Source organism: Mytilus galloprovincialis, chromosome 10 (genome assembly GCF_965363235.1).
Source record: "Mytilus galloprovincialis chromosome 10, xbMytGall1.hap1.1, whole genome shotgun sequence".
NCBI classification, from domain to species: Eukaryota; Metazoa; Mollusca; class Bivalvia; order Mytilida; family Mytilidae; genus Mytilus; species Mytilus galloprovincialis.
In genome coordinates, this window is record NC_134847.1 from 54,896,262 (window position 1) to 55,020,584 (window position 124,323).

A 124,323-nucleotide genomic window follows, 5' to 3' on the forward strand; every position below is an offset into this window, starting at 1 on the left:
ATCGGACATTTGTGCTTCAAATACTATGGACATTTGCGCTTTAAACAAAATATCATAATGACATTGCACCTAAATATCACAAGTAGTTCCTGTCAAACTGACTTGGGCAAAAAACTTAGCAATTGCCATCGTAAAAGCAATAATTATGGCTCGCTTTCGTTGCAGGCAATACAAAAACCATAACGACTACAACACATACCTAGAGTAAAAAAAAAACCAAAAAAACTTGAAGTTTTGTATGTAAAAAGTAAAATCACAAAAAATACATAACTCCGACGAAAATTCAAAACGAAAAGTCCCTAATCAAATGGAAAAATCAAAAGCTCATACATCAAACGAATGATAAACAACTATCATATTACTGCCTTGGCACATCAATTTTGTTTTGTAGAAAATGGGGTAATCAACCTGGGTTTATAGCTAGCTAAACCTCTCACTTGTAGGACAGTTACAGTTTAAAAAGACTAAGTAAAGGAATAACGAAATCTTAACAGTGACCAAGGAATCATGAAAATGTGTTCAAGGTCAAGTGAATCCTGTAATAGGAATTCGCACACAATACACACAATAATCATATACACCACATATAGTCAATTTTCCAAGTCCGTATTTGTGCTCAAAATGCAATTTATAACTTTTAAAATAAGACTTCTAAAAGTATGGAACGCCATTGGAGCCAAATAACGGTGGTCTGGGTACGCCCGTCATATGACAGTCACCGCATGGTAAGGGGTAACAAACAAAATAAAATAGAATAATTATGCCCTACCTACGATAGAAGAGGGGCATTATGTGTTCTGGTCTGTGCCTCCGTTCGTCCGTCCGTGCGTCCGTTCGCTTCAGGTTAAAGTTTTTGGTCAAGGTAGTTTTTGATGAAGTTGAAGTCCAATCAACTTGAAACTTTGTACACATGTTCCCCATGATATGATTTTTCTAATTTTAATTCCAAATTATAGTTTTGACCCCCAGTTTCATGGTCCACTGAACATAGAAAATGATAGTGCGAAGTTCAGGTTAAAGTTTTTGGTCAAGGTAGTTTTTGATGAAGTTAAAGTTACATCAACTTGAAACTTAGTACACATGTTCCCTATGATATGATTTTTCTCATTTTAATTCCAAATTAAAGTTTTGACCCCAATTTCACGGTCCACTGAATATAGAAAATGATAGTGCGAGTGGGGCATCCGTGTACTATGGACACATTCTTGTTTTTAAGTGTTTTTGGGCTAATCCGTGTATCTGGAGGCCTTACTTACCCGTTGTGACCCAAAATAAGATGAAGAAAACATCCAAATTTTAGCTAAAACTAGAAAAAAGTTGGTGTCAACTTCCAAGGGCCTTAACTCTTACCATACTGAATTGTTTTCAGACGAAATGTCTAATTTTCGTTTATTTGCAAAAATATGCAAATTATATGCAAATGAGCTTAGTCCTGTTGCTGTAGCACATTGATTCCTTTAAATCTAAAGTAAGTGATAACGTGGTGGGGTGAGTGGGCGATAATTTGGCCAAAAGTTGGTCATCAGGTGCAAAAAGCGTCATTTTTGACGATTTTTAGACCTTTTTCTTGACCCAGAAGACCCAGGGATACTGGTCGAGGTATCCAACTGTAGCTTGCATGTTGAGTGGACCCTATTTAACAAATTGACCCCAATAGTTATTAGGTGGGAGTGATTCTGATCTTGGTTCAGCAGTTTACAGAAGGTCATTTGCACCAAAAAAACGGAATTTTACGATTTTTTTTTCGATTTTTGACTTCAAATGGACCCGAAACCGGAAGTTGTCGTTTCCTATGCGTATTTCAATAATAATAACGATCAGTAGTTATATGGCCTTGGGTTTGCACTATTTTGCAAGTTTTATGCCTCTGAACTTTCCGTGTAAGAAACAGATGTGAATCCCACCCCTCCAGAAAACCGATTTCAGCCGATTTCAATTTTCCAAGTCCGTATTTGTGCTCAAAATGCAACTTATACATGAGAAACATGAATATGGATAGCCTCAGGTTGACGGAACATGCATAACTTTTAAAATAAGTATCATAAAGTGGACTTCTAAAAGTATGGAACGCCATTGGAGCCAAATAACGGTGGTCTGGGTACGACCGTCATATGACTACAACGCATGGTAAGGGTTAAATTAAACTGATTTAATCACAAACTAATCTAATACATGGAAACTAAGCAAAAGTTTCAAAGTTGATAGACCATGACTGAGTGGGCAGGGCCAAATATTCTCCATGGAAATGAGATGTGCTTATGCTTATATACAACTTAATACGATTAACATTGGCCTACCGCTAATGGTTGCCCTTGAACTGACATAATCACAAACTAATACATGTTAACTTAGCAAAATTTTCGATGTCAATAGACCAGGACTAAGGGGACGCAGCCAGATAATCACCATGGAAATGAGATATGCCAATGCTTATACAACTGCTTACCAAATATGATTGACCTAACACTTGTTGTTCACCATAAACTAGACCAAATCACAAACTAATACATTGTTGATGCTGCTGCCACTGCTGCCGCCTACAACCCAGGAAACAGCATAAATATGTCTCTCTTTTTTTAATCTGTGACAGTCAGTCAAAGCGAGACAAAAATTGACTATAAAAGGCAATAACTCCTTAAGGGGTCAATTGACCATTTTGGTATTATATTCATTCATCAACATTCTCAGGCAGTGTTCTATTATAATTTGTTTAGGTGAATTTCTAATTCTCAACTGTCATCTTTTTATTAGTATAATATTATATCTAAGTAACTTAATTTAACAGAGTTCTTAACTAGAGGCTCTCAAGAGCCTGTATCGCTCACCTGATTCTACTTGGGTTTTTGAAATCATATAAAAAGATAAAAGTAACAACACTTGGCCAGCACCTCATTGAGAAAGGAACATTTATGCTATGTTTGACTTCATTCCATTCAGTGGTTCTCCAAAAGAAGTCATTTGTATGTATTTCCCATAGGGTCCTATGTTAAACTAAGTCCCCAGCTTGTGGCCATCTTGGATGATGGATCGGCTACAAAGTAACAACACTTGGTCAGCACCTCACAAGGAACATTCATGCCATTTTTGGTTTAATTCCATTCAGTGGTTCTCTAAAAGAAGTCATTTGTATGCATTTCCCATAGGGTCCTATGTTAAATAAAGTCCCCTGCTGGCGGCCAACTTGGATGATGGATCGGCTACAAAGTAACAACACATGGTCAACACCTCATAAAGAACTTTCATGCCATTTTTTGTTTTATTCCATTCAGTGGTTCTCTAGAAGAAGTTCAAAATGTAAAAAGTTAACGACGACGGACGCCAAGGGATGAGAAATGCTCACTTGGCCCTTCGAGCAAGGTGAGCTAAAAAGTGGTGGTCTGAATGGTTTGACTTCAAAATTTTGTGAAGGACAGACACATTTTTGCAACAAGAATAACATTGAAGACCAGCAGATTATTCTTCAAGGACCGCCATGGGAAAAAAGATTTTGTGAACTGAACTTTTTTTAAATTGTTTAAATTTTGAATATAGTTCCTGCATTCAGCAACCATTTAAATCAATTATTTAAATGCAGCACAGATGCTTCTGTTACACTGTAATCTTGAAATTCATGTCTATGTGGATAGGTTATATTTTCAGAAATTCATGCAGGCATTCTCCTTCGCAGCACCTGAATTGATTAAGACAGGAGCCATTCAATTTTTCATTTGTTGTATCTAGTGTAGATGTTTAAAATGCTTGGTGGGATGTTAGCATCTAGCTGTAAAAGTGTCAAAAGAAAAGTTGGAACATCAAAGTAATGCTTTATTTTTTATTGACACATAAAATAACTAACACATTTGCATTTCATTTACACAATACCAAAAACAGTAAAAGGAATTTCAGACATAAACAATTTATATATACACATACAAAAATATATACACAATACACAAACAATTAACTACTGCATCTTTTTTTAAGCACTTTTGACAAATTATATTGCATTTTCCTCCTTTTCTGTAAGCTGCGTCTTATTTTATATGAAATTGATATGTTTCATGTAACTCAATGAATAACAAATGTGTCAAATACACATGCAGAAATGTTATGATGTAAACACATAATACAATGTATAAACAAGTTAAGAGGGATAAATGCGAGGTGTGTGAAAAAGATAATATGTATGAAAATTTTTACAATGAATATCCCTATCTACAAGTCAGGAGATTTATTTTGCCCCACAGGTCTGTACATTTCATTAAGGTAACAGAACAATTGAACTTACAGGATAAAAAAAAATACTGACCAGCATCATAAAATCTGAAACCCAAGAAGGGGATGTTGTACCAACATTTTGTCGATATTCTGGGATACAGAAATGAACATGAGTAAGATCTAATGCTGCTTTGAGTATTTGCACCATTTAGGTCAACATATTTCTTATTTACAACTAAAAGACTATGGTTGAAAGGCAAGTATGATTAATGCATCAAGAACACAACTGTCAAATACAGTCATTGATAAATTAAAGCTCAAGTTCAAACTTGCCATCTACATAATTCAAATTTAAAAACACTGAAAAATTATACTTCTCAAATTGTCAAAGCTGTCCAAGAGAACATTTTCAACTAAAACTCCCAATCAGGCATGGGGTAATCGTAATCAGTAATCGTAATCAGCTGTAATCGATTACATTTTGCAGTGTAATACTATGTAATCAGTAATCATGCCATTTCTGATTACAAGTAATCATAATGTAATCGGTTACATTGCAAAAAACAGGTGTAATCATGATTACTTTTAGATTACTTTAAGATTACATTCATATGATTATTTGCTGATTACAAATCTTGTATATATATATGAAAATAGTTTTTGATAGACAATATGAAAATAAGACAATGTAAAGCTTGAATGAAAAATCATGAAACTGGTATTCACAATGATGGGACCTTGTTTAATGTGATAAATTGTATCATCTATATAACAATTTTGTATAACCAAGTGTTTTATTTTGTTAACAGTTTACTAAAGGAAATTGCCTCTCCAATATTTTGTTTTGAGATTGAGCTCTTATAATACAAGAATATGCCTTGAAAGCATTTTTTTTCCTTGATTGAAAACTTCTGATATTAACTCCAATTTCATATAAGTTTAACCAATATTTTTACATAACTACATTAAATTCAAATGCAGAAAACATTTAGTTCCAATTTTACTTTGATGGTCGACATAAATATATGAGCTCACTTAATTCAAAATGGAAGTTAAAACCAGATTTCATTTATTGACAAATTGAATAAATTTTGTTTTCCATAACTTCGTGTATAATATGTGCTTTCTAATTTTTATTCTTTATTAACTTTGAGCCTTATGGCTCATTAGTACAAACAAGTACATGTACAGTGTATACATATGGCATAATATTACAAACAATATGCATAGTAAACAACAGGTGACGTCAAAGTTTCATTAGTACAAAATATATTTTATTAAAATAGACTGTTTCTTAATTTAAAGAGAAATGTATATACTTTCCTAAGTTACAAAGCTGTTTTGTGTTTTCACCTGACAATAATTATTAATTAGATCAAGTATTAAAAAATTTCAAACAAAATAATGACAATCAACCACTTTTAACTTTATTGATATTGTTATTAAGACAATAAAATTTTAATACCCAAGCTCACCTATTGTTTGTTAAAAAAAATGGAAGTGGTGATTAACACCTGTAAAAACATTAATGAATATGTCAATTACGTCCCAACAGACAATAAAACTATACTTAATTAATTTTTCCTTATTTGTTCAGTTTTTTTGTTAATTAGGCAGTTGGTTAAAATTTGTAGAAAAAAAATAAAGTTATATCTTTTACATAGAGAAAGGACATGCACTTGTTTGTAAAAGCTATTTTATCAAATTACACATGTTACACTGTACTATTCTATAAATTCTTTTAATTAAGATGAATAATTTAAGGCTTTTAAAAAAATCACCAAAATTAGCTTTTTTGTGAGGATAAAAAATTATCAAAAAAACTTTGATATTGCAATATACAATGTAATCATAAGTAATCATGATTACTTTAAAGAAAAGTAATCTAATGTAATCGATTACATATGAAAAAGGGTGTAATTGTAATGTAATCGATTACATTTTATTAGCAAAGTAATTGTAATTCAATCGATTACATTTTAAAGTAATCGACCCCATCCCTGCTCCCAATTGCAGGCTTTTTGCAGCATAACATTTCCATTCTTATTTATGTAGACTTCAAACAAAATTAAAGCTTTATAACATTAATTTTTTGACACTCTTTATCTTGAAAATTGATCCTTTTGATATTCTTTATTTAGTATTAAAGTTATTAAAACAAGATAGAAATTTAACAAAATGTATTTCAAATGTGTTAAAACAGTGGTAACAAAAAACAAACATGATTGCTTCCCTTTTAGCTGTATTGTATGTATTGTTACCACAAAGCAACTAATAAACATGACAAGTACTAAACAAATATCATAAAGCACTTCATTCAAACGAACTAGGTATGAAAAATGCATTTTACATGATTTGTTTCAAGAATGTACCATTTTGATTGGTAAAAACTCATTTATGAGTGTCTTAAGATCAATAACATATATCTCTGTTTTGAACAGAAATGTTTCATATATTCAAATGCGAGAACACATATTTTCATCCGTCCACGCCTTTATCTTTGTCCGAGTCGTCCTCCACCATTTCACCATTAATCATTTCCACATGAATTTGATTTTGATCGTTTTGTTGTTGTGCCCAGTTATCATTATATGTAACTTTATCTACAGCGACTACAGTCACAGAATCTATTTTATCCTGAAGGTCTGCCCTAGATGATGCCAGGGCATGCTGCACAGCCATTTCTTTCTGTGCCCTCTCTTCCATCAGTGCTCTTGACATCTGTATTTGGAATTCTAATCTTGTTTGTTGTAAAGCCTACAAAAATATAATCACGTTACTATTGTAATCAGTTACTCAAATATTCAATACATGGAACCCAGTGTCTCACCTACTTTTTCTGTTAGTCCCAGGCTCAACTAAAATGGGGAAAAATATGTTAAAACATTTTCTCCTAGAAACTATCTGTTGATTGTAAAAGGCTTCTGTCCAAGTTTGGTAAAAATCCAGGATAGTTTATGAATGTAATAAATATTTTAAAAACTTTAACTGCAGATCTAGACTGAATGTAATAATTGGAAGAAAAAATAAGTTCATTTTAAAGTAATATATATGGAAAAACAGGAAATAATTTTTTACAAAATATCTTTCTAGATAATAGCTTTTGATCATAAACAAGCTTTTGTCCAAGTTTGGTATAATTCAATGATATTTTATAAACTTTTACCACAGAGGGAATATAATGTGAACTCACAGAAAAACTAAGCCAAGTTATAAGTAAAGTACAGGATTTTTTTTAAAACATCTGTTATATTTGCTCATAAACAAGCTACTGTCTATTTTTGTACAAATCCAGGATATTTTTCAGAAAGTAATTAAGATTTTAAAATCTTTAACCATGTAGAGTGAATATAATGTTAACTGGCAGAAGAAGTAAGTCCATTTATATGTAAGGTTTACAAATACTCTGATTGAATTAACAAATGCATTTTTATATTTTAAAAAAAACAAGCAAAAGAACACCTATTAATTCTTATATAACAGCATCATTTTTAAAAATAGTAAACTAGAGGCTCTAAAGAGCCTGTGTCGCTCACCTTGGTCTTTGTGAATATTAAACAAAGGAAGCTTATGGATTCATGACAAAATTGTGTTTTGGTGATGGTGATGTGTTTGTACATCTTACTTTACTAAACAGTCTTGCTGCTTACAATTATCCCTATCTATAATGAACTTGACCCAGTAGTTTCAGTAGAAAATGTTAATAAAAATTTACAAATTTTATGAAAATTGTTAAAAATTGACTATAAAGGACAATAACTCCTTAGGGGGTCAATTGACCATTTCGGTCATGTTGACTTATTTGTAAATCTTACTTTGCTGAACATTATTGCTGTTTACAGTTTATCTTTATCTATGATAGTATTCAAGATAATAACCAAGAACAGCAAAATTTCCTTAAAATTACCGATTCAGGGGCAGCAACCCAACAATGAGTTGTCTGATTCATCTGAAAAATTTAGGGCAGATAGATGTTGACCTGATAAACAATTTTACCAATTGTCAGATTTGCTCTAAATGCTTTGGTTTTTGAGTTATAAGCCAAACTGCATTTTACCCCTATGTTCTATTTTTAGCCGTGGTGGCCATCTTGATTTGATGGCCAGGTCACAGGACACATTTTTTAAACTAGATACCCCAAAGATGATTGGGGCCAAGTTTGGATTAATTTGGCCTAGTAGTTTCAGAGGACAAGATTTTTATAAAAGATAACTAAGACTTACAAAAAATGGTTAAAAATTAACTATAAAGGGCAATAACTCCTAAAGAGGTCAACTGACCATTTCGGTCACGTTGACTTATTTGTAAATCTTACTTTCATAATTGCTGGTTACAGTTTATCTCTATCTATGATAATATTCAAGATAATAACAAACTAGAGGCTCTAAAGAGCCTGTGTCGCTCACCTTGGTATATGTGAATATTAAACAAAGGAAGCAGATGGATTCATGACAAAATTGTGTTGAGGTGATGGTGATGTGTTTGTACATCTTACTTTACTGAACATTCTTGCTCCTTACAATTATCTCTATCTATAATGATCTTGGCCCAGGAGTTTCAGTGGAAAATGTTAGTAAAAATTTACAAATTTTATGAAAATTGTTAAATATTGACTATAAAGGACAATAACTCCTTAGGGGGTCAACTGACCATTTTTGTCATGTTAGACTTATCTTTAGGTCTTACTTTGCTGTACATTATTGCTGTTTACAGTTTATCTCTATCTATAATAATATTCAAGATAATAACAAAAAACGTCAAAATTTTCTTAAAATTACCAATTATGGGGCAGCAACCCAACAACCGGTTGTCGGATCCATCTGAAAATTTCAGGGCAGATAGATCTTGACATGATAAACAATTTCACTCCGTCAGATTTGCTCTAAATGCTTTGATTTTTGAGTTATAAGCCAAAAACTGCATTTTACCCCTATGTCCTATATTTAGCCGTGGCAGCCATCTTGGTTGGATGGCCGGGTCACCGGACACATTTTTTAAACGACATACCCCAAATATGATTGTGGCCAAGTTTGGATTAATTTAGCCCAGTAGTTTCAGAGGAGAAGATTTTTGTAAAAGATTACTAAGATTTACGAAAAATGGTTAAAAATTGACTATAAAGGGCAATAACTCCTTAAGGGGTCAACTGACCATTTCGGTCATGTTGACTTATTTGTAAATCTTACTTTGCTGAACATTATTGCTGTTTACAGTTTATCTCTATCTATAATAATATTCAAGATAATAACCAAAAACAGAAAATTTCCATAAAATTACCAATTCAGGGGCAGCAACCCATCAACGGGTTGTCCGATTCATCTGAAAATTTCTGGGCAGATAGATCTTGACCTGATAAACAATTTTACCAATTGTCAGATTTGCTCTAAATGCTTTGGTTTTTGAGTTATAAGCCAAAAACTGCATGTTACCCCTATGTTCTATTTGTAGCCATGGTGGCCATCTTGGTTGGTTGGCGGGGTCACTGGACACATTTTTTAAACTAGATACCCCAATGATGATTGTGGCCAAGTTTGATTAAATTTGGCTTAGTAGTTTCAGATGAGAAGATTTTTGTAAAAGTTAACGACGAGGGACGCCGGACGCAAAGTGATGGGAAAAGCTCACTTGGCCCTTCGGGCCAGGTGAGCTAAAAACAGCAAAATTTCCAATTCAGGGGCAGCAACCCAACAACGGGTTGCCCAATTCATCTGAAAATTTCAGGACAGATAGATCTTAACCTGATAAACAATTTGACCTATGTTAGATTTGCTCTAAATGCTTTGGTTTTTGAGTTATAAGCCAAAAACTGCATTTTACCCCTATGTTTTATTTTTAGCCATGGCGGCCATCTTGGTTGGTTGGCCGGGTCACCGGACACATTTTTTACACTAGATACCCTAATGATGATTTGGCCCTGTAGTTTCAGAGGAGAAGATTTTTGTAAAAGTTAACGACGCCGGACGACGCCGGACGCAAAGTGATGGGAAAAGCTCACTCGGCCCTTCGGGCCAGGTGAGCTAAAAATATTAACCATCTTGTTCAATGGTAAATGTTACACCGGTAATAAGATGGATCAAGATTAGCAGCGAGAGGGTGGTAAACGTTACACTGGTAATAAGACGGATCAAGAATATCAGCCAGAGGGTGGTAAATTTCTTGTATCACTGTTTGGATCAAAATTTCTGTGCAAAAGGGTTAACAATAAAACATCAAATTAAAGGGTTAACAATAAAACATCAAATTAAAGGGTTAACAATTAAACATTAAATTAAAAATTGCATTTAACATGTTAAAGGAATGATCAATTTGGCTTCATTTTCAAAAAAGCAACTCAAGCGAGAAACTCAATCTCTTTGAGAAGACCAAGGATAGTCTATAATGCAATTGTTCTAAGATCTATAAATTTTCTATATGCACACAATAACATCACTTCTTCCTTGTTTCAATTTTCAATACTTTTATTTAAAAAAAAAATGTAGTTTTACCTATATAGGTAAACCATGAATTTAAATATTTAATGTAGATATGTATGCAGAATATGTAAAAATCAATATGCAAGATTTTTTCCCACAAAAATTGGTCCTCATGTCAGAATATAAATTAAACACAAAATCCCTTGAATATAATTTTTGCAAGAATTTGTATTTAGTTTATATGTCATCAGACAAAACCTACTTCTTGTTTTTCTTTTTCACACTGCATTTTAACTTGTTGTATGGCAGCGTCCCTGCTTAACTGACTCTGCTGCTTGGCTTGTTCTACCATGGACTTAAATTGGTGAGCTTGAGTAAGCAGATTATTAGCCATCTGAAAGAGGATATAAACATTTCCAATAAGTGTGTAAAAAGGTATGTGTCACTTTAAAATCGGTCATTTTAATTCATCAAATTAGGCCAATTAAAATTAATCAATAGATTTTCATCCCCGCCTGCCAATCTAAAATCGTCCTGCCTTGATTTTTTTTATTAAAAAATTTTTTACGATTTCTGGAATCTGTTCATTTCAGTAACACATAACTGTCGATAATTTCTTCTCATTTAAAACTTCCTGATTCAAATTTTGGTTTTTCATTTTTCTTTGGAGTAATCAACCAAACATGCAAAATTTAGTCTTCATATTCTGCTGCTCTATGATGACATCATCTACCAAGATTGATTATGAGAAGGACATGAAATATTAGTGTTAAGAGTTGTACACTGTCTCCAAGAATGCAAATCACTGTATGTCTCAAATTTCTATGATTAGAAAATTAAACTGTGGATTTTTTTAATTTATACAATGACTTTGTATCAGGAAATTCAGACTTGTGAATGATATCTAAAGCGCAAGAATCATGGAACACATTGGTGCAAAAAAAGCAACAACTAGAGACTCTTAAGAGCCTGTGTCTCACTTGGTCTATGTGCATATTCAACAAAATACACAGATGGATTAATGACAAAATTGTGTTTTGGTGATGGTGATGTGTTTGTAGATCTTACTTTACTGAACATTCTTGCTACTTACAATTATCTTCATCTTTAATGAACTTAGCTCATTAGTTACAGAGGAAAATATTTTGTTAAAAATTTACAAAACTTATTTAAAGTGTTAAAAATTGACTGTAGAGGGCTGTAACTCCTTAAGGGGTCAACTGACCATTTTTGTCTGACAATTTTAGGGCAGCTAGATCTTGACTTGATAAACAAATTAACCCATGTCAGATTTGCTCTAAATGCTTCGGTTTCAGAGTTATAAGCCAAAATCTACATTTTACCCCTATGTTCTATTATTAGCCATGGTGGCCATCTTGGTTGGTTGGCCAGGTCACGCCACACATTTTTCAAATTAAATACCCTAATGATGATTGTGGCTAAGTTTGATTAAATTTGGCCCAGTAGTTTCAGAGAAGAAGATTTTTGTAAAGGTTAACGACGACGGACGCCAAGTGATGAGAAAAGCTCACTTGGCCTTTTAGGCCAGGTGAGCTAAAAAACATGATTGGATTTAAAAAATTGACACAAGCACAACTTATTATGTCCGTTGATATAGACATATATAGATATATATTGAGTTCAAAAAGTCGACAGCAACAACTTTGATTTAGTCATAGCTGCAGTTTTTTATTCTTCACAAACAGCAAACACCCTCTGTCCCAATACCCTCAATAGAGTCATCAAACAACTTCTTTTTGTTAATTTCATATTTTACATTGAAATATTATATCTTGCATAATCACCAACCCATATTTTTTCAACACGGTTTGAGTTTTCATTTTATTCTCATTTCTGTACTCATAATACAATGTAATACTTGTGTTGCATACCAATATTTTTGCTTCATTTTATGATGACTACAAACCGTGGCTTGGAAAAGCAAAATAAATTTGGTTTATGCAGTCCAACTGAAGAGAGCATGATTTATCCACTGTTGCAGCAATGCTGTTTACTATAAATAGGTTTCTAAAGCAGCAATTGCATGTAGAACAGTGGTTGCTAATCAGAGATATTTATTTAAGAATTTAAAAAATTATGTACAATTCCTTATACATGTATATACATGAAATTAGCTTGTTATTACACTTGCATGTATGAAAAACACGTCAAAAGAGGGTTTCATATGAAAAAGAGGAAGAATTTTATGAAAGTTTTTCATTAATTTCTATTGGTTTGCAGATATGATTTTTACAGTACTGATAGCATTTTCAAGCATGGGCTGTTGGGTCTGTTGTTAAGCTTAAAGACTGCACTCCTTGGGTTAAATTTAAGCGAAGCAAATGGACAGAATAATTTAGCTCTTATTACATTTGTATGTGGCATGATATAATAATTTACCTCTTCTAACTGCCACCACTGCCTCTGTTCATTAACATCAGGTAATGATATTGCAGATCCATGAGGTGTCTTAGGTGTCATTGGTATGGAGGTCATCATAACAGCATCTGAAACTCAATGTTGTCAGTAATACATCAGTCATTTAAGTAGAAAAGAAAACTAATACCAAGTATATATCTTACAATAGAACCTTCCTGGCATATTAAAGCATTGCCTTTTAAAGCTCAAAAACAGACTTCCACAAAATCCCTAGGGTTTTCTGTATACAAACCAAAGCTATATTGGTCCACAACTTTACAGTGTTTTAGGCTAACAGCTCTTATGTTTTTTTTAATGATCAGTATCAATAACCTGTAAAAGTCCAATACCAGTTTTTAAATGGTTTATTTCAATGGTACATGTAAATAAAATTTTGAAATTGATGATCTAGATAGTTTGATGTGTTCTACTCTCCTGTTCATCATATTGATCTATATTTCTTATTTGAAAGATTGTAGACAAAGAAATGAAGAAATTTATCAATCACATTTTTATCAACCAATAAAGACTGTGAAGAGCTTATTGCTATATTGTTGTTTTTATAAAAGACATCTATCATGTCTATCTTGCCAATTCAAAAGCATTGGTAATAGAGACAAATTGAGCTGCAGATCTCGTCTTGATCATGCATATGTACACTTGCAAACATCCATGAGCTGTTTTGTTACTTTTTATATTTCAATTTTCATTGCAAGAAATCTGCCATCAATTATCATGATTATCATTCCTTTTTATGTTTGTAATATCAAAATAAGACAAATCAGCAGAAATATTACGCAAATCGTCAAAAATGCCAACATAAATTACATTATCATGCCTTGATTTACATTACTTCAATAATACTGAGTTTTTTTGTCAGTTGCTATTTTTGTTAACCTGTGCCCCTTGTAAATAAAAGGTTGTCTACATACATGTATACCTATTTTGTTGGCGATCTGACTTTGGTATGAAGTCCGTCAGAATGGTCCAATCTTAGTAAATAATTACCTCCTGAAATAAGATTTCCGTGTCCATCAGTGGTCAATATCTGGACAGTTTCTCCCTCAGTATTGGTCACTTTTATTGGATGGGCATGTTGCTGTGGTTGTGATGTGGCAATAGATAGCATCATTCCTATGTACAAATAATTACAATTAGTTCATTCATGAAATTTTGATATTATCAAACAGAAATTATAATGTAAAGAAAACTTTTTTTTTTGAAAATTACATTTTTAGAAATCTTCAATTTCAAATGTTATATAAATAAAACTGAGATTAAGTCCACAAGATTCAGTTATGTTACTTTGAGCTAAAGATAAAAATATTTTATTAAAGTCAACAAGATTGATGATTGAACCATAATGAAATCTCCCCATGCTGTATAAATGAGACATCAAATTATGTGTCAATATAAAGTACAATAACTGTATATATATAATTACACAAGAGTACACACGCTGAAATGTCTCGCCTTCTTTACTAATCATTGATATTTTGTTGATAGTCCTAAATATAAAGCTGTATTAATACAACTGTCACATAAACTTAACATTAACCAAGGAAATTAAACATTCACCAATGAACCATGAAAATAAGGTCAAGGTAAGATGAACCATGCCAGACAGGCATGTACAACAAACCATTCTTCCATACAACAAATATAGTTGACCATTGCTAATAGTTTAAGAAAAACAGACCAAAACACAAAAACTTAACTATAACCACTGAACCATGAAAATGAGGTCAAGGTCAGAGGACACCTGCCAGTTGGACATGCACACCTTACAATCCTTCCATACACCGAATAAACTAGACATGCTAGACCTATTGCTTAAAGTATCTGAGATATGGACTTGACCACCAAAACTTAACCTTGTTTATTGTGAAATGAGGTCGAGGTCAAGTTAAAATTGTCTGGCGGGCATGAGGACTTTGCAAGGTACGCACATACCAAATATAGTTATCTTTTACTTATAATAAGATAGAATTTAACATTACAAAAAATCTAAACTTTTTTTTCAAGTAGTCACTGAACCATTAAAATGAAGTCAAGGACATTGGACATGTGACTGATGGAAACTTTATAACATGAAGCATCCATATACAAAGTATGAAGCATCCAAGTCTTCTACAATCTAAAATATAAAGCTTTTAAGAAGTTAGCTAACACCGCCGCCGCTGGATCACTATCCCTATGTTGAGCTGTCGCAGACTCGACAATAAAAAAATAGTCAAATCTAAATGAAAGTATAAAATGGCAACAGAAAAATTGCTTTTACATGGTGACACTATTACAGTGCTCCAAATATGGTTTAAGTCCCACAAATCCATTAAAAATGATTTATTCAATTATGATGAAAAATAATTGTACTATGAAAGCTTTCTGGCAAAAGATTTCTGAGTATTGTTGTGTTTCAGACGGAGACCATAACCATGTTCCCCTTTTCTGTGATGTGCAGGATACAAATAAAGGACACCAATAAAATTGTTCTTGTTTTCTCTTTCAATGAAATCTAAAGCAATTGCATTATGAATAATTGCATAATGTTAGCTGATCCTATATGTACATGTATATAAATTGTAGTACTTGGGTTTCAAAATTTCAACTAGCTACATAGAATCATTTATATAATCTAAAGACATAAAATATCTTCATGTCCTTAATAACAGACAAATTGATTTTAAATGAATATTTTCAATTCTGAATTGCAACTTAAACCTTATATTTACGATTGTTTATTTTGTGCTCTTTAAGACTTTAAAGTGCTATGATTTACCATGGTCTTTCCCAATGGAGACCGGCGTAAGTGTTGCTGGAATCATTGATGATGATGTTGGTGTCTTTGTAGAATTTAGACGTTGTTTCTTTGCTACAAATTGTGGGGAAGTTGTTGGGGCTGGTGACAATGGTCCACCTGGTCCACTTTCGCTGTCTTTCTTTCGTCGTTTATAAGGCACAAATAATCGAACCGGTCCTGTCTGAAATGCAAAATTATATATAGACATGCTAGTTTGATGGTATAATCTCTTACTTTATTACACAAGATAAGCATGATAAGCCAAATTTTAAAATTGGACAGCTCAACATGGTGAAATTAAAATACTTTGTTTGAAATAATTCTTTACCTTTAAATTTCCATCAATAATAATTACTAAATTTAAAAAAAATAATGAAATCTTATTAGCCATAACAGCCCATATTTTTTGGGTATAAATATATATTATTTGTTTCATTGTCAACATGGTCAATCATACCATAGCCACATCTGCTAAATTAATATTCTTTGTTTAATCATTATTTCATAAGCTGATATTACTACATGTATCATGATTACCACAAACCCACAACCAGTATTTTTATCAATTCTCCATAACACAAAATGGTCTAGGTGATTTTTTTAAATACTCAAACATGTATTATTCATGATTGGATTTAATTCAAATATTTTCCATCTTGCATTGGAACCTGCTATGAATACATGGAATACCTGCAGGGATTTTCTTATAAGCTAACATGTTTGACCCCGCCACATTCTGTATACATGTGTGTCTGTCCCAAGTAAGGAGCCTGTAATTCAGTGGTTGTCGTTTATTGATGAGCTACATATTTTTTTTTTCATTTTTTGTACATAAATAAGAAGGTTAATTTTTTTGTTTGAATTGTTTTACATTTGTCATTTCAGGGCCTTTCATAGCTGACTATGCTGTGTGGGCTTTGCTCATTGTTGAAGGCCGTACTGTGACCTATGGATGTTCATTTCTGTGTCATTTAGTCTCTTGTGAAGAGTTATCTCATTGGCAATCATACCACCTTATTTTGGTATATGAATATGTATTTATAAAGTACTTACTACAGCATCGTCATCACAGCATGCTGCACATGTACAGGAAGTGGCATGTGGCTGTAAAATATTATCATCTATCAGACACTGCAATGTACGACCACCATATCTTATACTTCTCTTCCAATCTTTACTACTGGCTCTTCCACTATGTGCCTCAAACTCGTTCGGGGTAAACCAATCGTCTAAACCTTTTATACACCTACCCCTACCACCTAAAAAAAACATGTATTATTAACCATTTCATGATATACACAGAGACTATAAAACCATATAAAAGGAACCCTGCAAAAAACTTTAATCTACATGTCCCAGGAAGAATTTATATTCATGCTACCTACTTGATGATGTTAGTGATCCTTTAATTTTTTGGCTTATCATTAGCAACATTGCAAAGAGAAAATGCATTGAATATGGAAAGAAGCTGATTATCTGTCCTTTCTACTGTATCTGTTAATTATATGCTTTTAAAATTTAATGGAGTTGTCACTCAGTTGCCAAAATTTAAGTCTCAGATTTCAAAAACCATGCACACCGTCACCCTGGAATAATAAAGACAGAATGTATGGAAAAGGAAATTGCAAGCACAAACTTTTAACATGTTTAATATAGTTGTCAATTTCATATATCATGTATATAATTTCTAAATGAGGGGGGTTAAGGGTTCTTTTCAGGCAATGCTATTTGACTTTTTTGATGTTTTTGTGTTTTAGCATTTTATTTCTTATTTTCTCGTGTTTGGTTCAATGTACATGCTTCGTGTACATGTTAACCAACCATGCTTTTATATTCGTGAAAAACTTATTTGTTATTATACTCATTCATAGATGATACTACTACGAGCTCATATTATAATTGGTTTAATACCTGAACCAAATTTTGCTTTGTGCAGTTCTCCGTTTGTATTTTTGCAGCGAACTGGTAAAACGTGTTCATGAACTGATTCATCCCATTGGTACCTTAAACCCTTTTCTCTACTTAGGGGTGTTGCAGGCGTTGGAGGGGGGAGTGGAGTTGAAGGTGTTTTTAGTCCTCCAGAATCAACTGTTAGTGTTTGATCATGAATCACAATGTGTGTTGTTTTAAACTGATTTTGTGCATTCACATTTTCTGCAAATTGTTCAGCTGACAGAATGCCTTGAGATGTGGCTACATATACATGTTCTGCTGAGATTGAGTTGTCATCCGCGTGGTCTCGGGTCCCGTCTTCGTCGTGTTGTTGTTCTTCCGTGAATGCGGAATCGTCACCGTTCGGCAGTTCCTCGGTGATGTCGACCTCAGACATATCGGAAAGCCATGGGCGCCTTATTTGGCAATCATACCATTTAAACGTGAATTTACATCATCGAGGATGTTCATTAAACAATATTCATTAAAATGTATACATTGCACATCAAAATTAACGTCACATTCCCTTGTTTATCAACAAAGTCGGAATTTTCCGTTGATTAACGAGTCATGGCGGAAATGGTCTGAGGGGATAGTAGCCTCTAAATTCTGCGCAATATATTACAATGGTATAAATTGAATATATTTTAATATAGTACGCATAAAAAATGTTATGACATTTAATTAATGAAACATTTAATCGATCAATTAGTGGTTGTAATAAAAATACAATTCGAGTATTAGAGATTATTTGGAAATGATGCAAAAATGGCTTGAGAAATGGAAGACACGTTTTCTAAGTTAAAATCTGGTGTTTCTGTATGTGTTCTATGTTCTTTAGATACTTCCCTTCATTTAAAAACAATACATTACTTTATCATTATACGTTTCTACTTCCTGTGAAATTACCTATCAAATTAGTTTAGGTTTTCATGCTTGTTTTTTTTTTTGGTCAAAGCAATATTTATTTGCCCATTTTATATAATTTCATTACAACAGACTAAATCAACTACAAATTCATTACTTATATGCTTAAGACTAAGTTGAGATAATATTAAATATGGTGATCCCTAATTGCATGCAAAACAGCTTGTTGACAATTTTCTCTTGTCCATCCATAGGCATAGATATAGGTGATAGTGCTACAATCCTACATTGTTCATGCATTTTGTAGACAACTTTCACTTTTAATTTTGCAGCTTACTTTCAATTTTAGTGCAGTCCGGTGTATCTGTGCACCACAGACTTATGAGTCCACTTTATTAAACTGATAAAACCAATAATCATAATATATTGTGTGAACAAATTCATAACACACTTTTATTTCATAAACTTTTCTGTTAGTATGGTTTCCAGGTTTCCAACTTAAGGCCAAAAAAAAATATATGTCTGTTTATGGTTACCAGAGCGCCGACCCTAAGCCATTTTATTTCCGTCATAATGTGAAAAATATACTGAACTCGTGTTAAAAGTGAAGATAGTGATACATGTACCTGATACATTCCAATGTTCATAATCATGAATATGATAGCTGTTTTAAGGAAATTCACAACTTTTAATGTGTGATTAATAAACATTTTGCCGCCATTTTTTTCCAATCAATAAAAAATGGAAATAATCCAATCATTAAAAATACGGGTAATTTCAGCCCATGGACAAATCGGACACGGCAAGACGGACCGCAGAAAAAAATAATGGAAAAAAAATAATGAAAGCGAAATACCCACCTACCTACCCTATTTATTTTGATGATGTAGCCTTACACAGACATATATTTTTTTTTGGCCTAAAATTTTGTATAGTGTATGTTCAAAATTAGGGAAACCCCTGTTATTAGAGTTCTTTAAATGTCTGATTATTTCTTGCATGCCTTCATAAAATGGCTTATTTTAAAGACAGTTGCATGCATTTTAGTGATAAATATATGAAATTAAGAAAAATAGAATAGTGCCATTAGCATGATTAGTGGTACATATATTATACATGTAATATAGTTTTTAAAATTTAAGCAACAGGGTTTGAACAAATGAAAGAATTTTATACTACAAAACATAGTTAAATATCTTTTTTCTTTTAGGCCGTTGGGGCAAATCCACCAGAGTATGATGATTGTGAAGAAAATGATGACGATATTGATTTCCTGAATGATGAAACATTTGGTGGGGAAATAGAAGGTACAAAGCTAATAAACATCAGTGTATGGACATGTATTTTTGGACAGTTTAAAGATTTAAGGCACCACAAATCATTCAGCCTAAAATGTATCATTAAACAGTTGTAAATGGTTTTGCATGGGCAGGGGTACACTGGCTCAAAATCTCACTTGTTTTTATTAACCAAGGAGCAGTAATCATCATATACAGTGTAACCTGCCTAATCTGACACCCAAGTCTTCCAACATCCTGCTTTAACCGACACATTTTCATGGTCTCAAAATATGCCTACATGTATCCTTGCAGAAAACACCCGAGTATTCCAACATCCTGCTTAACCCTTTCAACGCTATACACGGCATATGCCGCGATGACATACGCCGTCCACCACTGCTATTCGCGGCATATGCCGCGATGACAACGGATTTTTCATAAGGACTCTTAAACCATTCGGTTTTCTTTCGGGTCCTCTCTAATTTTTCCTTGTATGAATCGAGGATATGCAAGGTCTCATTTGCGCTTGAAATTCCGGCAATTCTTATTGTAAAATCATGCAGTAGAAGGAAAATTGAAGGAAAATAAAAACAAATATTTTGACAAATGCAAATGGCGGAAATCGGAAACGAAGCTGTAAATATGGAAATATTTCAGCATTTCTATGGCGAAACTGATGACGAGGATTAGTTAAAAGGTTTCTTGTTATCTCAAAGTGTTTATTACATTCAATTCGTGTGGGAAATATGATTTGATCGATCATTACGAGACGTAGAAAAAGGGGGGAAAACGGAGGTTGACTGAAAATTTTTGAGGACGGAGCCACTGATTTGTGCCATGATTACATAATACGTTGTGTATGGTGCAATACGCTCAAAATCGAGCAATTGGTGTCTTCTTTATTATATGGCAGATAAAAAAACAAAATAGATGAAGACGAAAAGTAGTTTTTATTCAAAATTCAACACAAATGTAACAAATCACACCTTTTACCTGTTAATTACCTGAAAATGCAGGTAACCTGATAAAAATTTTACTGAAATAACTGCCTAACATTACAGTTCATACTCTCCTGAGCATTTTTCATGCAATAACTTTTTCTGTATCTCTTATAATAAAAAAGATACAGCAGTCTGAAAAGGAATATACTGTTCTAATGAATGAACTCAAAAAAAATGCAGCAGCTGCAGCCATTTTTCTATTTTTTTGTGTAGCGTTGAAAGGGTTAATCCTACATTTTTTTCTGGTCCCCCAGTGTGTTGGATTACACAGTTTACACTGTATATAGTTAAATAAGAAAAAGGGAAGGTGAATTTTGTGTATAAATTAAAGTTTAAAGCACTATTAAAAGTATTTTATTGTAATGAGCATTTGGTGCAGTGTAATAAAAAGTGAATGATGTTACAGTAAGAAACACAAAAGATTTAAAAATTTTGATTTAGTCTGAAATATGCTTAAAAATTCAGGACATTATAAGTCTTTAAAAGAAAGGTATTTGACTTGCCTGTGTTGAAAGTTGCAGAAAAGAAACACCATTTTTCAATCATTCAAGAACCATAACTCCTGAGTGGTGAAAGTGGAAAAAAAGTAAATATTGAACTTGACCTCCATTTAGATATGCATGGACACTGTTTGGCTGCTGCCCCCTCTACACTCCCCCTTCCATCATTCAATATTCAAAACCGATACTTACTTTGGAAAACTTGTAAAAAATTGCTGAATTTTTCATTTCCTTCTTTAACTGTTTGCTTGAATCTAATCCATCATAAAATTTTATCAAAGGTGGTCCCTGAACTGTCACCATGCTGACTATTTGTTGTCATGGAATTATAGTCAGGTGTAAATGTCTGTCTGGCATGGTTTATCTGATAGTGACTTCATTTTCAAGTGAAGGATCCTAGAAAAGGTTAAGTTTAAGTGAGACTTGAAGTAAAATCTTCATATTACAGACTTTAATCAGTATCCAATCAAAAGTAAAACAGAGGAGACATTTCAGTGTGTGAACTCTTTTTCAACCCAAACAAAAGATTACTAAATTTATTTCCAAAATATTACATGTAACTTAAAATGTTGATTATTGTAGCGGGTTTTGATTGGGAGGAAGAACATGAGAAATTTGCTGAAGTGTTGGAACACGACCATCCCAAACATGGGCAAGGGATGCGAGATTCTGGATATGGTACAACCGACAAAAGCTATAGATCTCAGGAGGTAAATATTAGTATTGCCTTAAGTTACAGATCATTCTTACCAAGCCATTTCTTTCCTTCAATTTATTTCAAATGAAGATGATGATATTTATTAAGCCTCAGCAATGGATAATGTCAACAAGCCTTTATAGCCAACAAATTTGGTCTATTTTCTCTTTCACCATGTTCACCAATAGTAGACTATGTTAAAACACCAGAGCATGTTTTGCTCTTCTGGCTTTCTGTTTGTCTTAAATTTTTTACATTTTCATCTTTTTTTCAGAATCTACTTTGCTTATAATATTTTGAACAAATTATAGAGTACTACCCTTTGGTAGTTGATGATGATAATCATTTATTGTTGCATTGTAGGAGTACATGGAACAGAGTATCAGTCAGCTGGTTGTAGACGATGAAGAGGATATAGAAGATCCAGCAATACTCAATGTCAGCAAAAGCTACAGGATTCCTAAGGTAAACTGAAATGAATATAATGTAGTATATTTATATTTTGAAGCTTATATTAAATGTTTTTTCCTTAAGAGTGATGTTATAATTATAAGCTAATTTAAGATCAAAGTGTCCTTACAAATTTTATATAGCATATAATTTTGAAAAACCATCTTGTTTCTAGAAATTTCAGCATCACATCCATTACACTATCTATAAAGAAGTCATTTCAGATAGCATCACCGTCTAGCAATATAACAACAAATTACCATGATGGTAAAAGGTTGCTGGGGAAAACACTGATCATGTTGATAATTATTTAATTTGCACTTTATTTTGGACAAATTGTGAGCCTTATTGCCCCTGTTGTCTCTCCTAATATTCTTCTATGTTTTGTGTTTCTAAAAAAACATTGACACCACTTAATATTTTAAGAACGAAGATGAATAGTTTTGCTTATATTTACAAGATACAAGATTATTGAAACATTTTTATTTTCAGAGAGAGACTAATATTGAGGATTTATTTGGACCAGAATCTCCTCCAGCTTTTCTAGATGCTGAACATCTTGTAAGATTTACTAAACCAATGTCAGAAACCATTTTACGTGTATTATGTTTGTCTTCATTTAAGGGGGCTTGCTGGTCTAAATCAATTTTTTTATTTAATATAGGATTTCACTATATTTTTCTATAAATGAACTTTGTCTTATATCTAATAGAAAAATGAAATAAAAAAATGGGGTCACCATTCGTTTACGCTCACAATCTGCCTTCGAAAAAAAGCATACATTTTTGATTTATAATGTTGTTTTTTTCTGTTGAACTAATAGGCATGATAGGAGAAATAGCGGTAATATCGAAATTAAAAAAGATCTAAATTATAGAAATCGCTTAAATTTTACAATTATTTAGTTCATGCACAGCTTATTTGAAAACAACAATAAAAAATATAAGTCACTGGTGAGTTAAAAAAGATATTTCAATTTTAATGCCAAAAAATGGCATTTTTGCACCAAAGAGAGATAATTTGGAGCTTTTTCAATGATATCTACATTTTAGAAGTCACCTGGGGCCAACACAAATTGATTTTTTGGAATGATTTTTGTGCTACATGATAAAGTAACAAACTACTAAAGGTAATTAATAAAATTTGTAATGAAAAATAAATGTTCATTTTTTTTCTGAAAATCTTATACCCTCTATCTAGCCTCCTTAATTTAAACATCTTAAATTAGAAAAAATAAATAAAATTTTGATATTCTTTTTATTGTGAACTTTTACTTAATTTATACACTCATGACATGTACACCTATGTACAAAAATGATAATAATACTACATGTATTTAGACAGTTGCTATTTGTCTGTCTACCCGGCATAGAGTACCAGGACTATTTGTCCAGCCAATACAATGTGCATGTCACTATTTGTGTGTGCGTGTACTATTATTTTCAGCACTATTGCACAAGGGGGTAGCAAATGTTTGTACTCTTTATTGTGAGGGCCTTATCTTGATACTAAAATTGAAAAACAATCATATATATTCCATATTTGAATTTATTACTTCATCTATGGCTTTACATTGTATGAAAAGAGATGAAACTACTTGTAAAACAACTTGGGTCGTGTTTGACTCGTGCATTTTAAGTTAACGTAAAGGATCCAATTTGGTCTAGCTGAATAAGGTACAACATTATTTGTCTGTAGCTGTCAAAGAGAATTATAGACCCCTTGACATAAAGTTATCCATATTTTTAGTGAGAGGTGGGAGATTTTTCTATAATGTCTCCCCTCCAAAATAAAGTAAACAACACTGTTAGAATCTTATTCTGAATTTCTAGGTGTGATTTTATTTTATTAACATGGTTTGGTGGGGGGGGGGGGCTGACACTGTGTGCTCCTTTTCCCAAGTTCCCCTTCTCTTTTTTTCTCCAGATCCCACCTTTGTTAACAGTCCCCTGTATTTCATTACCCCACTTTTTATAATCTTATATCCAACATCCTCAACCCCCCTCAGTCACCCCTTTTGACAGCTACTTGCAAGATTCATTTACGAAATATAATTACATTCTATTAAGTTAGACATGCCATTGTTTTAGGCCTTTCTCAACTCCTCTTGCTTTATATAAAAAAAAAAAAAGAAGATGTGGTATGATTGCCAATCATCCAATGAGACAACTGTCCACAAGAGACCAAAATGACACAGACATTTACAACTATAGGTCACCGTACGGCCTTCAACAATGAGCAAAGCGCATACTGCATAGTCAGCTATAAAAGGCCCTGATAAGACAATGTAAAACAATTCAAACGAGAAAACTAATGGCCTTATTTATATATATATAAAAATGAAATCTTTTCCACCATTTATACAGCTCTAACAGTAGAGAGTCACTGTCAAGTAATTTTGTAAAACTATAGTTCTCATATAGATCAATTATCTTTTATTTCTCATTTCCTGTTAATTTCCCCTAATTTTGAATCTCTTTTATAAGATAACATCATTCTTTTAAGTTTAAACTATCGTATTCCATTGTCAAATTCTGAAGAAAAAAAACTGCAAAATTTATCACAAATATTGATATCGCCATTAGCCATGATCTTAAAATTGAAAATCGGTGCGGATTACACACGCCCACCTGTGCTACTGAAGACAATATTACACGCACTTCCAAAGGCACATAATATGACATGTACATTGCAATGGCTGTACAAATACCTTGACACTATTCCTCCGGCTCGCCGGACCAATAGCCACTCAGTACTATTTATACAGTTCTATATATAATTTTAGGTTTCCCCTTCAAGTAGGAACATCTGGGGATCACCAACAAAAGAATCACACATGCAGAAACCAGTCAACAACCTCCAAAGTCTCTTTGATTTTGCTAAAGCATCATCAACAACTGTTCACAGACAGGTAAAATGGATATCTGTCAGTTATGTAGAATAACCATATTCATCATGTTGTTAAAAAAACAATAGGAAATTCTTATCAAGGATTTGTCAGTAATTGTAATTTCATCTTGTATTCTGTCCCTGTCCTGTACTGTCTTAAAATTTTTTTTTAAACGAAAAGACTTGCAGGGTTTGTTACTTGTGCTGTGTGGATGCAGTAGAAGTTAAGTACATGTAGAAAGTGTCACCATGCCTGAAGTAAATACAATATTCAAAATATGGAATTAAGCTTTTATAATAAATATAGTAATAAAATAGATGATTTTTACAATATATAAAATTATTATAAAAATCACACTGTTACATACTATATGCAGTAAAATGGGTCCCCCATGTCTGGAGTGAATGCCTTTATATTTTATAGTTTAGGTTTATGCCTGTAATAGAGCTGTCTACATATTCTGTTATATTAATGGTCTTTCGTTTACTGTAATTTATCCCTGTTCCTTTTAAGGTTAAAACCTTGTAGATATGATAAGATGTGGTATCCTAAGAATCATACCACATCTTATTATATTTATAAAATGTATAATCATTGTTTTTTTAAGACATAAAATCTTGTATTCAACCATATTTTCATCAATTTGAAGACCTTTTGTTTTAGAATTAAACATTTTTCTTATAGTTCTTAGCTTTGTAGCAATTTCCAAATCACAGTCTCTTATTCTATTATTTGGTCAAGATTTGATAACCTGCAGAAGTGTGACTATAATAATTTACCTACAGCATCCATCAATGTCAACACCAGACCAACAGAGGAGATCTCCACAGATGATTCAGAAAGGACATACCCTGGAGGAACTAGAAAACCAGATGTTACAGCGACCTCCCCCGACGATAACTCGTCCTGTGACAGCAGAGGAATTGGAGAGGGCCATGAGGGGTGAGGTACCACCTCCCCAAATGCATCAACCTCCAAGACCTAATGTACCTCCTCAGTATAGAGGTGTACCACAAATGCCTATGCAGGTAAGCTCATTTGATACATACACTTGCATAGTTAAAAGACACAATAATTTGAAACTTACATTTTATCTTTTCTTTGTAATTTTTTCTACAGGATGCCACTGAACATTAACCAAGCAACAACTACTCAATCAATCAATTGTAATGTTAATAATGGCATTTAAAATCAATTAATTGTGATGTAAATAATGGCATTTAAAATCAAATAATTGTGATGTTATTAAGGTGTAATACCACCATTGATTTTTCCCTATTAGTCTTTGTTAAATTGGCACTTTTAAAAAAATCGTACAGTATTTACCTTTATTTCAACCAAAGAAATACTTTGCATGTGTAAAGTTCAATCCTTTCCAGTGATACAGTGAAAATTTCACACTACATTTCATTGCATATAAGAAAGTAACCACCGCCGAGGGTAGACAACCCAATTTTTACACTGTTATTTACTGGTTACTTGCTTTGGTAACTATGTAACCTTAACGTTCCAAAATATTTTATAAGACCATCAAATAAAAAAAGAATGATGCTTTCAGACACCCAACATACATATTTACGACTCAGAAAAATTTAAGTGCATTGAAATGCAGGGTTAATTTTCTACAACTGTCAAATTCAAGGGAATATTTTTTTAGGCCTACTTTCGTATGCAACCGGATGTGACGTACCATGATTTGGTGGTATTACACCTTAATTGCTTTAAAAAATCAAAGTTATTGGGATGTAATTAATTACTTTGGCATGACCTTAAGTCTGTAAATGAGAAGGTATGATAAGATCCATTATTTGACACCTAGAATTACTAGAATAGTCAAATTGTTCAAGCCTTTCAAAATTATATTTATTTTAATAGATAAATGGAATGTTTGATATAATCTGGACATTTTATTGCAGAAGGGTCTCTTGTTATGTCACTAAAACAGTCATGGGTACTACTTGTACAAGTTATTTTTAATTACTTGAAGAAGTAATATTAATATACTTATATAAGTAAATTTGTAGGATATTTATGTAATTATACAAGTGAATTTTATTTATTTGTATAGGTAAAGAAAATATTGCCAGAGTTGTGTCCCTTAGACATTCAGATTTTTTTTTACTTGTAGAAGTAGAAAAGTCATCCTTTCTTTTTTTAATGAATTCTTATGATTTCTTTGCTCTAATAGAATTAAAATTATCTGCCCTTTGCAGACGGCTTAACTAATCATTTAAGTGTAATTTCATGGACAATGAAAATCCCATTTGCCTGTTATCTTCAGAACACTGCTCATTTACAATCCCTACAGGAGCAATTTTTGAAGGCCTTGCGAAAAGATCTTGCAAATATCTTTGCGCAATCAGTTTCTTTGTTGAATTAATGAGATGAAACATTGAACTCTGATAAAAAAAAATAGAGCAAACCCGGAAAAAATCATTAAAGGCATGAATTTACATCTCAAAACTTGAGGACTTTTGTGGAATTGTAAGAAAATTACAAGTAAATTTTTGAGAATTACGATACGATATTTTCTTACAGGAAATATTTAAGTTTTTACTTTTTAACTTTTAAAGTAATTCTATATTACGGTTACAGCAGTACTCGAGTTATTTGCGATGAAATAATAATTACTGTTTTACGTCTTATTGTGTACTACTTATAAAAGGGGAATGCTGATTGTGTAAGTCAAAATAAAAGCACATGTTCGACTTGTTAAACTGTTTTGCGGAAACTCAGTTAATTAATTCGACAAATTAATCGTCTATCTTCAGATAGTTTTCTCCTGTCTGGTTTGTTGATCTACCTGTACAAGCTCAGGTACAAGTGATTAGCGATTTTAATCCAGATATCCCTCAGGTGTTATAACCTTAATGGATTATAATATAAAAAAAAGCCTAAGGGTTATGCAATTACATGCATTTGATTATAATTGCTAAAAAATATGGCGTCAGACTATAAACGTTAACAGTTTTGAACTATGGTGGAAGACATTATAAAGATGGTGCGTGTTATGAGACGATGGCGCAAGACATTTGAACAATGGTGGGGCGCCATCGTTAAACAGGCCATGGAGATCCCTGTTCAAGTAAATAAAAATAACTTGTACAAGTAGTACCCCTGACTGTAAGATATGGTAAACATGTGGAAAAAGTTACATTAATTTTAAGATCTGTATACTTTTTGGTGATGAAATGGATCTTATCATACCTTTGTAAAAAAAAAGTGGGGGTGGGGGGGGGTTCACATGTCTTGCTGTATCTTAGAAACTATTTATAATTACTGCATAAAACTTCACACACAATACAACGGGCGTATGATGCGCTCCTGGCACAGATGTTTATTTTATATTTGAATACAAACATAACAAAGGTAATGTACAAACTTCCACAGTTTGATCTTATAAACCTTTGAAATTCTTATTTATGTATATCTATATTTTCCTGCAGTTCAAAGAAAAGCAGGAAAATATTTTATTGACATGATGGGTAATATGCTTATGAAATACAGCGGTGGGCTTTACAACCGCTCATCACATTCATTGGAGATGGTATGAAATATGGCGTTGGGCTGTGGGAAAATTGATATTTATTTTGAGTTGTTTCTTTATAGGCATATTGATAATGCCAAAGGATTTGTGTAAAGATCAAAGTTATATAGACTCAAGGAAGTTTTGACAAAAATGTAAAAATTTCACACCTTGAACCACACATTTTCTCGGAAATTTCATAGGATATATATATATATAGCAGTTCGACAAACGCTAATTTTGATCAATGAGAAGCTTAATATTTTCTTTACAATACATCATGATTTAAACGTTTAGCTGATTTTTACAGAGTTATCTCCCTATAGTGTAATTGATACATGTATTTGTTATATCAATCATGTTGACCTTACCTGTTATTCCTGTCTTGACCTTACATTTTATTTTCTGAAGCTATGAAATAAAATACTTAAAGCTGTTTCCTAAACATAGAAATGTTTATGTTTTAAATTTATGAGTATCAATCTTTCTTTAAATGGCCAAGAAAACCAAAGGTTATGTCCCCTTGAAAATGGATGTGTGAGTTTTTGTTTCATCGGAAAAGTGTTATAAATTTCTTATATCTAAACTTTCTGGTGCCAATTTTCAAGATATTCTTATGGTATATACCAAATGATGGATATGTGAGTAAATTTCGCAAACTTAATTTCAAAACAATCTAGTATTTGTGATATTTGTGATATATATACATGTCCATTTGTTGACATCTTGAACGGAACTCACAAAAATGTCGAAGATAAACAGACAGTTATCTATACATTTTTTCACCAAGGGACTCAAAGGGATATCCCATGATGATGTATTGTCAGAAATTGCTATGGTAATTGATATTGAGGATGTATTATCAATTCAAATCACTGAAAAAGACTGCATAGTAACCCTAAAAAACCCTGAAAGTAAAGACAGGCTAGCGGCTCAAGGCATCGCACTAAGAGACAGATCGGTTAAATTTTACGAAGTAGAGAGTTTAATTACTCATGTAACGATAAAAGACGCACCTTATGAACTAGACAACTTATATATTGTTGCTCAGATGCTTAGATTTGGTAAGGTGGTTCCAGGCTCTTTAAAACGAGGCGTTATCAAAGGCACAAACATCGAAAATGGGTCTCGGTATATTGATATTTTGGAATGTGATACAGTGCTTCCGAATAGAACATCTTTTGGTCGTTTTGAAGTAAGACTTTTTGCTGATAACAATCGCACTCCATGTATTTATTGTCATATCACAGGTCATCCTTCATACAGATGTAAGGACAAACCAAGTCTCATGAATCAAAAGAGATGTTACAATTGTTGTGGTATAGGTCACGTAGCTAGCGCCTGTACAAGTGAAGCCTACTGCTCTTACTGTAACGCCAATGGTCACGCCAGACGAGACTGTGAACAGTACAAACAGGAAACAGAAAAAAAGGAATTGGGCAGTTATGGTCCTGAAATATTAGAGGGTAGACAAGACAATACAAAAAACATTCACACTGACGAAGACGACAAGGAATCCATCGCATCAGACAACACAAATTGTGAACGAGAGACGGTGTCTGTTCTCCTTGGAGCATCTAATTGCATTAGGCTGGGTCATATCGACGATTCGGTAGTGAACGCTTCAATATCTGGAGGATCCTTTGACAAAATTGAACAAAACATTGATCTAGCTTTTCAAAAAACTGAAAACAAAGATATTGAAAAGGTTGTTATCTGTCTAGGCACAAACGACATAAGTAGAAATAAAAGTGACTCTGATCAAATAAACCTTCTTGTAACAAGCGCTGTCAATCGTGTAAAGTCTAGCTTTCCAGAGGCACAGATAGGCCTTTGCAATATCATACCGCGAAAAGGCAACGGCGCTCAGTTTCAGAAAATAAATGAAACAACCAAAAACGTAAATAGTTTCATGAAAAAACTTTGTGTTCGAGAACAATTTGTAGCATTTGTTGATATAAATGATCAATTTTATAAACACGGAGCTGTAATCAGAACGTTGTTTGATAAAAATGACAGTAGTGGGGTACACGTCAGCACAGAGGGCGCACAAAGAATTAACAGTAAACTGTGTGAGTTTCTAAATAGCCCAAACACAAACGTCGTCGTATCAAACACTCCGATTGATCGAAAACGCAACAGAAGTGACAAAACTACTCCAACATCTGCAGACCGGACATCCAAAGTATCAAGAAAAGAGACAGGAATAGATCATGATTAAACCCATGTGAATAAACACTCAGACTACTTAATCTGATTTTAATGTTAAAAAACAAATATTTAAAAAAAACAAAACAAACAAAAACAAACAAACAAAAAACAAAAATGTATCACTGTAAATATTATGTCCACTTTTTTAAACATATTTTTCGTATGTATATGTTATTTAAAAATAATTCGTTTATATGCCTATATGTATATATTGCAAAAAGTGCAAACATTGCTAAGCTATACCAAACTGTATTGTTAAATATTGAGAAGATGAATAAGTATCTGTTTATTATACCTTTTACGGTTTTTAAACGACGCTTAGTATTGTTATATGATGAGAACATGAATGAGTATCTGTTTATTACACCTTATACGGTTTTTAAACGACGCTTTATGATTAAAGTTTTACCTGATTTGTTTACACAAAGGTATACACATAAACGATCCGTTAAGTTTATTGTTCCAAATAGATATAATCAGGTTCAAAGCATTCAAGTGAAACATTTAAATGACGAAAGAAAGAAACAAAAAACTATTCGATCTTAATATGTCTTTGTCAATTGCTTCTATAAACGTAAATGGTTTACGAAACAATAAAAAACGAGATATGATTTTTAATTGGTTAGTTTTAAAAAAGTTCGATATTATTTGTCTTCAAGAAACACATTGTTCAAAATCTGATATTGATAACTGGGGTAATGACTGGAAAAAATTTGGGGGAGGGGAATCAGTTTGGAATTGCGGAACTTCTGATTCAAGGGGAGTGGGATTCCTATTGCAAAAGAATTTTTCCGAAAATGTAACTTTTATAAATCACGATGAAAACGGAAGATGTCAAATGTGTGACATAAAAAAAGATAATGCTGTATATCATATTATTAATGTATATACACCGAACAACGGTTCCGATAGAAAGACTTTTTACGAAAATTTGCGCAACTTAAATAAAGTGTATGACGATGATAGCGTTGAACACTACACCGTATTATTGGGAGACTTTAATTGTACTTTAGACAAAAAAATAGACAGAATGCCATCACATCAAAATAATGACGTCGGTACAATTGAATTAAAAAATCTTTTATTGAGATATGAATTAGATGATATATGGAGATCTCGATTTCCAGATACAAAACGTTATACGTTTCAGAGAGGAAACTCTAAGTCTCGTATAGATTTTATTTTCTGCAGCAAATCGTTGAATAGTAAAATATTTAACACTCGTATATCTCATTTCCCATTTAGTGATCACGAAATAGTTACATCAAAAATTAAGTTAGATGATATAGAAAGAGGGCCGGGTATGTGGATTATGAACTTAAATACAATTAAATCTGAGCAGTTTTCAAATGCTTTTAAAATCTTTTGGGAAGGATGGAAAAATAGTAAAGACAAATATAATGATATACAAGAATGGTGGGATATTACCAAAAGTAAAATAAAATTTCTAACAATTGATGTAAGTAAAACACTAAATCGAGTATATAATAACAATCACATTAAAAAACTTGAAAAACAACTCGAAGCATTAAAATTAGTAGAGGAAAAAACAAGTATCACCAATTCTAGAATAACCGAAATTGAAAGCGAAATTAAGGATATTTATACAAATTTGACAGAATCTGCGAAAATTAGGGCAAAAATTAAATGGTCAGAAGAAGGTGAAAAATCAACGAAATATTTTTTTAGTTTAGAAAAGAAAAATGGCCAAAACAAGTTATGGAATCGTATAAAAACAAAAACGGGTGAATATAAATATGATATTGATTCGATATTAAAAGAACAAGTAAATTTCTATTCCACACTTTTTACGGCTGAAGGGTGGGACAAAAATAGCGGTGAAAAGCTTTGCCAATTTATTGAAAATAAGGTAAGTTCGGACGATAAGGAGATGCTTGATAGTAATATAAATATGGAAGAATTAGAAAAAGTGCTCAAAGATCTCAAGACTAACAAATCACCAGGTGAGGATGGCATTATATCTGAATTTTACATACTGTATTGGGATATATTAAAAAATGATTTTTTCACACTCCTTCAAGAAATATTTGATAAAAATGTCTTAAGTAAATCACAACATAAAGGGGTTCTTACGTTATTACATAAGGGTGGTGAAAGGGAAAATATTAAAAATTGGAGACCTCTTACATTACTTAACACCGATTATAAAATCATAGCAAAACTTCTTGCAATGAGACTGAAAAAAGTCTTACCGAAAATAATACATTCAGATCAAAAAGGGTTTGTAAAAGGAAGAAACATTAGTGATGCTAACAGATTAATTCAAGATATAATAGACTATATTGACAACGAAGATGAAGATGGAATAATAATATTTCTTGATCAACAAAAAGCTTTTGATAGGGTTGAATGGGAATGGGTGGATTTTGTATTAGAAAAGTTTAATTTTGGGGGGAAATTTAGACAATGGATTAAAATGTTACTCTATGATGCTATTACTTGTATAAAAACAAATGGACATGTTTCAAAATATTTTTCGATAACACGTTCGGCCAGACAGGGCTGTCCAATAGCACCCCTTATATATATTTTGCAAGCAGAACCAATGGCATGTGCAATACGAGGTAACAAGGAAATTGAAGGAATTCAAATACCTGGTGAGGGGGGAAAAAGTATAGAAACTAAATTATGCATGTTTGCTGATGACACTCAGCTTTTTAACAAAAATGAGAAATCAGTAGAAAAATCTTTTGATGTCCTAACGCTATACGAAAAAGCTTCGGGATCTAAAATTAATTTTGATAAAACCAAAGGTTTACTTATAGGATCTCTTAAAAGGAAAAAACTAAAATTTAATAAAATTAAATGGATTACAGGTAGTGTAAAAACCCTCGGAGTAAATCACGGATATGAAATTGATAATGATGCTATATGGCAAAGTATAATAGAAAAGATTAAAAACTGTGTCCACGTTTGGAAAAGCAGGAAACTTTCATTTAGTGGTAAAACCTTAATTGTAAAAAATTTCATATTGCCCATGTGTAGTTATGAAATTGAAATGCGGGGAATTCTTGAAAAATATTCAAAAGAAATAAACAATAATATTTGGAATTTTATATGGGATGGGAAAGTTAACCAAATAGAAAGACAGGTTTGTTGTCTTGATATAACAAAGGGCGGAATGGGCATGATTAGTATAGACTTATTCATTAGAAGTAAACAAATAAAGTCTCTTTATCGCATTCTCCATGAACCATTAGAAAGCTGGAATGCGATTGGCAAGTATTGGCTTCGACACTTTGACAACAAGTATAATGATCAGTATTTTTTATGTAAATGTTCAAATATTAAAGGACTAAATATTAAAAATATTCCTTTATTTTATCAGAAAATGATTTTTACATGGTCTAATTTTCTAAAAATTGGAGATAATCCCAAAACTAAGAACGAGGTACTTAATATGAGACTATTTGGTAATTCAAAAATTTCATTTCAAAATAAGCCATTGTTTTTTTCTTCCTTTCTAAATAGTAACATGAAATATATCAAAGACATATGGAATGTAGAAACCAACAAATTTAACAGTTGTTGTTCTATATTTGAAAAACTTGTAGATAAAAGAAACTGCATATCGGAATTTTCAAGAATTAAAAGTGCAATACCAATTGACTTCTTACAAATGTTAGAAATTGATAATGAAATTAATAAGAAACCAAACATAGAATTGAAACTTTCTAATGAAATGGTTATATTAGACAGATTTGGGAAAACAATCAAACCAAAAGAATTAAAACTAAAATATATTCGAGACATGATTAATAAGAATATATATCCAAAATGTCAACTTAAATGGCAAGAATTTTATGGCCACGAAATTAATTGGAAAATAGTATGGGGCAATTTGAAAAAAGTTAAAATCACCAATAAAATGAAAGAATTTCAATGGAAATGCATTCACAATATCATATATACGGAAAGTAGACTTAAAAAAATGCAATTGTCAAACGGAAAATGTCATATTTGCCAAACTGTAAATAATACTGAAAGTCTGCAACATTTATTTTTCGATTGTAATACAACAAAATTAATCATTAGTAAAATCAAAGATATTTTTACATTATGGAATATTCAATTAGATGATGATAATTTAAAACAGTTTATGCTTTTGGGAGATAGCAGTGGTCACTCGAACCAAAATTTACTTGTAAATCTATTTTTTATTTTGACAAAATGGTCCTTGTGGAAAATAAGAAACAAAATTAAATATGATGGGATAAAAATGTCCTCTACATATATTTTAAATCTTTGGAAATCATACATGGTAACACATCTGAAATCTGTACCCTGTTACTTATCAATTAATACATTAGACAAAGAGAAAATAAACACATTAATTAATTTCATACTATAAGTACATACCTTGCAGGAGATAGCAGTCATGTTGTCTGTTTTTTTTTTATATCTCTTTAATTTATATTGATTACGGTAATCCATGGTTTAAAGATGCACTCGATTATGTTAAAATGTTATGTGAATCTGGTTTATAGGTGCACTCGTTTATGTTTATATAATGTTATATTATTTACCACTAGTAGTACATTCTATAAAGATATTCCTTTTTCACTCATTGTCATATAAAAGAATATAAGTATTATTACATGTATACTATTTTTTTTCGGATAATATAGTGCACATTTTTCAACCTCCTGCTTCCCGGACAGTTTGCTTAAATGTAAACGGGAATCCACAGTTTGCATCCTGGGCAACTGAGGAAATTGTAAACAGGAAATATTTGGAATAAACAAGTATCAATTTAAAAAAAAAAAAAAAAAAAAAAAAGAAAACCAAAGGTTATTTCAGTACTTACAAACTTAATCCCTTGATATAAGATTAATATATATTTATTTAATTTTTAATTCAACATGTTTCTAAACCTGTCTGCATATATACAACTTTTTTCCATTGATTGTGTCTGTCTATAAAACTTTATTAACACTGGTTCATATTTGGAAGAAACTTATACCTGAAAGAAAGTTAAAATGTTCTCTTTTTATTGCATGTGTTGATAACCAATCATACAAATGTAGAATTGTGCTAATATATGTAATATAGGTTTGGTAATACATGTAATACTTGTGAATATGAGATGTTTATCTTCAGAGACCACCACAAGTATCTGAATATTCAAATTTTTTTCAGTAATTTGATTGTGTCTTTTAATTTAAATAGTTCATGAGACTGGTTCAAGTTTGGAAGAAAGTCATACCTTAAGGATTCTTGACTAAGTTCTTTTTTTTGTTAACATAGTAATAGTGTAACTTTTGAATATAATATTTTTATCTTCAGCATGTTCAGAGACCACCACAAGTATACAACCAGTATCCACAATCTCCATTGAACGTGATGAACGGTCGTAAATCTCCGTTATCTGGTATGCCGATGTCAACTCCTCCTACAATGGTTCCTCAGAGAATGACAGAAGGACATTATTCACCGATAACAGATATGATGGGGATGACACCCCCTGGAAGGGGTGCAATGATAACTAGAGTAATGGAGGGACGTAGCTCGCCCCTGGCCGATGTGATGGGTATAACTCCACCTCGTCAGAATAACATGTCACCTGTGATGATGGGAAACAGCAGACAGTCTCCACTAGGTTTTTATCATTGCACTAGCATCTTGGTTTCAATTGGGTTTAATACTGTGGAATAATTTATTTCTTTGGATACATTATATGAATTTTTTAGGATATATGAAATTGAAGCATGTCTAAAGAACACAACATAAAAAAATGTATTCCTAGAAAATATTTCTTCCACATGATGCATGCATATAAAATATATATATACTATACATATCCCATATATACTCACCTACTACATGTACATGTATATTCAGTTTATAAGTAGTGCCTGATAATTTAATGATTTACAAAATGTATATATATCCCTATTTTCTTAAATTTTTCCATCGGAAGTTCTGTATTATAATTTCCATTTTACACTGTTAGAGGTTTATGTCTTTTCCAGGTCAAATTGATATAGAAATACATAGTGAACCTACGACATTGACTAGAGAATATCGTTAATCAAATTACCAATAGCTATAATAGTCTTTCAGACTTTAAGATGTTCCTCTGTTAAATCTCTTGAGATTGAATCCTGAAAAAAAATAAATTTGAAGATCCATGATTAATCTATAAATATCAGTGTTACTTTACTGTCTCTCAGGATGATGACCAAACTGAAAATTGAACATAGTTGCAATATACATTTTAAGCAATATCTTCAATCCTGCATATAAATCTTGAAATGATTTGTGGAAAATCTGAAGAATATTTCTATATAAATTTACAAAGAATTAATCCAACACATAACAATAAGTTCTGAATTTACAGTAATCTATCCTTTTGAATGCAAAAGTATAAAATTTACCTAGGCACCAAGCTGACGGTTTATACTTTATTTTGTAACTTTTTGTTTGTTATTAAACCTTTTTTCTTCAAAAAAAATGGAGCAATTAATTATACATGTTATACATATGACACTTTTGCCATGTTATATTATAGCACTAGAAATATTTTTTTAAATCTTGATATTTTTTACTTGTTTGCCAAGCACTGTAATGATTTATTCACCATCCTATTCAACACCATGAGGTTGTTATGACATTTAAGCAGAATTTGTTACTTATTTGTGCTAATTATTAGGGCCCCGCCTTTAGGCGGGTCGCCCTATAGTGATCAGTCCGTCTGTACGAATCTAGAGAACCATTATGATTTCATACTTAATACTTTACATGTTTATTAACCACCACCAGAGGGCGTGTCATGATGTATGTACAACTTCCTAGGTCAACGGTCAAGGTCAAAAAACTTTGGTTTCAGTTGACAACCCTGTGTCCTGTGGTGAGGATCGTGTCCGCTCTATATCTTGAGAACGGTTATGATTTCAAAGTTTATACTTGACATGTATATGAACCAACACCAGAGGGTGTGTCATAATTTATGAACGACTGCCTAGGGCAAAGTTAAAGGTCAAAAACTTTGGTTTCAGTTGACAACCCCATGTCCTATGGTAAAGATCGTGTCCGCTCTATATCTTGAGAACCGTTATCATTTCAAAGTTTATACTTGACATGTATATAAACCAACACCAAAGGGTGTGTCATAATTTATTTACAACTTCCTAGGTCAAAGGTCAAGGTCAAAAACTTTGATTTCAGTTGACAAACCCATGTCCTATGATAAAGATACAATTTTTTAATGCACATTATTCACAGCGGGGCCCACAGAGATGGCTCCCATCTCAATGATATCTAGTTCTTTATTCTTAATACATGTTATATTTAAGAATTCCCAATTTTCCTTTTTTTTTTTCTATTTTTGTAAACACTATCCAAATCCTATAAGTCTACGTTTAAGTCATTTAAAACATTTTGTTTCACATGGAAAAAAATGATTTGAATAATTAATTTAAAATCAAATTGATCTGGCAAGTTGATTGAAAAAAAGAGATTTTAAAATATTTGTTTCTATGTTGGATTATTAAGAGGATACAGAGCATGTAAATTACAACTAAATAAAAGGACTATTTAGGTGTTTTCCTTGAAATAAGTTCAAATTGAAGCACAGAAGAATTAAGAGATAAAGCCAAAGATTATATGGTAATGGAATGCTTCTACACTACCATTTACTTGTATATCTTTATCACAGTAACATACTGAAATATTTCATATTTACAGTGTAATTTATGCTCTTAATAAATCTAAAAAGATCCAAATATTTCACACGGAAAATAACATGACGATAACTGAATACATGTACATATGAATAGCTAGACAAATGGTTTTGTTTGTATTTTCTTTATGTTAGCTAGAATATTAATATTCAGAACTCTTGTATATGTGTACTAGATCTTGCCTTCAGATTTAAACTGCTTTAAACAAATCAGCTATTTTATAACTGTTTACATTTTGTTGTGAAAAATTTGAATACAAATGATACTAAGAATTAATTATTAAGAAAAAGAAAGGTCCTTAAGTTTCTTACTAGACACAACACTTGAAAAATCAGCATTGTGATATGCTATGTTGCTTGTTCATCTATTCAATTGTAAATGTAACTTATTTAAGTCATGGACCACTGTTCAGTGTCCCAGAAGTCTTGAAATAAGAATAGTCGTAAATAAAAAACTCTACAAAGAGTTACAACTTTTCAAGTAATGAAACTTTGGTTGTTTCATTGTGTTTAGTCAAGAAAGTTGAAGGATCTTTGTGAAAATTTTCCTAACCATGTTAACGGTGATCTATTTTTTTGCACAATAATTTCAAAAAAAATGCAGTAAATCGATGTGAATGTAAGATCCAGAATTCCACCACTGTCATAACTTATGTAATCTGTCAATGTGTGTATTCTACTTTCTAACAGGAATGATGGGTTTAACACCAGGGCGTAGAACCACGCCTTCACCTCCCACTTATTCAGTGTCCCCTCTCATCATGCAATCACCTTTGTCTCAGGCACGATTGATCTCACCCTATGCCAGGGGTCAGTTGTTGGAAATGTTGGGTAGGTCAATATCACAATAAAGAGATGTGGTATGGTTGCCGATGAGTCAACTAAGTAAATCAGAAAAAAGCACCAATATGAAGGATCTAGTAGTACAATATAAAAATAACTTTGGAACATTTCTTATTTTTTTAAGGTCCCTTAAAATCTAGTTTTTATATGCCCGTTTAAGGGACATATTATGGTATACTGTGTCTGTCTGTCCGTCTGTTGTCAATATGTCAGACATTACCTCAAAAACACTTTTATTAATTTGCATAAAACTTAGGTAAATTGTTAAAATCTATTGACATAAGTTCCCTTTTGTTTTTTATAAATTTTAAATTTTACATTTCTGAGTTATGGAGTTTTATTCATTAAAAAAAAGGGGGATTTTCCAGTTTTTGGACAATTACTCAAGAATGCTTTTACCAACGTGCTAGAAATTTTGGTGAATTGTTAATATCTATTGACATGAGCTCCCTTTCTACTTTTATAAAATTTAGCTTGTACATTTCTAAGTTGTCGAGTTTTATTCTTAAAAAGGGGGATTTTCCAGTTTTCTGATAATAACTCAAAAATGCTTTCAGCAGTTCTCATGAAACATTGGTGAATTGTTGATAACTATTGATGTCAGCTCTCTTTTGATTTTCATAAATTTCTTATATATGACATTGAGAAGTCATTGTACTTTATTTTCATGCCCCATTTATGGGCATTATCATGATTATGTTTTCTGGTCTGCGCGTCCATTCCTCAGTCTGTCCCGCTTCAGGTTAAAGTTTTTGGTCAAGGTAGTTTTTGATGAAGTTGAAGTCCAATCAACTTGAAACTTAGTAAACATGTTCCCTATGACATTGTATGATATGATCTTTCTATTTTTATGCCAAATTGGAGATTTTATCCCATTTTCACGGTCCACTGAACATAGAAAATGATTGTTCCCTATGATATAATCTTTCTAATTTTTATGCCAAATTAGAGGTTTTATCCCATTTTCACGGTCCACTGAACATAGTAAATGATAGTGCGAATGGATCATCCCTGTACTTGGGACACATTCTTGTTTGAAAATGCAACAGGTGTATCATGCGCTCATTGAGCAGATGTTTATTAATGGTGCAGCTTTACTGGTATACAAAAATAAAAATTGTGATTATGTACTTTGAATTATTTTCAGAATTAAGAATTAAATTTGCTATTCTCAAGGAAAGTATTGAATATGTATCCCAAACCATCATAGATAAAAGATAATTAATCATGAAAGGGTAATTAAAGTACATTTGTCTGATTGATAAATGACTAGGAAAAATAGGTATATCATTATAATTGTCACCCAATAAGGTTTTCTAAGCATAAGTTGAAGATCACTGTGTGTGTCTGTTAACAGTGCACAGAAAACATCTATTCAGACACTAATTTCTTATTACAAGTTTTAAATGATATTAATTAAATCCACTATATAGGATTTATTAGCTTGTGCATGAGTTACACATATATTCATGTGATTGTATTAACATATATTTCATAAGTTAAATGTTGAAATAATAAAATGCTGTGTAAACTTTTTTATAGATTAAAAATTGAACTATCTTAAGTAGATATCATAATCAATAGGGAGATGTTGTAGAATCTTCATGCTGTACAGACTTATTTAGTTATACATGTTATATATCCATTGATAGTCCTAAAACACATTCGCTCTTATAGATCTCTTTAAGATCAGTCAGTTAGATATACAATCACATATATTTTCCATAATATTTTTACTACATTGAAGACTGCATATCTTTAATTTTCAGGGAGTAAACAAAAATAAGAATTTTATTTAGTAGTTTTTGTGTAGTGCACATTTATTTATTTATGTTCATCTTAATTGAATACTTCTTTATAGTGCAAAAAAGATCAGAAAGAACATATGCATTGCATTTTTCTGTTAGAATTATATTTAAGTTATTTGTTTAAACAGCTAACAGAGGAGCACCAACTGCACCCATTGGAATTCCGAGGCAGATGGGAAGAGGATCAGTACCACCAAATCATAGTCCTTATAATAGTCCAGCCCCACACCAACAGAGCCCATACACCAACAGAAATAATTCATATCATAGTCCTGCTAATCACCACCCTAGTCCAACAGCTAGATTTCCTATTCACCCTGGTCTAGGACACAGTCCTGCAGGCTTTAGTACTCCACAGCCAAACAGGTAATTTTTTTTAAAAGAAGGAAAAAGGTGAAAAGGTTTCTTCACAACAATAATAGGTGGAAGGCTATTTTTTCAATGAAATGATAAATGAATATGGATATATTAGATAGACTTTTTTTTGCACTATGGTGATGGTTGGGGGTGGGAGGGGCACATGAAGGTGGGAGATATATATATACCCTTCACAGCTTTATTAATAATTAACAGCAATCTCTCATTTAAAGAAGTTTACATTTTTCAAATAATGCTGAGGTGTTCTAAGCTGTCTTGTTAAATGTATATTCACTTTTTATTGCCCTTGAATTGTTTAAGGACATCAATCATCTAGTTTTCTGTAAAATTCTTTGAAGTTGTTAAATTTCTTGCACTAACTGTAAACATAATATAATTACATAAGAACATGCATATTCATCATATGTATTATGATTGTTGTGTATTCAGGTGTAATAAGCCTAAGGCACAACATGTTATGTTCCCAAACAAGGTCTTCATTACGTTATAAGGAAAATTCATTCTTTATAAAAAATATTTTGGAACACAAAGTTGTCTTATTTGACAGTAATAGGTTGTAATAGGGTTTTTGAGCTTCAAAAAAGATTGTTAATTCTCATAATATGAAGATTGAAGGGAAAAAAGTGCAAAGAATCTAACACAAGTATGGATATAGACATGTAATCAGCAGAACAACATTTAGGCTGCTTGCATGTTTTGGCTGATGGTTCAAAGGTGAAGGTGTTGAAAACATTTGACTAAAATTATTCAACTTTCGATTTTGCTTTCAATTTTGCCAATTTAGTTCAATGGTGAAACCTGTGACATTGTTTGACTTTATTGCACCTAGGATACCGCATCAGCATCATCATAATGGAAACACAGACCCCCGACATACTCGAGGGAGAGGAAGAGGGACATATCAAAACTGGGGAGACAAGCAAAATCATCCGTAAGTTTATCAATATATCTATAGATTTTAGATTTTATTTTATTTAAAGTGCAACCTGATATATATCTATTGGTAAAATTTTACTTTTGACATGTTTTCTAGTATTCAGTTCTACGCCATAATTGTGTATTTACAACTTGTGTATCACTAACATAACTAAAAAGAAATGAGAAAAACTTACATGCAACCGTTATGAAAGGAAGTTAACTGAATTAAATTGATATGTTTTAATCAATTTAAATATCTTGGTTTTTTTAAGATCACATCCTTTAATCCATATTATTGCTTTTTATCAAACTTTTGAACAAAACTTGCATATAATCATTACAGGATTTGAAACTGTTTAATTTTTTGAGAGGTTTGAAGAATCTATGGTTTTTAATATTCAAAAATGGACTCATTGAGTATGTGCTAAGTTTCATTTATTAGAGATTTTTTTCATTTTCTTACTATATTGAAGAAGCATAAATAAATAAGAAAAAAAATAATTCTCAAGAAACACGATTTTTGTCATTCAAATAGAATCAATGGTTGTCCACCGTTGTTACATGCTCCAAATTTATCACTGTAAATTTAGGTTTTTATTAATGCGAATAAGGCGTCTGAATAATATCCCAATAAAAACTCGCATTCCTATAACTGGAAAATAGACCTGTTTGCAGATTTTTTTTTAAATTGCAATAATAAAACTTACATTTTTGTGCATTCTTGAAAAATCCCAATAATAAATGCATGCAATAATTTCTGAATTAACAGTATAGTAACAGAAATCATACTGAAAATATTAAAGTTCAGCCGTGAAAAAATTAAAAACTAATTTTGTAACTTTTTTTTGACTTTTGTATCCAGAAATTATAGAGAACAAGAACATAGAGAGAATTACAGAGATAGAGAGAATTATAGAGATAGAGACTATAGACAGAACAGACCATATAACAACAGACGATACTACGAGTACAATGCTGATATTGAACATCGTAGATTGGACGATTATGCAGGCCTGATGACGCAGAAAGAAAAAGACTGGATTATTAAGATACAGCTGTTACAGTTACAGACAGATAATCCTTATATAGATGATTATTATTACACAGTTAGTAACTTATTAAGAATGAAGGTGTTTTGCATTTAGCATCAATATATGTATTTAGGTCAAGTCTATTCCCAGTTCCATGCTCAATTTTATTATTCATGCAGGAAGTTTAAATGTCAATTTTTAATCAATTTGAGATTAATTAATTTAGGGCTACCGTAATATCAACCAAAAGTCATCTTTAGACTTTACAACTTACATATGGCATGCAATATTTGTTTTGGAATGAAAAATTATAAATTGTTTTTGATAATATATATTAGGCAGAATACAGTATTCAGTAAATTTGACAAATTGAAGGTAATTTGTAAGGTTCAATCTCTCAAGCTGAAAAAGAAAGTTCAAATATTTTATGTCTCAGTGTAAGATAATGTGATTTAATAAGCAAGATTGTAATGGCAAACTGTTTTGATTATAGACATTTGCTATAAAGAAGAAGGCACTGGAAAGACAGAAACAGATAGAGAATGGGGAAATAGATGGTAAAAATCTAGCAGAACTAGTAATACCTGCCATGGCTAAGCTAGAGACGAGGGCCTATAAACCTGGTAAATACATGTACAGATGATTAGAAAGTTCTTATCAGTCAATCATTTATTTACTCTTAGACATACTGCTGTGTATAATGTGCCCATATGCTATCAGCTTATAATTTAATTGAGAATTTTCCATGAAAAATGTCTGATTCCATATATTTTTTTTTTTAAATTTAAGATTGTATATATATGTACATGATGTATTTAATAGGGTTACATTATTATGACAACAGCCCAATGACACAAATAACTGAAACCTATGCGGATCCCGTCTTTTGACGGGTTTGAAGTCGTCCTTCTCAGTGCGGAACCCGTCTTTTGACGGGTTACACTGGCTATTTTCTGACCTTTCAAAAAACCTTCAAATCCTCGCATAATCACAAAACTCCGAGTTTAAATTTGAATGGGCCATCAGATCTATATCCATTATTACGCTGTGTTGAAGATTAATTAATCTTGCATGCGGAGGTTTTATATACTCAAATTGTTACTCAAATGATCATTTTTTTAAAGAACATAACTTACTTTGTGTATTCTGAGTAATTCAAGTGTTTCATTTCTTGATTTAGGGTTTGCAATATAAAATCTTTTAAATTCAAAGAAAATGGGGGGGTGACTAGAAGAATTAAAAAAAAAAACAATTTTGCATTAGAATATTAATTCTGTATTAAAGAAGTGTTTAATTGAAGTTATACATACCTTATTTTATTTGTTGTATTTCACATTTTCAAGTAACTTATTGTTGTTCAATTACTGATGATCAAGATATTTATATAATAATATTCTATTTTCTAGCTCAGTTTGAAGGGTCTCTAGGTAGGTTGACCACATCCAGTGTGCACAATCCTCGACAAATTATTGATTTGCATGCACATGATATTCATGATGAGGGTCAAGGTCAGAGTGCAAATAAAGATTTAAGAAAGGCTAGACAGTTACTGATGGAAATTGAGAAGGTAAAGTTTTATATGCCTTTGTTATCAATCCAAAAAATATGAATACTGTTGATTCGTTTATTTTCGTAGGCACAAATTTTTGTGGATTAAGGATGTTCTTAGGTGAGGTTTTGGAATTCATGTAAAATTTTCGGACTCCCTGATGTTTTTCCATACAAAACAAGATAAAATATTTTGCCCCATAACACCTATTTATTTTTTCATATAAGACTAAATAGCTCATGAAAGGCCATTTACCAAAATTTAAGAAGATTCTTATTTTTCTTTCTTTTGTTTTGGGACCCAAATAATACCAATGCAAACATAAGGTAAAAGTCTGATTCAACCTTTTCCCACCATATTTTTAATCTCAAATATTTCGAAAAGGAGGTCCATGACCTATCAATATTTTTAGCTTATTTTTATTCTTAAAAAATGCTCTACCAGCTTAAAGTATCAATTTTAAATTCTTGATTTATTAATTTTCACCTAACCTCACCTAAGTACATCCTTAAGGAAAACTGTCATGTTTGTTGATGTCTAATATCATGGTTTTTACGAAGTCTGCATAAAAGCCTACAGGATACTTGTCATTCGTTGCTCATTTAATTTGGTGTTTCTCCTATTCCCACGAAATTCATGGAAATTGTTATCCAACAAATAATAATGAATTCACAGTATTAGTAAATGAGAGTGCTGTAAACGTAATATTAAGTTTCTTTATGTATTGACCTGTAACATTGTCTTGTTTCTAGGAAAATAATTAATACAATTTTAGTCTGTTTCTAAGGATATAAACTATTTCTAGAGAAAAGCATTTTTGGTTTTTTAGGGACATTTTTTTAACCAGTTAATATTTTATTTTCTAGATGTATATATAACCTGTATTCATATAACCATATAATTGTCACATAATATGTTTTTATATCCCCGCTTTGAAAAAAAGGGGGGTATACTGTTTTACCTCTGTCTGTCCTTCCGTCAGTCCATCAGTCCCTCAGTCTGTCAGTCAGTCCGTCCTTCCCATGAATATTTTCATCACATTTTTCTCAGGAACTACACTACCAGGATTTCTGAAATTTGGTTTCAGGCTTGATATAAGTAAGCTATACCATGTGATGCGTTTTCAGATTCATCACTCAACAACTTCCTGTTTACCGAACACTTGTTTGATTTTACACATGATAGCCAAGTTGAAAATTTTTCGTCACATTTTTCTCAGGAACTACAATACAAGGATTTCTGAAATTTGGTTTAACGGTTAATATAAGTCAGCTATACCGTGTGATGCTTTTTCAGATTCATCACTCGACAACTTCCTGTTTACCGAACACTTGCATATTTTTACACAATTAATATTATCCACTTGCGGCGGGGTTATCATCAACAGTTTCACTTGTTAGAATTTTTTTTATTCCAGTCATCTTTTTCCTGGAATATAATCTCTAACCTGGTCTTTATACTACAATATAATCTCTAACTGTTTGTTTTAGGGGTATAACTTATTGCTGGAGGTTGATGATATCGAGAAGAAAATATTAGCTCTACCAGATGAAGCTAGGTAACATATCATATGCATACATATCCGAGAAATATAGAGCTTTCATTATTATGAAACAAAACTTAAAAAAATTTCATTATTGCGATTCAATTAGTGAGTTTCTACATAAATTACTACAAGGTTTGGACTAGTTGTTTATTGGACATTTGGTCTAGGAATACAGTTATCGTCCTTTGATTTTCATTGTCTACAAATAGAGTCCTTAGTGTGGACTGTGTTTAACTGTTTTTCATACACCTTCCAAATTTATTTCTATATATTTCATGCATAGAATAATAAGTAGGGGGATGAAATTACATTGAAAAAAATTTAAGGCATGGATATGAGTTCTATATAATTTCAAGGGTCAATCAAGGTCAAATGAAAGAATTGTTGGAAACAACCTTTTCTGTACTATTATTTAATTGCAAAAAAGATTCTGTTATATTGAAATTGTGATTAAATGACAGATTAGAGTTGTTTCCCTTGGGGGAAAAATGAATATTCTCAAATATGTCTTATTATTAGATAAATATATAATAATATTTTGAAGCAAGTTTTCATGATAACTTAAACCAGTTACTGATATTTATAGTATAATTTTCTCTCTTCATCAGATATCTACTGCTATTAATCTGGATGTGTCCGCTATTTTATGTTTATTCATCATATTAAATACACATTTTACACTTGTATTCAAAGGAGTATGTTCGGTAAGGTCCTAAAATGGCCCCCTTTTTTAGCGTAAATTTCAAATTCAGATTTATTGACCAATATCATAATAAATTATAGCTAATACAGTGACTAGATAGGAAATAAGCCATTTTGTTGAAAGTTTTACGTTTCTGCGTTTCATTATGACGTCACAAGTTGTACTCATATCGATTTTTCTCGAAAAATCAATGAAAATAGGTAAATTTCCATAGATTACTGGACAGGAAACATAGAGCGCATACGTCGACAACAAAGATCTTTTAAAATAATGTGTGTGAAGACATTTCACATGTCTTTTTGAATATTAAGCTTGTCGACGCCTGCGCTCTATGTTTCCTGGACCTTAATTTGGTTGAAATCCAGCTGATTTTGTCAAATTTCACCAAATTCCTTATCTTGACCTTTTAAGAATGTAAAAATCAACGTGTTAGAATTAAACTTTGACAAAACTAGTTCAGTTAAACCTTCTCACATGTCTTTAAGACTTAAAACATTTATTGTCTTGTAACTATGAACTTTATAATTGGGGCCAAATATGGCCCTTACCGAACTTACTCCTTTGTCTGCCATTACGTTAAATCACACAGGTTCCCGTAAACTTTGACATAACAATTCAAAAAAATTGACGTCATAATTAAATAGAGATTGTTGTTTGACGTCAAAAGGTTATTCGGAGGTGATCTAAGGTCATTCGGAGGCGCAATTCAGCTAAATACTAAAAGTGTAAATATGTTTATTGTTTCCAGTACAGTCATTTCAACGAGCAGAATCACACAGATAAAGGATACTGGAATAAGATAGACATGATAGATGTAGCAAAATCATATCTTGTTCATACATTCAGTTGTTTTAAACATTTATTAGTGATTCTTAATGATACCACATTTAAGTATCCAAAGTTTGGATCAGTCTGTTCATGCCTAAATAATAAATAGATGTAAGAAGATGTAGTATGAGTACCAATGATACAACTCTCCATCAAAGTCACAATTTGTAAAAGTAAACCATTATAGATCAAAGTAGGTTCTTCAACACTGAGTCTTTACTCACACCAAACAGCAATGACTAGTGTAAAACCTTTCAATAAGTTCTTAAATATATGCTCAGGGTTGGCAAAGTATTACCCGCCCGGGTTTTACTGGGCGGGAAAACCCGGGTTTTCCCGGGCTGGGCAATACTACCTGAAACGGGGAATACTGGGTAATACTGGGCAATATGATTTTTTAAGCTTATTTCAACACAAAATAGTAAAGACTTGTTGTAGTTTCATAGTATTGTAGCTAAATATATACATTTTATACAGATAACCATTGAGAGTCATCAAAAATTCAATTTCATTCTCTTCTCCACATAAATTTTATGTAGGCAAAATACAATATTTGCACAATTTAGGATTCCTCACTAATTTCCTAGCATTGTTTCAATAATCTTAACACTTTATTGCAGTGTTTAAGTGAATTGTAAAGTAAATTGCTATACATGTATACACAACCATGATTGCTAAATAAACACCCTACAGGGTCTTGTCATTAACTCTTATAAGAATGAAAAGACTGATTATTGTTATATAATCATATCTGTGTTCTAATCTGAATAATTACTTATTAATTAGTTTTGTACATTTGTACATATATAAATTATTTCAAAGTAATTTTTCTTAAATTCTTTATACTAGTTTAATATATATTTGAAAACATATTTTTTTATCAGAGTTGTTAGAATAATTCTTTCTCAGATGTATACTCTTGTACTTTTGTACATGTATGTATCATAAGACTCTCAAAAAAGTAAACTTATTTATAAATAAAAATAGGTTTACATATATCTTAAATGTATTGCATTTGTGTTTGATTACTGAATCCTCTTTGAAATTCAGGCCAGAAACGTATATTACCCAGTATTGCCCAGTATTACCCAGTAAAACCCAGTAAAACCCGGGTTTTCCCAGTATTTCCCACTGGGCTGGGCAATACTCATAAAACCCGGGTTTTTGCCAACCCTGTATATGCTAGAACCAATAATCATTTGAAATTAAGTAACTATGTAAAATGATTAGAATTTGCATATCTTAGTACATCTAGATGAAAGTTTATTGTAATCTTCTTTTTCTTTTTTTTAAAGAACTCCCTTATTTGAACAAAGACATGATATGCTTTACTCACTGTATAAATATGTGATAAGTGATGACTTCCTACATCTTGTGATGGTCAGAAAAGGCAGGAAACTGGTAGCTAGATGTATACCTAACCTGGAAAAGGTAAGTCTAATAGATAACATCAGTTAGAGCTCTGATCAGAAAGGGCAGGAAACTGGTAGCTAGATGTATACCTAACCTGGAAAGGTAAGTCTAATAGATAACATCAGTTAGAGCTTTTATAGAAATCCATGGTGAATAAAACTTTAATGGGTAGATAAAATTATGTCTTTACAATATGTAACAATTTTATCTTGTTTCAAGTATTGGCTGGACACAATTTTTTTTTATTATTCATTGTCATATCAAATTGATGACATTTTTACTTGGTTTTAAACGATATAAATGAGAAAATAGAAATGGGCTAAACAATTTTAAAAGATATAAATGAGAATATAGAAACGGGCCAAAGATTTTTAAAAGATATAGATGAGAATATAAAAACGGCCAAAGAAATTTAAAAGATATAAATGAGACTATAGAAACAGGCCAAAGAAACAATAACCAATGAAATTATATTTCAGAAAAATGCAGAAGATGTGGTTATGTTAGTATTAAAGAGATTACAAGTGCTGCTGAAGAAAGACCCTCAGGATGAGGTAAACACTACCCATAATTCATTGTGTTCAAAGTCATTATCCATTGAATGTATATTTGGTTCCTATGGCAGTTGTTTTAATGCATTTGAAAGATAAACACGAAAAGATAATTTCATATTAGAATATCAGAGGGAGACAACTGCACAGTGATTTTTGTATCACAGATTTTTCTTCATTTAAGGAATGACTGTAATATTTTTTCTGTCTGTGAAGAAATAACATCAAAATGTAGTGCACACTGAATAACGCGCATAGCGTGTTATTTGTAAAATGTTGGACAAAAATAATGTCTATAAGCTGATAAACATAACAATGTCAACCAATCAGAAGAAGCTTTACATTCAAAATTAAATTATATAGATTTAACTGTAAAAAAAACTTACGGTAAATTAGAAAAACAACTGCAACAGTGATAAAATTGAGAATGGAAATGGGGAATCTGTCAAAGAGACAACAACTCAACCAAAGAGCAGATAACACTTTCATAGAACTTCTGATGTTAACAATTGCTAGTCTATAAATTAATCGAAACAAATTCATATGTTCAAAGACTTAAGGGCATACGATACAGTTTTGAACCTGTATTTACAAGTTGATGAAAATTTGCATATAGGCTATTTTTTACCTGATTAAATCAAATATGTAATAAAAAATATACCTTCATGTGCTACTTTTGGAGTAAAATGAGGTCGAAATTTGGTATATTTGCTCAAAATTCAGATTTGTGTCCGTATTTTCTTTTTCGAAAGAAAGACATAACTTTTTTGTTGTAAAAGATAAACACAAATGGTTTTTTGTTAAATAATCTGTAATTTCTGTATTTTATAAGTACCATTTAAAATTATGCAATTTTTATTCAGAAATAACTCAAATTTATCAAATGTTCATGAATAGAGGAACAAACGTCATTTTTTGCTGCATGTTTATCAAAATTAAAAAAATTCCTCTATTTACAGTTTTATAAAATTTGGGTCACATAATCTCCTTGCAAAATGAAACAAATTGCCGTTTTAAAAAATAGGGGTCCATGCACTCGTTTTCAAATTAAATCAGTTTGAATGATAAAAATCAGTCTAAAAATGCATCTTTTCCCGATATGTCATAGTTTGACGTCGCGAAAATAACATTTTACGTTAGCAACGTCATTACCTCCCCTGTAACTGTATCGTATGCCCTTAACATATTTCTGTTGTGAAAGGACATTTTGTAAAACCTATAAATTATATTCTAAAATGCTTTTTTGTTTGAATGAAAACTAAAATTATTAGATTATTTTTTTGCTTTCTGAAATTCAGTTTACCGTAGTAATCTGTATGTTTGGCAACTCCAGGAACTGTGTATATATCTGTTGTCTTATGTTTTGCTGATAATTGTAAATTCAAAAATTTTATGTCTTTATTTTACCAAAATAGCTAAGGGATAGGTTTAGCAAAAATAAAAAAGGTTATTTTAAATGTTGATAGCATTGTTTTAGGCAGCATTTCTAAAAGTTGCAATAATTTATATTATGCTTTTGTCAATTGTTCAACTATTACAATAAGTGCATGCAATAATTTCTCAATATTCATTATTTTAAAATCTTGACATTCAGATTTAAAAGACATACACACATTACATTTCGTTATTTATATATTTTCAGGGATTAATGGTTTTACATGATCCTGTTGTCAGAACGATACAAAGCTGTGATTTAAAAAGTTTAGTCCAGTTCATATCAACTGTACTGTCAGAAACTGATACAGCTTCCCAAGCTTTGCAAAATAAGGTTTGTTTTAATTGCTGTCGTTTATATGAACATGAATAAAAGATTACTATGGATTCTATATTATTTGTGGGATATCAATTTCATGAACTTTGGGTACTGGTTAACCACAAATTTTTATGATCCACAATTTTTTTCACCTGAGACTAAGGACAGCACACACGTAATGTGACGGAGTCGAACAACATTTCCTTAGCATGCTGGTACAGTTATGTAACAGCACAAAATAAGCATAATTTGTAAAAATCAGTTGTAAAATGGTTGACTCATCAGTTGAGCACAAAAAAGAAATAATATTAACACTCTTACACAAAGCACCAATTTGAGATTACTCACAGTAACTAAGTACTCAGAGAAGACGTAACAAAGTTGAAAAACTTGTCTAAGCCATTTGTCATTTTTTGAACAATAAAAAGTGTTTAAACTAAAACTAATTAGTAACTGTAAGTTAGTTTAAAGCCAGTAAACTAATGAAAATCATGTATCCAAGTGTGAAATTTTGCAGTTGAGAAAAAAGAGTAGCATTTAGTGTCCTCATAACTGAAAAAAAGGGGCATTTGTATAATAATTATTGACTATTATAATGTCATAGAGAAATGTTAATTTTTTGTTAAATATTTCTATACATGGTCTTAATTTCTCAGGATAAAATTATTTTCTTTTTTCTAGTTTGGTAGTTCTGTTGTTTGTACGTTAATTCATCGTGGTGAAGTGCTGTACAAAGATACATCACCATTAGACATAGATAATCAGCTACAGACTGAGTGGTAAGTACTAGTTTAGGAAAGCCACTGTGAATAAGTGCTGTAAAATCAGGTCTAACCTTTTGCAACATAAGGGTAGAATTTTGCCCAGATCTGAAGAGTAATTGTGAGGTATTGCAATTACTTATTTCTTGTCATATAGCTCTTTGTTTGGACACCTGGATAATATCCTGAAAAAAACAGTCTATTAAGATCAAGTGCCTAGTTTCAAAACTTTAAGCCATTGCAGAATATTGATTTGTGTAGATTTAGTGGGAAAATGCATAAAAACACTGCTTGAAAACAGTTGTAATTCTCTTTTTAATTCTTATCCAACAACTAGAACCATTGGCAGAATTATTTTTAAGGTGGTTTCTTTCAGATTTAAAAATCTCCTTTTTGAAAATCTATTGCTTAATTTTCTCTTGCAAAATACATATTTTATTGAATCATTATATACGTATTTAAACATAATGCATAGACAACCGTGGCATAGACAACAGTGAATTGATAACTTTTCAAAGAGTTCAGAAAAGGAACTTTAGAGAACCACAAGGCTTATTTTAAAGACAATTTTATTTATGTTAAGAATTGTGGCAAAATTGAATACAATATGAACAAATAAACAATGAAAAATGGTGGTACTATATGAAGTGTCAACAGTGGTTAATTGTATGCGGTAATGTAGTATTGTTTTCTTTTTTTAGGTGTCAGTTTGTACATGATTTGGCGAGTATCCTTGCTACAGTGCCATTAGAATCTCTGGTGAAACCTAAACTTCCACAGACAACAATATCAGGACATTTTGACCGTCTGCTTAACAAGAAGCAGATTGCCTCCCTTGAAGATAAATTGAAAGTGATAGCAGAACCTCTGACTATTTCTTGACCTTTGACCTTCTACTTAAAGAATTCTGTGATGTCAGAATGAGGTCAAGGTGATAGTGATGAATGGGTTTTCTGTATATGTGATGTAGACTATATTGGTTTCTATAAAAAGATGTTAGTTTTCCTGTATCATGTGTATTCAATTATTGTTTAGAAAATTCAGCAGGAATTAAGTGTTGTATTTCAGTATAAACTTATTTTATTTTCAGATTTATAACGGTTTTTATTCACAGTTGAAGCATTAAGGGGAAATGTCACAAAGTCTGTTTTAATAGAAAGAAAATATTTAATGGTTTATATTTTTTTTTTTTAAGTTTTCCGGTGATTTGTATCATATCAAAATAGGAGAATCATAAACAGAAAAGCATCATATTTGCAATTAAGAATTTTCTCTTTAAATTTTTTCTATAATATTTCAAATGCACCCATATTTTGCAGTACATTTAATCACAGAGATTGTTATGCTAGAATCACTAGGTTGTAAGTATTCACAATGTAATAAGAAACATAAATTTGTAGATTGGCAGAGCTCTGTTATTGAAATTTTGCATTTACCTTGTCTGTATGTCTGTCCATTGGACCATTTGTCCGTCCCACAAATATTTCCATTATATTATATCAAGTATCAATGAAACTTTGACTTCATATTGGATAAGCAGCTTTTCAGTGAGAAATTTTAATGCAGCATTCTTATCAAGACAATGTATACATCATTGAATGTCTGGTATTATCATCATATAACATAAAAGTCAAATGGTCATTGGTAATTTATAAATTGACAAGAATCCAGGATTTGAAAGAAGCACCAATCATTTTCATTGCCAGATCAATGAAGCAATTCTGTAAACTCTATTAATTTGTTTTTGGTTAATTCTAAAACTGTGTTGAAGTTTGATGGCGCCCAAGATCAATGATGCATAGTCCTACATCCTTAACACATTTTATCAAGTATCTCTAAGGGAAAAAAAATCCATATACTGCAATCTAGATGATGTGTTTTAAAGGTCTTCTAAACAATTTTTCATCAAACTTGTTATAGGTATTTATACATGGATTATACTGGACATAAGTTTGTTGTATTAACTCAATTTATTTTCAATGTATGATTAAGTCATTGTATGATTTAGTTAAATATGAAAAAATATATATATGGCACTAACAAACACTACATGTAAATAGCAAGTTTATTTCAAATGCTCTGACTTCAAATGTTATTAAACAAAGGGTATTCACGGTTTAGTTTATATTATATAACATTTCTATGTTCAATATGAGGATCAAACCAATGTTTGCCATTTAAATATCCAATCACTATTTAAGTACATATACTAACTATAAAATATAATAGACATATATAATAGTTGAAGACAAATAGTTGTACTTTTTTTAATAAAAGAAATAAAAAAACGATTAAACATATAAATTATTTGGGGGAAAAGAGGTGTTAAAATAATGAGCAACTTCTCAATTTGTTCTGATTGGTTTATAATATCAAGAAGCTGGCACCTTATAATTTTTTAGATTTTTTTTTATACTTCAGTTAGTGCTATTATATATTTTAGGTTCAAAATGATGAATGATGAATATTAACATGTATTATATTTACTAAAACAATATTTTATTACAAAGAACAATTTATTTGCTTCTGGTTGGAATTGTAGTTGTTGTATTTTCCAATTTAAAGATGAAATTGATTTTCACAATTAAGGATAATGAATATTTAATAACTACTTTGTATTTTGATACCATTTGAAATATAAGTTATGTTGGAGTGATCAATAACATCTCCACTTGAAATACTTCTTTAAGTTGCTCTTAGCCATGAAAATTATTTGTAAGATTTTTTTGAAATTTTTACATCAGTACATATAACAGGAGCTAGTATAATATTTTATTCACTTAAGAAATTTCTATGGTTTGAAAAAAAGCATATTTTCTTGAAAACTATGAACAAATATTATAATTAACATACTTTATTGTATTTTGAAAGCACCTTTTCAAAATCGTTAAGGGCAACTTTTTGTAATTTCTTTTTTTTTTTATAAAAATAATCATTTGAAAACATTTTTTCTTATAGAGATGCCATAATTGTTTTGCATGTTTTTGTTTCTCATAGATAGAGACATTGTAAGTAGATGATGATGTATATTTGGAGAGTTATATTAAGAACCAGTTCTGTGGGGCGACATTTGTTATGCCCAGGCGACATGTTGTTATGCCTTAAAACACAGACTGAAGAAGAACTAGCCATTAGGCATTTTTCTAGTGCTCTTTGTTACTTAGTAACATTACAAATAAAATTTTGCAAATCCTACTTGTTAATTCATTACATATTGAAAGATTTTTCTGAAAATATATTTGTAGGGCTAATTTTTTTCAGAATATATTGGTATGTTTTCTTTCATCTGCCCACAACAAATTTGCAGAAGGAAAAGTTACAGGTATATAAAAATAAGAAGATGGGGTATGAATGTCAATGAAACAACTCTTCACAATAGACCAAATGACACAAAATTAACAACTATAGGTCACTGAGGTCACTGTTTGGCCTTCAATAATTTAGTAAAACCCATACTGCATAGTCAGCTTTAATAGACCCTGAAATGATAAATGTTAAACAATTCAAATGAGAAAACTAATGACCTGATCTATGTACAACAAGAATGTGTCCCCAGTACATGGATGCCCCATCCGCACTATCATTTTCTATGTTCAGTGGACCGTGAAAATGGGGGGAAATCTCTAATTTGGCATTATAATTAGAAAGATCATATCATAGGGAACATGTGTACTAAGTTTCAAGTTGATTGGACTTCAACTTCATCAAAAACTACCTGGACCAAAAAAAATTATCCTGGAAACTTTATCCTGAAGTGGGACAGACAGACGAACGGAAGGACAAATGGACGGACAAAGGGATGCAAGCTATCTGTTACGCCTATTTAAAACCAAGAATATTGATAGAATTGGTGTCAATGTAAATTTTCAGACAAAGTTGACTTTTGGTCATTTCCTTTCATATTTAGGTATTTTAAACATTCCTGGCTTTCAAATGTTAATTTTTAAGCATCCTTAGATGATTCAAACCTTGTTTACAGATACTGCACATTTCAGTCTGTCATATGTCTATTGGGCTTGAGCTATTGTTCCTGGCTCAGTAACTGCTTGAGAGAAAAAAAAATGCTTTATTTTTTGTCATGAGAAATACTAAGTAGTAGGATAACTATATTTGTTATATGGATTTCTAGCAAGGTTTACATGTGTGATATGGTTAACCTGACTTCAACCTCATTTAATGAATCGACTAAGTTTTGTTCGTGAAGCCAATATGTCAGATACTAAAAGCAATAGACCAACTATATTTGGTGTATGCAATGACTGTAATTGTACATGTGCAGCTTGTAGGTTTCATCTGATATCAACATCATTTAATGGATCATTAGAAAATATTTAGTTTTTGTGGTTAGGTCTTCTTCACGGATACTATAAGCAATAGGACCACTTAATTTGGTATGTGGAATGATTGCAAGGTAAATATGAATGTCTGGCCAGTTTCATATGACCTTAACCTGATTTTCCTGTTGCATTGTTTTGTCAGTTTAGCAGATTCTATAAGCAATAGGTTAATTATGTTTAGTTAGATGAAATTCAATGATTTGACTGTCGGTCTGTCAGGATGCATGTGACCTTGACCTTATTTTCATGGTTCCTTGCTCAATGATAAGATTTTTGGAGTTTTATCAGTTTATCGGATGCTATACGCAATAGGTCAACCATATATGGTGTTGTATGGTTGGAATGTGTACATGTCTGTCTGGCAGGGTTGACATTAACTTGACCTCATCTTCATGGTTCATTGGTCAATGTACTTTATTGTGATTAGGTCCGTTATTCGGATGCTATAGGTAGAATCCCAAAATTTTTGGTGTATTGAAAGATTGTCAGATGTTTATGGTCTGTCTGGTAGGATTCATCTGACCTTGAGCTCAGTTGTATGATTTACTGCTCAACATGACATGGACACTGCAAAGCCATGTGTCAACTCGACATTGGGTCATATTAGTATTTGATTCCTTTTTCGCTATTCAATTGTAGTTGTAATTGCCCTAATTTCACAATATCATGAAGTGATCGCTCATTTCCTATAATCACTTTATTCGTGAGTTATCCGTACACATTTATTGTTAAATATGCAATGAAATGTTTTAATTGCTTATACAAGTATAACTTTATGTATTTGACATATAAGGTTATATGAATGTCCTTCAAATTTTAATTTGATGATTTAAATGCTATCAGAATTCGATTCACACTACAGAGAATCAATACCTCCTTAAATTTAAAATATATTAATATATATACAATGGGTATACATTGCAGTGGAGGTTATTCAAATTTTTTAAAGTTCGACATGCATTGTTTATTGTTGCTTTCTGGATGACTTGATATTCTGATATATTTTGGACTTCCTAGTTACTCTACCGAAAATGGAAATACTATGTAGACTCGTGTTTGCCATCTGTATCTTCACGATCTTTAAAGCAGGTATTTAGCTATACGAATTTGTATAATAGAAGAATATAATAATTGTTGTAATAGAACAATTTTTATGTGCTTTTTGTGTTTTTATTTATCATTTGTGAAAAAAATCTCTAGCGCTCAACTCCATCTTACAATGGTATTTAAAGTTAGAGAAGGCTCATGCACGAGGAAAGTATATTGTAGAGGGGCTGTTATGTTTAGAAAAAAATCTGATTGGAAATCATCGTGGGATTGTTTCGCGTATTTTTCGCGAATTCACATTTCATTTGATTAATTGTTTAAATACACGTGTAAAAAAGGTGGATATTTTTTTATGAAATGAGTTTTTTGGAAACCACTGGCAGTCTTTTCCAACCCTTCACCCCGATAGACCCAATTTGCAATTATTGTTTATTTGTTTTCATCTTGAATATGAATGAAATGTTAGCCACTGGACGATAGCGAACAACTGGTTACATTTATAACATAGTGAATTGTCTACATTTGCTTCTTACCCGATTTTAATAGAATCCCTCAAATAATAGATTTCTATTGTTGGCATCGGTCATAATTATATATGATTCATGGTAAAAATAAGTTATTTTTTGAATGAGGGAAGTATATAAACTCTATAGAAATAGCTAAAAAGAACCCTTCAATAATTTTAAATATAAAAAAACCCACTTAGAAACGTTTGTCTCTAAATAGATCGATAGCTGTTGATATAAAACAGAATCAGTTATTAAAGTTTATTGAATTTTAATAGATTTGAATTTTAAAACTTCACGAACAAAGACATGGAATACTAGATTATAATCAAACATGAAGATTCTGATTTTTACATTGTTGACTGTCGAAATAAGTAAGTAGATTTTTACATATTCTGAACTATTTAAAAGGTAATTCATATTAATGTACAGAGGTGGTACATATTTTCGCATTTAAACCTTTTCTTCTTTTTGTAAAAACCTAGGATTGATTATTGAAATATTTGAATGAACAATGTCTCAACATATGCAACACATTCAGAGTGAAAATTATCAGAATGAACGAAACTTTTGGAAAAATTACACATTCAGAGAAAGCAAAATACCATAATACTAAGTTTAAGCCATAACCAATATAAGTCCTGCAGTCAAGATGCGGTCCATAGTTTGTCACCAAAAATAAGTTTGTATCAATAAAATATTTGGAAGATGTGGTATAATTGCAAAAGTATACAACTATTTACTGGAGACAAAATGATGTACATGTTAACATCTATAGGACAACTTACTACCTTCAACAATGAGCAATTACAACTATGTTGCCTACATATCAATCATCTCACATCTAATTAATTTATTGTAAATACGCCATTAAAGTCTGAGAAAAATTGATGCCAAAATGTAGACATCGACAGGATGTAGGTTTTATATAGCTATATAGCGATTCATATTTCATGTTTTAATTTACTAAAAGCAAACTTACAATAAATTTAATATTTAGAGATCTTATTTCAGTGTTAAATTGATATTTTATTAGAATACATTTATTCAAAGCATCGTCAATAAGTTTACACCCTTTAAATACTATTTAGACAACTTTAATACTGCTACTTTCAAAACTTCCTTCGAAACCAATTGTCGTCTACAATGCCGTCTTCTCTTTTCATTATTAAATTTGTACATTCTATAAGCAACGAGACGGTTGCAACGTGTGGTGAGAGATCTGCTTAAGAAAAGAAAAAAAAACAAATGAAAGCATGTATTTTTTTAAATGGATAGGTGATAGTTATATCAACAGTCTACTGCAATTGATTTTTGAAAGATCACAGATCCATTTTTCAGCATATGAAATATCTTGTTTATGAATTATACATAAGAAAGGCGCGAAAAACACTCATTTGTACACGGTAATACAATATATCTTTAAGACAATGAATAGCCGAGGTTAACCTTAATGTCTTTTTTTATAGTGAGCAAATACACTTCATCTTCAAACTTATTATAGTGCTTTGAAATCTATGTACAAGTTAACTTTACGTTTTTAATTTGTAAATCATTTTTACCATCACCATGATTTCCTTGATAAATAGACATGTGAAAGTAAACACAATTGCATTACAAATCTAACTTCATATTTTACATGTTTCTTATCAACATCTGAGTAGATAGAGCCATTAATTTGTTCGTCTTTATTATAAATGAAATAGGAAGTACTAGACAGTATATCAAAGGAAAGAAGACTATAGATTTATGGTGCATTGATAGTTATTTTCTTAAAATATAGGGTATAAATTTATGGTGCATTGACAGTTGTTTGCTTTACATGTACGGTATAAATAAATGCATATACACTATATCCAAAAATGTTTTTACCACCACATTCTTTATTTGCCTATTTGTAATTCAGTTGTTGTTTTCTTTCTATTTCTTTCTCCCTTTTATTGTTTGTCATAATCAGACCGTTTTTTTTTTAATTGTTTGAAAATTTTCACATTTTGTCATATCGGGGCCTATTTTACTCATTGACAAAGGCCGGGCGGTGATCCACTAATGCTAACAACCGCGTCATTTTGGACTTTTGTGGAGAGAAGTCTCAATTAAACATTCTGCATATCCTTATTTTAATATGTACATATCTATATGGATTAGTTTTATTATCGTGTGATAAATGGAAATGGATTTTTAAGGATATAGATTCTACACCAGGAATGTAACGTACATAAATACACGTGACCATTCATCTCCTTAAACTAAGACTAATAAAATTGTCTTACGCTTAAAGCAGATATACTCATTCAAATGATTTAAGATATCACAATTATAGAATAAATATTGTGAGTAACTGTATAGTGCAAATGCATTTTGTCTAACGTTTCAATATTTGTTAGAAGTAAAAAAGTCTATAAACTTGTGTTTTTAACCCCACCCCCTAAATAAGTAATACAATGGATTTGTTTCTACTAAATAATATGAAAAGAATAGGTCATTTAAGATCTGTGTAAATAAACAAGAAAATATCTGGACGGGGAAGAAAACCATACAGATTTAGATTCTGACAATTATTATTTTAAATATCTGTGTTTCGATTGTTCTTTTAAGATTTACTTAAAAATGAAATTAGTTTATTTACCTCATTTTTAAAAGTATTTGTTAACGGCTTGAATACTACTTATCAGTGCATTTAAATGTCATAAACAGCAGAATTACACGCAAAACAAATTTGTTTTATTTTTTAAAACTTCTTTTGTTTATTGTTTTTTTTCGATAACCGTATAACGTTTATAAAAATAGAAATAATTTACAACAATTACTTTTTCTTTTAAACAAATTAACAGTAAACAAAAGTGGACACGCTGTAATGTCTCGTCTGTTTATCTGATTAGGATCGAAAACTGTAAATTTAGAAAATATTGCAAGCATTTATTATTGTAAATTACATGACCATCCGAAAACGCGAAATTAACTGCGGTTACTTCAGGAAAAGCTGTGCTACGTTACACATACCTCCTGCAGAAAGCTGATAGTTCTATCCGGGCTACTTCCGCAAAAAAAACCCTCACAAAATAGGCAATAGTGCTGAAAAGGGTATTACACCTCTTTTTGCTCTCCCTTAAGTGGTTTCTTAAAACAGTTTTGACTGCACTTGTATAATAACCTTCAAATTGGTTTTATGTCAATAGTAAAACCAAGGTAGAAAGTTCGAGGGCGAACTAAACGTAAAACGTTTAGGATATGAATCCATTATCATTTAAAAGAAAAGTTATTTTCATTGACTGCACATATATTTATACTGTAAATATTCTTGCAAGTTGTAAGACTAGTGTGCTCTTATATTAAGCAAAAGTCATTTTAAACCAAGACAACTACTTTATATTGAAAACGATTGCTGTTCCTTTGTAATTGCTTTTTTGAAATATGGCATATAAATTCCGCTTACTAAATTATTACTTTATGGATTACTTATTAGTAGAAGTAGATTGAAAGCCTATAAAACAATGATTTTTCTATTTTATTTTTAATAGGTTTTGCTCAAGATATTACAGAACCAACAGCCAAAGAAAGCGATTGCTTTGGCGAAATTCTTACAGGAAATTGTTCAGAAACTAACACAAGGGCTTATGTCAAACAGGTTAATGCTGGTGTCAAGTATCTTGATCGATATACCGGTAATGATTCATGTAGTCCATCTTTCTCTGCCCCAAGAGAATGCTGTATCCAGGAATCAGACGACTGTCACGGTGAATACATCGCTGTCACTACTGATCCCTACAGTTACCATAAAGACTGTATTGGAAAGAATAAATGTTCAGCAAGACAAGCTACTCGTATGGACACACTATATTTGACCAGCTGTAACCAAAACCTTTATCCGCTCCAAACTACATATATGGATGTAGAATTTTATTGCATTGATGGTAAATGATAGAAGTATTCTTGCTGAAATAATTGAAATTTTGTTTAATCAATTATGTAAAGACAAAAAGTATCAATTGGCTGATAGAAATTTTATTTTTGGGACCATTGAGAAAAAAAGAATCATACTGTAATGCTACAACTACCCAGCGATTCCAAAAAAAAATTCAGACATCCTTATAGACAACATACGGTCATCACTGTAATTTACAATGTTAAACCTCTTCAAATACCCGACTCTTCTATAAAAAAAAAAGAAGATGTATCAACATTTTCCATCCACATATTTTTTTTCTTTTTCATACAAAAAGAAAGAAAGAAAACATTGATAATACTAATAACTATAAAAGACGAAAAAAGCAATAATAGAAAACTTAAGATTACAACTGACAGGAGTCACTGATTAAGGACAGGCACATTCGCATGAGTTATCTGGATGAACTAGTTTATACTAGTATACAACACTTAAACCCGCCCTTTCAATCTTGACATGTGGAATAAATTAGAACATTGAAACAAATGTCGAATGAAAAGAACTCAAATTACTTAACCGGTTGGTATAAACATTATTGGGTATGGATCTGAATAAGTTTTACACAATTTACAGCAAAATTAACACAATATAAACAGACGATAGCTTAAACCTCGTTTTTTAGTGTGTCTGATTATTGACATCAAGGCCTATGTATATTTACATTTTAGTTAATAATATAACTCCCTTAAACAACGGAAACAAGCAGAATAATGGACAAGGGTCTACATTGTACTTATGGAGTGGCGATACCAGCACTTACTCAGAACTGACAGTAGCAACTCATACATGTTCAGTTGAGACGGACTGTGATGGTAAAATCTCTGTATTAAGCCTTGATTTTAGATTTGCTCCTGACAACGTGAATGTAACTTGTATTGAAGACAACATGTTGTCCATAAAAGATGAATCGAATACCAATCATTTCAATTGTTCCTCAAACAACAACTTTGAGATCAAGACTTTGTATACAAGCCACAGTAACTATATTACTGTAACATATACAGGGACAAACGCTGGGGGCTATCTATGGCTAGGGTTTCAAAGTAAGTTCGTATTATTCAGTTTGTGAATTATCACTTTTCGATGCCGAAAGCTATGAATGATGTGTAATTGAAACAAAATAATCTCTCTTACAAAACTAGCATGTTTTAAAGTGAAGGTGTGTACGATTAATGTTTCCAGTGTCTTATATCTTACAGTATAAAAATGGAAACAGGAAATGTGTGAAAGAGACAACAACCCGACCTTATAGAGGAACAGCAGATGGGCCTTCAACGCAACAAGAAAATACCGCACCCAGAGGTGGACTTCAGCTAGCCCTTAAATAATTGTATGACAGTTCAGAAAAAAAAAACCGCATGCCTATAACTCCGAAACATACAAATTAAAAGAAAACACATGACTAACAAATACTACAGGTTGCTGATTTGAGGCAGGCGCAAACACTTACCATACTGTTCTTGTTGTTGTATGGACTATACATGCATCTCATTATAATGTTGTCCATCACCAACTATATTACTGTTACTCATCATGCTTAAGAAATAAGATATGTGTAGTAATTGAATGTTAATGTACGAATCCATGTTATAGAGATGCCATACAATTACCCCTAGTTAAATTAGTAGAATAAATTTATTTCTAATTATATATCTTTCTAATAAATGTTATATCAGCATCAACAAATGGTAATCTGACAATAAACTGTCAAAGTCCAGGCCAAATATATACCTGTGAAATCTCTACAACTGAAGAACCAACAACAACAGAACAGGAAACTACAACTCAGCAAACTACAACACCGGAAGCCACAACTTCTTTACAGAGCACAACAAATGAAGCAACAACCGGAAGTTTGACATCAACTGAAGATCAAACGTTTACCACAGACAATTCATCAACAACAACTGACAAAGAAACAAGTGGAAAGTCAGAATCACCATCAGCAGGAAATAACACTGCAAGTATGTAGATAATTTAATACTGCACATTGTTTTTCTCAAGAAGAAATACATTGTTTATGCGTATTCAACTGACATGATAAGTAAGTTAAGATCAATGTACATCAAACGTTATTTTTTAAACGTCCCCCCTCTTGGTTATGCTACAGTTACCATCGGTTTATCTGTTTAGATGTTGTTATATTTCTCACTGTGCTTTATCATTTTTATGAACTGTATACACCAGTGAAACAAAATTTCTATCACACACATTAGCTAGTTGATTTTTAACTTAAACTTTAAATTCAACCAAAAATAAAAATGAACGTAACCTTAAACTGATGTTAAATTAGTTTTTGTAAAAAATAAGTTTTGGTTTAGCAGACTTGTGGCATCATGCACTTGTAAGATATTCATATCTATCAACATTTTAAGAAAATAACCGACTAAAAACTCTTTGGTTGTTACGGAACTTGTAGCAACAGTTTATAAGTTTGTCGTGTAGATATGTCGATTATTTCATTTATATGTTTCAATCAAGTAATGAGACCAAAAAGGAAAGCCAATACCAGTCAGGGTTCAACAAAAAGTTTTGATAAAATATTTTGACTGCAACCAAATTTTCGCAATAACTCGAATATGTTTAGCACAGGTTCTCTCTGGGGTATTCAATTGATACATTTTTCATTGTGAAAAGAAATTGCTGGTAAATGAAAATAATCATATAGCACTGTTTGCATTTATAACTATTTTCATTGCAGTGATTGCTGGTATTTTGGTGGCAATAATTATAATTATAGTTATAGTGATAGGTGTTGGTGTATTATACCAAAGACATCGAAAAAAACAGGTAATATTTGATTGCAGAATTCAGAACAACCTGTAAGTTTATATATGTGCGCATATTGATGTTGAGTTTTATTATAATTACCATGTTCTCTCTCTTCCCGTTTATGAAGTTTTAAGTCGTGCTGTATGAAGGCTGAACACCGCGCAAACGCGTATGATCTTATTGTTTGCTGTTATGACATATTTATTCTAGTGATAAATCTCCTTGACCAATCTGTTTCCCTTCTCGATTTAACCAGTTTTGATATAAAGTTATTGTTAAGCAGTGAACCCTCTTTATTTTCCCCATTCATAAACCAGTGTTAGGATCCATCTTGAACTTGTAGGTGAGGTGGATTGTTTTCTCCATTTGGAGGCCTCATTGTAACAGTAAGATGAAGAATCACAACTATAAGTCACGTTACCTTTTTTCATCTGCATATATGATGATTTTGTGTCCGGAATAGATAAAACCTTTATGTTTTTGTCGCATACCGATCTATTGAGTTACTTCGTCATCTACATCGTTGAAATGCAAAGGGTCTAAGATCCATCACGCAAGTACTAATTAGGTCATTCAATATGGTGCTCTTTAAAACATATTTACATGTGAAATTAAAATCAAATGTTTATTGTGGACTACTCTGTTAAATAAGATGTGAGGCTGCCTCTGTATCTTCTATATTTAACAGTCTTATTAGTAGGATATTCCAGTCTTTGATGGTACGTGGAAAGAAGCTGTATTTGTAGGTGTTTGTTGAAGTTTGGAGGATTCTAAATTTACTTTGGTGGTATCGCCGTGTTGTCCTGCCTTGTTGTTCTACCTAATCTGGAATATTTATGGCTAATTTTTTTATGTAAAGCTTTGTGAAACAAGCAAAGCATTTTTATTTTCCGTCTAGTCTCTAATGATGGTAGTTTTAGCTCATTCAGTAGGCTAGTAACTGACCCAGGTTCTGTGCTGTATTGATGTTTGATGAAACGTGCTGATCTTCTTTGTACAATTTCTATCTGTTTGATGTGGTTTTCCTGATATGGATCATCCAATTTATCCAGATCTTTTTGTAATTAGTCATCTTTGAATTTTATTGCTAGGTATAATCGGCAAAGAGACGAAATTTTAAATTTTTCGAAAAAAAAACCCTAAGGATTTTCTTATCCCAGGCATAGATTACCTTAGCCGTATTTGACACAACTTTTTGGAATTTTGGATCTTCAATGCTCTTCAACTTTGTACTTGTTTGGCTTAATAAATAATTTGATATGAGCGTCACTGATGAGTCTTATGTAGACGAAACGCGCGTCTGGCGTAATAAATTATAGTCCTGGTACATTTGATAACTATTTGACTTGATGTCATCCCCAATATCATTGATATACAAAAGAAACATCAATGGGCCTAAAACTGTACCTTGTGGTACTCCTGATTTTACAAAGGCATTTGTAGATGTTTCACCTTCAACTACTACACACTGTTGTCGTTGTGTGAGCCAGGTTTTTACCCACTCTATTATTTTCCCATTTATTCCATAGTGCTCTAATTTCCACAGAAGCCGTATAAGGGGAAACATTACATCAAATGCTTTGCTGAAATGTAATATAAGCAAACCCACTTGCTCTTTTTTATCTAGTTGTTTTTGCGATATCTTCAATTGTTGTTACTCATTGAGATTCGCATGCTCTTTTCTGTTTGGAGCCATATTGGTAATCGACTAACATAATGTGTTTGAAAATGATGTGTTCCATGAGTTTGTATGTTACTGACGTCAATGAAACAGGTATATAATTTACTGGAAAGCTTTTGTCTCCCTTTATATTTTGTTTTGGTTGACTTGATGTATTTTTATCAGTAAAAACAGATACAAATTGATGGTTAAGGATGTTCGCTTGTCATGTGTTGGGATTTTTGTCAGATTTTCGGATTCCATTTGAATGCCTTAACATTTTTGCCCAGTGACCCCCATTTTTCTTTTTATAAATATTTTGCATGTATAATTAATATAAGCCACTTGTAAAAGTCTGATAAAATCTTATTTATTTTTTAATAATTTTTGAGAACTTTAACTTGGCAATGATACAGCTATGAAAAATCAAGAGAAACATTTTCCCCGCCAAAATATCAATGGCTAATATCTCGATAACAAGCGCATTGACCTCTATATATTGTTTGCTTTGTTGATTCCTTAATTAATCCTCTATCAATATATACTAGTTTTATGAAAAGCTATTTATTTTGAAACTAAGTAGCGAACTTCCTTAAGTGCTTCTGCTTTCCCTTTCCTGTCTGCCATTAGTTTTCCATTTGAAATAAGTGGTGCTATTCCACATGAGTCTCTTTTTTTTTGATTGAACATATTGCCAAAACTTTTTTTAACAACATTTGTCATTCTCTCACCCTCTTCGTCTACTTCCAATAATTGTGTTATGAATTACAGTTTTGATGTGCTTCTTCTAATTAAGTCTTTACTGTTTTTCTCCGGAGCTTAAATTCTTCCCAATGTTTTTCATTATTAGTACGTTTTGCCTTGTTGTAAACCATTGTTTTTTTATGATCATTGTTTTGATCTCTCTATTTATCCAAGGTGCATTCCATCTGGTGGACAGTATTTACTATTATAGCCTGTGACAATATATCTTTAAAATCATTCCAGCATTCTTGTATGGTACTTGTATTTGCTTTTTGTATAAAATTATTCAGCTCTTTATCTAGTTGTTTATTTATTCCGTTCATGTTACCCTTTTTATAAATACATACTTTAAATACATAAGCAGCCTGGTGAATCGCATTCAAAGTTTGTACGATCACGGAAAATAATTGAATTAAATTGGATTAAAAAATTACAGACAGTTTACCCTCTCGGTCTAAATGATAATATCATGGGAATTGGTAATATATCTAGAACCAATTCCGTTAACATTTTGGATATAGTTTCTAAAACTGTTCGTAAAAAACGTTCTCACGGTCGTAGAACAAATCGCAATCAAAGAAAATTTCGGGCCAATCATACCAATATTTCGGACCTAATTTCTATTTCAAAAAACAACGGCAGACATTATCTGTTAACAAAACTCTGTTCGTTACCGGTTAATAAGTTAAATAAAATTTTGGAGGATTGCAACACAATTTCATATAGCAGTCCTAAGTATGAAATTGTTCAAATTATTATGGCATATTGTTATTCTAAATTATTTCCCAAAATTGATCGCCCTGAAGATCATAAAAAACATTTTATTAAAATTAAGTATGTCAATAAAGGCTTTGATTTTGTAAATATTGCCGGTATATTTAACGACCATTCTGTTAAAGAACACATTCCTGGATATTTTGACAATACTGAGCTACCTCTTATTTGTTATATTTACAAGAAATCTACCCGGAAATTTGTGTTTAATTATAGTCAATTGTGTAAAGATGTTAATATCAGTGAAAATACACCTACTTCATGTAATTGCAGTAATTCCGAATATATTTATGGACCCATTTCCCATGTTATTACAGGAGATCTTAACATCGTTCAAGACCGAGAGTTAAAATCATTCCTCAGTAAAGGACCTAAATATCGTCCCCCGTCAATTATTAATTGGAATGAGTGTCGTAATATCATCCACGACTCACTCCATACTTACTGTATGAAATGGATAAAACGGGGAAAAGCTGACAAAAAATCTTTGGACTCTTTTTTTAATTCAGTAATGAAGATAGTTGATATACGTATTCAACATTTTAAAGAACATTTTACTATAAACAATAACCACAATAAACCTATTTCTCGTATCAAACATAAACTAAAAGAACTAGCCAAGGAATTTGTTTTTGTCCCGGCAGATAAAGCTGCTAATAATATTATTATTGTTTGACGTAAATTTTACATTGAGGTTCTGAAAAAGGAAATCACCAATTCACCAACATTCCAACTGACTCCATTTTCAGAAAACGAAATCTGTAACAAACATAAACTGTTAGCCACCGCTTTACAAGCAGAGCCAAATACAATGAAAGTCCCAACTATGTATTGGCTTCCGAAGCTACACAAAACCCCTTACAAATATAGATTTATTTCGTCTTCAAGCCATTGTTCAACTACTAAATTGTCTATTCTTCTTACCAGCACACTTGGTACAATTAAAAACCTGATAATAAATTGTTCAAATAAGGCCTTCGAAAATAGTGGAATAAATTACTTTTGGAGTGTCAAGAACTCGTTGGAAGTACTTGATAAATTGCATGCTTATATTGGTGATTTTGAATCTGTTCAAAGTTTTGATTTTTCTACCCTGTATACCACATTGCCTCACATTCTCATTAAGAAAAAATTCACACACCTAATTAAATGGGCATTCAAAAAATCAGAATGTGAATATATATGTTCAAACTCTTTTAGGTCATTTTTTAGTAGCAATAAACCAAAAAACTATGTTAATTGGACATGCTTTGATACTATATATGCCCTTGAATTTTTACTAGATAACATTTTTGTTCGCTTTGGAGATTCCGTATATCGTCAGATTATCGGAATCCCAATGGGAACTAACTGTGCACCACTTATTGCGGACCTGTTTTTGTATTGTTATGAGTTACAATTTATGACAAAAATAAGCAAAGACCCATCGAAACAACATCTGATAAACAAATTTAATAATACTTTTAGATATTTGGATGATATTTTGGCTCTCAATAATGACGACTTCAGTATGTATATTAATGAAATTTATCCTGTTGAACTTACTTTAAATAAAGCTAATACTAACAATGACCACTGCCTTTTTCTTGATCTTGATATCTATATCACTAATGGAAAGCTGAATACTAAAATTTATGATAAAAGGGATGAGTTTTCATTTCCTATCGTTAATTATCCGTTTTTAGATGGTGACGTTCCCTTGTCACCATCTTACGGTGTTTATATATCTCAACTTGTACGATTCGCTCGTGTATGTAACAATGTTTTCGATTTTAACGAGAGAAATTTATGTATTACTGAAAAATTATTACACCAGGGTTTTCGATATCACAAACTAGTCAAAACATTTACTAAATTTTATCATCGGTATAAAGACATCATTCGTAAATATAGCTCAACATGCAGACTTCTAATACGTTCAGGTATTTCACATCCAATTTTTTATGGTAATATTCTTTATAAAGCACAAAGGTGTCAGTATTCACCTCAGAAACTTACAAAACCTTTGAATAGACTTATTAAGAAGGGATATAATTACGATACTGTTGTCAAGTCATTAAAGATTGCATATTTTGGCGTTAATATTGAGTCACTGATAAGGTCTTTGCATCGGAACTAAACACATTTATTCTAAAATACAGTTGTTGGCATGACACGGGTTATGTTCTTCTCATATATGTTATGATGGTATGATACTAAACCCCTAACGGGAAGGATTGTGCCTGATGTTCATATGATGAAATCATAATCTTTCAGTCAGTTTAATTGAAGTCTGGAGCTGGCATGTCAGTTAACTGCTAGTAGTCTGTTGTTATTTATGTATTATTGTCATTTTGTTTATTTTCTTTGGTTACATCTTCTGACATCAGACTCGGATTTCTCTTGAACTGAATTTTAATGTGCGTATTGTTATGCGTTTACTTTACTACATTGGTTAGAGGTATAGAGGGAGGGTTGAGATATCACAAACATGTTTAACCCCGCCGCATTTTTGCGCCTGTCCCAAGTCAGGAGCCTCTGGCCTTTGTTAGTCTTGTATTATTTTAATTTTAGTTTCTTGTGTACAATTTGGAAATTAGTATGGCGTTCATTATCACTGGACTAGTATATATTTGTTTAGGGGCCAGCTGAAGGACGCCTCCGGGTGCGGGAATTTCTCGCTACATTGAAGACCTGTTGGTGACCCTCTGCTGTTGTTGTTTTTTATTTGGTCGGGTTGTTGTCTCTTTGACACATTCCCCATTTCCATTCTCAATTTTATTTCCTTGGTACTTGCCTTTTTTGTTTTTGCTTTTAAAGTGTCAGTGATGACTATGCTATGGTCACTCATTCCATCTTTGACTGATATGTTTTCAATGCTTGCTGGATTTGTTGTTAGTAAAAGGTCTAATATGTTATCTCGGCGTGTTGGTTCTTTTAATTTTGGTGTTAGACAGTTTTATTCAAGTGCTTCTTTGAACTTGTTATTGGTTTCCATACTATAGTTGTTTGGTTTTTTTATTTGAAAGTTGTATTTTTATCTATTTCACATGTTATGTCTGGCATGTTGAAATCACCAGTGAGCACTAGGTTTGGTAGATTATTTGCTTGGTTATCGATGTATTTAAGCTTTCAACGGATGCTAAATTATTACTTGTTAATGTCAGTTCATTCTTTGTGTCATCTATGATATGTCCGGATCATACTTATTAAGACTGGGTCAACTTATTTGACATCACAAAGCCGTGATGTGCAATTTCATTTAGAGCTGAGCAGAATAATACAGACAGTTGGATGACCGATGCATAAACATATTCAGTTACCACTTACTGATGTATAATATGACCGCAACCAAACGACACCCACACACAGTCTATATAATGTGTCTGGCTCTTAATCGTTCAGAATCTAAGTAATTGTCCACTTTCTAAGTAAGTTAAAAAAAAACAAACTCAACAGACACTAAATGTATCAACCAATTTGTAAAACATGAAAAAGAAAGTATCCGATGAAAAGTTCACCACTGAAAAAAAGATTGCTTAACGATAAGAGACAAACATTACATGCATTAACTATAACATTCTATTTATAAGGTACGAAAATATCCTGTTTTTATCTGAGCGTCACTGGTAAGTCTTGTGTAGACGAAACGCATGTCTGGCGTGTTAAAAATTTAAACCTGTTACCTTTTGTTAGCCATCATTCGTGTTTTTCTCTGGCCTATATTTTCTCCCATTTATTTGTAATGTTGTCATTTTAATGTTATATTAATTAACATCGCCATTAAAGCGGGGTTTTTTGGCATGCCACAAAACCAGATTCAACTCACAATGTTTTTCTAAAAATGTCCTGTACCAAGTCAGGAATATGGCCATTGTTATATTATAGTTCGTTTCTGTGTGTGTTACATTTTAATGATGTGTTTCTGTTGTGTCATGGTTTTCTTATATTTGATGCGTTTCCCTCAGTTTTAAATTGTAGCACGGATTTGTTTTTTTCTGAATCGATTTATGTATTTCGAAAAGCGGTATACTACTGTTGCCTTTATTTGTACAAAATGAACCCAATTACTTCGATTAAAACATGCACGCACAGACGAAAGACCCTTAATATTACTCAAAACAAGCAAGTTTTTGTTATTACTCACAATGAACTTTTTTTGACTAACCTCTAGGTTAGGAATGTTACAGAACCGTTGTTGTCCATTATGTGCTATTTTATAAGGGCCAGAATATGTTTATATTCCTAGTTATGGCATTACACCGATAAAATAAGATATTCATATATGTCATATTACATTCCTAAATTGCTAACTATTTTTTTAAATTGAAATTCAACATCACTTCTTGTATATTAACAAATAAGTGTCTTTATATTCTCAATTTCCGAGATAAAAAGGTTCATTTGAAAATTGTTAGTATAATGTTATGTATTTATTAATCATTCTTCGTCTTTTTTCTAAAGGCTTTAGCTGGACAAAATACGGAGAATCAGCCTCAAGCTTCTGAAAATTCTAGGGAAAATGCTATGGTAATAGACGAAACACAAGGAGAAAATTCAACGGTTCTCTCTAATGAAAACGAGGTCAATAGAGGAAACAATATGGTTCATAATTTACATTTACCATCCGAGCTAACTGGTCCTGATACCGGTCTTACACAGTTACCCCCACTAACGGCTAAATTTAGTCAGAACCAATCTGAATTTAATGAAAAAATAAAGAAAAAGAAGAAAAAGAAGAAAAAGAAGAAACATAATAAGGTTGACGATAACGGTATTGAGATACAGGGTAATGGCGTTTTACAAGGCAGTGGAGCAGATATAGAAACAATTGATGAAAATGGGAAACATTCTCGGAAACGTGAAAAGAAAAAGAAGAAGACAAAACAGCTGGAAAATTCAGCTGAATTAAATACACAGGAATATTTTGAAGAGACTCCCGAGCCTAAAGAAAAGAAGAAAAAGAAGAAAAAAAGAAAGAAGAGACAAAGTGATGATTCTAAGCAGGAAGAAGAGAATACTACAATAAAAACACAAACAACAGAGGAAAAAGAAAATGATACAGAGTAAAAGTGTTTAAAACGTATTCATTTTGCTACAATGTAATAAGCCGGTTAAAACATCTGTGGTTTATTCTTATATTTTTACTTTTGATAGCATCAATTCAAATTAGCAAAACATGCAATTTTATAAGAAACAAATTATTTCCCTTTTTATTTTCCATAACATGCTTTTTTTGTTAAATGTGAGATATAAAATATCAATCAAGCAAACAATTTGTTAATACTGCCACCTGACTCAACATGTTAAGAATTTCTTTGATATTTTGGAACATCTAACAATAATTCCTAATAACTATGTGTGAAAAATTAAGTTGAAAAAAAGTCATAACTAAAAACAGCATTCTGTTTGGAACAAGAAGTAAGAATGCATTAGAGGGAGTAATTATCTTTTTTAAGTTTATTAATTCAAATGTGCAAATGTGTTTCTATGTCATGGTAGCCACATTTTGTTTTACATATCCTATCATGCGTTTATGTTATATTGAATAAAAGTTTTGTTATATGTGACAAACAATAGGTGCTTGATTGTCTAGATACATGAACAAAATATATAGTTACCCACCTTTTACACGTAAGCTATTTTTCTTTCGAATTATTAAGAAATTAACGAACCAATGTCTTTGGACGTACGTGTGGACGTGTACTTATATGCATCTTACGGATATTTTAAAGATAAGAAGATGTGGTATTATTGCCAATTAGATAATTCTCTATCAGAGACCAAATGACGTCAAAAGTAAGGAACTCTATGTCATCGCAAGGCCTTCAACCATAAGCAAAACCCATAGCGCACAACACATCTAAACTTGGGACAGTCACATACAGAATTTGGTGCAGTAAAAAATGATTGCGGGGATAGCCATCCCCTAACCTGGCATAGCGGTGTAACAACACAATATAAGAAAATAAACTTTAAAAACAAGTTGAAAAGGGCTGTTCAGGATCCTGCTAACATGTTGAACCCCTCCCCATTCTATGTATATGAACCTGTCCTTATTCAGACGCCTGTAATTCAGTGGTTGTCATTTGTTGATGTGTTACATATTTGTTTTTCGTTCACTGTTTTGTTCCTTAAATTAGGGCAGGCCGTCAATCTTTTCGTTTGAATTTTTTGACTTTTTTCATTTCGGGGCCTTTTATAGTTGACTAATAATAATGCGTTATGGGCTCTGCTCACTATTGAAGGCCGTACGGTGACCTTAGTTGTTAATTTCTGTGTCATTTGTTCTCATTGCCAATCATACCACATCTTCTTTTTTTTATACTTCTCTCATCAGATCGAACCAAAGCACATTTTTTTTTTAAACAAAAACACAAAAGACAAAAAAATGAAGATCTTAATGTACTTGTAGTTACTGAAAGCTAGGTCTAAGCCAATATCAACTAACAAAAAAATCATGTGTTTATTTTTGTTCACGCAAACCTTGTCTTATTGAAAAAATACGGTGCAAATAGTTTGATTTACAAGTTAGTGTGTGTATGCATTTGTGTTTATTCTTATATAATACAATGTAGTTGATTGACATGAATAATATGATCATTGTATTCATTCACCGTGTAATATTTTCTAGACAAAAAAAATAGATACATTTTTTTTATTTGTGTTGTAGTGTACTAGAATGCGAATTCTTTAAATGGATCTCAATGTTTTTATTGTCAGTTTAAGCCTTTTATGATTGTAAAATTAATATTGCAGACACTATCATTTATAAATGTAACTGAATCTCGACTGATGGATAATAAGGCTCTCTAAAATATATATAATAAAAAAATAATCTGAAGAGAGTAGTATTATGTCATTTAAAACACAGCACTGTGAAAAGTACATGAATTGGATTAAGTATTGTTTATTACTTGATTTCAATTTACTATTCTACGAATGGATGAGATACAAAGCCTTACATTTGATTACAATTTGAACGTTTTGTCATATAATTATATGTACTCATTATGTCATAATCGCAACATTTATTACTGTACTTATGTACCTTAATTTATTATTTTTGTTTACCTAGAACCATGGTTAATCCCCTATTCTCTTTTTTTTATACAACATGTCATAAATGTTGTTCAAATAAATAAATATTTTCAAAAAAGAGTTTTTTTTTAAAACATAACCATGAATAAAAAGAGGTTAAACATCTCTGAGATAGCTATTAAAAATCAATTATGATATCATATGACCAACGAAAAAGACGAAAAGACAAGCCGACGAACACAAAACAAAAGATCCGGCAATATATTCCTGAACAATAAAACGACGATAAGCCTAGATGCAACGAAGGGTACATTTTGTTTGGCTATTAACAACAGTCGTCATACTCCTAACAAGTAAAATATTTGGTCTTTAGTTGCAATCAGAGATGTAATAACCGGGATTGCTGTTTTGATAGATGGAATATATATGTGGTCATGTGATCCACATATTTCAAATCTGTCACACCAAATCATAATAGCATCCGTAAAACCCTCGAGGAGATGGATAACACGTTTCCTTAAAACATGTTTTACTAGCTTCTTCTCCCATCCACCAAATATATACATCAGCATAGGAGACACAAGCTCCTAAGCATTGTATCAGCTGAGTAATGTATTATACAGACAATATGAAAAATGTTATGTCTTTTTTTAGTTGATTGCATTTATCAACAGTAATTTATTGACATTTTTTTATGAAGGTCAAGATAAAGATAAACCTTTAGTAAAAACCGTGTAAAATTGAGAATGTAAATGGGAAATGTGTCACAAAGACAACAAACCCGACACAACAAGACAATTCCACACCCAGAGGTGGCTTCAGCTTTTGTTTTGGGACGAGGAATTATTGTTAAAATCAGTCTTCTAATGATGTATCAGGGATTCTGTCTAAAACAAGATATTAGTATCTACGTTGGTCATTCTTAGGACCTGACTTTGTTATGTCCTTACATTTAAAACAAGAATGCTTGTGCAATGGTGAATTTATGTTTTGCAAGAGTATAGAGATGATAAATGACAAAACTTAAGCACGGTTTCGATTATTGATAAAACTCATCAAAGACACCAGGTGTGTTATTTTTTTACTCCACCGATACGCATTTGGTCTACATAAGACTAATCAGTGACACTCAAATCATTTGCAAAGCCAAATCTAAGAACGAAGATAAAAAGCATTTATAACAAAACATTCCGAACAATTTAGTATAATACGGCTAATGCATTATTTACCTGGGGTAGAAAACCTTAATATATTTTTAAATAATATAACATTGTACCTGACAGTCATCAGTGACGCTCAAATAAAATCAGTTCCAATGCCAAATCAAAATGAAATTGAAAAGCATTAATAATCGAAAACTCTGAAAAGTTGAGTCAAAATAGAACGACTAAATAAAGGCAACAGTAGTATACCGCTGTTCAAACTCATTAATCCATGGACAAAAAACAAAATCGGGGTAACAAACTAAAACTGACGGAAACGCATAAATATAAGAGGAGAACAACGACACAACATTACAATGTAACTAACACACACAGAAACGGACCAAGCATCAGACAAAATCCAACGAGAATAACAAATATAACATCAAAACCAAATACATGAATTTGGGATAGACAAGTACCGTGACACGTCTTATCGCAATGTCAATTTACACTCAAAAATAAGAGAAAACAATCGACGCAACGTTAAATTGTAACACACACAAAAACGAACTATAATATAACAATGGCCATATTCCTGACTTGGTACAGGACATTTTTAAAGGAAAAAATGGTGGGTTGAACCTGGTTTTGTGGCAAGCCAAACCTCGCACTTTAATGGCAATGTTAAATATAACATAGAAATGACAACATAATATTACAGGACTACAATACAAATAAATAGGAAAACGTATTAGATAAAGAAACACATGATTAATGAATAACAAAAAGCATCAGGTTTAAAATTTAATACGCCAAAAACGCGCCTCGTCCACACAAGACTCACCAGTGACGCCCAGATATAAAAGATCGAAAGCGAAAAAAAGTACAAAGTTGTACTGCACTGAAGATCAAAAGTTGAAAAAGGTTGTGTCATATACGGCTAAGTTTTTATGCTTGGGATAAGAACATCCTTATTATTTAGAACAATTAATGCTATTGCAAACAGTAAATTTTATCAAATGAATATAACAGATATACATAATGAAACTGAAGTATTAACTCATTACATAAAACAAACACGAATACATAATGAATGACCAACACAGAATAGACACACCCGACTCAGTCCAGGCCTCAACGCAGTAAATTATGAAAATGACGTCACATACGATGGTGAAAAGGCATTAAAAATTACGTCAAATACGATGGTGAAAAGGCATTATGAAATTTCTGAAACAGCAGAAAAATTACGTCACATATGAAAAACTATATCTCAAAAGTAAAATAGAATTAGGATTGATTAAAGATTAAAATAGAACTAAATACTGATATTGCATTTATATATATGCAGTTTGTTATAAGGCTTTCTTTACTTGCAGTAGAAACCACTTAATATTTCAACAATTTTCAAACAACAGATTTACAGGAAATGAACATGTAAATGATATATCTTGTAATTTGTTACGTACTTTTTAGTTTTTAGTTTTCTATTTTGTGTTATGTGTACTGTTATTTGTCATTACATTGTTTTTCGGTTTTGTAATGATATTGTCAATTTGTTTTCAATTCGATTTTTGAGTTTGACTATCCGTTGGTATATATTGTGCCTCTCTTTTACGCTGACCGTTCGGTTCGTTTACATGAGATTCATCTGCAGCACCCTACCCAGAACAGAAAATACAAATTTGAAGAACATTAATAACCGAGGATTTTGAGAAGTTTTACTTAATACGACGAAGGCAATCTTTACCTGGGTGTAGACATTTATTGTTTTCAATATAACAACATTCTGCAGAGAGTAAATTTACAAAAAATATATATGTAAGATTTTAACTTAGCACAAAGCACAAAAATATTGACTCCTGGTGTAACCGTCGTAGAAGAAACTTCCACCAGTAATATTATCAAACTTGTAGTCGTAACATAAAGGACACAAGACAGTAAAAAGTGCTTGCCTCAGTGCTGGTATTACCTGCTGGGACCAAACGTTCACTACAAATGGCATTGACCCAGTGATTGTGAAAACTTCTCAAACATTATACTTTATAATTTTAAAATATATAGTGGTGATGGATAGACTGATAAATATGTCTCAAATCTGGTCGATATAGCGTAGGTATCAAGACAGGTAACAACATATGTCAGTTTATTGGGATGGAATCGAAAGAGTTTGAAAGCACGGTCGAATGTAAAGTTTGAGAGCATTACTATCCATAAATACGGGGGGAAATGTGCTAATACGACTAAGGATATATTTCCTTGGAGGTGGAAAGCATATTGTTTTGCACATTGTACAATCAGTAATTTTATAGAAAATTAACCTATCAATTATATTTCATGTCAGGACTACAATACCGACTCCTTGGTTGGTTTTACTCTTGGGGGAGAAACACCCGACACAAGTGGCATCAACCAAGTGATTATAAAAATTCTCATCAAAGATACAAGACATGTAGATTTGGTCACTAGATGCTTGTGTAATTTATATAAAATTCACCAGTGGTACCTGAATTAATACAGTTGGAAAGCCAAATAAAATAAAATGCTGAAGAGCATTTTAAATAACCGAAAGTGTCGTTGGGATACATGTTGCGTCACTATAATAAGTGAATTACAAATACCTTATTAAGAAGCTATGAATATATCGTTCACATTATAACCAAGTTTAAGCTTGATGTCCTGACATCTTCCTCCAATTATATTACCCCTTAACTATTACTACATTAAAGATATCTAAAAATGAAGACTTGATGTCCCTTCTTCTTACAAATTTCGGGTTTCCATGCTCGTTTACTTACTAATTTGGCTTTCCTATACTCCTATAATTGAGACATTGATAAACCTTATGAAGAAGGAAAGCTCGTCTGGAGAACTAAGTCTGTTTTTTTATGAGTTCTACAGTGTCCTCGTTCTCGGAACGTACAAATATATGGAAACAGAATATAACACTATATCAATGTGAATAGCTTTTCTGGGTTTACCTACAGTCAGGAAATCTCAAACCTTTTATCTGTATTTTTTTCTTATTCTTTTTTAAATAGACTTATACTTCCTGTGTGACGTTTATATTTTTTGACATAAACACGTGAAGCAATGAATGTGGTTGTTAATTTGATAAATGCTTTTTGTGCTTCTTTGTTTAATATTTGTTTGTTTTGAGATCGTGACACAGTGATGACTGTTGTACCCATGTTTTGACAATTTTACCTATTATGTCTGTTTTATTACAGCATCGTTGTCAATTAAAATAGAATTTGATGCAACTGTCATACAAGTGAGAGGTTTAGCGATATAAAACCAGGTTCAACCCATCATTTTCTACAGTTGAAAAAAAAAATTCCTCTGAGTTCAGTATTTTTGTGATTTTCCTTTTTCCCTTATGGAGGTTTAAGCTTTTTAGTCATACCATAAACGTATCGAAGTTGTTGACTGATGTTCCCAACAATAATTTCTCTAGCTATTAAGGCTTCAGAACTCATCTTATAACAAAGGTCAAGGTAAAAATACCACGATGAACTTGGCCTTTGAAAGACCAATGATGCAAATCATTTGGTCTCCACGTCTGTCGTTTGTTTTTAGTTTGGATAGAATCAGATACGTTTTCGCAGAGCTATCTTTAAAAAGGATCAGTCCATTGGGTTCGATTAAAAGTAATAAACTTTCGTCTGTATCAAAGCACTTGTCCCAACTCTCGATTTTATTCGACCTTTTGGTTATCAACATGTACCCAATAGCAGAGCTAACTTAATGTTTAACTTTTTACTCTGCAAACAAACACTAATTCAGTATGCTATGTGTTGATTCGGAAAAGATTGTTTCTGTCCGATACTTGTAACCAAAACCTGTTACTAGTATATACTCATTTCTTAAAGTTGTTTAGACAAATTTTAATGTTGATTTCAAAAGTAAAATGGGACTCCACATTTTAAAACCAAACCATCAAGACTTAATCTTCATTTGAGTGGTATAAAATCAGAGGCCATTTTCTGCATTTAAACGAGTTGTCCAAAATATTAAACTTTTATTATGTAGCGGCGACACTCATTATTATTCTTTCCTGGTTTATACATTTATAATTTGACCAGTGACTAACTTCAACATTTTATACTAATAGACATTTGCGGAAACTGTTATACATCTATGATAAGGATTACAATTACACTTACAGGTAACATTTAAATCTTTGGTCGTCTCAAAGTGTAAATGATAAAACCTCGTTCCAAAACAAAGTCTAACTCCTATGAAGTTTTCTATAGTTGAACATCGGGGTTATAAAAAATGTGCATTGTAATGTGTATAGATCAAGTAATACACATGGTTTTATCACCGTTAAAAGTGATGCAATTGTACGGAGTATAATAGAATTGTAAAACATCGTTTAATAAATTTACACGTAGAGACAGTCACATGAACACAAATGCAATTGTCGTTGGCTAGGTTGTGCAAAACTCAGACTAAGCACTTTGATAATATTTATTGTTTTTGCATCGAAGATACATTTTCCTTCCTTTTTTAAGAGAACGAAACCCTAGCGGTCGGATGTTTATGAAGCATTTTTTCTTTATGTCATTGTACTTGACGTTAAGTATATTTTCATTATCTTTTACTTTTTTTGAATTATGCAAACCAATTGTTCACGTTTTTGGTATAAAAAAAAAAAATAGTTATCAATGAATATTTTTGTGTCAAATATATAATTCCAACTATTCTTAAGACTTTGTTGCAATGTGAAATATGTGTACTCACCAGGAATTTTCATATCTATCTTTTTCAAATTTAGCAAGACCAATACCGGTTCTGAACCTTCGTAGCTGCGTGTATTTGACTGGGGTTGGATTATACTGATTCCAAAGCAAAAATGGTCATTCTCATTCAATCAAATCAATATTTCTTTCGGAATGTGTCTAGTAAAATGTCTAGCTATTGCCTACCAGAATGTAGTTGCATGGCAGACTTAGAAGTTATTTAGCCGCTGCAACTAAAATTTACTTATTATAACAAAATATAAAATCAGTTCCTTCTAATCAATAAAAGCCAAGACAGTTGTCTGTCCAATGTATTTTAGAGAGATGAACTAACACTCGGACGGACAGAGTCGAACAGTTACTAAACCTGCTTTCGCCTTCAGCGACACAGGAACAAATTACTCCAAGGTTTTGATTTGCTTGTTTTTATGCAATTTCTATAGAGATCCTGCAAGTGGTTCATTTAAAAATGGCCGGGTTCTTTTACGATGTAGATAATTCTCTCCCATGAACATGTGTGGGTCTGGTTTGCTTGAAACATGCCATGATCTGAGACCAGTACAATTGTCTTAAAATTGTGCTTTAGAGTGCACTTATTAGACGGTGTCTATTTCGACAACGTGTATCATCAAAAGTATTACTTTGATTAAAAGGGATAAAGAGTACAAAGGTTTATCAAGGGAGAATGTGTTAAAAAAAATCACACACTATCTAAGTCGGCTAGGGAGCTGTTGCGCATACAAAAGTGTAATAGTTTAAAAAAGTAACATTGATACAAATGTAGTTCAAAAGCACTGCGCTACGATAGGTTTAATAATTATATTGTCTTAATTGTTTATCGTATTTTCCCATAATTTTCAAGTGCTAAATTTGTAAAGAAAATCTAAACAAAAATAATAAAGACACAATTTTGGAAACATAATATACAGAGACAAAAAAATTATATATTGATATAAAAATAAATTTTATGGGATAGATATCAGTTTGACAAACTTACTTTGCACATTGAGAAGCTTGATATTTCCTTAACAATAGAACATTATCAAAATTTTCAGCTATTTCTTAATGTGTTATCTCCCTGCAGTGTTATGTACCACCTTAGTACTTGTAGCCAATCATAGCGTGCAAGCAATATACCAATCATCAAAGGAAATATGGAAATACTATGAATTTGAAAAAAGAATATAACACTAAAACAAGAATAACATAAAATGATTAGATGAAGCAAATATAATGAGAACATATATACGGTGACAATATAACGGTCAAGTTAATCATAAACGCGATCATTGACCACAAACTTGTTCTATATAATACGAATCAAGCAACGTGTCGATCAAAAAGACGGTCTACAAATTTAAGTAATTATGCGATCAATAATCAAATGAAATAATAAACATTTTTTTCCAGTAAATCATTGTGTAGATTTCATTTGAAATGTAATAAATGTATACCGTGTCGGCTTAAACAAAAGTTGAATACTTACTTCTGTAATTAAATCTGTATGAAATAATTACATATACTTATTAAAAAGGGAATGGTCAATGGAACTGAAAACACTTTGTTATATAACCTTGTGTAATTTTTAACTAACTACGCAGTTGGTTGTAGTAAACATCAGATAACTAATCAAAACCAGCAAATATTTAATGGATATTTTATACTGTGTTCTTGTTTATTCTGTTATTACCAGTAACTGTTTCATAGAAGGTATATACATTTATACAATCATATATATTTATTTCTCCCTTGCTGAATTTTTGTTATGTATGTCGTTCAAATAGTTTGTAAGAATATAAACAGCTTGGACATGCTATTTTTCATAATGTTGTTTAGAAATCATATGTTAACACACTTTTATCTTAACGCTTATTTTAGAGTAAACAACTTTCAATTTGCGAAAGCGGGTGATCTTTTCGTTTTTTTTTATGACAGACGAAATGACTGTGTTGTTCACAACATTTATAACATATATCATTAAATAATAATGCTATTTTTTAAATTTATCTGCTCCTATTCGGTAATACCTTTGTACGGTGATTTGACTTTGCGCAAATTGGCATTTAATTTGCGCCATAAAAATCTTTCACTATGATTTGCACAACAATTCAAATTTAAATATGCGTCAATAATACATGTTAATAGTAGATACAAAATTTATTTATTCATTAGATAACCTATATATGTGAGGCTGTTTAAAAAATATTATATTTTTTTACGATATAGCGAAACAATTTCAACTTTTGTTTGGTGAATTACCTGTTAAGTGGAGCCTATTTAGATTTTATTATTTAGCGCAAATGAAAATTAGTGTTGAAGCGCAAATGAAAGATTGAATTTTGTAGATATTGGCTCAAATGAAATGTGTCAAAAATGTTGCCAATTGCATGGTTTATAAGAATTAAGAAATTGAAACTAATTAATATAGTTATGTTTGACAAGGTTTGCAGCGATTGAAATTTTTGTCAACTTATTTTAAACAACTTTCTCAAAATAGGTAGGATTAACGACATTGGAAATGACACTGTAAAAAAATGAAAAACATTTAAACGCCTTAATCTAAAAACGTGAAATCCGAAAGACTTATAATGAAAAATAATCTGATAATATCGCCTAAAGCCCTATCATAATTTCCTTTTACTATGTCATCTGTTTCTCATCGTGGACCAATTTTCCATAACAAAAGCAGAGGACGGAATCAGTATAATTACAATCCCTTTTACAGATACAGCAGGGGTACTATTTTCGATATCGAAATTTCTAATACGTGCTTTCCTGTACCCAATGCCACCGTGCAATAAGCTGACATCTTTATATAAACAAACTAGAAACCTCATTTTTTAAATGTAAGATAATAAAATTGAGAATGGAAATGGGGAATGTGTCAAAGAGACAACAACCCGACCAAATAAAAAACAACAGCAGAGGGTCACCAACAGGTCTTCAATGTAGCGAGAAATTCCCGCACCCGGAGGCGTCCTTCAGCTGGCCCCTAAACAAATATATACTAGTCCAGTGATAATGAACGCCATACTAATTTCCAAATTGTACACAAGAAACTAAAATTAAAATAATACAAGACTAACAAAGGCCAGAGGCAACATTTATTGTAGAATGGTTTTTGCTTTTCATTTATTTTTGTTGATCTTATTTGCAAAATCTGGATGAATTTTAATTCCCCGAGGGTATCACCAACCCAGTAGTCAGCACTTCTGTGTTGACTTGAGTTATCATTGATATGTGTTCATAATTATAAATTATCTGTTAACAAAACTGCATTTGGCAAAACATATATAGAAATTTTCGGTCCTCAAATCTCTTCAACTTCGTATTTTATTTGGCGTTTTTGACATTTATGTCATTCGAGCTTCACTGATTAGTCTTTTGTACACCAAACGCGCGTCTGGCGTAAATATAACATTTCAATCCTATTGTCTATGATGAGTTTTTTTACAACCAATGTTTGCCACTGCTGGTAGAATTTTAATTTTCCGAGGGTATCACCAGCCCAGTAGTCAGCACTTCTGTGTTGACTTGAGTTATCATTGATATGTGTTCATAATTATAAATTATCTGTTAACAAAAAAGAATTTGGCAAAACATATATAGGAATTTTCGGTCCTCAAATCTCTTCAACTTCGTATTTTATTTGGCCTGTTTGACATTTATTTTATTCGAGCTTCACTGATGAGTCTTTTGTAGATTAAACGCGCGTCTGGCGTAAATATGAAATTTCAATCCTAGTGTCTATGATGAGTTTATTTAGAACCACTGTGTGCCACTGCTGGTAGAATTTTAATTTCCCGAGGCTATCACCAGCCAAATAGTCAGCACTTCTGTGTTGACTTGAGTTATCATTGATATGTTCATAACTATAAATTAACTGTTAACAAAACTTTGATTTTTTTAAATACTTAGGATTTCCTTCAGGAATAGATTACCTTCATTGTTTTTTACAAAATTTTAGGAATTTTTAGTCATCAAAGCTTTTCAACTTCGTATTTTATTTGGCCGTTTTAACATTTTGTTGATTCGAACGTCACTGATGAGTCTTTTGTAGACGAAGCGCCCGCCTGGCGTAAATATAAAATTTCAATTCTGTTATCTTTGATGAGTTTATCTATCCCTATATAACTATTCAAAAGTTATTATATGCACGAATATTTTAATAACAAAGAAATCCTTGATCCAAAATATGTTTAAATGTCAATTTGATATACTTCGCTTCTCTTTAAAAATACCTGAATTAAAGCAAAATAAAACTAGATTTGTAATTGCCAGCAATAACGGATGGCACCATTGTCCCCCATTGCCAGGTGAAAGGCAGTCATTTTGAAAATTCTAAAGTCAAAAAATGCATCTACACATGCCAATTGACATTCCTGTAAAGTTTCATTAAGTTTGGAACATTTTGATTTTTTTTTACTTTTTTGCTGTTTCCATGGTGACGGTTACCATTTTAAATTCCAAAGATAAATGATGACATTGGCGACGTCGTTGAGGGTGTCATATTAAAAGTATTTTGGAATGACTTAAACAATACCTACGACGAAAGACTACCAAAACGTGGTGTGCAGAGTGCAGAAAGCTTACAAAAAATACCTACACTATGATATTTCTTTTTGGACCTTTATATTATAGATTATAATAGCTCATCACCTTTTACATAAGCTTTGGATTTCAAATATTTCTGCCACAAGCATCACTGAAGAGACATGTATTGTCGAAATGCGCATCTGGTGCAGGAAATCTGGTACCGTTAATGTTTTTAATAAGAATTCATAAGAAGTTATAAAAAATACATTAAAGTTGAGCTTGAAGACAGAAAAATTCAAATTTTGTGTTGGTATTAGTGTTTTTTTTTATTTTGAGAATATAGAAACCTAATGATGACCAATATTTTTTTTTTATGAATAATAGACATTTCGAAAACTAATCGATACTGACACTTACACCCATGCCTATAGGACGACTGGTAACATTTTTATAAAGGTCATCTCAAGCTGTACACTGTCCACCACAGGCATTTACATTATAGGTATGTATTTGAATTAACATTTCAAATACTGTTTATAAAATAAAGGCAACAATACTAGTAGACAACCGTTGTTCAATAGTCAAAAACCGAATAAGAAAATAATAAACCAACTTAAATCGAAGAAAATACATCAACAATAAGAGGAAAAAAACTGTCATATTTCTGACTTGGTACAAAACATTTTAAGAAAACAATGTGGGATGAACCTGGTTTTATGGCCAGTAAAACCTCAAGCTCATATGGCAATGTTAAAAATAACGTTAAAATATTAACACTGTACAGTTCAAACTAACACAAATAGGTTTAAACACTTAGCACAGAGAAATACACAAATACAGGATGTAGAATATACATATTTTTTAATTGGCTCTGTTTAGTTCCTGTATATTGACCGATATTCACGTTGTACTTTGGTTTTATCAAACCAATATGGGAAGAGGACTCGTTTAAATTATTTCAACTTTACATAAAAACAGACAGATGATAAGATGCAGTTGCTGCTGGGTCTGATATATCAACAAACTCCCCGAAAATACATAAATTTGACTATTGACTGTTGGCCATCTAGTAAGTGCTTCAATTTTCTTTTAAAAACAAAGAAGATATTCATACATTTATCTCATCATAAATGGTTACAAACATGAAAACAAAAAATCGGATTCGTTAATGGAAGCAATTAGGAAAACTTGGTGGAATATCATAATTTCTCTATAAAAAAAGTATCTCAAAACTAATGAGGGCACTCAGTGTTTAAATATCAGACTGCAAATGAAGAAAAGCTATTACAGAATTTACATGTTTTACGTGCAACCAATTTTTTTTTCTCGAGTTTTGTTACTAATTTCTGGATTAATCTCCACCAGAAACGCTTACAGTTCAGCTTTTGAAAGCAAAGAATTGAAAAAGATGGAGAGCTATATAACTTAAAAGAACCTAAAAATATAACCAAAACACCTGTGGTCCACTTTGTCTAAGGGAGTCAAAACCTTAGTTTCTTTATAATTTCAAAATATATCAATGTACAATTTTAAAAAGGATTGTTATATTGTTATAATTTTTTTTTTATCGGCACCGAGATACAAATTCGGTACTGCCTATTGAGCTTATGATACCTTCGCAGACTGATAGTATAATAACTGTGTTATCGACTAAGTGATGTTTTAAGTAAAAAAACTACACATTATCATTATTTTTTTCAAAGTGCTTTTCTTGATTTGCCGTCTAAGTGATATAAGGATGTATCTTCATTTCAAATAGATATGTGAGGATTGGGTATGAATGCCAAAGAGACAATTCTCAAGTCTATATACGTCTACCTTTACCTACTTTTATTCACAAAAAAAGTAATAAAACTATTAACCGAATATTCAACGCTATCATGTGATTTCAAAATAATATTTTTATAGACTCATTTGATTTTGTAGTATTAACATATGAAACAACAACAGCATATTCATCGACAACATCGTACACAACAGATCAACCGACAACAACGTACACAACAGAGACCCCGACATTAACGACTACAACAGATACCTCGACAACAACGTACACAACAGATCAACCGACCATAATGTACAGAACAGATACACCGAAAACAACGTACACAACAGATCAACCGACAATGATGTACACAACAGATACACCGACAACAACGTACACAACAGAGACACCGAAAGGAATGTTTACAACAGAGATCCGGACAACAACGTACACAACAGATAAATTGACAACAACGTACAAAACAGAGACACCGTCAACAACAAACACAACAACGTACACAACAGAGACACCGTCATCAACAAAAACAAAAACGTACACAACAGATACACCGACAACAATGAACACAACAGATACAACAACAATGACGTACACAACAGCGACACCGACAACAACGTACACAACAGAGACACCGAAAACAACGTTTAAAACAGAGTCACCGAAAACAACGTACACAACAGAGACACCAAAAACAACGTTAACAACAGAGACACCAACAACAACGTTCACAACAGAGACACCGACATCAACGTACACAACAGATCAGCCGACAACAACGTACACATCAGAGACATCGACAATAACGTACACAATAGATCAACAGACAATAATGTACACAACAGATACACCGACAAAAACGTACACAACAGACCAACAGACAATAATGTACCCAACAGAAACACCGACAACAGCGTTAACAACAGAGACACAGAAAGCAATGTTTACAACAGAGACCCGGAAAACAACGTACACAACAGAGACACCGACAACAACGTACACAACAGAGTCACCGAAAACAACGTACACAACAGAGACACCGAAAACAACGTACACAACAGAGACACCGAAAACAACGTTCACAACAGAGACACCGACAACAACGTTCACAACAGAGACACCGACAACAACGTACACAGCAAAGACACCGACAACGACGTACACAACAGATACACCGAAAACAAAGTTAACAACAGAGACACTGACAACGACGTACACAACAGAAACACCCAAAACAACGTTTACAATAGAGACACAGACAATGACGTACACAACAGAGACACCAAAAACAAAGTTAACAACAGAGACACCGACAACAACGTTCACATCAGAGACACCGAAAACAATGTTTACAACAGAGACACCGAAAACAACATACACAACAGAGAAACCAAAAACAACGTTTAAGACAGAGACACCGACAACAGCGTACACAATAAATAGATCGACAACAATGAACAAAACAGATACACAAATAACAACGAACACAACATACACACCGTCAACAAATACTTCAGATGAACCGACAACAAAGATCACAACAGATGATCTGACAACTACGATCGCAACAGATGAACCGACAACAACGTTCCCAAATGTTGAATCGACAGCAATGCATTATTCAAATGAACAGAAAACAACGATCACAACAGATAAACCAACAAGATTCACACCATTTGAACCGACAACACTGATTGCAACATATGAACAGACAACAACGACCACAACATTTGAACCTTTAACAACGGTCACATCAGATAAACCATCAACAATTTTCACAACTGATGAACCGACAAACATCATAACAGATACAACGACAAAACAGATCTCAGGAAATGAACCGACAACAATATACACAACAGTTAAACCGACAACAACAATCCCAACTGTTGAACCGACAACAATGATCACAACAGATCAACCGACTGCAACGACCACCACAGATAAGTCGACAACAAACATTTCAACATTTCAGCAAAACACAACAGATCAATTGACAACAATCAAAACAGCTGAACTCACAACAGAGATCATGACAGATAAACCGTCAACAACGTTTACAACATATAATCCGACAGTAACTATCACACCAGATGAACCGACAAAGATCAATGAAGATACAACCACAATACCGATATCTGCTGATATACCGATAACAACTGTTGAAACGACTTCATCAAATACTTCAGACGTATCGACAACAACGATCCCAACAGATAAGCCGACTTCAACAGATAAATCGAGAACAACGATCACATCAGTTGAACCGACAGTTACAATTAGATCAGCTGAACCAACAACAAAGATCACAACAGATACGCAGTCAACAAATTTCACAACATATGAACCGACAACAACGACCATAACGCTTGAACCTTTAACAACGTTCACATCAGATAAACCATCAGCAATGATCACAACTGATGAACCGACAAACATCATAACAGATACAACGACAAAACAGATCTCAGGAAATGAACCGACAACAATATACACAACAGATAAACCGACAACAACAATCCCAACTGTTGAACAGACAACAAAGATCACAACAGATCAACCGACTGCAACGATCACCACAGATAAGTCGGCAACAAACATCTCAACATTTCAGCAAAACACAACAGATCAATTGACAGCGATCATGACAGATAAAGCGTCAACAACGTTTACAACATATAATCCGACAGTAACTATCAATGCAGATGAACCGACAAAGATCAATGAAGATACAACCACAATACCAATATCTGCAGATAAACCGATAACAATTGTTGAAACGACTTCTTCAAATATTTCAGACGTATCGACAACAACGATCCCAACAGATAAGCCGACTTCAACAGATAAATCGAGAACAACGATCACATCAGTTGAACCGACAGTTACAATTAGAACAGCTGAACCCACAACAAAGATCACAACAGATACGCAGTCAACAAATGTCACAACATATGAACCGACAGTAACTATCACATCATATCAACCATCAGAGAATGCAAAAGATACAACCACAATACCGATCTCAGGAAATGAACCGACAACAGGACACACAACAGATAAAACGACGACAACAATCTCAACAGTTGAACCGACTACAAAGATAACCAGTGATAAGCCGACAACACACATCACAACATTAAAGCAAAACACAACAGATAAATCGACAACGATCAAAACCGCTGAACCCACAACAAATATCATAACAGATAAACCGTCAACAAATGAACCAACGGTAACTATCACATTTGATCAACAGACAAATATCATAACAGATACAAACACAATATCGATATCTGCAGATAAACCGATTACAACAATCACAACTGTTGAACCGAAAACAACATTCACAACAGTTGAATCAACAGCAAATAATACTTCAGATGAACCGAAAACAACGTTCACAACAGTTGAATCAACAACAAATAATACTTCAGATGAACCGAAAACAACGTTCACAACAGATGAATCATCAGCAAATACTACTTCAGATGAACCGACAACAACGATCACAACAGATGAACCTACAATTACGACCACAACAGATAAACCGACAACAACTACAACCACAACAGATGAAACGACAACAACTTCGACCACAACAGATGAACCGATAACAAGAATTACACCATTTGAACCAACAACAACGATCACAATAAATGAACCTACAACTACGACCACAACAGATGAAACGACAACAACTACGACTACAACAGATGAATCGATAACAAGAATCACACCATCTGAAACGACAATAACGATCACAACAGATGAACCTACAACTACGACTACAACAGATAAAACGACAACAACTACGACTACAACAGATGAACCGTTAACAAGAATCACACCATCTGAACCGACAACAAAGATCACAACAAATGAACCTACAACTACGACCACAACAGATGAACCGACAGCAACTACGACCACAACAGATGAAACGACAACAACTTCGACCACAACAGATGAAACGACAACAACTACGACCACAACAGATGAAACGACAACAACTACGACCACAACAGATGAACCAATAACAAGAATCACACCATCTGAACCGACAACATCGATCACAACAGTTGAATTGGCAACAACGATCGCATCTGATAAACCGACAACAAAGCTATCAAATGATAATCAAAAATCTTCCGAGGACGCAACAACTCGTATGTATTTTCTTGAATAAATTACGTTTGTAAAATTTTACGATTTTAGATTGAAATTAAATAAAACTTCTAGTATTTTAATATTTTCCATAATTGCATTGTTACATTTCTAAATGGAGACAAGACTAAACTTTTCAGATAGAGAATATAAATAATCAGGGTAGCAAGGTTTTATTTTTTTTTAAACGCCCGGGAACAATAATTCAATTTGTAAAGATGATAGGTCCAACGGCAGTCATTGACTATTTACATGTTAACTTACGTTGACTTCTAATGTACTGAATGATTATCTGTTTCAGTTTTGATAGTGATTGTAGTGATATTAGTGATTACAGTTATTATCATTGCCGCCATACTTACGTTTGTATGCTGCAAATACATATGGCAAAAAGGAAAAGCGAAGAAGGTTAGTCTACCAAAATTATAATTCTTAAGAAAACAGTTGTGCTGAATTCTGATTAAAACCGGGATACCACATCCTAAGGAATCTAATGTTTATGGTAATGCTGTTTATCCATTTAAAAGGCGATCCATGTACAGTTAACTTTTTCTTGAATAACCATTTTTAAAGTGATATTTTTTTAAAACCGTAGTATGATCTTTGAATATTCTTTTTTTACACTTAATCTGGTGTACGATCTGATAAAAACTTTAGGTCGGGTAGGACATAATTTGATTATTGGCTGTAGGTTACCTTTCGTTAACTGCCAATACTCTTAGTTCAGTGTGTCTATGTCTTATATGCGCGTGTTTATTGTTGCAACCGTATGTTTGTTATACTATATAGTTTGATTGTCGTCTTATTGTTGTCGAACCATCCAGTAGTATAAAAGAGAAAATATTGGATGGTTAAGACCTCGGAAAACAATAATGGTTAATAAGCGTATTTGTATTCTGATATCGGACATATAAATGTGCATGGAGCTTTTTCGCAATAATTAATTTCATTTTTACTCAGTCATCAAAAATCGCAATCGTAAATGCAAGCAATAATTTCTGAATTTACAGTACCGAAAATATTTGTGTGTTAATGTGACTCGTTCAATAATAGACATTAAAATTATGATTTGCAGTCACTTACGTGTTTGGTAGTCATAAACCTGGTTACGAAAACTTTTAAGATGACATAAAACTTATTGATACTAGTTTGTTCAGCATTTTAAATACATAATTACTATAACAACAATTGAAGTAATTATTATTTCAAATTGTATTTTTACAGACGAAAACAATTCCACCAAAATCAGAAAAGAAACCCTCTGATAAAGGACAAGGACCTATAAACCTGGAAGCGGATAATAATTTGTCGATTCAAGATGACTTTAAGAACGTATCCCATAGTATTGCTAAACCTGTGTTCCCAATAATGTCACTTGGTTCATTACCACCAATCAGTGACCGTTTCACAGACAAATTGAAGAACAATGGAGACAAAGACGACGAAACAAATGAAGAGAAGACTAGAAAATCCAAAAAGAAAAAACGAAAGAGATTTCTTAAAGAAAACCAAGTACATGCATCTGATGAATGGAAAGGAAATATAGTTGTGAATTCGGAGGATATTAAAACATTTGAAAATGTCAACGAACAAGAAAATCAAAACTCTAAAAAAAAGAAAAAGAAGAAGAAAAAGTCAAAAGTACAGGAAAACAGCACGGGAATTGATTACACGACAACAACAAATGAACCACCAACACCAACAACAACAATCACATCAATTGAACTGACAGAAACACAAACAACAACGAAGATGATAAAGCAACCGACAACAATCAAAACAGAAAGATCGACAACCATAAACTTAGATGAAAAAACAAAAATCGTGGCTAATCCAACATTTGAAACCGTCAACGAAAAAGAATATGACAGCTCTAGAAAAAGGAAAAAGAAAAAGAAGAAAACAAAATTACAGGAAAATACCAAGGGATTTGATGAACTAGAGTATGATGACGTAACAAAAGACAGAATAACAAAAAAGAGACAAAAAAGAAACAAAAAGAAAAATTGAAAGAAAACACAAAATTTACTTCAGATCAGTCGAAAGATTATAATTTGTTATGATATAGTGTGCTATATTATATATATCTATTCTATACACGTAAATACTGTTGATGAGAAAGGAACAGTTTATATGTGGGCACTGTATTTTTTCAAATTGTTTACGACGTCTTTATATATAGTCCGTTAGATGTGTACTGAGAACAAATTTAGTCCGAGCAAAAATAGGCTATTTGTTATTTTTAAATTAGCTTTGACTAACCTTCAGTATACGTAACTGCTTGTTCTCGAAAATCGTTACTTAATGTTTTGTCTTTTTGTCTTTTTTTTATATTTTTCATGAGCTGATACACCACAATACAGTGGGCGCTATATGATCTGAGAAACATGTTTTTGAGCCTGAACAACTCAGGAGCCGGTAATTTAGTAAATATCGTTAGATTCTGTCTAGCGTATTTGTTTCTTCGTTTATTATTTTTATAAAAAAAAATGAGTTGGATTTTGCTTTTAATTTGACTCGCATTTGTCGTGCTGGTGTCTTATTTTTTTATGCGTATAAAAGGGCATAAATCTAGCACCGTGTTGAAGATCGTACAATGAGCATGTTCGTATTTTCTTGCATTCTCGTCCTCTGGTCTCAGTTGGATTCTGGTCTTATTATCAATCTACCACATCTCCTTGGTTTCATAATTTAAAAAAATAACATACCGATATCTGATATATTGTTTAGTTTTATAACTGAACAGTAGAAATATTTCATGCATGTTCAGGATGAAAACGACTTTAGAAGTAAATTAATATCTAAACCGACTAATTAATTTTTTAAATTATTTGTTAACGTACAAAGATATTTACATACCAAAGCAATTTTCTATTCAACATTCACATTAAAAAAAGGCGAAAGATAAACAGCGGGTATTCAAAACTCACAAGTCGAAAAAACTGACAAGTTGAACGCCATGGAAAAAAAGAATTATGTCAAAAAAACGAAAATGCCTATATCCTCAGAACACTACATTAGAAATGAAAGACTGAGCAACACAAACTCCACTTTAACTGGGGGTTGGGGGACCAATGTGCTCCGGCAGGTTGAGCAGTTTCTGTTGACCAATTCCACGTGTTGAGCAGAACTGTTAATAGTTTGACGGGTAACAACCTGCAATGAGAGCTCAAACTTTTGATATAGTTTCAACTGGTGTGGCAGCGGATAACTGTTTTCATGGTATAGTTGTGATGCTCAACATTGATGTATACTAACGCTTACATAATTTTCTTTCTAAAAACTTTTTTGTGAAAAAAACCCCAGAAGTTTTATTAAACATGTATTTAATTTAAGGATGTTATGTATTTATGATATAGTAATAATATTTAAACGTTGTATTATAAACAGAAGACGAACACTATATTGTTAATGCGTACAAATAGAACGAAATCTTGATATAATATGTAAATGAAGCATTTACGATAGGCTTCTTGCTCTGTCTCTGAAAGTCAGTCGCAATAATTTATCAAGATTTAACTATTTCAAAGTTTACTCCGAACAGCTGCCGTTCCATCAGCATAAGATTCATATATCATAATAGATTTATCCGTGTCACATGTTGATTTTATCACCGAGGGTTGATTCTGACAAGCATTTATCCATTTGTGAACGGCTTTATATTCTTCAGTATCAGGAATTTGGAAACCTCTATGATGTTGAAGTACTGGAAATCGCATAGCGAAAGGAGCTAGCATTATATCAGGCATTGCCATTTTGTCTCCACCGAAGAAAGTAGAAGAATCTGATTTAAATTCCATTAAAGTTTTTAGATTACTAAGTAATTCTGATTTGACACTCTCTTGAATGTTTTTGTCTTGTTTTAGCAGCATCCTGTAATAGAGAGGCGTGATCTCGCGAGAAATATAGCCACTTACTATTCTCATCTTTGCCCTATCAAGTGTATCCATTGGAAGAAGTCGATTTTGTTTGCCTCCATATTCATCTACAAATTCTATACATACATCAGACTCGTATACAGATTTGCCATTGGCTTCTATCACAGGTACAAGCCCTCTAGGATTCAATTGAAGGAACTCCTTTGTTTTTTCTTTGTAAGGGTTATATTCAATATAGTCAAATTCGACACCCTTTTCAAGCAAAGCAATCCAAGCACGCTGAGCAAAGGGACAGAACCAGGCACAATAAAACTTTAAACGGTTTGTCATTCTGAAAAAAGAACCAAATGTTTATGCAATCTATTTGAATATCTTTTATACACGTGTACTACATCATACTACATACTTATTATCGACTTATGAGTTTGAATATCCTGTTGGTATATTATGCTCTCTTTTACTATTCATGAAGTAAATTAAATGGTTTTAGATTTAAAGAAGACAAATTCCAGCAATATTTTTTTCTGAAATGATTTGTTTGGAATTAGAAGATAACTTAAACTCGAAGTTCAATAAGGAATCTTTGCTGGATTGCCTAAGGGACAACATCAAAAGATCAATGTAGGACAGAAAACTTAATTCACATAGTTTTTTCAAAGACCCCCCTACCCCCTGGTAACTTATTTGAAAAAAAAACGATTATCCAGTATGATAGCTGTTTCTGCAACCAGAAAATCAATTTAGGATAAAAAAAAAAAAAAAAAAACTTGCAGCCTCTTTAACCACCCTACCCCCAAACTATGTGAATTAAGTTTTTTTTATCCTACATCGATCTTTTGATGTTGTCCCTAATAGGGACACGAACTATATACCATACCTAGGCATAGTTTGTTCATCTTTCGTTAACTGTTATTAGTAAATTATACATGAAAATCTTGTTATTCTATCGATTATAAAACAGCTTTTTTTAAAGGTCTTTTGAAAGTTATCTGACCCAATACAAATTATAATTATTGCTGTTAGGTCCTTTAAATCATATCAATTGAAACACCATACTTATTTGCTATGTGAAAAGAGCGATGCACAGTATAACAAACTTGCTACGGAATCGTCTTATCCTGAATGTTTCCTTGGCAAAACGTTACTGCTATCAAGAAAGGTTTTGCACCAAGGCTATCTAATAGAAAGTTAAAGTTTTGAAGTGGTAAAGTTGAAGTTATCCTTTCAATATATTGTATAGAGACGATATGATTATTTGGTTGACTGTTTTAAAAGATAACTATGAATTTGTTCCAATTGTCGTCATCACAATCCTGTCCAATACATATATCTATCTATAGATATTTCTCTAAAGTGAAATAAACAAATGAGACTTAGGAGTTTACTTTCATCAGCAACACGATTGGTCAAACATTTGGGACATGAACTGCTTATGACAGTTTTAGTCGAGTTTACCTTTGACCATCGAGACGTAATTTTACGGAAGCTTATTAGGGACATAGAAAAAATAATATTGGCAGTGAACTTTTTTTTTCAAAGTCGAAATTTTGACTTTTCAAATCTCGAAATTTTGACTTTTAACTTGAAACTTTGACTTTTTAAAATCTTGAAATTTCGACTTTTTGAAAAGTCGAAATTTTGACTTTTTTGAAACTCGAAATTTCGACTTACAAATAGTCGAAATTTCCACTTTAAACTCGAAATTTCGACTCACGACTTATTTAAAACTCGAAATTTTGACTTATTTTAAACTCAAAATTTCAACTTATTTTAAACTCAAAATTTCGACTGTTTGTAAACTAGAAATTGAGACTTATTTTAAACTCGAAATTTCAACTTATTTTAAACTCAAAATTTCAACTTTTTTTTTAAATCGACTTTGATCCCAAAATTTCGACTGTTGAAATCTCGAAATTTTGACTTTTTCTAAGTACTTTTAAAACTTTGATGTTAGTATTCATACACAGTTATTACAATTTCAGAAGGAGTAGACATGGACGCAAATTATTAAAGCGTCATCCACACATTTTGGCAATTTATATTTTAAAATTGATTTTGTTCTTAAACTAAGATATGGATTAGCATTTGATACTGAATTCGGAAAGAACATGCATGTTGACAGATACAAAAATGTTTTCCCATATTCCATGTGTTTTAGTTCCCACGACACTCACTGTCATAGGATCGTCAGATCTGAGAACATTTAGCATCGCAGTTCAAAGGCCTGTTTGGTTTCCCAATAGCAAGTCATTGCCTTTGCCTTGTTTAAACAATGGTAAATCAAGTAGCCAAAAATGTCATGCATATTCCGGACGACAAATGAGCTGCTCGGTTTTCTAGTTTTGGAATTTTAAAATAATAATGGTTCTTTTTTCTGGACCATTGATTAAACTCTACAAAATGACATTCTTATGACCTTGTCTTTATATATATATATATTAGACTGTTGAATAAAAGTATGTCGTAATATAGGTGTGTCGGAATAACGGGGTTGTCTTGATACTATAAGTTATATGGTTCGCTACTGACCCCATACGGATCCATAGAGGGTTAGTAAAATTCATAGGGGGTGAGGCCGGAGCACTATATTGTCCGTACGGGGTCAATAGTGAACCGTATAACGAATTCATCGCACGCTGGACTTTTTCTGCTGCGTTATGTTGAAAATTCTAACATGACGTCCTTCAAACGCTTTGAGTACACACCCGTTTTAAAAAAGTCAAAATTTTTAGTTTAAAGTCGAAATTTCGATTTTTCATAAAGTCAAAAATTCGAATTCTAAAAAGTCAAAAGTTCGACTTTTCAAAAAGTCGAAATTTCAAGATTTTGAAAGTCGAAATTTCAAAATTTTGAAAGTCAAAATTTCAAGATTAGAAAAGTTAAAATTTCCCTGCTAATTTTTTTTTCTATGTCCCTAATGACGTTACGCACGATATTGCGTCCCAATTAGTAACGTCAAAATTTGACGTTTTACGTCGGTAATCGAGTATACTTTGTTCGTTTTGTTTGTAATCATTTTTGATCGATATGGTTACTTCAAAGTCTTGAATATGTATGAAATATTTCCTACTGGTAGTTACTCAAGCAAAAATAAACAATACAAAATAGGTATTTGGGTGAGAAAATAGTGCCTATAGTATATTATATAATGCGTTGGTCACCCGTTTAAATCTAAGAAGAGAGGGAAGGCAGGAAGCAATTCATGTTGCTTAAATAACATAGTTTTTGTGTTTTGTGCTGTTATCTTCTATCTTTTTTTAAATGTTGTTGGTTTTTTTGTGTTTTTTTTTGGGGGGGGGAGGGGGTGTGTGTGATGATAAGTGAAAGGATTTTAATGAAAAAGACTTCTATTGTTTACAACGGAGTAATTAAATCAAGAAAGAGAATGATTGCGTGAAAAAATAATTATATTCATCTGATATGTTTACAAGCTTTGTATGATATCGAGGTGTAACTCCTCAGGTACAACAATTTTACTGCTTCCTTTAATTTCAGCACAAATGAACCGTATTGCAGATGAATAGCAAATCGCAGTTCTACGCTTCACAAGTTTGAAAATAAACGGTTGATCTTTTATTCTCTCGTAATATAGCCCTTTCACAACTTTAGAATCTTGGTTAAATGAACAACCTCAGTCATCTGAAATATTTTACCTATTTATTGACAAATTACCATATGTTTTTTTTTTTTTTTTTTATTTTAGATAATTATTCATTTTCTATTTAATATTAACTACTATTATATATTACAGTCTGTTCTTATCGTGGTTTCTATGATTCTATCTATTTTCGAAATTTGTAATTTGGTTATTTTGTTTTGTCACATGAAATCGAACCGTACTTGTTATTTAAAAACAGTGAAATATCGTTCATATATCATGTGATAATACGAACTGCTTTCAATTTCGATGTCCAAGGAGGGTGATTGGCCTAATGAGTTCATATAAAGTGATAAAAAGCCTGCGGCGATTTTAAGATAAGCTCGTGGCGAGATTTGTTCGACTCCGATCCTAATCGACAGTTATTGCAAATATTTTAACTTAAGGTCGCCTGATGTTAGGCTTCTCCTACCTATGATGACAGGTCAATAAAATACAACAAATGTCGTTTATACATGTACATGATGTAGTTGAGTTTAACACCAAAACAAAGAACAAACTTTTAGAAATAATTTGAAAATACATATATGTTTAGCGTCCCGAATCGAAAACGTTCAAAACGTAAGAAAATTGTTCAGTGGACAAACTTGCAAGACATTTGATTTGTTAAAAAACGAAGTCATTTCGACTTAACAGCTTATCAAAAAGTATGTTATCGTATTGTGGGGTGAAAGCACAATTACGCAAAAGCACTATTTAGTATGCTACAAATAGAATATTTAATATAATGACGTTGAAACTGACAGTGTTTTGGTAAAAAGCGGCGAAATTCGACATTGGACAATCTTGCAAGACATTTTCCCGAAGCCAATGCGTTTTTATTTGTGGTGCGAGTGCTGTAAAATTACGGATTTGAAATGGTCTATCTAAGCACTTTTGTAGGAATAATTTATGAAAACAAAATTCTATATCATCTGATATTTTAAAAAGCGATAACTTTTGATAACTTACCATTTTCCGAAACCTGACCATGCCGAGGATTATTCATTTTTGAAAAAATCAGCTTTGACCGTTCCATCAACACAAAAAACAGCAATGCCATAATAAATTATATATGACGTTTATCATTCATGCGAATTTTCGCGGATTTGAAACTCTTTGTTAGACCACAAAAATTCCCGCAAAAGTTATTTTGCGAATAATTTGTTACGTCTGACACGCATATTTTTGACGTTTTGGCAACATTTGTATCATTATTTGAAACTATTATGAAAAGTTAGAGAATATTTTTTTATATTTTTGGAAACAGTAATACCTGCCTAATCTATGGATATAAATTTCATAAAGCTGAACTATTTAGATTTCATAGAAGAGCTATTTATCAAATTGCTCTGTCGCATTTCAATGCATTGACGCAATAACGTGCTTAACGTCAATACGCTTCCGTATAATTTAATTCTGGAGTGTATGTACGGTTAACAACATATGATCATATATTTCAAAACTGAATAAGTAATAAATTTTTACCTTAAATGATATTTTCCGTATTCAAGTCAATGGTTGTCTACTTTTTTCTGTAAATCTTCTGTTTATGTACTGTATTGTACAAATTGTGATGTGTTATGGTTGATAATATGTAGAACGTCGTTTGCTTATATACACTTATACCGTATTTACATATAGAACGACCTAACGTTCCACATTTCAACCTTGCTCCTATCTATATTTAAATAACTGATCATAACTGATAACACGCATTGTATACAATAATAACTCTTGTTTAAAGGGGCGGATCCAGGATTTTGGAAAGGCGGGGGGAAGCATTTAAAGATCGCCGAACTGACCGAGGCGAAAAAGTTTTTGGGACCTTTTTTGGGCTAAAAACATAAAATAAGTTCAAAAAACGGTTCATGTCGTGGGGCAGGTTTCTTTTGTAGTTTCTGTGAAACGTAAGGGTTGGCCATTTTCGATCCTGTATTCTTCCTATTAATTTTCTATCATAAAATGATAGTATGGATCCAAAGCTATGTACTGATAAATTTGATGTGGGACCCGGACTTGTCAGTAAAAATAGACATGGAAAATTCTCGCCGGTTTGTACATTATAAGTTATCATAACCTCACAGATTTCTTGTTGTATACGCCTGGCTATTCGACGGAATTTACAATACGACCGACAAGAGTTAAAAGAAGACAAACAAGCAATTTTCATCCCAATGTATGGTTGATTTGTTTCACCCAACAATATTAAGGGAAGTGAGGGGTTTCAAATCAACCAAAGGCTAGGAATGAGTCTTGTGACAACGAATTTATGAATGACGGTCGACAAATGGAGACAGAAAGGCCACATCCAACAGGCAGGTTGCAGTCTGGTCTTGAAAAAAGTATTCAATATATCAGTTCGGCGAAAAAGACATTCCGGTCAGACATGCAAACCCCGGCCACAAAAAAAAATACGCCCGTTTTTATTCATCATGTTAATTTAATGCTAAATAATTCTGTTGGAAATTTTTGTTTCTAATAGCAAGAAAGTAAACAAGATTATTGTTTTCAATCCAGTTCCGGCCAGAACTTGTTTTATGCAAAACCAGAGTCATTTTTTCTCTCAAATATCTAAGACTGCCTCCTCAAAGCAAATGGTTCGTACCTTAGACTTTAAATCTATCTAGAGCTTATACAGACTTGGGATCATTATTCAGCTATGTTGTTTTATAATAGGCTGGGCGTTTGGGGTTTAACATGTTTTCGTAGATAAATATCATTGCTGTGGAACTTTTTTTTTCATTAGAGTGTAATAGTCTATAGAGTATTACTTTCTGTTTAGTGGAATATTGAAATAGAAGTCAATACGTTCTTGCTCAATCCTTTGTCGCTTAGAAGGTGTTATGATTGTCACCCCAGCCTAAGCAATGTATTACTGTAATTTGAATTTCAAAATGACTGAGTGACGTTTTTTTCGACGCAATGGTCAACTCCACCATAGCGAGTCACATAACTTTGACAATCAGTAAATTCCAGCGAAAAATATCTTTATAAGAAAAGAATTGTCGCAAAAAAAAACAACACTAGAAAACACGGGAAATGGCAGAGTTCACGAAGTCTAGTCTGATTTATCCTTTTACGAAAAAAAAAAAAGAAAAGAAAAAAGTCCGATCAAAAAAGGCGCGTACGCCCTCTACGCCCCCTCTTGATCCGCTACTGGTTTGGACTACACCCTAACCATATAGTTCATTGATTGTATATTATATGTATTTGTCATAACAAGTAAAAAATAGAAAGATTTTAATAGGATAAATCTAAATATTAAAGAAACCAACAACATTTAACTCTAACAAAATTTAATATGATGGGGCAGCTTAAGGTCCTTAAGTATAGAACATTATCTCTAATTCACAATACCCTTACAGTTTTCTTTTATATCAACACCCCATCCAGACCCTCATTCATGTGTATGACAGGCACCATTATTTGGTTAATTAGAACGAGATTTACATTTTAGTTTATATTATATTAGTACAATCTCATTTAAATCCAATGTTCTGATACATCTGTTGTCTTTGTCCATTATTCTCTAATATATTAACACCCCATACAGAACTTCATTCATATATATATATGACAGGGCAGGCATCGTTATTTTTGAGTTATATGAAAAATATCTAGAACAAAAATTAAATTTTATTCTGTAAGCTTATAGTTTACATTTTATTCAAATATAAATGAGATATATACTACAAAGCCAATTAAAAAATACTTACATTTTCAAAGTATTTATTCAAATAAATCCCGACAAAACAATTTATATTATGTTAAAATGAGAAGAAAATAGATGTGTATTAGTTAGATCTGTTTGTGAAAATACATTTGGGGATATATTTTTCAAGTCTAAAAATGGTTGTGAAAGAACACATTTCGTAAATGTTTTTTTGGGTTTTTTTTTTTGGCAATTACTAGTAGTTACTTAAATGATATCAATAATAGTTTTTCTCTGAAAACTTAAGACACTGTGCAAAGGGAGGCAAACCAAATTTTCCAAAAAAAGGTGCCATATCGCCAGCTGATGGTGCTATATATCAGCAGGTGCTCTGTCAGCAGGTGAGTGATCTAGACCTTACTGCATAAACTAAACATTTTTTTTCTCACAAAGAATGCATTTGAATAACTATGAACTGTTTTTTTCTGCTCTCATTTCATTTTACCATTGTATTTTTTAAAAAATAGCATAAAACACATTAACATTCAAATAGAGTTAATTCCCTTTTGCCATGTTATGTAAAGCTTGTCCCATATGAAATACTTTGTTGAAATATGCACTAAAGGGATCCATTTTAATAGGACAGAAAAACATGGCTAGTGTGAACAAAATCTGCAGTGCTCTAAACGTGTTATGCTAAGAAAGTTTTCCCTTTAATAACTAAGAATAATATATAAACTTTAATGTGCGTATTGTTATGCGTTTACTTTACTACATTGGTTAGAGGTATAGGGGGAGGGTTGAGATCTCACAAACATGTTTAACCCCGCCACATTTTTGCGCCTGTCCCAAGTCAGGAGCCTCTGGCCTTTGTTAGTCTTGTATTATTTTAAATTTAGTTTCTTGTGTACAATTTGGAAATTAGTATGGCGTTCATTATCACTGGACTAGTATATATTTGTTTAGGGGCCAGCTGAAGGACGCCTCCGGGTGCGGGAATTTCTCGCTACATTGAAGACCTGTTGGTGACCCTCTGCTGTTGTTTTTTATTTGGGCGGGTTGTTGTCTCTTTGACACATTCCCCATTTCCATTCTCAATTTTATTAGTACCAGTAATAGCATAGAAGGTTGCAAAATATTCCTTGTAACACAATATAAATTGTAGAAGATAAGATACTGACATTCTTTATCATTTATGTCTGTACCAGAATATCTCCTTTTTTCGATATCAAACACATTGCAAACAAATTTCACATGTTGCTCATTCCTGAAGGACATTCATTTCTGAAGAAAATCAATGTTGAAAATACCAGAAAAAGGATACCTGAAATGATTGTTGATGTCTTATTATGACAAAAATATCAAAGTGTCCAGATTGCACATTCTAAACAATATAACTAAAATTATATACACTATCAAAATCTAGTAAAATGGAAAGAAATGGCAGAAGATACTATCTTGTATATTGAATATGAACACTTGTATCACAAAGACATAAGAAAAGATTTCTGACTGAAAATATTCCTTAAACATGGTTTATTTCATTTGAAAAAATTTACATGAGATCTATTTAAACTTAGTCATTAGAACCATTAAAATTTTCAGTTCAAGCTCCCTTTATCTATATATTTATATATTAATCACATATTTGTGACAAAAACATCAGTTTTTGAATTTGCAATAATCACAAATTTGCACTATTCATATTTCAGCCTTGAGCAAGTAACTGGATATTTTGCCTTGTTATGATGCAATGCTTTTTAAACAACAAAGAAAATGAAAGTGGATCGAAATGAAAGTTAAATCTATAATACTTAAATAATGAGGTCCAATTTGTTAGCCTACATGCAGTAAAAACGACAAATCAAAGAATTCAACTTTATATATAGCTAATATAGGACAATGGTGTTGATTAAAAATTACACCACTCTCGACCTTTTTGGTTTTCAACATAATTAATATTGCCAATAATTAACAAGTTCCAGGTTGAATCCGATTCTGATACCAATAGTGTTTTCACATGTTACCTATTACCTTATCTGTATGTTCCGCATCTGACAGGTGCACCACCATTGTATTGAGGATTTGCCATTTACACAGGTCATAAACAAAGGGTTGACACTACTAAATCATTGTCACATTGTTTCCTATTGTAATATTATAATCAGTATGGCTTTATAAGATGACAATACGAGTACTTAAAATCTAGACTTAAAATAAGGCGTATAGGTAGTTTTCAATTTGTTAGCCAGCATGACTTAAAACAGCAAATCAAAGAATTCAACTTTATAAACTAATATAGGACAATGCTGTCAATTCAAAAATACTCCATTCCAAACCCTTTTGTTTTCCAAATAATTAATATTACTAATAATTGATAAGTTCCAGGTCAACAGTTCAAACAGAACGAGTTGGAAAGCAGAGAAAATTTTGCATCTTATAAACAGCATGACTTTATCAGGTGACAATACCAATACTGAAAACCCAGTCTAAAATAAGGCTAACACATAGTTATATACTTTAATTCAGTAATGAACCTGCAATATCACGGGTGTGTTCTTGTTTGTTATGAGAATAAAAGATCTAGAAATATGGAGTTTTTGCCATTCTCACACGAAATGAAAATACATATAGGAAACAACATAGACATGTGTCTTTGAATAAAATTGAGAATGGAAATGGGGAATGTGTCAAAGAGACAACAACCCAACCAAATAAAAAACAACAGCAGAGGGTCACCAACAGGTCTTCAATGTAGCGAGAGATTCCCGCACCCGGAGGCGTCCTTCAGCTGGCCCCTAAACAAATATATACTAGTCCAGTGATAATGAACGCCATACTAATTTCCAAGTTGTACACAAGAAACTTTGAAACATTGCAAGCTCTAAGTCCCCAAGATAAAACCAGATGCTCTGCAGGGCACAGCTTTATACGACCGCAGAGGTCGAACCCTGAACAATTGGGGCAAGTATGGACACAACATTTAAGCTTGATACAGCTCTGAATTTGGATTCTGATTAAATAGTTGACACAACATAGGTTTCTGACACAGAATGAATGTGGTCTAAGAACTTAAAACTTAAAAACTTAAAATCTTTAAATTGGACATTTACCTATTATAGTCCTATATCCAAAATCTAAATACATGGTTAGATTCAGCATATAATAGAACCCCATATATTCAATTTTTGTTGAAATCAAACAAAGTTTAATTTTTGACCATTTGGACCTTAATGTAGACCAATTTGAAAACGGGACAATACTGTGCAATTGAATATTTCTTGCTATTGTGCAAAACTGTGCAATTGAAAATATCCTTAAGTATAGAACATTATCTCTAATTCACAATACCCTTACAGTTTTCTTTTATATCAACACCCCATCCAGACCCTCATTCATTTGTATGACAGGCACCATTATTTGGTTAATTAGAACGAGATTTACATTTTAGTTTATATTATATTAGTACAATCTCATTAAAATCCAATGTTCTGATACATCTGTTGTCTTTGTCCATTATTCTCTAATATATTAACACCCCATACAGAACTTCATTCATATAGATATATGACAGGGCAGGCATCGTTATTTTTGAGTTATATGAAAAATATCTAGAACAAAAATTAAATTTTATTCTGTAAGCTTATAGTTTATATTTTATTCAAATATAAATGAGATATACTACAAAGCCAATTAAAAAATACTTACATTTTCAAAGTATTTATTCAAATAAATCCCGACAAAACAATTTATATTATGTTAAAATGAGAAGAAAATAGATGTATATTAGTTAGATCTGTTTGTGAAAATACATTTGGAGATATATTTTTCAAGTCTAAAAATGGTTGTGAAAGAACACATTTCGTAAATGTTTTTTTGGGTTTTTTTTGGCAATTACTAGTAGTTACTTAAATGATATCAATAATAGTTTTTCTCTGAAAACTTAAGACACTGTGCAAAGGGAGGCAAACCAAATTTTCCAAAAAAAGGTGCCATATCGCCGGCTGATGGTGCTATATATCAGCAGGTGCTCTATCAGCAGGTGAGTGATCTAGACCTTACTGGATAAACTAAACTTTTTTTTTTCTCACAAAGAATGCATTTTAATAACTATGAACTGTTTTTTTCTGCTCTTATTTCATTTTACCATTGTATTTTTATAAAAAATATCATAAAACACACAACAAAAGCCACATAGTCACGCGTCAAGGGCGATAATAAATAAGGTTAAAAAATCAATAAAAGGAAGGTAAGTACTTAGATTTCTGAACTAGGTAAACATAAGTACAAGCTTTACCGTTAAAATTCGTTAAATAAAATAATTTTGTTAAATGATATAATAATTCAGTATCAAATCAGCTCTAATACGGACGAAGGATCATTTGCAAAGCTGATGATATTTATACAACTTTTCGGACCGAGGGACAAAAACTTCCTGTTTCAATTTGGCAACCCCTCGCATAACTTTAGACATATTTGCATTTTAATGACAAACGATACAGGGGAGGTGTATGGACTATTTCCCCAAATTTCCTGTTTTTGTAGTACGTAAATACAGTGTACAGATTTTTTCCTTCCTTAAAATCATTGACGATTCTTTTGTCATAGAATTTACTTTCGGTTTTGATTTTTCGAAATTAGAATAGAGTGAAGGCGACCCAATATTGTATGGAACGTCATAACTGCCTTGTGGTACTTCATTCTATTATGATGAGGTTTTTCTCTATTATGATGAGGTTTTTCTCTATTATGATGAGAGTTTTCTCTATTATGCTGAGGGTTTTCTCTTTGAGTATTTTCTTTATTATGATTAGCTATTAGAAGTGAAACATGGGAAATTAAGGGAATCAGGGAAATTAAGAGAATTAAGATAGAACAAAAAGAAAATGGCAGAATCAGAAATTTTGAAAGTTCTTCAGAAAGTTGGCTTGCTCCATGTGTGAAAAAATGTTTGAGAAATAAAAAATCAAACCAAATATTGTCAGCATGCTTTTAAAATATGAACTGGAATATCTTTGACTTGCCATGCCTGGGAATAGGATGACACTGAGAATGGAATGCATCAAGTACATGTATGAAACCTGTGAAAACTGAGGGTTTGGATGTTCATCCAAATTCCATGTCAACAAACATGTACTGGAATCGTTGTTGGGATGTGACTTCAAGATATCGGACGTTTGAAGATCTTTAAAATCACTATCAACTCGCAGACAACAGTCTATCGACGCCTAGCCCATTTTTGACTACAGAAAAGAAATTTTTCTGATATTTATGATGACAACCTTGACAATTTACTTTCCGGCATTGTCGTGACTTTCCTCATTGTGACGAACGCATGTTACGTGAAATACTGAAAGGAAAAGGAATTAAAGTACAAATATGGAGGTTAAGAGATGTCATTCATAGAAAAGACTACGCTGTTATTTAACTTGAGAGAGAAAAACCGGTTGACTCCACAGGCGTGCATATAACGTGATGGCACCAAACCACTTTTGGCACATATACTGTAAGCGTCAATTGGTAAGATGGAGATTCATTATACTGGGTGGAATTGATGGGTTCAGTAGGCTAATTATGAATCTACATTGTGGTGACAACAACACATCCGCCACCGTATTAAGTAGCTTTCTCTCTGTAGCGAATTTTGGTAAGGGTTCGGCCAAATAAGGGACTAGAAAATGTATCTGTGGCGGATTTCATGTTGACAAAAAATAGTGACGGCAATATGATTACAGGCCAAAGCACGCACAGTCGGAAAATGGAGAGATTGTGGAGGGCCGTTTACGAGGTTGTTTTGTGCAGTTTCTACAGCATATTCTATCATATGTAAGACAGGGGAATTTAATATCTACTAAATGAACTGCATTTAGTAGCCATACACTACATTTACATGAATGAAATTAACAGAAAAGCTTGAACAAGCCATATAATAAAAAAATCAAACTCAACTTACGTCAATATTCGGATTGCCGGTCAAATACTGAATCCACTTGGTACACAACTCAGTGAAAGAGATTTAGTTGATTTTTGATTAGAGGGAAACATTGATGCGGCTAACTTTATTGACGACGAAAAGTTGATAAGCCCCCATTAACATAAAAACCTTAAAATATGATATACTAGTAATATACTAATTGACCTAACGTAACGGTACCCAAATTGCACCGAGTACCCAAATTGCACCTATTTAGCAAAATTAGCAGCGGAAATTTGACAAGATTTTCTAGAGGCTAAACAATTTGTATTTTAATGATTTGATACTATGCACGTCTTTCAACATATATGTAAAAGTATTTAGATTTACAAAACGTTCCCAGTATTTATCAACAGATGAAGTGTTTACTGAAAAGGCAAAATGTACGGAAACGTCATCAAAACGTCATCTTTTGAAAATTAGCAAATACAATATGTTACAAGTATTCATTTCTCAAAAAAAATGAAGAGTCAGCATGGACAAATATCCAATTGTTCAAAATATTTGAAGAAATTAAACAAAAGCTCTGTTATTCGACTTTTGACGATGCGAATATAAGCATAGATGCAATTTGGGTACTCCTCATTACAGAATCATTGATGGTTTGGAGGTCAGTTCAGACCAATTTTTCTATGATTCCATATTGATTGAAAATCAAATTGCTGTGCATATATAATAAAAAAAAGGGAACGGCTACAAAATAAACACAAAATGGAAATTTTTGTCTTGATAAAAAAAAACGTGGTTAAAAAAAACTGTCAAAATAGGTGCAATTTGGGTACCGTCACGTTATACATCCACATGATAAGCATTACAAATAAAGTGTGTTGAGATCATTCCACTTCAGCGTTACCACCATCGGACATCGGAGTAGCTATCAACAAGATAGCGTCACAAAACCATCGCATTTCAGCGTGGTAAGAAATGGAATTCATCGTAAAGCCATTGCACCTAATCGTGTCCATCGTGGTTCAGAGTCCTAGATATCTATATATTGGTCTCTTCAAGAATCAAAGATATTTTAATAAGGCAGTGGAATGTTTTTTTCCATTTTATCCGGATTTCCCAAGGAAAATAAATATACGTTATAAATATACTTCGGGCAGGCGGCTGGCAAACAGTGTCCGTGCAATTAATTAAAAACGCTCGGGCGAATTCAAATTTAGATATGCAGTTGTCTGTTAATAATTTAAGGTCGTTTGATTTTCGCTAGTTTAGGCCACACCAATTTGATCCCTTGTTCGACGGACCCGCCCGCACCTATTTTTTTCAAAAAGATTTTTTTATTTTTTTTATATTCCCGCATCCGGAATTGTAATCATGTCCATTTCCCGCACCGTTTTTTTTGTAAATATTATAAAAAGATATCAACATTTGTTAAATCACAGTCTAACCTGTATATAACGATTTTAAACATAAAAGCACCCCACCACACTGTGTAAATATCTGTGAGAATATTTGTTTCAGTGCTCCGATAAAAAGTTATAACAGCGGGTATTTCCGTGAAGAACAAAACATTGGTTTCTTTCCCCCTTACTTTATTCCCTTTTAAAAAATGTTCGTTGTTAGAATAAAGTACAAAGAACTTCTGAAGGATTTGCCTTCAACTGCAATTATATTGTATGCTGGCGAAACAAAACTATCCATAGCCGCTGCATGTTTATGCACCTGTCCTGATTGATTCAGGAGCATGTCGTTCAGCAGTTATCGTTTGTTGATGGTGTTCTATTTTCCCGTTTGGATATATAAATTAGATCGTTGGTTTTCCTGTTCGAATTGTGTACGATAATAATTTTGGGGTCCTTTATAGCTTGCTGTTTGGTCTGTATCAAAGCCCTGTGTAAAAGGCCGTACTTTGACCTGTGTTTGTTATTATCAGGTTGAGAACAACCCTCCCTCAGACAAGTGGTCATTTTACTGATGTACATGATGTAGAAAAGAAAATAGAAATACCAAGGATTTGTATAGTTCTTCTATACAAAACCTTTGAACACTTAAAAAAGAATTTTGTACTCAAAAAGAGGAGAGTTACATCATATTTTAAACAATTATTTCTAAAAGAGGGGTCCACGACCACTTATTTTGAATAATATTAAACTGTTAAAGTAAATGTGTTAACATGGTTAAAGTCCAGGAATATTACTAAATTCTTGGACATGTTTTGACCATTTAATACCAGATAGATATATAGTTCTATGAGAAAATATGAGCCCTTTTGTACAAACAAATATATTATGACTTATATTGATCCCTCATAAAACATGTAAAAGGGATATTTATAACATTAAGGGGTTGCCCTTAAACTGATTATGATTTGGATGGAGAATTGTCTCATTGTCAGTCACACATACATTGACCAGATTTAATTATTTCTTGGTGAACAGGGAAAAAATACTTCAGAAATTAAAGAAATGTCAAAGTACAAGTGATAAATTAAGTTTTAATATTGTCAAAACCTATTATTTTATGTTTACAAAAAAAAATTATAATCGCTCGCCTTTACTTTTCAAGCTTCGCCTCAAAAATTTGCAAATTAAATATTTTTTTATTAAAATTTTCAAATCGCTCGCTCGCCCCAAATTTTGGAGTCCAAAAATCCGTAGAACAAGAAATTAAATTGGTGTGGCCTTAGCTTAAATTGTGTGGAGTTCAATACCTTAAACTAGCGAAAAGTGATACGTAGTGCTTTGTCCGTGCAACAACGATATTTTTTTAAATTTAGATATATTGTTCAATGACTAAATGAAGGTCAAGTTCGATGTTCACGATTTTAGCTTTTATAATTTTTGAGCTGTACACCTTTAAACAGTGAAAAGTGATACTTGTATTGATTTGGGCCATTCAATTTCCGAACCCTACAAAGATTAACAATGTTTTGTACTTGATCGTTTATGGATATCCAGAGTTGCAAATATCAATTTCAGGCGGTAAATTAGGTTTACTGTTGCAACTCATTTCATACCTTGACCATTTCGTATCCTATCCCTGCCATTTCATACCCAACATTTACAAATACGCACCCACGAAGAAACCATCCATACCTTGCAAAATGCATCTACCATTTACTATCACATGGACTAAACACATATGTTTACTATTTCGTGTTATATTTGCAAGACAATTATACAAAATTGACAAAAGTGACCACAGCAACAACAACAACATATAGGAGGAATGCATAAATACCGAGCCATGGCAAAATGATATTAGCAAAATTGGACTTCACAGTAAGAGTGAATAATTAACAAAACATATTGGAAAACCCTGTAACACGCAGTTTAGATGACAAAGAACCTATAATCTATACGCCAACCCCATGGTAGCATACCATTTCGTACCTTGACCATTTCGTACTCGCTAGAAAAAAACAATTTTGTACCATATGGGCAAAATGCACATACCATTTCGTACCTCATGGACTAAATACATGTTTACTTTTTCGTATAATATATTTGTAAAAGTCATTTTTTTCAAATATAAATTATTTTAAGATATTTTGTACTGAATTCAACATAAGTTAAATGCATCCAGCCGTAAACATTTTGTAAAGAACGATGATTTGTTTTATTTGAAAGCATTTGGATACTTTGATTACCATGATTACAGTCTTTTTTGTTTGTTTGCAAGATGTGTCCTTTATTAATTATTCAACTCTAAAAGTATGAGGTTGATAAGCCAACAAAGGAATAATTATCTGCATTGTTTGGTTGTTTTTTTTCTGTAAGTAAATGCAGTAAAGAGGGATACAAGCTGATATTCACCCAAGACGGAAGCCATAGATAAAAGTGTTTGCATAACAATTTGCACATTTTTAGTGATAAATAAAGTAATTGCTATGGCTTTTCCAATTTGAGAAATTCTAAGTTATCATCTATTTTGTTTTCTTATATTTTACCATATAATTCCCGTAAAAAAATGAAAATAACACGTTTAATAATTTCTTGCATCCGAAGCGCTTTTCTGGATTTACTTTCATCAGGAACGCTTAATTGAAATACGAAGATGTGTAAGTACCGAAACCGTGGAATAGCTATATGTCAAAAATACCTAGAATAAATAGTCAAATTCATCTAAAACCAACTTTGCCGGAGGGAGTTGCAACCTTAGTTTCTTAATAATTTCAAAATTTATAAACGAACAATTTTAGTACAGTTTGTGAAATCATGTCAGTACCGACGTACTGACTACTGAGCTGATGATACCTTCGGGGACTGATAGTACACTAGCAGAGGTATCGACCCGGTGATGTAAAAAATTGAAAACAACACGTTTAATAAATTCTTGCGCCTGAAGCGCTTGTCTGGATTTACCTTCATCAGGAACACTCAAAGCAAAACATTTGAAATCCGAAAATGGATAAGTACGTTTGACAAATATCCGTTTTTAGTACATATTGAATATTTTCTAAAGATATTTTAGAAGAATCCTGGCATATAAAACATTCATTAAGGTTCAACTGCACATAAAAATAAATAATATATATTTCTATAATTGTTAACTGTAAAAATGATATATAATATTTAAATGCAAAGTTTAATAGATGTAAAAAAGTCGTTTATTGACTTTATTCCTTTATAATATCCCATCCTTGCTTTAATCTTAATTTCAATTTGACAGCCTCTTGTTAGACATATAAATATGCGTTTACCATGCATGTTTACAAAATCTCAACTACCGATTTTTGTACAAAATGTCGAAGCTTTATTAATTGATGATACGAAATAGTCAACATATACACATGTATTTAGTCGGTAAGGTACGAAATTGTATAAGCAGTTGATCAAAAGGGTACAAAATAGTATTAATCATAGGTACAAAATGGAAACTGTTTGGTTTGATATGGTAAAGGTACTGATCGGTACTGAATGGTTAGGGTAGGAAATGTCTAGCTTACATTCCCAAGGCTTTACATGTCTTTCCCTTTGCTTAAATCCTAGTTTGTCTCTGTAGATAGAGACATCAAAGGTCTAATGATGATTTAGACTACTGTAATAAAGCTCATTTTTGCGAGCAATTTATTTTTACGATCTTCGTGAAAAGAAAAGTAACGCGAATCTGTTAAACTTGCATCTGTCCGTTTTTAACTGCATCAAGAGAATTGAAAAGTCGCAAAATCAAATATCCACGAAGTGTACTGGAAACGCCAAAAAAACGCGAAATAAAGTATTTGCTCAACATAAGTTGATTTACAGTATCACACAAGTGTGAGGTTCTATTAATCAGCGCAGAGCTTTTATTATTTTCAGACTTATTTTTTTCTAACCTGTTTATAGTCTTTAATGTTTACGTATTATTTTGTCTAGTTCTATTATAATATTATAGGTTTTGTTTTCTATAGACTTGCATGTTGGTTGTGGCCCTTTGACGTGCTTTTGTTTGTGGTTTTGACTGATCTCACGTGTTACTGTATTCGTATTAATTTTAATTCGAGCAACATTTGTAGATAAAACGCGCGTTCGGCGTGTGCATGTTAAGCCTGGTTTCTGCGATTAGTTTATTTCTGGAATTATGTCTAGATATTAACATAGGTTGTCTATCATTCACTTCAAATTATTGAATTATGTCTATATATTAACAAAGGTTTTCTAGAGTTAAATTCACTTTATGGAATAATGTTTAGATATTATCATAGATGTGAAGGGCTTGCATCAATTTATTGAACAATGTCAAGATATTATCATAGGTTGTCCAGAACTTATTTCACTTGATTGAATTATGTTTGATATAACACAGGTTGTCGTGTTTATAGTTAACGTCAATCCGTGGATTTATGCATTGACATTAACATACTAGTTGGTTGTCTAGAGTTTACTCTGATGATGTTAATAAACTTGAGAATGGTAATGTAGAATGTGTTAAAGACACAGAAATTAACAACTGTTGTTCACCGTATGGCCTACAGAAATAAACAAAGCCCATACCGCATAGTCAGCTATAAAAAGCCCCGAAATGTCAAATATAAAACAATTTAAACGAGAAAACTATTATTATTGACATTTTAAGACACAGTGATTTTAAATCATTTTTTTTTTAAATCTTTTAATGTCAATATTATCATGAAATTTTACTAATACAAAGAATGCTGTCGAAACCATTGTATATGATAAGGCATACATTATTCTTTCGTATTTTAAGCATCTTGACAGGTAAAACAATTGCAACTGCTAAAAAAAATAACAATGAGCTATCTATCTCCTTTCTCTCGTTTCAAAGCACCAAAAGTCACCACAGTCCTTTAGTTTTCTGTGTAGTGTTTTGTGATCTTGTAGATCTTTTTGTTGTTTTTTGCAATGGCATTGCCAGTTTCTCCTAAGATTTATACTTCCCATTTGGTATCTGTTTGCTTCTCTTATACCAATTGCTGGTTATGCGAGTAAACACACCATAGTAGTAAAAACATAATTAGTTTAAAAAATGATTGTACAATCTCTAGTTCATTTGAATAAAATAAGGAGATGTTGTATGCGAAAACTATCCATACAAGTTAACCGACATAAATGCAAACAACTACTGATCACATAGGCTATGAAAAAGACAAAAAAAAATTAAATAGACATTACACTTTACGAGAAACTGATACGACCGTCGACAATGGACAAGTCCTGAACTGTATTGTTATCCCAAAATACTTTTGAAAACGAATTGTACAAAATCAAAAGTGGAAACATGATATCCTGAATTATGCTGTAAACAAAATTGAACAATTACGACAGACAAGCAACAACAAAAACCACTTGAATTCAGGTTCTCAGCTTAACGAAAAGCACATACAAATTCGGTGGGGTGGAAAATGTTAAGAAAACCAACACCACTCAGTGATTTAGTCACTAACCCTAATTAAACATCATTTATTAAAAGGTACGTAAACTTAAAATATGTGCAACGCATAAAACAGAACTTGAAGATGATGATACTGAAAGTTAGTTCAAAGACCGATTTGAAGTTATATTGACCATTATTACATTAATCCCGTTCAAAGAAAACTAGGACGTAAGGCCAGACACTAAATAAACTTCCTTAATTAAGGGTATCCAAAATATTGAAAAACAATGTTAGATATATTTGCGTATGACATAAGTAATGATAAATATTGTAGATTTACCATCTTTAAAATTTCACAAAGTATTGGTTATGCGGGCTTCTCTTAAAAGACTTGCATCAGTCACGTGTTTATGCTACTTTAATAGAACAATTAACACCTCTTTTATTGTCCGAGCAGCAGAAGCAGAGTTCTAGTCCTTTTATTTCAAAATGTTATTATTTATGTTTATTTTCATCGGAATTAAGTTAATGATGGCGTTATGTTTTGTAGCTTATTGAAAGTAGTATTGTCATTTTCTTTTTCTTATCTCAGGCATCCATGGCTTCTTCAGACCAATTTTGTACGCTATGTGAACAGAACCATATAGCAAAGACAGCTGAAATATGGTGTTATGAATGTCAAGATTATTTGTGTCTTGATTGCCGCAGACCTCATAGTGTTTCAAGGTTGTCAAAACGACATAATACAGTTTCCATTGACGAATACAAAAAACTTCCATCCTATATTCGTTCAATAAAACACATCTGTGAAGAACATGACGAGCATTTTGATTCTTTCTGTCCAACACATAACATTACATGCTGCAGAAAGTGTATTCTATTAGATCATAAAAACTGCACAGACATATCGCTACTTGAGGAAACTTTACAAACTGTGAACCAAACAACAAGATTATCGAAACTCGATCAGAGCGTTGGTGATGTTATGGAATATATACAAAAAGTGAAGAGCAATAGAACCAACTACAAACAAATGATTCTAAAACAAGAACAAACAGTAAAGGACGATATCAGCAAAGTTCGTGAAAGGCTTAATAACAGTCTAGATGATATTGAAAGGACAACATTGAGAGAACTTTCCCAAGTGGTGCATACTGAAATAAGTAACAATGACAAATCCATCCAGACATTGTTTGGGATAGAAAAAGATGTTACAATTTTATCAAGAAATATACAACTGATTAAGGAAAATGCTACAAATATGCAGGTACTATTAGGTGTCCAGGAAATAGAATCATCCTTAGTATCTGCAAAAAGATCTCTCGAAACTTTCCGAAAAGAAGGAAATACAGACAGTAAATCAATCACATTTGATGGAAAAAATGTCGAAATTATTATTAAAGACATGAAATCGTTTGGTACATTAGCTAGTTCAAAAACCTCAAGTAGTATAGATATCATTGATAGCGAGTCGACACAAGCGCAGATATTTGCAAATACTTCAAATACCTATGACAGCGTTACTCTTAAATTGAATAGAACTATTGAAATCCAGCAAAGGACTCATTCCAATTTTATATGCGGCTGTACCTTCTTGCCTGAAAATAAAGTGTTGATAGGTGAATTTAACAATAGCAGTTACTATGATCGGATTATTTCGATTGATGAAAAAGGGTCAAACATAAAAGAACATCATTTAAATGAGAGCAGCTCGAAAAATATTGCGGTATTCGATATAGAAAAAGCTTCAACAGACGGAAACACAATTGCAATCTCTTCCCGGGATAGTAAAGTTTTCCTTTTTAATTTGGGAAATTCAAACTTAAAGGAAATACCAATAGATGGCGAGACTAATGGCATTTCATATCACGATGGAACGCTGTATTGTTGTTCAGCCTCTAGAGGAATCAAAAGCGTTAATATTGAGGATGATACACATATTGTTCTAGATGTTCTTTCCTTTAACTGTAGAACATATTCGTATATAGCGTATCATAACGACTTACTTTATTACACGAACACTGAAACAAGCATTGAATGCTGCGATATTAAAGGCAAACGATTATGGTCATTAGAAGACAGAGAAATATTAAAACAACCACGTGGTATCGTCGTTGATAAAAATGGAAATATATTCGTAGTAGGTGGTCGTTCTGAAAACGTCGTTGTTATATCAGCTGATGGTAAAAAATGCAGAGAAATTCTATCTAAAGATTCTGGACTGAGCAGTCCTAGAGCTATAGCGTACAACCATGAGTACAATAGATTGCTCATTTGCAACAATCAATTTAAAGCTTTTATATATGATGTTGTATAATTTCAACTCTAACATGAAAATGAAAGAAATGCATATGAATGAATAAGGATTGTTGAAAGAAAGCATTCATTTTAAACGAAAGCATTGTCCATAGTTGTCTATAAAAGCGAAAAAGAACCATATACTTTAATAAAGTAAAATTAAGTTTAATGCATTTGTTTTGACTATGTGAAATGGTTCAAATTGGCTTAACCTGGACTTTTTAACTTTTTGTAGACGATTTGTATGCAATTTTGAGTCTGGTATCTGTCATACCTTCATTCACCTGCCAAATCTGAATACAACTGTAACTGTACAATAGTAATGTGTTGTATTTACCCGGTATGTGAGATACGTTAATTTAGCAAGTTCAGTATACATAATGCTGCTTGTTTTGATATTAATTGCATTTCTTAAGTCCGATAATTTAATTAAGTTACGCATGATGTATTTAGAGTATTATAACTTGTCTTGACGTCTAAAAAGTAAAATCACAAAAATACTGAACTTGTCCGAGGAATATTCAAAACGGAAATTCCCCAATCAAATGGCAAAATCAAATGATAAAACTCATCAAACGAAAAGATAACAACTGGCATATTCCTGACTTGGTACAGACATATTTTAATGTAGAGAATGGTGGATTGAATTGGATTTTATAGCACTAAACCTCTAACTTGCATGACAGTCGCATCAAATTAAAGAAACAAAAAGATATTTGGACAGCCGATATGTTAAATTTAGTCCTGGTATCTATGATGAGTTTATTTAATTTATGTGTCGCACATATCACACTTGCTTCGATTAATTTTTAATTATGTTTTCTCCTCTGATAATTAAACAACAGGAGATAAACCAATTCGAACTGTTTAACATTTTAAATGACAAAATTATATATTTGAGACCTCTCCCAGTGTGTACTTTAAAATGAAACGAAGAACCTAATAATTATTTGTTTTATAGGAAAACATTATCTTCCTTGCAATATTTCATATTTAGCTCACCGGGCCAATGTTGGCTTAGGCCATCACTTGGCGTCCATCGTTGTCTGTCGTCTGTCGTAGTAAACTATTTAAAAAATCCCAAATTACAGGCTCCTGAATTGGGACTGGGACAGGCACATACATAGATAATGTGGCGGGGTTAATATAAAAAGACGATGTGATATGATTGCCAATGAGACAACTATCCACAAAAGACCAAAATGACACAGACATTAACAACTATAAGTCACCGTACGGCCTTCAACAATGAGCAAAGTCCATACCACATAGTCAGCTAAACATGTTAGTGGGATCCGAACCCTCCCTTTACCTGGGACAGTGGTACAACAGTACAACCAACATAAGAACGAAATCTAAAACTATAACAAATCTGATATGAGGTTAAATTGTTCAATTGGTCAAGATCTATCAGCCCTAAATCGAACAACCCATTGGTTGCTGCCACTAAATTGTTAGTTTTAGGTAAATTTTGCAGTTTTTTGTTATTATCTTGAATATTATTATATATAGATATAAACTGTAAACAATAATAATGTACAAAAAATGATATGTCAAAAATTGTCAATTGACCCCTTAAGGAGTTATTGCCCTTTTAAAAGAATTTTACAAAATTTGTTCATTAATTTTGCTAACATTTAAAAATCTTCTCCCCTGAAACTACTAGGCCAAATACCCCGAAACTATAACTAAATGTTCCTTAAAGTATCTAGTCCAAATTGTATCTGAAGTTTTAATCCGTCAACAAACATGGCCACCATGGCTAAAAATTGAACAAAGGGGTCAAATGTAGTTTTTGGCTTATATCTCACAAACTAAAGCTTTTAGTGCAAATATTACATGGGTTAAAGTGTTCAAAAGGTTCTATCAACCCTGAAATTTTCAGACGAATCGAACAACCCATTGTAGGGTTGCTGCCACTGAATTTGTAGTTTTCACTAAATTTTACAGTTATTGCCCTTCAAAGATAATTTTACCCAATTTGTACATCATTCAAGTTTGCTAACATTTAAAAATCTTCTCCTCTGAAATACAGGTGAGCGATTCAGGCTCTTGAGAGCCTCTTGTATAATCCATTTTTACCATTGAACGTAAAAATATTAAAGTAGCTAACAAACAACAACAACAACAACAACAAATGTTTTAACATAATTTAATAAGAATATAACTTTCTAATGTATAATCACAAGATTAAAGTCCAAAAAGTGTAAATAAATCAGCTGAATCCATAATATTGTTGACTGCTATTCATTTTAACTATAGATGCGATGAATTATCGCTGAAAGTGTAATCATTTCTGACGTGGAATTTTTGGAGGTGCGATTAATTTTCATTATAATTTTATATGACAAATCGACTTGCAACAACTGCAAATAATCTTATATATAAAAAGTGACTTTAATACTGATGATATTTACCATGCAAGCTGGTAATAGGTTCTTTCTTGAATATACACGGGTATAACCAACTTCAATGGTTGATTTTGGACATTGTGTACTGTTTATAGATATTTTTTGTACTTTGTTTTATATTTTGTTCGTCATAGTTCTGTACCGTTCGTAAGTAAAACACCGAGAAAATTATCATACTTAGCGATTTATGAGAAATTATATATCAAGGTCACTCGATTGCTGCTCGAACTTTCTTTACTGTATGAGATGTTTATAAAATGGCATTACAAAAATTAACACATTTAATGAACTGCCATTTTTGTTAAATCATAACGAACAGAGAGAAATACATTTGACGATTATACGATATATTTGCGTAACAAATGATAAAATCATGCACAAAGGACTTAGTTTATGATTTTTTATAGTTGATTTGATGTATGCTTTATACATATTTCGGTATATTTTTAACTTTGTGATTTCGTGTATGTACGAACTTGTGTATTTTTGTTTTAACATGTAAAACGCTTAGAGTAATTGTATTTTTATATAATGCGCTATAAAAATGCCTTGCAATAATAATATATACATGCATGGGTTCAAGAATTGGATAAACATTATTTTTTACCAGTCACTCGTTTTATATGACTATAAAGCGTGGCTGGTATTTTAGATTGGTTTCATATGGCTATAAAGAGTGACTGGCACTTATAATACCGTATTTTCTCCATTAACTATCTCTTATAAATAATATGTAGTTATAACGATATGAAAATAATTAAAACGAAACACTATTGAAATCATTTATTAAAACATTACAAACATGCGATATGAATACTCACACCCTTCTTGACGGGTTTTTGAAGTTTCTTTTTATTAAGAACAATTCATGAATTTAATAATTTATGTATATATACGCTTAAATTTGAATTGACAAATGAGTGATCGAAAAAAAAACCAATAATACAAGAAGTTAACCACAGAAGTTTCAACAATTAAAGTGACACAATTGTTGTTGTTGTTATTCAAACACGCATACTCTGTTGTTATGACTCATAAGAAATTTAAGAAAGATTTTTAACATGACCAGTGTATATCATCGTTTAGTGATGTGAGTTTTAATTTTACTTAAAATATACATCTAGCCTTGATGTTTCATCTAAAAAATTCAGAATTGAAGCGATATTACGTACAAAATACATCTCAAGGTAAAAAGGTGTACCCTACTTCTCCTTTTCGATACAATTATTGCCTCTTTTTAATATTTTCCCCCAAAATTTATGCTTTAAAATGGTAAATCCTTTTTTTGTGGATTTTATTTAGGGGAATTTATGGTTATGCATATAAAAATACAAATAGTTTTGAACCTATCATAGTCTACTGTTGTGTGAAAATTTGTCTTTTAATTTGAAAATTTACAATCACCAAGAAGCTCCATACTTTCGTTTGAGTTGAAACACGTATATTAGGTGCAAAATATTCTGAATTATACTACAAATACAAATATGTCATTGCTTTTTATTTGGTCTTATAAAGAGAAGCATTTGTTTTTTATAGTTGCAACTGGATATCCGCCTGATGAGGTAATTTATATAGCACAATTTAAATGTAATATTGCCTAAAACGTGGAGTCCAAATGAATAAAACATGCAAACATTTTTGAATAATTGAAGTTAGCATTTTTGTGTATATTTTTGTAATTTTATGAATGATTTGTAAATTTATTGTCATCATACCATTCCAATGCATGTACAAATATTGTATTATATATGAAGGTGCATCTTAACCGGCACTCTTTATCATTCTGATCATTACGGATATAGAGGAATAAAAGATTGTGTTGACATTGTGTTCTTGCTTTATTATATTTGTTTCATTTTTCTCGAACCTGCGACTTTCGTTGCAGAAAGATCGACATAGAGATAGTGATCTGACGGCGTTGGCGGCGGCAGGGTTAGCCAAAACGACTTCTTAAAAGCTTCAGATTTTAGAAGGTGGAAGACCTGTATGCTTCATACCTTTTATATAGATACCTTAGGTTAAGAAGTTCCCATCTTTTACATGTCCATTGTCCCTGGCATCATTTTCATGGTTTAGTGACTACTTGGAAAAAAAACCGTTAAGTTTTTGAGATTTGATTTTTTTCTAATACTATCAGCAATAGGTCAACTATATTTGGTGTATGAAAATATTTTATGATGTGCTTGTCAGTCTGGCAGGTTTTATTTGACTCTAAGCAATAGGTTAACTATATTTGATGAATGGAAGGATTGTAAGCTGTTTATGTGTTCCTGACATGGTTCATCTGACGTTGACCTCATTTTCATGATTCATTGGTCAATGTTTAGTTTTCTTGGTTAAGTCTATTTCCTAGAAACTATAAGTGATATGTCAACTATATTTAGTGTAATGAATGATTGTAAAGTGTACGTGTATTTCTCGTTTTGGTTTATATGACATTGACTTCATTTTCTTGGATCATGTTAAATTTATGGAATATTTGTAGTAAAGCTCTCATGTTGGACTATCAACATAGCATCAATGGTGAGACATTTCAGCGTGTGCACATTTCAGCGTGTGCACTCTTGTTTCATATTTATATTATTATTATATTACTTATACATTTGTGTCAATTTACTCAGGAAATGTACAGATAATATATACCATTTAAGAATATAGAGTATTGTTAATATTTTTTTTATTATATAACAAAAAACAAATGTATATAAGGATTATTAATAAACTGAACACAATTGATTATGTGATAATGCCGTTAGAAAATTGAATAATACCATCAGATTATATACCAGTATTAGTTGTATAAACATAAAACATGTAACTTAGAAGACAAACATAATTGTCAAAAGAAAACAATTATGTTTGCATTTTTAAAATATATATACACAAAGTTGTCAATTCGTTTATAAAATACATACATCGATTGTCCTAAAATGATTTAAACTCAAACTGATACTAGTAAATTTTAATGACCGTAAGTCGCATAAAAATGGAAATGCATCTGTTCGGCTATATTAAACGATAAGATTCAAGATAAAAATGGTCAACACAGAACAGAAAAAACATAATTTTCAGATTGGAGTGAATCTTTCATATTCAGACTAAAGCTAACAAATACAAATATAATACTATGTTATGCAGTTCGTATCTGCGGCTAGAATTGAAGACAATACATCTGTCTGATCTTATTTTGATTTTCCAATAATTGCATAAAAAAGACAAAACACGACGTGTCATTTACTTTCAAGGCAAGGGGAATACTCCAGATGTTAGGTTTTATTTTTTATTTCCGCAGCTAGTAAGTAACATCATAAGGTTATGTCAGTGCAAACATCAAATACCAAACGTTAAGAAAAACAGTTTTGTGATTCCTCAGTTAACTAAGGTAATTGAGAAAATTATATTTGCAAACATTTTTTATCACTGCATTAACTTTTATGAACCATTAGTTTTAAATATAATATAAGTTATTTGTACACAACAGATTGGATCCAACTAATGCCATGTTTTAAAGTTGTCTTGTATTTTGGAAATATTTTGGAAATAAAAGTAACTATCTAAACTGG

The 124,323-nt window shown here is 32.0% G+C and overlaps 5 protein-coding genes across 10 annotated transcripts; 3 read left to right on the forward strand and 2 right to left on the reverse strand.

Annotated features, from left to right (window-relative positions):
* Positions 1-6,330: 6,330 nt before the first annotated feature.
* Positions 6,331-18,296, reverse strand: LOC143047874 (deformed epidermal autoregulatory factor 1 homolog). 2 transcript variants are annotated; one of them, XM_076221192.1, is made up of 7 exons: positions 17,740-18,296; positions 16,882-17,087; positions 15,808-16,009; positions 14,037-14,162; positions 13,011-13,117; positions 10,873-11,004; positions 6,331-6,954 (listed from the first exon to the last, which is right to left on the reverse strand). In XM_076221192.1, exons 1-7 carry the CDS (start codon positions 18,155-18,157, stop codon positions 6,676-6,678), a joined length of 1,470 nt encoding a protein of 489 aa, XP_076077307.1. In that variant the 5' UTR covers positions 18,158-18,296; the 3' UTR covers positions 6,331-6,675. The 2 variants fall into 2 exon arrangements, with proteins under 2 accessions (XP_076077307.1, XP_076077306.1); XM_076221191.1 differs by having other exon boundaries at positions 13,011-13,123.
* A 193-nt stretch (positions 18,297-18,489) lies between these two features.
* LOC143047875 (uncharacterized) lies at positions 18,490-56,161 on the forward strand. 5 transcript variants are annotated; one of them, XM_076221193.1, is made up of 20 exons: positions 18,490-18,579; positions 19,838-19,934; positions 21,991-22,118; positions 22,469-22,570; positions 23,048-23,116; positions 25,341-25,466; positions 26,231-26,473; positions 36,490-36,802; positions 39,575-39,715; positions 41,664-41,901; positions 42,698-42,844; positions 43,694-43,937; positions 44,356-44,485; positions 45,269-45,429; positions 46,902-46,969; positions 49,784-49,919; positions 50,381-50,455; positions 52,095-52,220; positions 52,887-52,984; positions 53,668-56,161. In XM_076221193.1, exons 1-20 carry the CDS (start codon positions 18,541-18,543, stop codon positions 53,846-53,848), a joined length of 2,862 nt encoding a protein of 953 aa, XP_076077308.1. In that variant the 5' UTR covers positions 18,490-18,540; the 3' UTR covers positions 53,849-56,161. The 5 variants fall into 5 exon arrangements, with proteins under 5 accessions (XP_076077308.1, XP_076077310.1, XP_076077309.1 ...); XM_076221195.1 differs by having other exon boundaries at positions 42,743-42,844; XM_076221194.1 differs by having other exon boundaries at positions 36,499-36,802.
* Positions 56,162-58,260: 2,099 nt separating this feature from the next.
* LOC143047876 (uncharacterized) lies at positions 58,261-74,072 on the forward strand. The gene is made up of 7 exons (XM_076221199.1): positions 58,261-58,392; positions 59,135-59,230; positions 62,378-62,770; positions 63,471-63,845; positions 64,479-64,766; positions 65,504-65,592; positions 73,196-74,072. Exons 2-7 carry the CDS (start codon positions 59,191-59,193, stop codon positions 73,799-73,801), a joined length of 1,791 nt encoding a protein of 596 aa, XP_076077314.1. The 5' UTR covers positions 58,261-58,392; positions 59,135-59,190; the 3' UTR covers positions 73,802-74,072.
* Positions 74,073-88,157: 14,085 nt separating this feature from the next.
* On the forward strand, positions 88,158-94,459 carry LOC143047877 (uncharacterized). The gene is made up of 3 exons (XM_076221200.1): positions 88,158-92,147; positions 92,447-92,553; positions 93,370-94,459. The coding sequence occupies exons 1-3, from the start codon at positions 88,865-88,867 to the stop codon at positions 94,153-94,155; spliced, it is 4,176 nt and encodes a 1,391-aa protein (XP_076077315.1). The 5' UTR covers positions 88,158-88,864; the 3' UTR covers positions 94,156-94,459.
* A 995-nt stretch (positions 94,460-95,454) lies between these two features.
* On the reverse strand, positions 95,455-101,264 carry LOC143049240 (uncharacterized). The gene is made up of 2 exons (XM_076222946.1): positions 101,149-101,264; positions 95,455-96,354 (listed from the first exon to the last, which is right to left on the reverse strand). Exon 2 carries the CDS (start codon positions 96,351-96,353, stop codon positions 95,670-95,672), a length of 684 nt encoding a protein of 227 aa, XP_076079061.1. The 5' UTR covers position 96,354; positions 101,149-101,264; the 3' UTR covers positions 95,455-95,669.
* Positions 101,265-124,323: the final 23,059 nt, after the last annotated feature.

What these genes read in the sequence shown, in the direction of transcription:
- LOC143047874 (XM_076221191.1), bottom strand. Translation starts at nt 18,157, where the DNA reads ATGTCTGAGGTCGACATCACCGAGGAACTGCCGAACGGTGACGATTCC. An exon ending in CAAAGCAAAATTTGGTTCAG is followed by an intron (nt 17,088 to 17,739) that starts GTATTAAACCAA and finishes TGTTTTTTTTAG; the next exon opens with GTGGTAGGGGTAGGTGTATA. An exon ending in CTCCATTGGGAAAGACCATG is followed by an intron (nt 14,163 to 15,807) that starts GTAAATCATAGC and finishes ATTTGTACATAG; the next exon opens with GAATGATGCTATCTATTGCC.
- LOC143047875 (XM_076221193.1), top strand. Translation starts at nt 18,541, where the DNA reads ATGGAAGACACGTTTTCTAAGTTAAAATCTGGTGTTTCT. An exon ending in AGTTAAAATCTGGTGTTTCT is followed by an intron (nt 18,580 to 19,837) that starts GTATGTGTTCTA and finishes TTTTTCTTTTAG; the next exon opens with GCCGTTGGGGCAAATCCACC. An exon ending in TAGATGATTATTATTACACA is followed by an intron (nt 43,938 to 44,355) that starts GTTAGTAACTTA and finishes TTTTGATTATAG; the next exon opens with ACATTTGCTATAAAGAAGAA.
- LOC143047876 (XM_076221199.1), top strand. Translation starts at nt 59,191, where the DNA reads ATGAAGATTCTGATTTTTACATTGTTGACTGTCGAAATAA. An exon ending in AGAATTTTATTGCATTGATG is followed by an intron (nt 62,771 to 63,470) that starts GTAAATGATAGA and finishes TTTACATTTTAG; the next exon opens with TTAATAATATAACTCCCTTA. An exon ending in TCTATGGCTAGGGTTTCAAA is followed by an intron (nt 63,846 to 64,478) that starts GTAAGTTCGTAT and finishes ATGTTATATCAG; the next exon opens with CATCAACAAATGGTAATCTG.
- LOC143047877 (XM_076221200.1), top strand. Translation starts at nt 88,865, where the DNA reads ATGTACCCAACAGAAACACCGACAACAGCGTTAACAACAGAGACACAG. An exon ending in TTCCGAGGACGCAACAACTC is followed by an intron (nt 92,148 to 92,446) that starts GTATGTATTTTC and finishes TATCTGTTTCAG; the next exon opens with TTTTGATAGTGATTGTAGTG. An exon ending in AAAAAGGAAAAGCGAAGAAG is followed by an intron (nt 92,554 to 93,369) that starts GTTAGTCTACCA and finishes GTATTTTTACAG; the next exon opens with ACGAAAACAATTCCACCAAA.
- LOC143049240 (XM_076222946.1), bottom strand. Translation starts at nt 96,353, where the DNA reads ATGACAAACCGTTTAAAGTTTTATTGTGCCTGGTTCTGTCCCTTTGCT.